Source organism: Podarcis raffonei, chromosome 16, assembly GCF_027172205.1.
Source record: "Podarcis raffonei isolate rPodRaf1 chromosome 16, rPodRaf1.pri, whole genome shotgun sequence".
NCBI lineage: Eukaryota > Metazoa > Chordata > Lepidosauria > Squamata > Lacertidae > Podarcis > Podarcis raffonei.
In genome coordinates, this window is record NC_070617.1 from 19,881,700 (window position 1) to 20,025,030 (window position 143,331).

The window sequence follows — 143,331 nt, forward strand, 5'->3', positions numbered from 1 at the left end:
TTATCCAGTGCCTTCTGGTCCATTTTCCCTTCACTTTCCTTACTGCAGAAAGTCCGATCTTTTGGGGAAATGGGTTTGTCACCCCAGGCCCCCCAACAACAGAGCAGCAGGGCTTTACTGGGATGCAACTGAATCTCACATAGAAAACCTCTTCAAAGAGGATTGTGGATCAAGTGATAGGAAGGCCCTCTTGCATGAGATCTTAAAAGAGAGCTGGCAAGAAATCTGAGCTGGTGTAAGGCACCTTCTGATGTGCCTAAACACTAATTCCATCAAAGCTCTGGTTGAATTGATTGGGGTTCGAATTTCACCCAAAGACTGCCAACCAGATATTTTCTTTCTTTTTTTTAAGAAAACACAAAACCTTAGAAAATACAAACCAATAACAGATCAGCATCCTGAGTGTAACAGTTTGAACGCCTTACTCTAAAGTGAAAACTCTTGCTGGATGGAGGCAGGGATTTCTCTGGCCTCTTTGCTATATGCTGAAATCCACAGCCTCTTTACCCTGGGCATTTGACAGGTGAGGTGTTGTGTTTTGCAGGACCTACCTCTTGGGCTGAAGTTCTGCACTCTTCCCTTCCCTTTGAAGCGGTTTTCTTTGTTCTGCAATGGCAATGGTTCGATCTGCTTTTATAACTCTGTGCCGTACTGTTGCCACCTGCCCTGGGACCTTATGGTGAAGGGCGGATAAGAAATATCATCAATAAAAATAAATAAAACCCTCTTTCTTCTTGATACGAGGGCAGAAACTGATTTAAAGCAGGAAATTGACAATTGGATTTCCCTAGAGGATTTTTTCCACTTTAAAGTACCTAGGAAGGGGTTTTTGGTTCCCTTTTTATTAGAGCATCAGCATTAGGGTGAACATCCACCCTCTCCTCTCATATCTCTCCCCCCCAATCTAAATCACCCACTCCCCTCTAAGCTACGATTAGTCCTGGTCCAGAACGGTGGAGAGTGGAGAGGAAAATATTTTCAGGGTGGAAGAATGCATCTCCCTTTTTTTGCTCTGAGGAACTGATACCAATTTAGAGAGTTGGGTGTGTTTTTGTTTGGGGGAGGTTAAATTAGATGGGGTGGGGAAGGTTAAATACTAACCTCCCTCGCTGCCAGCACGGTTGATCTGAGGAAGATCAGAGTCCTTTGCAGCTACTTTATAGTAAGAAAAATAAAGGCAGGTCATGGGCATTCTTGCATCAAGCCCAATTTAAGTCTCCAGCATTGCAAAGCCTCTTCCTCTCTGTATGAGCAGGAAGACAACTTTAGTTGTTTTCTAAAAGGTTGCCCACGTGGATGTCCTGTTTGAATTGGTGGTAGAGATTTTGCTCAGTGGTAGATGTGTTGTGTGAATTTGGTTTTGGCTCCCATCACTTCCAGAAGGAAAACACTGAATGAAAAGCAGCTGTCCTTTGAAATCCACACCTCTGAATTTGGGGGTGCATGTCTCCAACTGAACAGAGTCCAGGAAAAAATATGCATCTGTTATGGGAAAGTGTGCCTGAAAATGCATACATTAGTGAAACTAATATACAAAGATACCGGTACATTGTATTTTGGAGGGAAATTGCTTGCAAAAAGTCTTCCTTTGAATCAGTATTGTACACAAAACATGTGTATATGAGGAGAAATTTGCACCAAAATGCTGATGAGTATTTGTGGGGAAAAAACTGATGTGGGAAATGGGAAAACTGATGTAGAAAAATGGGAGAGGAAAAATTCAGATTGGAAGAATTAGATAAACTGCAATTGACAGATATGCCCATCACCAGTGCATAGACCAAGTGGTTTGCACGCAGAAGGTCCTGACTTCATTCTCTTTCATTTCCAGTTTTAAAAAAGACCTCGGTGTGTTTCAGTAGACCACAAACATTGTTAACCTGATTACCTATCCTGGCCCTGGTTTAGCCCTTCTCTCGATATTTCTGCAAAACACAAGTGGCTTATTGTACAAAGTCCTAATCTTCTGCTTGATAGCTATGGTCCGGTTAGCGGTAGCCGATTGCTATAAGGACTCCACACAGTTCTCATTGCAAATCTGGTCTCTTGCTTAGCTGAAAAACTGAAAAGCAAATACTAATAAGGTTTGAAAGCAGGAGGGACAAATTTGCAGACAAGTGGGATCCTTTTTGCATTGCATGGCCCATCACTGAGGTGTAATACAATTTCCACTTTCCCAAAAAATTGTTTTGGTTAGATTCGTTACTGAGGCATCAACTTCCCTGGCGAAAGCAGTCCCTGATGGTCAAGGCTGAAATGGATGTATTCTGTGTGCTCGCAAATTTTCCCTGCTAGCATGTAGCAGATTGCCGGGCCCTGTGTTGTTATGGTTATGCTAACATCCTTTCATGTCATTGTGTACGGTTTGACACTGCGATGTCATGGATTGATAAATAAAAATGTGTGAGAAAAGATCTTGGACAGCAAAACCCTGAAAGAGCTGCTCTGTCTGTCTTGAGATCGAGGAGAGCTGCTGCCATTCAGAGCTGACAGTTCCAGGCTCAGTGGTCTAAGTGGCCTGACTCAAGGCCAATTCATGTTAGGGATGCGGGTGGCGCTGTGGTCTAAATCACTGAGCCTCTTGGGTTGGCCGATCAGAAGATTGGCAGTTCAAATCCACACAACTGGGTGAGCTCCCGTTGCTCTGTCCCAGCTCCTGCCAACCTAGCAGTTCGAAAGCACGCCAGTGCAAGTAGATAAATAGGTACCGGTGTGGCGGGATGGTAAACGGCATTTCCGTGTGCTCTGGTTTCCATCACAGTGTCCCGTTGCGCCAGAGGTTTAGTCATGCTGGCCACATGACCCGGAAAGCTGTCTGTGGACAAAGGCTGGCTCCCTCAGCCTGAAAGCAAGATGAGCACTGCAACCCCATAGTCACCTTTGATTGGACCTAACTGTCCAGGGGTCCTTGACCTTTACCTTTTAGTGTAATAACCCCCAAAGCTATTGAAGGCTTAGCTGCCCATGCTGTGCGGAAGTGCCTGTGGATATCGCTGGGCAGCAGGCATGCCATCCTCTTATCAGATCATTCCTCCTCCTAAACGTCTGCTTGGATGGTGGTTTTGAACCTTTTCCAGGTCTTTCTGTCTCTCTCTTGGATCCGCCTTGATCCAAGCATCTCCCCCCGCTCTCCCTTTTTTGGGGGTTACGATGCACGATCAGGAACGGGAAAGTTCTCTGGGGACAAAGGCCACAACACAGAATCTCCATCATGCCTTCCTTGTCAAAAGGCATCATGGCAGCAAAGAATGGACCGCATCTCATTAAGCTGACTTTTCCCAAAGTGCATGCTTCAATTAATTTGCAGCACGTTAAAGGAGTTAACGAGTCTGTTGCTTTTGCCAGGGTGCGGTGCAGGGAACGATAAGCGCACTGCAGTGTCAAGGCAGCAGAATCAGGTTTGTTATGTATTTGCACCTAGTCGTCAAAGACTATAGGAAGCAAAAAGGTTGGCAGTGTGAACGTCCTCCGAGGTAACCTCAGGCTGAGTTAGCCCGGGTCCACTTCAGGGGTGGTAGCTCAGTGGAATGGCATCTGCTTTGCATGCAGAAAGTTCTTGGTTCGATCCCCAGCATCTCCAGGTAGGGATGGCAGAGAATCCTATCTGAAACCCTGGAGAGCCGCTGCCAGCTGGGGTAGGCAGTACTGAGCTAGGTGGATTGAGGCTCTGTATTTGTTGTTGTTTAGTCGTTTAGTCGTGTCCGACTCTTCGTGACCCCATGGTCCAGAGCATGCCAGGCACTTCTGTCTTCCACTGCCTCCCGCAGTTTGGTCAAACTCATGTTCGTAGTTTCGAGAACACTGTCCAACCATCTGGTCCTCTGTCGTCCCCTTCTCCTTGTGTCCTCCATCTTTCCCAACATCAGGGTCTTTTCCAGGAAGTCTTCTCTTCTCATGAGGTGGCCAAAGTATTGGAGCCTCAGCTTCAGGATCTGTCCTTCCAGTGAGCACTCAGGGCTGATTTCCTTCAGAATGGATCGGTTTGATCTTCTTGCAGTCCATGGGACTCTCAAGAGTCTCCTTCAGCACCAAGACCAAGACCAAGGACACATTCAGTTTAATATTGTCTGTGCTGACTGGCAGTGGCTCACCAGGATCTCAAAGGCTCTCTGCCAGCCCTACCTGCAGATGCCCGGGTTATGTTGTAAACGAGCCCTGTGATCTTCGGATGAAGGGTGATATACAAGTTTAATAAAGAGTCTACTCCAGCGCCATAATTCAAAAACATCAATTCTTCGGCGATCAGCCTTCTTTATGGTCCAGCTTTCACTTCCATACATCACTACTGGGAAAACCATAGCTTTAACTATACGGACCTTTGTCGGTAAGGTGATGTCTCTGCTTTTTAAGATGCTGTCTGGGTTTGTCATCGCTTTTCTCCCAAGAAGCAGGCGTCTTTTAATTTCGTGACTGCTGTCACCATCTGCAGCGATCATGGAGCCCAAGAAAGTAAAATCTCTCACTGCCTCCATTTCTTCCCCTTCTATTTTCCAGGAGGTGATGGACCCAGTAGCCATGATCTTAGTTTTTTATTTATTTTATGTTGAGCTTCAGACCATATTTTGCGCTCTTCTCTTTCACCCTCATTAAGAGGTTCTTGAATTCCTCCTCACTTTCTGCCATCAAAGTTGTGTCATCTGCATATCTGAGGTTGTTGATATTTCTTCCAGCAATCTTAATTCCGGCCTTGGATTCATCCAGCCCAGCCTTCATCGTCATGAATGATTAGGCAGCTTCCAATCCACCTACCACATCAGCAAACATGAAACGCCCCCATTTTTTTTTGCATCACGCCTCTTTAAAAAGGAATATATGTTCTCCTCTTAACGAATATTGAGATAAGGCAAATGAGAGACAAGACGAAATGGATTTACTGACGTCATTTACATAAAATGACGACAAACCTAAATGAATAAAGGCGTGAAATAAAACTCTGCACCCCCAAATGTTTCCAACAAGGCACAGCAGTCTCTCGTAAGAGTAATCTGCTTTCATCTAGACAGCAGAATTCGGTTGGGGGGGGCTGGGGGAGCAGGAGGGAGCCTGTGTGATCCTTTATATTAATAACCTTCTGTGCCTGCTCAGGGAAGCATTTTTAAAAAAACATGATTTCATGAGTATCTTTGAGGCTCTGTCACATGCACAAACCAAATGGGCCCTGCAACAAAATGTTGCTGGGTAGACTTGCTTCCTTGCAGGACGGTCGATGTTCACAGTTCTTAGCAGTTTGCTAAGGGTGCTGAGAGCTGTGAGAAGACCTCTTTCTGCTCTCAGAGCTACAATTCCCAGAGTGGTTTAACAATTAATTCTTCTTACTGGGGAACTCTGGGAATTGCAGCTCTGGGAGGAGACTAGAGTGTTATCCTAGCACCTCTCAGCAGCACCTTTAACAAACTACAGTGGCACCTCTGGTTACGAAGGTAATTCATTCCGGAGGTCCGTTCTTAACCTGAAACCGTTCTTAACCTGAGGTACCACTTTAGCTAATGGGGCCTCCCGCTGCTGCTGCGCCACCGGCACACAATTTCTGTTCTCATCCTGAGGTAAAGTTCTTAACCCGAGGTACTACTTCCGGATTAGCAGAGTCTGTAACCCAAAGTGTTTGTAACCCGAGGTACCACTGTACACTTCCCAGATTCCTTTGGGGAAAACCACGATGGTTTAAAGTTGTATTGTACTGCTTTAAGTGCGTAGTGCAGATGCGGCCTTAGAAGGAATGATGCTCACCTGTTTGACCACTTTAGTCTGCAGAATTAGCCTTTTACAAGTGCTATGTAATATTTCTTCTGCCCTTGCAAGAAATAGCTCCTTCGGTGTGGTGGCACCTGCTCGTTGGAACTCCCTGCCCATTGACATTATTAAGCAGGTGTCTTTGCTGTATTGTTTTTGGAGCCTGCCAAAACCTTTCTTCTTCCTTTTATCCTAGCATGTGATTGTAAACGTGCAATTATTAACACGCAATTTCATCATGCATAATTGTTTCAAAACGACCAATTTTATTTATGTTTTGGATAACACGCCAACTGGTTTTTAATGCTTTGCTTTCATCTGTATGGTTTAAATGAATGGGGTTTTTTTAATTGTTCATGGTAAGCTTAAGAGGCTGAGTAAGAAGTACATACCGTTTGCTCAGTAAGAAATAGAATAAATTTGGCTTATATGAGAAAGAATGTAGGAAACGACCATTTCCCGCCCCCCGCCCCACTGTAGAAAACACACACTGTAGCTAAGTTAGTCATGGCCGCCTGTCTGAAGACAGGCTGGGAAGCAAGGCAGGTAATAACAAAAATGATAATAATTTTATTATTTATACTCCGCCCATCTGAGACTGGTGTATAAATGAAGAGACACCCTGGCAGAGAGGCTAGACTTTATACTGTATTTACTTGAATGTAATGCACACCTTTTTTGGCAAATAACGTCGTGAAAATTAGGGTGCACATTAGATTGGATGGCGCTAGCAAATACTTTTTTTTAGTTACAGGGTTTTGAAAGGTGCGCATTAGATTCAATGGTGCATTAGATTCACGTAAATACAGTAATATAGGACCAGGTGGAACCCCATTGGCCCTTTGTGTCACCTGATCCCTGCTTCGCCGGTAGCTCTGGCGCCTCCTGCTGGTCACCAAAAGCATCAATGTCAATGGGCTGAAAATTTTGGAAGGCATTATTCCAAGATGGTGTTGCTCTTCTTCCTTACATGCTGGTGGTTACGTGGCTGCTTTCTCCTCCTGGAAGTATTCCCCGGGCGCCACGCAGCAGTTACAACTCGGAGTGATAAATACTGTGTGGTGTTTGTCTGCCTGCGCGATCCCTGCAGGATCGAGGAACACAGGTGGCACGCCATCAGTCCTGTAATTACTATATTATTTATTTATCCCTACAGCTAATTAAGTATATTAGACTTAATGTAAGTTCCAGAACCTTGTCCTGAACGCTGGGGGATCGGTCCTGGAACATGCGGAATAATTGCACACGCCGCACGCAGACAAAGCTTTCTTGCACTGAGTCAGAACATTCCCTTTAGGTGGCCCAAGAAGTATCTGTTCTAAGCTGTCAGCTCAAAAATTAGGGTGGAGGTGATGAACAGTTGGGGGGCTCAAGGGCCACATTCCCTATGTCAGGGGTCCCCAAACTAAGGCCCGCGGGCTGGATAAGGCCCAAGGGACTCGTTTATCCAGCCCGGGGCAACCCCTGCTGCCGCCACCCGCTCTTACCCGCGGCTGCCCACTTCTGGGTTGGAGGAGTACTGGAAATAGCTTGTGCGCATGCGCAAGTGTTATTTGCGCATGCGCAAGCGTTATTTCCGGTGCACATCTGGGTCGAAGGAGGCCCATGCACATGCGCATAAGCTATTACAGGTGCTCCTCTGAACTGGAAGTGCGCCGGAAATAGCGTGTGCGCATGCATATGGGCACATGCTCCCTGCCCTCTGGCCCACCGTGCGATCGGCGCTGGAGACATTGGCCCAAGGTGCAGTAAGTTTGCTGACCTCTGCCCTATGCTCTGCCTCCACGTTTGGAAGCAGCAATGCTTCTGAATGCCAGTTGCTGGAAACCACAGGGGAGAGAGAGAGAGCTCTTATGCATGGGTCCTGCTTGCAGGTTTCAAACGGGCATCTGCTTGGCCACCCTGAAAACAGGATGCAGGATTAGACCATTAGACCAGAGATTTCCAAACTGTGCTTCGCGACACTTTAGTCACACACCTGCAGTGTTTAGGTGTGTCGTACGAACGCTCAAAGGAGTTAGTTTAACTTCTGGTTAAATGGAGCTTAAACAGAGCAATGGATAAATTTTTGAAACAGCAAATACCAGCTTTGCCCAAGGCATGATGGATAACAGCAACAACCAGGGGAAAGAAAGACATAACATCGTACATGGACAGGAAGAAACAACATGGACAGAATAATTGCCACACACAGGGAGAACGAGGATATAGTTTGAGTTCCTCACTTGTGGTTTTATAAATCATTTAATGTGTTAACACAGATAGAAGTTATTAATATTGCAGTTGTTGTATAAGGGATTATTATTATGACCGGAATGTAATGGAAATTAATAAGATTTTGGAACACAAATAAAGCAAATAATCAAGCCATCAATTCTAGCACAAAGTTATATAATTCGATATTTGAACTACTGATATTAATAACTGTATTATAAATTGGTGTTCTTATAATGAGGCTACTATTGGATTGCAATTGAAAACTAATAAAAATTATTATCAGGGAGATAGAGAAAAGTTTAACCTCTGGTTTGCTAGTAAAACTGAATTACTGCGTCACAAAATGATGCATGTCTAAAAAAGCGTGTCACCAACATGAAAAGTTTGGAAAGCTCTGCAATAGACTGATCCCGCATGGTCTTAATGAAGTTCTTATACTCAATGACCAGGGATGATGGGAGTTGTAGTCCAAAACACCTGGAGAGCACCAAGTTAGGGAAAGCTGGCATAGATGATGGGCCATTGATCTGACTCAAGATGGCAGCTTCCTCTCTTCCTAAAACAGGGCCTGAACATTAGAGGCTGATTTCAGGCTTCCAGCTATAATGATGAAAACATTTCAAGATTTCCAACTGGTTCAGAAATTCAGGAATATTTCTTTCTCCTGAACTTGATTTCGGGGAGTGACCAACGATATTTTATTTCAATCAAGTGGCGTATAAATTTTATTAAGTAAAAATAAATTAAAGGGGAAAGTCTTCAGGCAGTACATAATTAACCTAGAAAATTGATTTGCTGCCCGCAGAGCTCTCCAGGTTATTTTTGCTGCAAGTAGGAGTTTGATATCGTAAAACTTGGATCTGGCCAGGGACTTGGGGCCAGATAATGTGCATTATATGGGAGATTTGTGATTCCTCTGTGAAGGAAGGGGAGGGAACGTAGGGCAAACAGCGTAGTGGGTGGATTTTGACTGAGGAAGAAAAAGCAAGTACAGAACAGATAAACACTCAAGTTCTGTGAACAAAATTTATTGTTTCATTCTTCATTTGCTGCATTTATATCCTACTTTTACTCCAAGGAGCGCCAAGTGGCATACACAGTTCTCCTCCATCCTGTTTTACAACTCACAACAACGTGAGGTGGGTTAGGCTGAGAGGCACCCACGTGAGGTGGGTTAGGCTGAGAGGCTGACCCGAGGCCACCCAGCAAGCTTCGTGGCCAAGCAGTGATTCGAACCCTGATCTCCCAGGTCCTATTCTAGAGGTCAGCAAACTTTTTCAGCAGAGGGCCGGTCCACTGTCCCTCAGACCTTGTGGGGGGGCCAGACTATATTTTTTGGGGGGGAAATGAACGAATTCCTATGCCCCACAAATAACCCAGAGATGCATTTTAAATAAAAGGACACATTCTACTCATGTAAAAACACGCTGATTCCTGGACCGTCTGCGGGCTGGATTTAGAAGGCGATAGGGCCGGACCTAACCCCCGGGCCTCAGTTTGCCTACTCATGTCCTAGTCCAACACTTGTAACTAGTACAGTGGTACCTCGAGTTAAGAACTTAATTTGTTCTGGACTTAATTTGTTCCACTTTAGCTAATGGGGCCTCCTGCTGCTGCCGCGCCACCGGAGCACGATTTCTGTTCTCATCCTGAAGCAAAGTTCTTAACCTGAGGTACTATTTCTGGGTTAGCTGAGTCTGTAACTTGAAGCGTCTGTAACCTGAAGCATCTGTAACCAGAGGTACCACTGTACACCACCACTGGCAACCTTCAACCGTGATTTCAGCCTTTAAGAGAAGTTGGATTGTCTCATGTGCAGCTTGGCTCACAGATGAGATGAGAGATCACTGAGCCTTCAAGCTCAATGGCACTCTATCTTTGAATACCAGGCGATGGGGGCAGTGGAGCGCTTGAGTTAAGGGGGCTAACGGCTGGCTCCATTCCTTTTCGTGACATTTTGGACCAGCGGTTCCCAAATGTTCCACTTCCCCCAACCCTCCCCATGGACCATTTGGGAACGTCTGTGTTAGACCCCCTTAGCTGCTGTCGTGTGCTATAGCGATGGGAGGGAGCTTAGTTAAGTCAGGTGCTGCCTCTTTGAGTCAGGGAACAATGGCTGTTTTGATTAGGGATAGCCAAGGTTGTAGTCCTTCCGCTGCTGTGGACTACAACTCCCATCATCCCTGATCATTAGCCGTGCTGCCAGGGGCTGATGGGAGTTGTAGTCCACGATTAGCAAGAAGGCACCGAGTAACGGAGAGGGGGATAAAACTACACGGCAGCATTCTTGTATATTGCAAGGATCTCACCACCTCCATATTGGAGGGAGGCTGTTTTCAGGAACAATTCAGGCTACTTTTGTAGGTGCTGAAGGTGTTTGGGAGGGGGGTCCGAGCCAGAAGAGATTGTGCCATCTCTTGGCGGCTGTACGGTGAGAGATTGAAGCTGTCCAAACTCTTCTGGGTGAAGTTCCAAGGCTGGGGCACAGATGCGAATGAAACCGTATGGTGGGATAATTAACTAGACAGCTCGTGCAGCCCAGAGCCCGCCCGCCCACCCCACCTCACCAGCTGTGTTAATTTATATCATTTCTTCCGCCTCAGACTTATTATTGCATCTTTGCAATCCGTCTCTGTCTCGCTTTGTTTCGGTTGATGGGCAACTCGTGTTCGCTTTGAAGGTCACAGCTAAAACAGCACATGTGGCACCTGTAACAGAGCCAGTTCTGTCAACTGAAGTGGTCAAGAAGGCATAGATCTGGTTAGGCCAGAGCTGTCAAAACTTGGGCCTCTATCTGTTTTTGGACTACAGTTCCCATCATCCCTGACCACTGGTCCCACTAGCTAGGGATGATGGGAGATGTAGTCCAAAAACAGCTGGAGAGCGAACCTGGGTTAGGCGATCTCACAGGTATGTGGAGCCACCTCCATGAATTTCAGTGGGTCTACTCTGAGCACGATGCCACGCAGGATGCACCCCTCTGTGTCCCTGGGCCTCTTTCATCTCTGATTTTGAAAGGAAGATGGGTGCAGGAACCAGGCCTCCGCGGATTGCAGCTGTTAAATATGCAATCTGACATCACCTTGAAAGGCCCAGCCAGCCTGTCTTATGCCAGCCTGGCGCCGGCTGCCTTTTGCTCTACCAGCCTAGACGTGGCACAGCGTGTTAAATTAAAGCCCTGCTTCTCCCTGCCAGCCCCACTGCCAGCTTGGTCCACCGCCATCAGCGCTGCCAAACCTTTTCCCCGCTGTCAGCTGCTGGGGCCGATGTGGGGCCGCGCAGTCAACGTTTTCAGCAGAGTTAATTATCTGCATTCGGAATTGGACTGATAAGATTTCCGGAGGCAACTCGTGCTGGGTAGTGCAGAAGTCCAAAAAAAACACCCAGCCCCAAAACCAGGCAAAGGCTGGAGGCATCGCCTTTGCGATGGGGCTTGGCCAGCTGACTCAGCAGTGAGCAATGTTTTAACATGATAAACAGGAAGCTCGCGGGATTTCTCTCTCGCGCTCCTGCTTTCAGGTCAGCTGCTGGTGCCACGAAGACAGGTTTGCTCCTCGGTTGTACGTATAGGGTTAACTGGGAGGGGCCGTTGTTGTTGTTGTTGTTGTTGTTAATAATACCCCGGCCACCTGGCTGGGTTTCCCCAGCCACTCTGGGTGGCTTCCAGCACATATAAAAACATAATAAAAGGTCAAACATTTAAAACTTCCCGATACAGAGCTGGATTTGGATTTGATATCCTGCTTTATCACTACCCGAAGGAGTCTCAAAGCGGCTAACTTTCTCCTTTCCCTTCCTCCCCCACAACAAACACTCTGTGAGGTGAGTGGGGCTGAGAGACTTCAGAGAAGTGTGACTGGCCCAAGATCACCCAGCAGCTGCATGTGGAGGAGCGGAGACGCGAACCCGGTTCCCCAGATTACGAGTCTACCGTTCTGAACCACTACACCACACTGGCTCTCCCTTCAGATGTCTTCAGATGTCTTCTAAAAGTTGTATAGTTCTTTATTTCCTTGGCATCTGGTGGGAGGGCGCCACCACCGAGAAGGCCCTCTGCCTGGTTCCCTGTAACTTCACTTCTTGCAGCGAGGGAATTTCAGTTTCTCTCAGTTTCTCATTTCCCCCCAGCCTCAAGTTCAGTTCTCCACATTTCCCCATCAATTTGCAATTCCCTCCTCCCCAAACGTCCTCGTGAAAACCTGCCAGCATTTTAGTACAAATTTCTCCTAACATCCATGCTTTTGTATGCAGCTTTGCCTAATAAACGCATTTTTTGCGGAGCAGTTTCTCCCAACGTAACGCATTTTCCAGTGCGAACTGAATCGGATTCCTCTTCCATCCCTAGAGGAGATACATGGCTTTCAAGAAACCATCAGACTCCCTGGTGCTTTTTTGTACAGGCATTTAAATCCTGTGCTTTGACCCCCTTGGCAAAACCCCTGCTTAGTGCGTAATCCCAAAATGCAAGTTTCTTCCTGTTTTATTCTGAGAGATGGCAAGGCTTTGGCTTGATGCAGGAGCCGCAAATGGGACCAGAGCTTGCTGCCAGCATGTCTCATTAGTGAGTCAAATCCTGGCAATGGAGGCTCCAGTTAATGGCGATGCAGGGCCTAAGATCGCCAAATCCGTTTATTAGCATGGAGGTGTGTGTGTGTGTGTGTGTGTGTGTGTGTGTGGTCTTGTTGACTGATGAGGCTGAGGAGAGATTGATACTGTACACTGGGGTCTGCAGGAGCATTCCTGGATGATGTGCAGCTGATCAATAGAATATTATATTGCAAATCGCTTCAGAATCCCTTGTGGGAAGCAATCTGTAAATGGCATAATTATGATAAGTAATGATAATAGGAATATAGGCACATAGGGAGCGGCCTTAAACCAAGTCCCACCAACTTGTTCAGTTAGCTCAGTATTGTCCACACTTTCTTGCAGCTGCTCTCCAGGGTTTTGGGCAGGAGTGTCTTCCAGCCCTACCTAGGGATTGAACCCGCAGCCTTCTGCATGATGCAAGGAAGATGCTCTGCCATTGAGATGCCACCCTTAACTGGGTCTGAGCTAAATTGCATGGTTATATATTTTTATATTGATGGGCGGCCCTGGAGCTCCCTGGGTGGCCTTGGGCTAGTCATTGTCTTTCAGCCCAGCCCACCTCACAAGGTTGTTGTGAGGATCCACTGGAAGGGGAGGGGGGAAAACACTATGTGTTTCATAAGTTGACTTCCCACCCTCACCTCCACAGTGTCTTACTCAAACCTTTTCTCCTGCATTATATCTTTATCCATAGTACAATGATTTTGCCATTTTTCTTCCACTGTTTTTATCTCGAATCCTGCCCGCAACTTCATTTGACTGTAATATATTTTTTTAATAGGCCTCCATTCTTCTATAAAAAGTTTATCATTTTGATCTCTTAATTTCGCTGTCAGCCTTGCCATTTCTGCATAGTCCACCACTTTCTAATGCTACTCCTCTTTTGTTGGAGCCTCCTCTTCTTCCCATTTCTGTGCATGTAATATTCTACCTGCCGTTGTCACGTACGTAAAGAGTTTAGCCATCTTCCCTGGAACATCCGTCCCTATAATGCCTGTAAGAAAAGCTTCTGGTCTTTGGGGGGTAGCCCATTGAAACATTTTCTTCATTTCATTGCATATCAGTTCCCAAAAGCCTTTAGCTTTTTTTGTTGCATGTCCACCACATGTGGAGGAATGTCCCATCCAATGTAACAATCCAATTCAAGCAAAGCTTTCCCTCCTCTTTTACACGTTTCTCTCTTTCTCTGTCCCTCTCCCCCGATCCTTTCGTAGGCTATGAAGGAAGATCTGGGTGCTTGGGAAGTCCCCCCATTCCTGCAGGATTGCAGTCCTTGAGCAGCGGATGCAGAAAGCGAGGCGGAAGAGGAAAGCTGCTGTGCGGTCCGGCGGCGAAACCGGCAGGCGTGCGCGTGAAACGCACTTTTGTACAGAAGATGAAGAAGATGAAGATGATGAGGAAGAAGAATGTAACCCTTCCGTGTGCAGACACGGGCAGCCCCTGCATGCCTTGTACAGCTGAGGTCTGAGTGGCGTGTGAGTTGCCCGCTTTAGCGACCCCCATCCCCTTGTGGGCCACTTTCGGCTACGGGATGCGGCTGTCCGTTTTCCAGCGGCAGAGTGGCACCGCCCTGAGTTTGGCATAACCGGAAGCCACTCTGGCCTGCTGCTGCTGGGCACTGGCCCGTCGATAGGGATGTGGGTCTTTTTAGCAGCCCCTGCCGAGATGCAGCCTGCGTGGGTGTATATCTATCTCTATATCTCTCTACATATGGGTGGGGGGGTGTACATACCTCTGTCTACAAGGTCTAGGCAGGAGGGGCAAAATAAGACTTCTCTGTACCTTTAGTTTGCTGGTGCTACCAATTAAGGTTTTCCTGGAGGGGAGCTGCCTCCATGGTGCTATGTTGTGGTTGTTTTTCAAGCGAGCAAACGATCGTATCGTGTGGAACCAGGCGATGTGTTTCTTTTTTTTAAGGTTGTTCATATTTATAGGAAAGGAAGGAGGGTGTGCTCTGTTTATTACGTCCGTCCTTCCAGACCAGTTTGATAGCTTTAATCGAGCCTGTCCGCTGTGCTCAGTACAGATTTTCAAAGGTGCTGTTTGAAGATGACATCGTTACCCACTTCATATTCTGTTGAACTACCAGGCCCATCCCAGCCCTGCGGACGTCCTTTTTGTGCCCTGGAATCACAGCGGTTATTTGCGATTCTACTTTTAATACAGTTTGCTTCCGCAAAAGTTTTGGGTGGGACACACTGCTTCCTTTCCAATCAGTGCACGTCCCATAAATTCCTGCTGAAATCATGTCACCTTGTTTATGCCACAAATGATCTCCGGTTAGTTTTATTTTTGGTCCCGGTTTTGTTGCGCTGTAGGGCAAGAGGGCCCCCTCCAGATGGCAATAATGCAGTAACGTTGGGGGGACATCGCAGAACAACTGGTAAAATGGACTGAAGTGTGGACAGCCCAGTACAGATCCATGACTAATGCACTTTTAGTGCGTCAGTGGCATGTTGCAGAATACACCTGAGCAAAGACCCACAATTTTGGAGGGCAGGTTTTTTAGGTAGCATTTGCAGCGAAACAATGTACACACACACACAGCATTCTCTTGTTCATTGCATGCCGAGAAGGAAGGGCCTCCACTTTTGTAACTGAATGGACAGAGATGTCCACAATGTGCATTTAAAGTGCTCCTGTATCACTTTAACAGTCATGGCTTCCCCCGAAGAATCCTGGGAACCGTAGTTTGTTAAGGGTGCTGGGAATTGTAGCTCCATGGGGGGGGGTCTCCTAACAACTCTCAGTGCTCTTAGCAATCTACAGTTCCCAGGGTTCTTTGAATGGGGGGGGTTAAAAGTGGCGTAAGAGTGTTTTAAAACGTATGGGGTGGACTTTTGGATGCAAAAGAAAGGGGGAAAGGGGGGGGTTCACCCAGAGAATGCGGCTTGCTTTCCCCTTGAGTCAGAATGACCTACGTGGGGGTGGGGAGAAATCACCATAAATAAATCACAGCAATAATATGCATGGATCTGGCGAAGGGCGGGGAAGGTACTGTTTAACCAAGGTATTAGTTATTTTGAGAAGGGAGGGGGCACAGTCAGACCATACATTTAAAGCACTATGATACTACTTTAAACAAGTGTGGCTTCCCCCAAAGAATCTTGGGAGCTGTAGTTTGTTAAGGGGGCTGAGAGTTGTTAGGAGATCCCCCCCCCCTTTTGTTCCCTTCACAGGACTACAATCCCCAGATTGTGGTTTCACAATCAATCCCTTTTCCCGGGGGATTCTGGGAATTGTAACTTTGGGAGAGGAATGGGGGAGGGGACGGTCTCCTAACAACTCTCAGGACCCTTAACTAACTACAGTCCTCAAGATCCTTTGGGGAAAGGGTTGAAAGTGGCACCACAGCGCTTTGAATGGATGTAGCCAGAGAGAGACTGCTGCAGCTGTTTTCTGTGCAAAAGGCCTGCTCTTTTCCTTCCCTTAGACTTCATTTTCTAAGGGATGCAGCTGTTGAGAAATGCCAGAAATTAGAAGTGATACCCAAGGATGCTAAAAGAAGCCTCCAGACCTCCAGGTGTTGCTGCTGCTGCTGGAAGACAGAGTCCAGCGACAGCTGGAGAGTCACACTAAACTCATCCTCGCGTTAAAAGGTACAATGGGTCATTTCAGCACTACCCCACCCTTTATCCTCTATTTATATGGAATTTCATAGTCAAGCGCTGCTTTTCCAATTACAGGAAAGCAGCATGCATATGACATGAGTCCCCCGTTTACGGTCACTCTTAAGGATGGAGTTGATTACGGTCTCAGCTTTGGGATCTGTGTTTGGTGCAGCAGAGCTTTGAAGTATTGTGTCAGGAGTGCCTCTGAGTGTATACAGAGTGCCTTTCCTCCTCTGCTGCCAACTCCTCGCAGCCACAGCCAGCCTCTATATTACTGGAGTGGGGAAGTCCAGGCATGGTTGAATCTTTATGCCTCTGTGTTGTGTCATACAGTGGGCAGGGGGGTTAAAGAATTAACTTCCAAAATAATAACACAGAGAAAATTGGGGAGATGGGTGTGGTGTGGCCCCATTTCCTTTTGCTCTCACTTTTTAGAGTAATAAAGGTGAAGGGGGGAGGATCTGTGAAAGAAAAAGGAGGGGAGATACTGATTAGCCAGAATGCTACTCTTTTAGGCACTAGGAAACAGCTGTTTTTATCAGCTCTGTAGGGGGAAAAAGTATATAAAAAGTATAACAACGATAGGTTATTTGTATTAGAAATCTGAATAAGGACCATGGAAGCCTAGTCATTGCTTGTATTGTAAGGGCAGCAAATCCAAACCATAAGTGCTTTCATTGTCAACACTATAGCATTGAGTTACTGCACAGTCCATAGGTTGAATTGTAAGTCTGCCTTTGGGTTCAGTCGCTGGGTTGGCAAACATGCACGGTCTGATGGACCATTTGTGTGCGGGGGGTGTGTGAATGGGTTTTCGGAGAGGCTGCCTGCCTCCCTGTGCGAAACTTTGGGGTGAGGTGCTGAAGGAGGGATAGGGGAGCCCATGGCCCTCCGAGAGGAGCCGAGGAAGCAGTCCACTTTCCCTTTGCAAATAAATCATTTGCAGATAGATGGCTTTTCGTTTTGCAGCAAACTGTCTCTCTTTAGATCCTGTTCCTCTCCTCTCCTCTCCCTGCCCCCACCCCGGCTATTTCCTGATCAGGTGAAAAGAGAACCCTTGCTCATGAAGAGACTTTGCATAAGTGTGTGTGTTTGTGTACATGCGTGCCTAATGCGTTGCCATGGAAATCGAGCATGGTTACAAAGGCTGAGGGATGATGTCAAACACAAGTCTCCATTGTGCGGAAGGAGCTGTAGATAAAAGGAGGTCGCCGCGATACAAAACAGCACCCGAGGACTGATCCCGTGGCCTGAGAATTCTTTAGCAAAATATCCCCCACCCCCACTTTTCATGGAAGAAGTTGTATCCTCATCAGACAAGGTGCAGAAGGGTGCAGTTCAGATGGGGAGTGTTGTTGTGTGCAATGGAGAGACTAGGAACTTGAGCCAGACCCCTGTGGTCCACCTAGCGCAGTATTGCCTGCACCAACGGGCAGCAGCTCGGGTAGCTCAGCTGGTTTGAATGTGGTGCTGAAAACGCCCAGGTTGCAGGTTCGATTCCCATAAGGATCACCTGCATTGCAAGGTGTTGGACTAGATCAGGGGTTGGCAACCTGCGGCCCATGGGCCACAAGTGGCCCACGAGGGTTGTTTAAACGGCCCCCAAGCCGCCCCCAAACCGAGCCACCCACTTGGCGAGTCCCCACTCCGCGCTGTGTTAAACCGGTGCAGTGCAGAGTGGGGACTTGCTTCTGCGGTGCCAGAAATCGCATTTGCGCAGATGCCAAAAATTATACCTGCGCAGATGCAATCTGGCCCACGGAGTGATCTCCACAGGAGTGAACCGGCCCAGGTGAAGTAAACCTTGCCAATCCCTGGACTAGATGATGCTCAGAGTCCCTTCCGATTCTCTCCAGGATTTCAGGCAATTCCTAGCCATACCTGGAGGTGCTAGAGGTCAAACCAGTGACTTTCTGCATGCAAAGCAGGTATCCCATCACTGAGCTACAGTTCAGAAAAATCAACATAAGAAGACAGATCCTTAGCTCATCTAGCTCTGCAGGTAGGGGGCATCCCAGCCATCTCTGAGGATGTTGGGCATCCTTCTGCAATCAAAACAGACGCTCTGCCCCAAGCTACAGCCTTTGCCCCAGTTTGCTAGACTACAAGTTCCATCACCCCTGGCCATTAGCCACTAGCTGGCCAGGGCTGGTGGGGTCTGGATTCCAATAACTTCTGGGGGGCGACAGGCTCCCCTGGTTAAAATAAACCTCTGCCCACCCCCTGCAAGGGAATCAAAAGTTTGAAACAAATTTGAACGGCAAGGCACATATTTAATTTTGATCTTGGAGTCCAGTTTTGACTGCAGGGGATGTAAAGTCAAGAATAAGGCGAGGGTCAGTTTCTGGGAATCGCAAGTGCGTGTGTGCGGAGGGGGAGAGAATTGCTGTTGCGTTCAGGTCCTACTTGTGTGTTTCCTAGAGGCATCAGGCTGGCCATTGTGAGACCAGGATGCTCCAGATACAGGACAATTCTTATGTTCTTAATCAGTAGGTACAGAAGGGCGGAAAACCCCTTCTGACCCACCGACTGTCCTCTGAAAATAATTCCACACACACACACACCCTCCATTTGCATGACATGGCAACATGTAGCTGCTCCCAATGCCCCAAATTTAAAATGTCTAATAAATAGAGTTCAGAGAACAAAGAGTTCAGGGTGCTGGAATGGTGTCAGTTTTACAGCACATTGTTTTGCCTAGAGCAGAAGAGATTTCCACGGGCGCTGGTAAATTTCCCGCTTCTGAGACAGTCAAGACGCTTTTTGTCGTTGCAAAACTTAGAGAAGAACAGTCCACGTTCGCTGTATATAAATGTTGCGGTTTGCCCACGGATGTATAGTTGTTGATGCCTTACATTTTTTAGGGCAATTTTCATGGGCTGCTCCATTTTTTAGGAAGGAGGGAGCGCTTTTTTAACAAAAACAAACCGACACCAGCTACTTTTGGGCCGGTATTTGCAACAGGGTTCCTCTCGTATCTTCTGTCCGCCCTCTTTTGAGGTGGGCGGGTCAGTTTTTGTACCGAACCGCACAAGCCCACCCCCCCCAGTAACACCCTTCCCCACCCACAAGCAGGCGAGATGAGAGATGATGGGCAGATTTTGCAATGACTGGGGGATGTTCTCTAACCGAAGGGGAGAGAGACACCTTATAGCGAGTAGCCGCTGGTGCAGGCACCAGGCGCTAAGGCGTCCGGAGAAGATTATGAGATCATAGTCTGCCCACAGCGTTGCATAATGCGCTCTGGAAGGAACATCATATTAATTTTTAAAGCAGCGTTTGAAAGCGCAGGCATTGCACTCACACCTCCCAAGTAGCAGGGGCATAAGGTTTTAGAGAAGCTGGTCCCCAACAGCTCTGGTTATGATGTCATTCTACAGACTCCGGCCTGGTGCTTTTCTGTTTCTGTTTCCCAAGGCTGATAGCAGACCTCTCTCTTCTCAGAATGATCCCAGCCTCCCCCTTTACTTCTGTTACTAGCTAAGACTTCTGCGAGCACTGAGAAATCTAGGGTCAACGTTGCAGAGGTTAGTTAGTTTCCTTTGAATGAGAGGCAGCGCCAGAGACTCAACAGCGTGAGATTTGCAGAGCGGAGGCAGGATGCATTCCTGCAGCAGACAGCTCAGCTACTAATCCTGCATCACATTCCCTCCCAAAGAGGGCAAATGCTCTTTAAAGGATTGTTTGATCTTCAGCCCCCTCCCAGATTATTATTATTTTATTTACTATTTATTAAATTTGTATACCACCCAATGCCCAGAGGTCTCAGGGGGGCTGCAACATAAAATCACAATATGAAAACACAAAATGTGTAATAAAAACAAAAACAACCCAATAACACTCCCCCCCCACTTCCCCAGCACATTTTAAAAGGGCATTGGAAGTCAGTCAGCCCAAGGCCTGGTTAAATAGGAATGTTTTCACCTGGCGCTTTAAGGTGTATAATGAAGGCGCCAGGTGAACTTCCCTGGGAAGAGCATTCCACAGACATGGAGCCACTGCAGAGAAGGCCCCGTTCTCATGTTGCCACCCTCTGGACATCTCAAGGAGGCGGCACACGAAGATGATCTCAGGGTCCGGGTAGGTTCATATGGAAAGAGGCAGTCCTTGGGGTATTTTTTGTCCTGAGCTATTTAAGATCTCCCTGATCATTTCTCCATTAAGACTGGCTCCAGGCTTCCGCCACACAGCTGGAGGGACATCATTGCCACAAACTCCACATTGGAAGGACTGTAGCTCAGCAACAAAGCACATGCCTTTTGTATGCGGAAGGTCCCAGGTCAGACTGCAACTCCCATCATCCCTGACCATCAGCCACACTGGCTGGCCTGGATGGGAGTTGACATCCAGTTTGCTCCTGGTGGAGAATCGTGGGGAGCTGCTGCAAAGTCAGCAGAGATAATAATGAACTACAAGGACCAGTGACCTGAATCACGATAAGGCAGCTTCCTATGTTCCTAACTTCTTGATGGGTATGGCATTCCAAAGGCTAGAGTGAGGCTCCCAGCCATCAAGGAACATACGGCTTCAGGAAACGTGTTGAGAACTGTGTTTCCAAAGTCACAAACTCCAGAAGGGTGGCTTTGTCAGTCTGTTATGGCAAACTCGCCTGGCAAACGCAGCCCTCATTGCCGGCTGATGACGCATTCAACAGAAGCTTCTACCATATTGAATCCAATAATTTTTGATGGTGCTACAAGACACTTTTCTGTCCCTATGTGTAGATTTCCAGAGCAAGAAAATGCAGCTCATGATTAGATCAAAGCATATATTTTCTTCCCTCTTTTTATTCAAACATTAATGTAATAGTAGGTGGGGGCTGGGGTGTCAACCATGATCAATATTGATTCCCCTCTCCCCCAAATTCAAGGGCTCAGATACTAATTCTCAAGAGGGCCTTGCTCAGATATTAGCTTATTAGTTCATTTTCTGACTAATACCCCCATCTTCATTCAAGGACCTTGAGGCAATATGTTGGAGGCTTCTTCCAATACCTCCATTTTAACTTCACCACAACCCTGTGAGGTAGCTTGGGCGGAGAGATCATTTATGAGTGGGAATGGGGATTTGAACCCCAGACTTCCAACCCCTGTTCCACACGGGCTCTAGCTATGCAGAGTACAGTCTGGAGAGTCGCATGTCTCATCCCTGCTCTCTACTTCCTGTCAGGTCTCATTTCCACAGGTCCTATCTGCTGTAGTCCCTACTTTGCCTGCAATATTAGTGGATGGCATTACTCAGGACGCCAGAGTTGACCCCGACCCACCAATTGCTAGCTTGCAAGCTGCTCCGCATACCGCATTTCTCAAAAGACCAGTTGAGTCCCAGAGTTTTTATTACTTGCAACATGCCTAATGCCCGCCTGTAAATGGCCACTCCTGCTTGCCGTACCTGCAGAATTCTTTGTGTCTGTTTTGTGCTCTCGTGCAACGTACGCCAATCCTCCCACCACCCCTGTGCATTAAAACAGGCCTTGCATCCTTTACCACTTTTGTACGTGAGCTGTATACCCTCTTCAACAAGCAGAGCCTTGACAGCTGTGGCCCCGAAGCTCTAGAGCAAACTCCCCCTGGCACAGTGGAATCGTCTCTCTTTTGCTTGGCAGGGCTGTGAAAAATGGGAAAAGGCTCTTGATTTGTGCGCTGGAGTTTGCAGGTTCAATTCCTTTGTGTCTCTCGGAGCAGGCGATGGGATAGGCTCCTCTGAAACCCAGGAGAGCGACTGCCAGTCAGAACAGACAACACAAGGTTAGAGAGACAAATCCTCTGACTTGTGATACGGCCATTTCGCTCTGCTCCTTATTCAGTGGGCCTTGGGGATCTTGCCCTAGAGCAGGGAGGGGGAAGTTTTGACCCTCTGGTGTTGCTGAAACGTAATTCCCACCATCCCTGCTTATTGGCCATGCCGGCCAGGGCTGATGGGAGCTGGAGTCCCAATGAATTCTGGAGGGCAAAAGGAACTGACTGCTTGGCATCTTTCTAGTTATTTATCCATCCGTTTCATCTTGTTTTTATTGATTTCATATTGTTGTTATTTGGAGTGCTTCCCCTCTGTCGTTTCACACCAGGGTGGGGAACCTTTTATGCCCGAGGGCCGCATTTCCTTCTTGGTAAGCTCCCGAGGGCCACATGGTAGTGGTGGGTGTGGCCAAATGTGGTGGGAGGAGCAATGAATGTAAATTTTACCTTTGTACAGTGGGCTGGGGTTGTGGGGTTTTTTTTACACACACACCTCTCTTTCCTCCATTGGGAAAACGAGGCCTTATCAAAGTTCAAGGGCTCATTCCAGCCAGGCAAAAACTTGGGGCAAGGGGCATGGCCTGGGGAAGGTTCCAAGGGCCAGATAGAGAGAACTGGAGGGCCGCATCTGCCCCATAGGCCAAAGGTTCCCCAGCCCTGTTGTATGTAAGCTGTTTTGAATACTTGCAAAATGAATAAAAAAGCAAGATACAAATATTTCAAGTAAACGTGGAAGGAGTCATGGGTAATTGTAGTTTTTGGGTACTTGTAACAGGGAAGACTGCAATTTTCTAATGTGATCTGAACATGAGTTTTGTGTCATTTTGTACATGGAGGTGAATTCCATGAAACAATTCAGAAATTTAAGAGTTGATACCTAAGCTGTTGTCAAAAGGAAGCCACAGCGCTCAACTCTCCTAGGGGAAAAGTTGAGGTCAGGAAATTGCCACTCCATCGCTCAAAGATATCCAGTGGTTCTTTGGGTCGAAAATGCAGGTGCGAAACATTGTCCTCGCAGCTCTTCTCTGTTCCACACCCAGTCGTGCGCTGCTGCCTTGCAAGACGCCTGTCTGGGCACGTTGCAGATTTTATTTTATTTTGTATTTAGATAAATTTATAAACCACTTAATAAATAAAAAAGCCTCCAAGCAATGTACATAAGATGGTATAAAACAATTATCAACGGCTCATAGAGGAAATCAGCAGAAAATCAAAGAATAAGAAGTATATGTAATGAAATCATATATGCCTGGGAAGGCTTGCTGGAATAAAGAAGTTTTTAACAGGGGTCTGAAACAGTATATCGCGAGGGTGCCTGCCGAATGTCAAATCAGCAGGGAATTCCGCTGAAAGATCGACTCCTCGCAGACGCGGAACGAACATTAATAAGTCACTTTGTAACTTTCATTTGCGGCTCGAGGTGGCTTTTTCTTGCCCTTTTGTAAAAGGAATTTCCTATGCTGGAGACTTTGTACATATTTATATTGACTTTATTAAAAAAGGAAAGAAAGGGAAAGCGATTCAAGTTGTGTGTACATTGTCCTGTCTTCAAAATCTTCCAAGATCGGTCACTGTAAATGTTTTCCTTCCAACAGATTGTGCAGCAGAGGGAAAAGTGGGTGAAAGTCCAATGCACACCAGGAGTGCATGTTGCCTGTGTGCTGTGCATTATTGCTAGTGGTGCTAAGCAAGGAATCCTGACCTCCTTGCACCAACAGACAACTTTCTTCTGAGCTCTGGGATTCCAAGGCTGACACAGCAGCTTGCCTGGGCATTCCGTCAGCTGACCACCAAGGGCCAATCCCTGCCCACCGTTAAAAGCCCAAACTTCAATACTGTGGAATATGCATTATGTGACATTTCAGTGAGTGCAAGTTCCACAGATCAGAGTGGTCAGATACACGGAGAGGGCAAGGCAATCCCTTAGGGCAGCCTTTCTCAACCTGTGGGTCCTCAGATGTTGTTGAACTACAACTCCCATCATCCCTAGCTAGCATGGCCAGAGCTCAGGGATGATGGGAGTTGTAGTTAAACAACATCTGGGGACCCACAGGTTGAGAACCACTGCCTTAGGGTCACAGGTGCCGAACCTGTGGCCCTTCAGATGTTTCCGGACTCCACGTCCCATCAGCCCTAGGCAGCGTGGCCAACAGCCAGGGATGATGGGAGTTGTAGTCAAGCAATATCTGGAGTGCCACAACCTAGCCTGACCTTAGACCAAGGTTTCCCAAACGCTGTTTTGGGACTACAATTCCCATCATCCCTAGCTAGCAGGACCAGTGGTCAGGGATGATGGGAACTGTAGTCCAAAAACAGCTGGAGGCCAAAGTTTGGAAACCCTTGCCTTAGACTGACCACCTGTTCCATCAATCCCAAGCCATCTGGAGACCTGTCCTTGTTGAGGTGTGGCAATTACTTCCAGTGGGGTGGAGGGTACATTTTAGTGCACACACACACACCGAGACTTGGACAAACATGGAGGCACAACACACAAACTTATTTTCCAGTGTACCTAGAGCTAAATCGGGGTAGTAGGGCCCAGAAACCGTGTGTGGCACTACCATGATCACAGAACCAAGCAGAACTGCCCAATGCAAATGCGCTTCCAATACAGGTTCGTATGTCAAATGTCACCAGTGTGATTCATTCTAAAAGCAATATTTTAAGTTTTTACAGAACTGCATTTTGAGGGATTAGGATGGAGGGGTTAACAGGAGAGGCACGGTGAAAGGGAAAGCATCACTGCCTCTCAGCCTACCTCACAGGGTTGTCGTGAGGATAAATAGGGAGGTGGGGAAATGATGCAAGCTCCATTTCCATTATAGTCACTATTACAGTGGTACCTTGGTACTCAAACTTAGTCTGTTCCAAAACCAAAGCGTTCCAAAACCAAGGCATGCTTTCCCATAGAAAGTACAGTGGTACCCCGCAAGACGAATGCCTCGCAAGACGAAAAACTCGCAAGACGAAAGAGTTTTTCGTTTTTTGAGTTGCTTCGCAAGACGAATTTCCCTATGGGCTTGCTGCGCAAGACGAAAACGTCTTGCGAGTTCTTGCGAGTTTGTTTCCTTTTTCTTAAAACCGTTAATACTGTTAATAGCCGTGCTTCGCAAGACGAAAAATCCGCAAGACGAAGAAACTCGCAGAATGAATTAATTTCGTCTTGCGAGGCACCACTGTAATGCAAAATGGATTAATCCGTTCCAGACTTTTAAAAATAATGCCTAAAACAGCAATTTAACATGAATTTTACTATCTAACAAGACCACTGATCCATAAAATAAAAGCAATAAACAATGTACTGCAGTCGCACAATCAATCAATCATAGCTGAAGTGGGTTCTACACAGTCACAAAAACAAAACAAAAAGAGCTGCAAAAACACAAAATAAATAGCAAAAACAGACCTCAGTGTAACACTCAAAACAGAAGCGTGGCACTCAAAACGGAGCACGTTTGGCTTCCGAAAAACGTTCGCAAACCGGAACACACACTTCCGGGTTTGCAGTCTTTGAGTTCCAAGTTGTTTGAGTACCAAGGCGTTTGAGAACCAAGGTACCTCTGTAGGCTCATGAAATTCTGGATGGGTGCCAGAGTCTGGGAAAGTCAGACTTAACCTCAGTTAAAACACCAGGAACACAAAGGCCAAAGACATCCAGCCTCCTGTTCTTACAGTGGCCAAACAGGTTGCCTCCAACAGGGGAGGCACAACACAGTCACTGTGGCTAGTAGCCACGGATAGCCTTATCCTCCACAAATTTGCCTAATAAACCTTTCACAGGCATCCAAGTTGGCCACCATCACAACACCTTGTTGGGAGCAAGTTCCATGGTTTAGCTTTGCAAAGTACTCCCTTTAAGTTGCAGGTTCCCAGGATCTTCTTGTAGGAGCTGGTGCATCACAACAGGGATAGCTCTGTCAGTAGAGCCTGAGACTATCAATCTCAGGGTGGTGGGTTCAAATTCTGTGTTGGGTGGAAGAATTCCTGCATTGCAGGGGGGTTGGGCTAGATGACCCCTTGTGGTCGCTTCCAAATCTACCGAGTCTGTCTGCCTGTCTACGTGAACTGAGGAGAAAGGCAAGAGAGGAGCAGGGAGCCGTGGGCCAATATAGCAGTAGTGTGTGGTAAGGGAAGGGACCATGACACAGACACACAGTACAAAGTTCCATTTACACTGAAATCCACACACAGATGTAGCTTGCAGGACACTGAACGCCCCCATCCAATGGGGCAAGCTTCGTTTAATGCGAGTCCATTGGCAAGAAGCTTGTGGAAGCTCTGTGGAAATGCTGCTTATATTAACAGAGAGCTTACATATTGGACACATGGATTCAACTTAAGGGTGGTACCACCATCGCTTAGCTTCGGGGTTACATATGAAAGAATACAACAACAAACACTAGAACTGAATAAGATACTAGCTCAACAAAATGAGTTCAGCTTATTATGTCTAAGAAAAGCATATTGGGAACAGGGAGAAAGACCGACAAAAATTCTAGCTAATCATCTAAAACAGAAGAAAATGAACCAAATAATACCTTTAATAAGAAAGGAAAACAACATCGCAGCGACCTCATCAACAGATATAAATAATGATTTTTTTTAATTCTACAAAAGGCTATATGAAGGGCCAGAAAATATACCAGAGGATGGGGTGGAAAACTTTTTTTAGGATATTAAAATACCAACCATTGAAAAATGTCAAAAAGATATGCTATCAGCCCTCCTAAAGGTATCAGATATTGAGAATGAAATAGAAACAATGGGAAATGGGAAATCACCTGGACCAGTTGGCTTTCCTATAAAATGGTATAAGAGCACGAGACTCTTAATCTTAGGGTTATGGGTTCGAATCCCATGTTGGCCAAAAGATTCCTGCATTGCAGGGGGTTGGACTAGATGACCCTTGTGTCCCCTTTCCAATTCTATGATTTTATGATCCTCAATAACAGCCACCTTGAAAACAGCATCATTTAATCAGAGGAAGTGATGTTTGGCTAGAAGAGTTTAAAATTTCTCTTTCGTTAGCCACCATGACAAACATACAGTTTGTGAGTGATTAACTGCACCCTGCCAGGACCCAGAAGCTTCTCTGAAGTGCTGATGGATGATTTCATTATACACCTTCCTTATATATACTAGAATCATAAACACCTAGCTGGTTGATGCAAATAACCTTTTGGACCATTGCTGATCATGCTGGAGGAAGTAAAAATCAGAGGTGGGGAGCCTGTGGTCTTACAGGTGTTGTTGGACTCCAAGTCCCATCGTTCTTGACCACTGGCCACGCTCTCTGAGGATGATGGGATCTGGAGTCCAACAGCATCTGGAGGAAGAACCAGGCTGCCCATCCCTGGAGAAAAGGAAACTCTGGTCTCCAATACTGTTTTCTCAGAAGATAAGGCCATGTTAAACACAGTGGGCATGCAGGCCAGCGGTTATTGGTGGTCAGGCTTCCCCAAATCTCATGGAAATCAGCTCTCCAGGGAACATGTGGTAAGAAACACAGATTCCTCGATGAAACAAAAGAGCCTGGATGGATCAAACCAAAGCTCCATCCAATGCAGTCTGGATAGCTCAACTGGTTAGAGAATGGTTGCTGATAATGCCAAGGTTGCAAGTTCGATCCTCATATGGGACAGCTGTATCTTCTTGCATTGTGCAGGGGGTTGGACTAGATGATCCTCGTGGGCCCTTCCAACTCTACTATTCTATGATTCAATCCCATTTTTAAAAGTGGCAAACCAGGTGCCTCTAGAACAGGCTTCCTCAATCTCGGCCCTCCAGATGTTTTTGGCCTACAACTCCCATGATCCCTAGCTAGCAGGACCAGTGGTCAGGGATGATGGGAATTGTAGTGTCAAAACATTTGGAGGGCCGAGGTTGCGGAAAGCCCATAAAGCAGAGTGAGAAGGCAAGAGCCCTTGTTGCATCCCTGAGGCTGGTAGAATGCCTGTAGACAGAGAAGCTCCATTTTGCCATTACGACCATTGATCGGCTTAAAGGTAAAGGGACCCCTGACCATTAGGTCCAGTCGTGGCCAACTCTGGGGTTGCGGTGCTCATCTCGCTTTATTGGCCGAAGGAGCCGGAGTACAGCTTCCGGGTCATGTGGCCAGCATGACTAAAGCACTTCTGGCAAACCAGAGCAGCGCACGGAAACGCCATTTCCATTCCCACCGGAGTGACAACTATTGATCTACTTGCACTTTGACGTGCTTTCGAACTGCTAGGTTGGCAGGAGCAGGGACCGAGCAACGGGAGCTCACCCCGTCGCGGGGATTCGAACCGCCTACCTTCTGATTGGCAAGTCCTAGGCTCTGTGGTTTAACCCACAGCGCCACCCACGTCGGCTTATTCCCTATGAAATATTTGTCCTATACTTCTTTTAAAACAGTATTAACTGAGATGGGACGATGAGCTGCTTGTGCGTGAAATTCCTAGTCCCTCAGAGTTTGGCTAAGTCCACAAACCTCTGTCTGTAACGGAGCTCCTTAAGCATGGCTCCGTCAGTCGCTGGTAGAATCTGACAGTGGGCGTTTACGGAATTTCTTCCAGCATAAAAACTCCTTAACGGAAACGCGCCTTCTGGACTCTCGGCGCGACAGTTTCCGGCAAGGAGTGGGTGTCCCTATAGGAGGTCCTGAAACCTCCCCACTGTTTTCGCTGGAAGTGTCTCTGAGCCATCCCTCCGACTCACTTTCCCTTGGAGCTCCTTCTCTCCCCCTGCTGGTTCCCTCCTCAGCTGATAAGTCTCTCCCAACCTCTGTGAGCCTTTTCACCTCCTGTTCTTCCGATGGCAGTTCCCTGACATTAACTGAGTGGCCATCGCTGAAGCATGGGGTTGCCAATTCCCTTGGTAAATTATGAGCCGTTGTGAACAAGTCCTTCCCTTTAGGTCACCCAAAACGTAAGAGAGGTGGAAACAAGGTGTTTGGTGCCTCCATTATGAACATAGAAAGCTACCTTAACACTCAGCCAGACCCTTGGACCACCTGGCTCATTACTGCTGACAGGGACTGGCAGCAGCTCTGCAGTCTCTCTCAGCAGTACCTGAGACCTTCAGCACATAAAGGTGCTCGACATTCAGAAGAAATGCAAGTGATGTGCCCATCAGATCCCCCACTCGCTTCCAAACATTTATAGTTATAGGAACATGAAAAGGTGTGTAATACTGAGTTGGTCCATCAGCTTGATGCTGACCTTTAAAGCCCTAAATGGCCTCAGTCCAGTATACCTGAAGGAGCATCTCCACATCCATCGTTCTGCCTGGACACTGAGGTCCAGCTCCAAGGGCCTTCTGGCGGTTCCCTCACTGCGAGAAGCCAAGTTACAGGGAACCAGGCAGAGGGCCTTCTTGCCCTGTGGAACGCCCTCCCACCAGATGTCAAAGAGAACAACTACCAGACTTTTAGAAGACATCTGAAGGCAGCCCTTTTTAGGGAAGCTTTTAATGTTTGATGCGTTACTGTATTTTAATATTTTTTTGGAAGCCGTCCAGAGTGGCTGGGGAAGCCCAGCCAGATGGGTGGGGTATAAATAATAAATTATTATTATTATATGGAGCTATGGAATTTTTCCTTAAAAAGAAGATGCTAGTCCTCATGATTCCAAATGAAGATTGGAATTAAGCAGGCTGCCTTCTACCAAGTAAAACCACTGGCCAATCCAGCTCAGTACAGCCAACACAGTGACGCTCTGGCTTTCCCACCTCTACATGAGACCTTCTGAATGCAAAGCAGATGCTCTGCCACTAAGCGATGGCTCTTCCCCTCAAAAAAGAGAGTGTAAGATTCTAGTCCTCATGTATCCAAATCAAGGACGGAAGTAAACAGAAGGCTGACCCATATCCTTGGGTCCACCTAGCTCAATACTGCCTACACGGATTGGCAGCAACCCTCCAGGGTTTCAAACAGAGGGGATGTTTCCCAGCCTCCTCCTGGGAGAGATGCTGGGATTGAACCAGAGACCTTCTGCATTCAAAGCAGTTGCTCTCCCTCAGAACTACAGCCCTTCCCTTAAGAGAGGTTAGGCCGGCCTCAACTAGAGCCAGGGCTTTTTTGGTCATGGCTCCGATCTGGTGGAACGCTCTGTCACAAGAGACTAGGGCCCTGCGGGACTTGACATCTTTCTGCAGGGCCTGCAAGACAGAGGTGTTCCACCAGGCCTTTGGCCAGGCCACAGCCTGACTCCCTCCTTTGGCAATCCTCACAGAACTCTAGCCCAATGGTTGCCATTAATCTGATTGGAATTAATTTTATAATGAAATGATTTTAGAATGTTTTATCATTTTACTGTTGTTAGCCGCTCTGAGCCCGGCTTCGGCTGGGGAGGGCGGGATATAAATTAAGTTTATTATTATTATTTATTATTATTATTAACCTAGTTGGCTCTGAGCAGAAGAGGCCAACGCAAACATCAAATGTATGAAGGGAGGGCGCTCTTCACAGCTCCTGGCAGGTCCTGAGAGAAGATGCAAGGCTCCAGCAAGACGGAAGGGGAGCCGGGTTGCAATGACTTCAGGTAAGCATGCAGGCAAATGCTCCTTCTTTCCACCACCAAAGAAGGAGAAAGAGAAAAAGAAAGAGAAAGAAGGAGAGAGAGAGAGACACCATTCTATTCATTCTGTTTAATACACCTGGAAATGAGCCGAAGTGGTACCATCTTTCCAACACCGCAAGGTCTCCACGGCCACAGAGCGGCACAGCGGGCAGGTCTTCTCCCGGTCAAACCAGAGGCAGAGACACTCTTCGCAAAAGACGTGCTTTATAGGCAAAAGGAGCAAAGGTTATTGTCATTATTATGGAACCCGGGACCTTCTGCAGAGGCGAACGGTGCTGAAAATGAAGGATGGTGTACAATGAGCAGGAAGCAGCAAGCATGCAACAATGGAAAGGACCGCCAGGAGAGGCGCCAGAGTATTTGAACGAGGGCCCCTCTGTGGCACTGTGCAGAAATTCTTTTTTTTTTTAATAAAAAAAATGTTGACTAGTAACTTCCTGCTGCTCAAGAGCCACAAAGACACAAGGGCTGGTGGGTGCTGGCAGGTGCCCAAGGCTGCTTGCTGCTGGCGCCATGCCCAATCCTAAGGAAGCTGAAATCTTTACCCTATCCCCAATTCTTTTTTCCTTCCATTTTTTAAAAAATGAATTTCAAAGTGTTGACATATGCAAGGGGGGGACTAGCTTCCCGGGCATTCAAAAACTAAAGTAAATAAAAGTAATTAGGATCTAAGCTTCTCCAATGCACCCCCACTCACTGCTGCAAGACAAAAAAACCCTCTTTTCAGTACAGTGGATGCTTGGATTGTGAATGTGATCCGTGCGGGATGCACGTTCGCAACCCACAGCGTTTGCTACCCGCAGTGGTGCGTTTGTGCACATGTGGGTTGCGATTTGGCGCTTCTGCGCATGCGCAAAGTGCGATTTAGCTCTTCTGTGCATGCACGGCTGCCGAAACCCAGAAGTAACCCATTCCAGGGTTTCGGTGGTCCGTAACCTGAAAAAACGCAACCTAAAGCATCTGTAACCCGAGGTATGACTGTATTATGAACTAACAGTGTACTCTTCCCAGACACATTAAGAGCATGACACTTTTAAACACAGTGTCATGCGTTCCAGCCCCATGTTGAGCAAGATTTCATGGAAAGTGCCATTGTGTGTGTCTGTGTGCTGCTGTGACACCTGCAATTTGTATGATCATTCCCCGCCCCACCCCCCAGTTTGGCAAACTAAGCCCAGAGGCGACTTAGCAAGCTGGGTGAGGACAGCGCCACTTTGCCCAGGCTGCCCAGCACCCAACCAGTCCGCATTACCTGGCATAAGAGGATCAGGGGTTCCCGGAACTCAGTCTGGCAGATGGCACAGATGTCGCCAGCCTCAGTGCACTGCTGGCTGGTGGCACGGACCCCGTAGGTCTGGGAAAAGGAGGGAGAAGCACGCAGTCAAAACGAAAGGATGTCACCGTTCAGTTTTACATTTCGATCCCGCATTCTCCTCTGTCTTTTATACCCACAACAACCCTGTGAGGTAGGTCAGGCAGTGACACACTGCCTGGGCCACGAGGCCACCCCGTGTCGGGTGTCATGGAATCCGATCCTCCCCCCCCCCCGAACGGTAGGCTGCCAGGAACAAATAAACAAGGAGAGTTCTTACCAAGGTCTTTAATTCAATATTCACAGAGAAAAGCAGCCTCCTGGAGTAACCGCATTGCTCCGAGTAATCTCCACTCCACCTCTCTCCTCAATCGTCAACAGTACCACCCCCATTACAGTGGTCACTTAGGTCCACTTGTCTCTAATCCCTTTGCTCTTCTACTTTCAATGCTCGCCGGGTTCTGGGAGAAGGGGGGTCTGGGATGCTTTCTAGTGATAAGGTGTCAGCCAGCTGCTCCAGCTCTGCTTCCCCCTCCTCTTCCTCCATTATTTCCCAGCTTCTCTCCTCCTCTGCCTCTGAGTTATGACCTCCCGCAAACCACTGCTGTAAACCTATACAATGGACCCTCGGGTTGCGAACATGATCTGTGCAGGATGCACGTGTATGCACAGGTTGCAATTCGGCGCTTCTGTGCATGCGCAATTTAGTGCTTCAGCGCATTCCAGTACTTCCAGGTTTCGGCGGTTCGCCACCCAAAAAAATCACAACCTGAAGCTTCTGTAACCTGAGGTACCACTGTACTGCCTTCCTCTTCTCTGGAAGGCTCAGGCTGGGGAGGCGGACTCCACCATTACTTGAACCCCAGTCTCCCAGGTCCTAGCTTGGGACTCTTCACTCCTATACCACACTGCCTCTCAAATGTGAGACATAGGGCCAGTTGCCTGTATGAAAGTGACTCCAATGCAAAACATCCCTACAACACCCTGAGGGCCGCACTCCCTTTTGGGCAACTTTCTGAGGGCCAGGGGCAAAGGTGGGTGGTACAACAAATATAATTTTTTACCTTTGTGCAGTGGGATGGCTTCCCCACGCACCCTCCTTGGTCCTCCCATCCAGAGAGGCAAGAGTAGGCATAGGCAAACTCGGCCCCCCAGATGTTTTGGGACTACAACTCCCATCATCCCCAGCTAACAGTACCAGTAGTCAGGGATGATGGGAGTTGTAGTCCCAAAACATCTGGAGGGCCGAGTTTGCCTATGCCTGGGCAAGAGGCATAGCCAGAGTACAAGGCCACATATCCAGCCAGGCAGAAACACTTGGCTGTCAATCAGGGCTGGTGAGGGGTGTGGCTGGGGATTGGAGGCGTGGCCTAGGGAGAGTTCTGAGGGCCAGGTAGAGAGGGCTGGTGGGCCACATTTGAGCCTGTCTGCCCGCCTTTGTCTATACATTTAAGCACTGGCTGCCATTGCTTCTTCATTGCTTGCTTTGGGTCGAATACAGCCGAGAATAATTTCCTGCAATTTCCAGGGATGTGCTAACTTAGCTGGACTCCTCAAATCTTTCCTAACCGGCGCAATGCTAGCAATTCCCCACACTCCCTGCAGAGAAACTCGTCAGTCACTTGCCGCTCCGATGGATGCTCTTCCTTGCCATTGTTGAAGCATCCAATTATCTTAATTATAGGAAAGCAAAGCAGCTGCCTACCTACCTGGGGGGTGCAAAGGACCTTCAGTGCTTTCCTCACACTTCCCACGCGACCGCAGATGTCAAAAGACTGGAACAAAAAGAGGTAGAAATTCACTGTAGGATGAGGGGGCGGGGGGGGAGGTGCTATTTCTGTCTTTCAAGGTAAGCGACAGCATTTTCTCTGAAGTGAGATCAAAGCTTCGCCTGTTGAATGGCGGCCTGCTGGGAGGCTGATAAAACCAACACTGGCAACTAAACCTGCACTCTAGCGCAGTGTGAATCCTCGCAAAGGAACAGAGAATGCTGCTTTATCCCAGATCAGGCTACTTGTCTTATCTAGACCAATGTTTCCTACTCTGGCTGGCAGCAGCTTTCCAGGGTCTCGAGAAGAAAATGGTTTTTCTCATGACTTGATGGGATTTTTTAAAAAATAAAATAAAAATATAATACTACATTTATATCCCACTTTTCCTGCAAGGAGCTCAAAGTGGAGCAGCTGGTTTTCCTTCCTCCTCATTTAATCCCCACAACAACCTTGTGAGGTAGGTTAGACTGTAAGTGGCCTAAAGCTTTCCCCACCCCTGACCCTCAGGCCGACCACTTACTTTGCAGAGGCTGTACAAGATCAGGAGAATCCCCCCGAGGAAATAGCTGCTGGACGGGTCGTCTCCCATGATGTATTTATACCACAGCTGGATGGGGACCAGGGAGCGAAACAGCTGGCTCAGCTCTTCAATGACCAGGTAGAACTTGCCCTGTAGGAGAGAGGGAAACTCAGGTAAGGCCACTTCCAGGCTATCACCTGGAACCATAGAACTAGCAAATCCAGGTTGCCCGGTTCACTTATTCCTTTCTTACACCCAACTGTTCACATACACCCCTCTGCAGCAACCTGGACTGAATCTATAAACAGGTTTGCCGCTTCATCTGAGGTTTCAAAGGACCAGGTTTAAAGCATATCATATTAAGGAAAGAAAGAGCTTTTGAACAGGTGTTTCCTGTATGTAGAACTTGCTAGGAGTTAATCTGAGGTTCTGTTTTTGTTTATTTAAAGCAGGGTTCCCCAAACTTGTCTCTCCAGCTGTTTGGGGACTACAACTCCTATCATCCCTAGCTAGCAGGACTAGTGGGAATTGTAGTTCAAAAACAGCTGGAGACCCAAGTTTGGGAAATTTAAAGGATTTGTCCCCTGCTCTTCAGCCCCAAAGGCTCCCCTGGTGGCTTACGTATGATCTGTTACAACCAGACAGTCCCTACCCCTGCAGTCTTACAATCCAAAAGAAAAACATGACACACGAGGAAAAAGGAACAAGGAGGGAAGAGGAAAACACCAATCAAAACTCAGGCACCCATTTCTAAAACTGTTGTTCCTGTATTGACCATCTAGCACATTTCAGGGTGGGGGTGGGGGGCTGGATGAAACCTGTCTTTCGGCAAAGCTAACAAACTGTGCCTTCTACTTCTCCGTTCCCCTCCCATCCCGGGCCACTCATTTTGTTTTCTGTGCCAGACACTCTACAATACGACATACAATTATCAGTAATTCCATGGCTACGGTTTTCTATTTTCTTTTGATCGGGATTGTTTCCTATATTCGTATGAAGTTTCTTTCTGAGCATCGGTCCCTGAGTGTTGTAATAAAGAGAGTGAACGACGGACTGCTTTGCTCGGCTCCCAGGCATAGCTGTCAACTTTTCCCTTTTCTTGTGAGGAATCCTATTCAGAATAAGGGAATTTCCCTTTAAAAAAGGGAAACATTGACAGCTATGCTCCCAGGCCCCCTCACCCACTCGCAGGAGCTCAGCAGCCTGGCAGGCAGCACTCGGGCCCTTTTGAAAACCCAGAACCAGGATCTTTTCCCGCGCATCTGTCCCGACGCGCTCGGCTTTAACAGAGCAAACCGCTGTGGGACCTGCAAAGCAATTTAGATCAGTGTTTACCTCCTGGCTGGCTGCCCTCCTGGGAAGAGGAAGGCGGCTCAAAAATACAGTCGTCATATCTTCCAGTCCCAGGGGGTGCTGTGCCTCTCGCCTTTGTCCCAGCCTTCTCCTACCTCTACAGCCCTCCAGATGTTTGAGGAGAAGGTGCCCAGTCTGCTCAAGCTGTGGGGAGGGCTCATATCAACTAAAATGTCCAGGGCAGCCGTTTACCAGCTCCATCTGGTATGCAGGCTGAGATCCTACCTGCCTGCGGACTGCCTTGCCAGAGTGGTGCATGTTATCTCTCGCTTGGATTACTGCAATGCGCTCTACATGGGGCTACCTTTGAAGGTGACCCGGAAACTACAACTAATCCAGAATGCGGCAGCTAGACTGCTGACTGGGAGCAGCCGCCGAGACCGCGTAACACTGGTCTTGAAAGATCTACATTGGCTCCCAGTACGTTTCCGAGCACAATTCAAAGTGTTGGTGCTGACCTTTAAAGCCCTAAATGGCCTCGGTCCAGTATACATGAAGGAGCGTCTCCACCCCCATCGTTCTGCCCGGACACTGAGGTCCAGTGCCGAGGGCCTTCTGGCGGTTCCCTCACTGTGAGAAGCCAAGTTACAGGGAACCTTGTGGAACCCTCTCCCACCAGATGTCAAAGAGAAGAACAACTACCAGACTTTTAGAAGACATCTGAAGGCAGCCCTCTTTAGGGAAGCTTTTAATGTTTAACAGACCACTGTATTTTAATACTTTGTTGGAAGCCGCCCAGGGTGGCTGGGGAGACCCAGCCAGATGGGCAGGGTATAAATAAATAAATAAATTATTATTATTATTATTATTATTATTATTATTATTATTATTATTATATCCCACTGGGCAGCTGTCAAAAGCTCAGGAGGAAGCTACCTTATACTGAGTCAGGCCACCTACATCTCAGCAACACTGCCTGGCTGCGGTTCTCTCTCCCAGACCTACTTGGGGATGGCAGGGATCGAACCTGGGACCTTCTGCATGCAAAGCAGATGCCCTAACCCCTGAGCTACAACCCTTCTCTTAAGAACGTCAGAATGTGCCTTATCAGGTCACTGGTCCATCTAGTTCAGTCTTCTCCATACTGGCTGCTAGCTAAATTTCTGGAGGTTTCCAGGTAGATCCTGGGACCTTCTGTGGGCAAAAGAGGTGATGCATATTATTCAGAACCACGAGGACTAGAACATTTATTGGGGGGGGGGCACATCTGAGCACTACAGCATCCGCTTTGCATGGGGAAAGTCCCAGGTTCAACCCCCAAGACAGGGCTGGAAAAAGATCCTGTCTGAAATCCTGCGGAGCTGCTGCCATTCAGAGTTGGCAGCACCAAGAAAGACAGACCCATGGCCTGACCAGTGAGCTCCCTATGTCATCATTGTAGACTTTATTGCAGTAGCCAAAGGCCATGGCATCATCTGAAAACACTGACAATCACTACATAGACAATAAAACCACTGTCAAAGCTGCTAAAATTACGTAGGATAAGAGGCAATTCTTATCCTCACAAGTCCCCTTGTGCCTCCCAGAATAAGGAGCATCACACACACCCCCAGCAGAGGAGAAGCTTGAATTTATATAGTGGGGGAGTTATTCGCACTGCTGCTTTTGTAGACTTGAGAAACATTTAAAAGAAAAGAGGTAACTCGTGTTTACATGGCCGATTTCCATCCTTTCTCCAATACTGGCTCCTTGCTGCCAGCGAAAACCAGGGGGATTAAGCCCATTAGGGTCCTGGAGGAGAACAGCAGGCTCGGCCCCCTCCCTCCCTCCCCCCCCCGGGGGTCCCCCAGGATGAGATCACCCGGCAAAGCTGTCCTCCTCGCTCTCTCGCTGAGCAAATCGAAGGGCTTTGGAGAGCTTCGGCATTTCGGATGATCTCATATCCCCCGGGAAAGCAAGTGAGGTCACGCCAGCCGCTTACTCAAGGACCCGGCCGCCCCCCCCCCGCCTCCGCCTCCCGAGGGGCCCATCGCGCGGAGCAAATCTGTAATGGCAACAGCCTGAGATCCCAAGCGCAGGCCATTTAGTAGATTAGAAGGGAGGCTCTGGAGCAAAGCGTGCGGCTCCTCGCAGGGGGTAGCCGCTTGCTAATGAGGAGGCTGTCAGCGGCAAGGCAGGCGGCCTGCACAAAGTCCTCTCGGCTCCCTTCCCTTCTGCTGTAGGTGCAAAGCGAGGAAGGACTCGCAGGTCTTTCGGGGTTACCTTTGCCTTTAGGCCTAGTCCGGCCAGCTCACCAGGTAATGGCATACCCTCCAACATTTCCCTGATGAAAACAGGGACGTCCTATTCTATATTAACTCCTGCCAACCTAGCAGTTTGAAAGCATGTCAAAGTGCAAGTAGATAAATCGGTACTGCTCCAGCGGGAAGGTAAACAGCGTTTCTGTGTGCTGCTCTCGTTCACCAGAAGTGGCTTAGTCATGCTGGCCCCATGACCCAGAAGCTGTACGCTGGCTCCCTCGGCCAATAAAGCGAGATGAGTGCCGCAACCCCAGAGTCGGTCACGATTGGACCTAATGGTCAGGGGTCCCTTTACCTTTTACCTTCCTTAGGTCCTAGGACATCCCTATTTTCATTGGATAAATATTGGAGGGTATGGAGTTATGTAACCCCCGAGCCAAGGAGATAAGTAACTAGACCACCTTTAGAAGACATTTGAAGGCAGCCCTGTTTAAGGAGTGTGTTTTTTAAATGTTTTATTATGTTTTTTTTTGTTTTTGTTTTTTAAGTTATAACCTGTTTATTATTGTATAATTAGATTATTGCTGATTTTATCTTTAAAGAGTTTTTACTGATAATTTTATTGTTTTATTTTCTTTGCAAACTGCATTGATGTTTGTTTGTTTTCAATCAAGTGGTGTGTAATTTTTTGAATCAATTAATAATAAAATATTTATTTATAGCTTGACTTCCCCCCCTTATTATGTTTTTTATATATGTTGGAAGCCGCCCAGAATGGCTGGGGCAACTGAGTCAGATGGGCAGGGAATAAAACTGTTATTAATATGGAATAAGGTAAAGGTGAGCAATGGGAGCTCACCCCGTCGCGGGGATTCGAACCACCGACCTTCTGATCGGCAAGTCCTAGGCTCTGTGGTTTAACCCACAGTGCCACAGAAACTGGGATGGCTTCTGTAAATCCAGGACAGTCTCTGGAAAATAGGGACACTTGGAGGGTCTGTAATGGTAGAGACTACTGTCCTGGGCGACCCACCCACAAGGCAAGGTGAGGCAACCGCATCAGGCAGCAAGATCTGGAGGGACAGCCAAACCCGATGAAGAATCTTTATTCCCCCCTTGTTCCTGATGCAGCTCTTCACTCATTCCCCTTCTTCCCTGGCAGGTGGGGGAGCCATTTTGTGGTTTGCCTCAGGTGCCCAAATATATTGGGACAGCCCTTACTCCTCACACCCACCCGACAGTTAAATGCTGTGCCCAGGACACAGGTGTACAAACTGGATTTGGAAAGCTTGGGTCCTAATCCTGAGGTAGCTGTAGACTGACAAAGGCCATCTGTTTGAAAAACTGGCATAGAAACACAGGAAACTGCCTTACAAGTCTTCAGACCATCTAGCACAGTATTTTCTACACTGACTGGCAGCAGCTCTCTAGAGTTTCAGGAACACAACACTCCCACCCCTACCAAGAAGTGCTGGGAATAGAACCCAAGACCTTCCGCATGCCAGGCAGATGCTTTGCCACTGAGTTACAACCCTTCGCCAATGTTCTGTCTGATCCGAAGGAAGTTCAAGTCTACAGCAATGCCATCTGTAGCATGTGAAAATCCTAAGAGCAGGCTTGGTAACTCTACAAAATAGGCATTTGTAGAGTTGTATAAGACAGGCATTGTATAAGACAGAGATCCACAGGCATGTGTGTGAGTAGATCAATCAACGACAAGCTCGCCCCCTCTCCATTAAATCTTCTGCCCGAACAGGTTTTTCAGGTGAGAAAATATTCCATCCTTTATTACTGGAACATATTTATGGGATCATCCCCCCCCCCCGGCTTGGGAGATGATGGATCTGTATCAGTTGAGAAGTACACACAATCCCACCAATCAAGTCACATTTTCTACCAGTGTTTGCAAACAAAGCATAAGGGGCAGGCATTTTTCCAAACCAGAGTGGCGCCATCAAGGCAGGACTCTGGAGGCAGCTATAAGGGGTCGGCGCTCAGCAGAATGAGCAGTAGGGTCTCAAAATCTAAGGTGACTGCCTTTCCTTCACACGCTACTGTCTGAAGAGAGGGCCCCAATAACATAATTAGGTCTAGAGGTGTGGGACTCCAGACCTGGGATATGAATGTGGCCCCTCAGGCCTCTCTACCTGGCCCTCAGAGCTTTCCCTAGGCCACACCCCTTCTCATCAGCCCTGCTTCACACTCTCCCTGACTCTTTGAGCTCTTCCCAGTCCCTCTGCTTATCCAGATGGATCGAGAGGGTTGCGCAAGCGTGTGTGGAACTGCTGCCCAAAGGTCAAAACTCACAAGCGGTGCTCCGCCCACTCTGGCCTCTGGCTCCGCCCACCACTGGGATGGGGTTGCCCCAAAGGAATGGCAGTTCACTCCCACTAGAGTCTTAGAAAGCACAACCAGTGAAGCCCACTGCACAATGGATGTAACATCATCATCATCATCATCATTTCAATTTATATACATGTACTGCTCTTTATCAGAAGAACCCAGAAGATACAACATTAAGAAACACATTACATAGGGTTGCCATATTTCAAAAAGTGAAAATCCAGGCACAAAGGGGGGTTTTTTTGGGTGGGGACAAAGTTGTTGAGCTTTTTCTTTTCTTTTTTTAAGGGTGGGGGCAAAATCTCCCCCCCAAAATGAAGATTTTCAGCTATTTTTAAGGAAATTCGCTTAAAAAACCCCAACACTTCTGACATGGGTTGTCACATGCCCAGGTTTCCCCAGACATTGTTTGCCGATTTTCTTATATTCCACCCGGACGCTATTTCCAATGGACAAAGCCCAGATACGCCCAGGAAATCCCAGACATATGGCAGCCATACATTACAGAACATCAATGATAAAAACATAACAAAAAGCATACTGACAGCCTAATAATAAAATATCATAATAACAGTCCTCTTCCCCACACTATCACAAGCCGTAGATTATTTAATAGCCATAGGCATCAGTAAAGAGGAATTGTTTTTGCCTGGTGCCTAAAGTTATGTAATGATGGCGCCAGGCGAGCCTCTCTGGGGAGAGCATTCCATAATCAGGGAGCCACCACAGAAAAGGCCCTTTCTCTTGTTGCCACTCTCCAAAGCTTTCTGGGATGGGGGACAGAGAGAAGGTTCTCCAATGACAAGCACAGGGTCTGGGTCAATGCGTATGGGCAGAGGCGATCCTTAAGGTACTGAGGGTCACAGTCTCCACTGAGGGGTGGCATGCAAAGGCACTTTGCGTGAGAACAACTGTTCCCTCCCTACCTCCCCAGCACACCTTTCAGAAACCACCGTTATCCCTAACCTGAAAAGCCCAACGGATACCAGAGACACAGCGCTGGAGCGCTTTGAAACAGCTGCGGCCCTCTCTTCCCTCAAGAGGGCCTTGGCTACACCTCTCCCGAACGCCCTCCATTAAAAACAACACAACAAGCAGATACCATTTGGGTTCAATAGAAAACGAATTAAAGTAAATTAAAACGGCCAGAGCCATGTGGCTCCTCGAGGTGCCTATTGTTGTCCGGGCGGCAAATGGCAGGTTCTCATTTACACCGCTAAGGAGCGACAGCTTGAGGGGTGTGGGTGATTATTATTTTTTAAGGCAAGCAGCAGAAATACTCATGATGGAAATTTGGGAAATGCCAGACGCATTTGTGACGGGGGGGAAAACAGATAGAGAAAAAGTTTTCCTCCCTCTCTCCGAGCGCTAGAACTTCTGGATGTCCAACAAAGCTGAATTTTGGGAGATCTGGGACAGGTAAAATGGAAGCACTTCTTTGTGCAGCAGTACAGAGTTAAACTACAGAACTTGACAGTTATGGCCACCAATTTGGAGGTGTTTTTTTAAAAGATTAGGCAAATTTGGAGGTGCATGAGGTCATCAATGGCTACCAGCAGTGGCAAACCTACATTTTTGGGGACCCTGAAGCCTGAACAGTTAAGGGGACCCCTTCACAACCAGCAAGGAGTCCTGGGGTAGCCACTGTCATCTTCTTCAATGGGGTTGGTCCACAACAGATCACCACATACATACAAAAATACAATAAGATTTTTATTAAAGATGCTGTACTGGATTATGTCACATGTCAAAGTCACTGGTGTGAATAAAAAATTCCTATGCCTTATAGTTTTTTAGTTATGGGTGGGTGAGAAAATTAAGGGAAATTGGGGAAATGTTATATACATGCATGATGCACTTTTTCAAGCAAAATTTCAAGCAATATGGTCTAAAGTTGCTTCTGGGGTCTCTTGAGGATGAAGGGCCCTCAAGATTAAGCATCATTAGTTTAATAGTAGATCTGCCCCCGGTTCCTAGCCACAATGGCTATGCTCTGTCTCCATTGTTGAAGGCAGCAACGCTTCTGAATACCAGGTTCTGGAAAACACAAGAGGGGGGAGTGTGGTCTTGTGTTCGAATCCTGATTCCGTGTTTCCCACAGGCATCTGGCTGACCGCTGTAAGAACAGGATGCTAGACTAGATGGGCCGTTGGCCTGATCCAGCAGGCTCACCTCGTGCCCCCATGTACAAAACAGCAGGTGGCTGGAGACAACACATAAGTTTTCTGTCTTTTCTCAATGACCATGAGATCTAGAAGCTTGCCTCTTTCTCTTTTTTTAAAGGGATTTTAAGAACTCACACAAAGCTAAGGGTTTTAGAATGTCGAATTCCACTGAGAACACACAAGCGCAGGGCTGGTTTTAAGACCTGTCTAGCACTCAAGAGGGTCTTGTTTTCAAGGTCGGCAGGAAGAAAGACAGCAACTCGAGATGATGATCAGCGTCTCGACAAAGAGAAAAAGTATTTTCAAAATGAGGCATCTGTGCTGTGAGCCATTAGGGGGCCCCTGACAGATGCAATCTTACCAGCCTCCTGGTGCGGTTGAAAAATACAGGCACAGCCTCTTTCTTCTCTGGGACAAGGATTAATGAGGACTTGGGACGGCTCTTAGACAAGCAAGCAAAGGCTGTGAACCTCTTCCAGCTCTGCAATTTGTCTTGGGCTGACGATTTGCATCGTTTGCATGTTGGATGGGTTTTCACCACCATCACCCGCTCCCCAAGCTGGATTATGCCATGACCCAGCCCATTAATCTCCCCAAATAAAATAATAATAATAATCATTATCATCAGAGGCTTGCGGTAGGGGGAGGGCGGCGAGATTCTTGGACGACCGCCAGGGGTAAATTAATATTTCTTCTTAAGTACCCCGGCATCTAGGGACAAACCTTTCCAACCACACCTACTCGCGCAAAACCCATTTAGAATTACTTTGATCCCCTGGCTTGAAATCTCAGCACCGGCTGAAGGATGATAATTGTGTGCGCTTAACACAGAGGTCCCCATCTGTCTCCCGCACAAAAGTGCTTCTGTACAAACTGGGGGGAATAAAGGTGAAACGGGGAGCGAAGGAGGAGAACGGTCACACCATCACCCCTGTTTTCTCATTTCCTAATTCCATTAAGAACGTAAGAAGAGTCCGCTGGATCAGGCCGGTGGATCTAGCCCAGCTCCCTGTTCTCACAGCAGCCAACCAGGCGCCCCAATGGGAAACCAGGAAGCAGGATCCGAGCACAAAAGCATCTCTCCATTTCCTGTGGTTTCCAGCAGCTGGCATTCAGAAGCATTGGTGCCTCTGACCTCGAAGCTGCCTTATACTGAGCCAGACCTCTTGGTCCATCTAGCCCAGTGCTGTCTACACAGACTGGCAGCGACCGTCCAGGATTTCAGACAAGGAGACTTTCTCCAGTCCTACCTCGAGAATCCATTGGGGGTGGAACTTGGGACCTGCTGCATGAAAAGCAGGTGTTATACCACTAAGTTTGGACCCTTCCTCCCTGCAGAAAGATAGTTCTGTTCTCATGGCTCTAAACAAAAGGCTGAATTAAGTAGGTAGCTACCAGGCCAGACCGTTGGTCTGCCTAGCTCATTGTGTTGGAAATTTTATTTACAACATAACATAAACCCCCCCAAACCCCCCAATACAGAAAACCACCCTCATTAAACATGAACATAACATACAATGAGCATAACATACAACAATACAAACAACCAAATAAAAAACTTCCTTTATCCTGTATCTGGCCTCCTTATTTACTTCTTATAAGCTGTTTCCTTTATGAATAATTATTAAGATTTTTCTAATTATAACTTTAATATCCACAAAGTCTCCTGAAGGCATTAATTGAAACAAGTCCAGGTATGTATTTTAGGGCACTGTTTTGTGAAGTGTTCTCTGCACTTCCCCCATGCTTTTTGAAACTCTTGTCTAGTGTGATCTCTAATTGCCTCTGTTAATCTAGCCAGTTCAATATACTCTAACGGTTCATCTTGCCATTCCCTTTTTGTTGGCACAGTTTCTTTTTTCCAGTTTTTAACAATTAGGATCCTTGCCACTCCTGTGGCATAGAGGAATACTTTCTGATCTTCTCTTGCTATACCTGTGTCCGTTATCCCTAGTAGAAAAGCTTCTGTATTTGTCATAAAGTTATACTTAAACATTTTTTAAAGCTCATTGTGGTCCATATTGAGTGGCAGTGGCTCCCCAAGGTTTCAGGTAGGGGGCCATCCAAGCCCTACGTAGAGATCATAGAATTGTAGAGTTGAAAGGGACTCCAAGGGTCATCTAGATCAACCCCCTGCAATGAAGGAATCTCAACTTGGTCCTCCAGGAGCTCATCTGCAGCAGCATTGCTGGTCATTCCCCAATTGGTCAGGCTTCATTTGACAACAACAAGAAACTGAGCCTTAATGTTGACGGCCTAGTCTTGTGGAACACCCTGCCACTAGAGATCCAGCAGGTGCCCTCTGTTTCAACTGCATGCTGAAAGCTTTTCCATCCTGTCTGATTTACGGAGGCAATTAACAACACACCTTTGCATAATAGTTAGATGGCTTCTGAATTTACCGTATTTTTCGCCCTATAGGACGCACTTTTTCCCCTCCAAAAATGAAGGGGAAATGTGTGTGCGTCCTATGGGGCGAATGCAGGCTTTCACTGAAGTCTGGAGAGCGAGAGGGGTCGGTGCGCACCGACCCCTCTCGCTCTCCAGGCTTTGCGCAGCTCTCCGCAAGCCACGGAAGCCCGGCTCCCGCGGCTTGCGGAGAGTTGCCTGCATGCTGAAGCCTGGGCGCGCTGAGCTCAGCGCGTCCAGGCTTCGCGCAGCTCTCCGCAAGCGGCGGGAGCCGGCGCTGGGCTCCCACGGCTTGCAGAGAGCTGCCTGTTCTGGGGGCTGGGGTAGGGGGAAGCTCGGGCTTCCCCTGCCCCCGCGCCTGGGGGGGGGAAAATAATTTCCCCCCCTTTATTTCCCCCCAAAAAAACTAGGTGCGCCTTATGGGACGGTGCATCCTATAGGGCGAAAAATACGGTAACTTTTTTGTATGGTTTCTATTGTATGGTTTCATGTACAATTGTTGCAAACTGCTCTGATTTTTTATTTGTTTTTTAAATAGCAGAATATAAACGAACCTTTTGGATAAGTAAACTCTTTGGAACGAAAAGGATGGGAGCCCTAGCCTGATCCACAACACCCCATCCAGAGGCAAAAAACAAAATAAAATCATCTTAAAAATAAGATCTGCATCCCAACCAGAGTGAGAACAGAACACTCTCTCTGACTCTCTGTCTCTTTACCTTTGATTTCACGGCCAGTACGATTTTCGGCAACGCGACAACAAGACACTTCAAACCGATGGTGAGGTATTTGAGTACAAAGTCTGTGATTCCCACAATCCACATCAGATCGAAGAAATCCAGCTTCTCCAAGTTGGGTCTCAGGAAGATGAGGCTGAAACGGGCAGGACAGGAAGAGGCAAGTCTTTTATTTATTTATTTGAACACTTTACACACCAATTCACTTAAACAGTCCACTAAGCGGTTTACAAAGATACAGCTTCCTAAACCCTGGTTTGAAATTGGGTCGTTTCAAGAAAAGCAGAGTTAAGATTAACTGCAGTTTGCTCAGTTCAGATAACCCAAGAACATCAAAGCTTCTAAATTCTTTCCAGATGTCGTGGAAACAGAAGGGGGAATGCATGAGACTGCTGGGCAGAAGGGTCCCGGGAGGAATCTAGGTTTGTTCCCATCATGCTAAAACATGGGTAGGCAAACTAAGGCCTGGGGGCCGGATCTGGCCCAATCACCTTCCAAATCCGGCCCGCGGATGGTCTAGGAATCAGCGTGTTTTTACATGAGTAGAATGTGGCCTTTTATTAAAAATGTATCTCGGGTTATTTGTGGGGCATAGGAATTCGTTCATTTTTTTCCTTCAAAATATAGTCCGCCCCCCCCACAAGGTCTGAAGGACAGTGGACCGGCCCCCTGCTGAAAAAGTTTGCTGACCCCTGTGCTAAAACATAGCTTTATCATGACATTCAAGCAAAGTCACTGTAAAAGGGAATAGAAAGCAAATCAGGAACTAACATATTTATCGCACAATTCTTGGGAAAAGAGATTTTCCAATAGGCAGTGGAAAAAATGAAATAACAGCCTGAAATCAATATAGATAGCACACTATAGAAGAGGAAATAAATGCAAAAAGACCTTATGCTAGCAATCATAGATCTATCTATCTAGAATAAAACTCTGTTGAACTTGATGGGACTTACTTCTGAGTATATGTGTGTCTGATTGGTATGGCAAGAGTTGATCAGTAAGAAAAAGAATAAAAGGGGTGGACATGGATGGAAAAAATCATATTTTTCTAGAGGAAGTTGTTGATAATGTCTTGATCACTTACAACTACAGCAACGGCTAGTTGTATGAATAATCAGTTATATTTAGATTAGTTTTTAAGCATGCAATACTTTTGTTGTAATAGTTGTGAATTTGTCATTTAAAAAATAAAAGGAATCAAGGAACATTATTCTCAATGGAAAAGGCACCGACTGAAATCTCACCACAGATTTTTTAAAATTAAGTTTTGTTTGGTTTACAAAAATATGAGCATTGTCTCTTTTCTCATGTTGTAACACCTTTTCTATATATCAGCTACATACGATGTGAGACATTCGTGTTGTTTTGAGAGTCTATTGTTCTGCAGAGTGTGGCCTGTGAATCTAGCGAGAGAGGGGAATTCTCCCCACCGCAATCACACAGAAAGAGAGATTTGTAGAATAAGAAAATAGCAAAATTGTTTCTTGCAGGAAGTACATAATTTGGATAGAAAATTTTAAAAGTCCAACAGCCTATATTTCCACACTTTACTTTGCTGCATATTTTGTGGTTTTAAATCTCTGCTGGGCTTCTCACACTAAAGAGTACAGTGGTACCTCGGGCTAAGTACTTAATTCATTCTGGAGGTCCGTTCTTAACCTGAAACTGTTCTTAACCTGAAGCACCACTTTAGCTAATGGGGCCTCCTGCTGCCGCTGCGCCGTTGGAGCACGATTTCTGTTCTCATCCTGAAGCAAAGTTCTTAACCTGAAGCACTATTTCTGGGTTTGCGGAGTCTGTAACCTGAAGCGTATGTAACCTGAAGCGTATGTAACCTGAGGTACTACTGTACTTGCTCCAAAACTGGACCTTGGCATCCAGTAAATTCTCATTTGATACCTTTTTTCTCCCTTGCCAACACACAATCTGGAGGTCCTTTGCTCTAGTTGCTTGAACCCCAGGCAAACCCCTTTCTGCAAGCAGAGTTGCACCCGCACTTCTGAAAGCAACCGAACACTCTGAAGCCTCATTCCCATCACATTCCCAGGACGGTTAAGCACTGACTTTGCTTCCTAATTAGGCAGTGACTGCGGGATATGGTTTCATGCTGGGTGGGAGCATCAACGGGCTTCTTTACGAAGTAAATAAACGAATGGATGGGGATAAACAGAAATCAAAATACTCACAATATGGGCACATCACAATGGAAATTAAACCCTAAAAACAAAAAACAATCGAAAATGAGAGACCTCCCAAAATGAAAACCCAGCAACACAGAGATGGGAATGAAAGAAATTGATTTTTAAAAAGCAAACAGGCAGACACACACAACTGAATCCACAAATAAATTAGATCAGGGAAACGGAAAGAAAAACAAAAACAAAATAGCAAATCTGAGCAAAGAGAAAGTCAACCAAAGATCCAGGCTGATGTCTGTGCTTTCTAAGTATATGGGGTGAAGATAAACCACCCTTCCTACCCACAAGACAACCCCCCCCCATTTCCATTTGATGCCAAACATCACTCAGCTTTGCAAAACATACCTGCGGATTCTCATCCAGGGCCCAGAATATCCAGATTAAGAGATGGCTTTATTTTAGATCACAGAGCCCAGTGCTATGATTTGCACAATGGAACCCATCTACACCAGCAGCCTCACGCTGCTTTAAACAGCCATCGCTTCCCTCCAAAGAATCATGGGAACTGTAGTTTGTTCGGGGTGCTGAGTTGTTAGGAAGACACCCCCTCCGAATCTCTTCAGAGAGCTACAATTCCAGGAGTGGTTTAATAGTCAGTCCCCTTTCCCAGAGAATTCTGGGAATTGTAGCTCTGTGAGGAATATGGCAGTGGGGGTGAGGCGTCTCCTAGCAACTCTCAGCACCCTAAACAAACTTCCTTGGGAAGAAGGATTGGTTGTTAAAGCACCCCGGGAATTGTAGTTCTATGAAGGGAGAATAGGGAAGGGAGAACAACTCTCAGCACCCTGAACAACTATAGTCACTGTGGACAATGCTGAGCTGAGATGCAGGCCTTTTTTGTGGCCTCTTGTTTTGTCACTCATGGCAGCCATTTTGTGCTGGCTCCCACATTTTCATCAATATATGAGCATGGGGACACCTTTTATTTTTTACCAAAAAAGGAAGGAAGGAAGGAAGGAAAGAAAGAAAAAAGAAGAAGGAAGGAAGGAAACACTGGCTAGATGAATCAGTGGTCTGACTCGGTGCAAGGCAACTTCCAATGTTTCAGATGCTGGTGAACTCCAACTCCCATCAGCGCCAGCTAGCATGGCCAATGGTCACAGATAATGGGAGTTGTAGTCCAGCAGCTCCTGGAGGGATGCAGGTTCTCACACCCTTGTTTATCTGGCTTTCTGCAAGTCCCTTCCAGTCACACACAAGCAAAAAATAATAATGTTTCTCCCCCTTTCATTCAATCCCTCCTTGCTCTTCTGATGAGCGGCTGGCTACCTGTTTTTATCAAGGATCCAAGCCGTTTTGCTTACCTGTTGGACAATTGCTGGGAGCTGAAAGTATACAGCAAGTACAGGGTGTTCCCTGTGAGGAAGGCCAGGATCCAGAACACCACCAGCACAGACCGCTTTTCCTGAGGAGGAGAACAACAACAGCAACAAAAAGCCCAATATGTAATCCCAGAAATTCCAAAGATAGTTCTCTGCCACCATTAAGACTAGCAACTTGCTGTATGAAAAAAAGAACTCCAAGACTGCTGAACCTACTTGTCCCTGTCTCTGGTTTCATTGCCCGTGGTGAATTTTAGACTGTAGACTCCCTGGGGCAGGGATGGGTCCTCTCCAGTTCTAAGGAAGTTCATAATGTAAAACAAAACAAAACCCCACACTTTTTTGTTACGTAATCACAGAAAAATAAGCAGCAAAATTCAGCTGATCTTGACATTGCTTGTTCCCAGTGCCGTTCTATGGAGGATGTTCCTATTGGTATGAAACCTATCTTAGGAAAGGAACTCCTCTTAGCCACTGCCAACCACCAAACACTGTCCAGAGGCATCCATGTTCCGCAACTCACCTTCAGGGACACCTGTTCTCGGAGAGTCGAGTTTGCATATGCAAACGTGCTTGCCATGCCGATGCACAGAGCAATTCCTACAGAGAGAAAGAGAAACACGACCTGTACATCTACCACAGGGGTCACCAACCTAAGGCCCATGGGCTGGAAGCAGCCTGCAGAGGTCGTTTGACCAGCCCATGAGCTGCCACAAACCAAGCCACCCGCCCACTGCACTAAACCAGTGTTGCAACTCACTTCCACCGCGTCTGAAACCGCGTCTACGCAGACACAGAAAATTGCAGGCGCATGTGCGATCTGGCCCACGGAGGGATCTCTGAGGGACTGATCCGGCCAAGGCAAGGTAAACCTTGCCGACCTCTGATCTAGCACAACAAACAGCAGTCATGTCATCTTGTTCTCCTACACAGGGGAAGCAACCAACCCCCCCCCCCCAAATCCTCGGTCACCATTCTGAGAGCAGGAGTGTGGATGGGAATCAGAACCATAGCTACAGTGGGGGGGGGGGCTAGCCAGGTCCCCCCCCCCGGGTGAAGCCTCCAAAGAGACGCCATTGAGGCCCCAGCCTGTGTGTGTGTGTGTGTGTGTGTGTGTGTGTGTGTGTAGGGGAAAAAAAGGGAGGTTGGGGTGTGTGTCCTACTGGGTCTTTGACCTGGGTGAAATAAAGCCTAGTTTTGCCCCTGGGTGGAATATTTCTTCTGATGCGTTCAGTGGCACAGTGGTCCGGGATTGCAGGGGCTCAAAGACACCATTACTATTTCTCCAGTAGGGTCCTTCTCTCCAGGGGCCTACAGCTGTCCAATCAGCATAAAAGAAGCTTTTAATCCACTGAAATTAAGTCTTTTCACCCTTTGTGCAGAATGGGGCCAATCGGAGTGAAAGGAGGTGAGTCAGCCACAGAGGATCGGCTCCTAGGGTACCCCTGGAGAAGGTGTGTGGAAAGAACCCCCAAAATGAGTTGTTCTATACACCCCAAAGCTAAGATTTAGGAACACTGAAAGCACCAGGTGCTTCAGTTTCAAGGGGATGGTGTGCAAGTTCTGTTACATATATAATGGACCTTCAAGGAAAACACAACTGAAGTCACTTCGAAAGAAGGTATCAGAGCACTCCAAACCACTTGCCCGTGTGCATGCACAGGAAATATCAGACCTCACTGAAAGGTGACCCCTTAAGATCTGCATTGATTGTCACAATGCATCCCCAATTACTATTATTGCATTATTATTGTATTTTGATTATGAATATTTTATTGGGGGGGAATCAATTATAAAGAAATAAAGTAAGACCAAAATGGGGGGGAATGAGGAGGAAAAAAGAACAAAGATATGTATAAGAAAGTGGGGGGGGTATACATACAAAAATGCAATGTAATATACTCCCATACATTCTTATATAAATTGATATACAGTCGTGCCTTGGAAGTCGTGCCTAGTTATCGAACGTTTTGGCTCCCAAATGATCGAAACCCGGAAGTAACTGTTCCAGTTTTCAAATGTTCTTTTGGAAGCCAAATGTTCGACGGAGCTTCCACGGCTTCTGATTGGCTGCAGGAGCTTCCTGCAGCCAATCAGAAGCCACACTTTTTTTCAAATGTTTTGGAAGTCGAACGGACTTCCGGAATGGATTCCATTCTACTTCCAAGGTACGACTGTAGTGTTACTATCCTAATACATATGTAGATGTCAATAGCCTCCTTCATTTTGTATAAACTCATTTCAAATCTTGTCATATTTATCCTAACAAAAGCAGCGAGTGTCATCCTACGGTTGGTCCATTGATTAAAGTGTATCCTATTTTTATACAGTTGTTCCTTGAAATCTGCTCCAGAAGTCCATTCAACTTCCAAAACGTTTGGAAACCAAGACGCGGCTTCCCATTGGCTGCAGGAGCTTCCTGCAGCCAATCAGAAGCCACAGAACCTGTGTTGGAAGTTTGTGTTCCAAATAACGTTCACAAACCGGAACACTCACTTCCAGGTTTGCGGCGTTCAGGAGCCAAAACATTCGAGTTGCAAGGTGTTGACTTCCTAGGTACTGTATTGTAAGATTATTGTATGATCTTGGAAGTTTGTATAATCACAGAGCGGTGTGTGTGTGTGGTTGTGACTACCATGAAGGGCCCCGAACTCCTGGATTTGCTGCTACACTACAGTGGTACCTCAGGTTAAGTACTTAATTCGTTCCGGAGGTCCGTTCTTAACCTGAAACTGTTCTTAAACTGAAGCACCACTTTAGCTAATGGGGCCTCCTGCTGCCGCCGCACGATTTCTGTTCTCATCCTGAAGCAAAGTTCTTAACCTGAAGCACTATTTCTGGGTTAGCGGAGTCTGTAACCTGAAGCGTATGTAACCTGAAGCGTATGTAACCCGAGGTACCACTGTACTGGATTCACCAAGTTCTTACATTTGCTCCAAGCATCGAACGAGAGGGGCTTACCAAGCTTATGCTGGAAACAGACTTTCGCCAAGAGGATCATGATGAAGGGGAGCCCCTTCTGCAACCAGGAGACGACCGCTTTCAGCTCCGAAAGAGCAGGGGCTGGTGTCCCGGGCTGATCCTCAGGTCCCTCCTCGGTGTGTCCGTGGCGGTCGCCGCCGGCCATGTGGAGCAGGGAGGAACCGCGCTGGTGGCTGTGGTGGTAGTGGTGGGGCTGCTGCCGGTGGTGGAAGGGACCTCCCTCTGGCCGGCTGGGCCCCTCCTCCCGCGAGGAAGGCATCTGGATGAACACCTCCCCGCCTCCGGCCGAGGACCCCAGGACCAAGCTGGATTGGAAAGGGGTGGCTGCGATGGTGCCTGAAGGGATGCCCCCCAGTCCGGAGAAAAGCTGCTGCGGGGAGGGAGCTTCCGTCTTGAGACCTTCGAAAATGCCGCCTTCATCCACGCTCGTCTCAGAGGAGATGGTTTGACTCCGGCTTCTGGTATAAACACACAAACATACATCCAAGTAATAATACAGTGGTACCTTGGTTCTCAAACGCCTTGGTTCTCAAACGTCTTGGTTCCCAAATACCGAAAACCCAAAAGTAGGTGTTCCAGTTTTTGAACGTTTTTCGGAAGCCGAACATCCGATGTGGCTGTCAGCTTTTGTTTCTGGGGTGCCTGCACCAATTAGAAGCTGTGCCTTGGTTTTTGAACATTTCGGAAGTCAAACGGACTTCCTGAACGGATTAAGTTTGCCGCTTTTGTTTTTGCTATTTATTTTGCAGTTTTGTCTTTGAGGCTTTTTCGGTTAATTTGTTTTTGTGACCGTGTGGAACCCAGTTCAGCTACTGATTGATAAGTGTGAATGCGGAAATGGATAAAATAATGCCTATCATCTGTGCAGGTAAGAAAAAAATGAATTTTAATTTTTATCATCTACAATTCTGTCTTATTTATTTTATAGTACAGTACATTGATTATTGTTTTCATTTTATGGATCAATGGTCTCGTTAGAGAGATTCATGTTAAATTGCTTTTTTGGGGGTTGATTTTAAAAGTCTGGAACGGATTAATCCATTTTGCATTCCTTTCTATGGGAAAGCGTGCCTTGGTTTTAGAACACTTTGTTTTGGAACGGACTTCCGGAACAGATTAAGTTTGTGAACCAAAGTACCACTGTAATAATAATAATAATAATAGTAACGGGGAAAGAAAGAATCAGATTAAACTAAAATTTGTTTAATCAGGTGCTAGCTCGAATGCAAGGAAAAAACATTCCCCTTATATACCCGGTAGATCACTGCAGTCTGCGGGAAAGTCTCTCCTGCCAGCTCCAAAGATCTCAGAGGCCCCTTGCTCTGAAGTTACTCCAAGAAGGGATTTTATTTAATTTTTAAAAATATTTTTCTTTGGTTTTACAAATACAAACTACAAATAAACACAAACTAACAAGAACATATCTGTGTGAGGAGAGTCTCCAAATCCTGAGACTTCCCTCCATCCCCTCCATGGAGTCTTAGTTTAAACATCTACAACTGCATATTCATCCGTACTCCAATTTTTATATCAAGCCATATTGTCCTTAATATTCTTTGCACTACAAGCAAGTCAAAACCCTGCGCTTGCTTTTCCACCTGCTTACAGTGGTCTCCTAAATAACTTTAAAATTTTCCCCATTCTTTTATAACAACAGCCGCCCAGATGTTATTAGCCCAAAGTTGGAAAGAAGACCAAGTCCCGACCAGAGAAGAATGGCAAACCAAGCAGATGGAATATGCTGAGATGGCAAAGCTGACTGGAAAACGCAGAAACCAAGAGGACAAAAACTTTATCCAAGAAGGGATTTTTAGAGTGTCTACGCCTGCTCTGCAGGGACGCGGGTGGCGCTGTGGGTTAAACCACAGAGCCTAGGGCTTGCCAGTCAGAAGGTCAGCGGTTTGAATCCCCGAGACGAGGTGAGCTCCCGTTGCTCGGTCCCTGCTCCTGCCCACCTAGCAGTTTGAAAGCATGTCAAAGTGCAAGTAGATAAATAGGTACTGCTCCAGTGGGAAGGTAAATGGCATTTCTGTGCACTCCTCTGATTCGCCAGAAGCGGCTTAGTCATATTGGCCACATGACCCGGAGGCTGTACGCCGGCTCCCTCGGCCAATAAAGCGAGATGAGCGCCGCAACCCCAGAGTCGGTCACGACTAGACCTAATGGTCAGGGGTCCCTTTACCTTTACCTTTTACCCCTGCTCTGTGAAACAGCATCCCTGTCAAAATACAACAGGCGCCCACATATATGCACCTTCTGGAAACAACAGCATTTTGGTTCCGATAGGCTTTCGCAGCTGGATAAATGGGTCTGTACCACTTGTTAGGGTCTCAGTTTTGCTTTTAAATCACAGCATCATAGAAATTTAGCATTGGATGGGGACCCAAGTGTCATCTAGCCCAACCCGCTGCAACAAAGGAATCACAGCTAAATGCATTTGTGGGTTTTGTGGCTTTAATTATCTCACGGGTAAATCATCTCGGGGCTGTGGTTTAGAGGGTGATTGAGAAAGTAATTGGAAGAAGGAGGTGGAGGAGAAGAAAGATTTTTCAAAACACAACTTGTTAAAAGAAGAAGATGATCAGCGAAAGTCTGAAGCCACAAAGACGACACATGGGAGCCGCGAAATCTCTCCGGGTTCTGGATGCATCCCCTGCGCCCCAACTCCTCCAAGTTTAGAAACGATGTGTGCAGCAAGGCAGCCCCCCTATGGAGTTCACCAGCCTCACTGGACCTCTTTATCGACTCCAAGCATCTCCCAAGTCACACAAAGCCACTGCTTCTCAGATATTTTTATAGCTACTCCTCAAAGGCTAGGTTCACACACAAGACACACAGGGAAATAAAACGGTTAGCAAGATACTTTGTCATGTGGCTTTATGCCCCCACCTCCAAATTAACGGGGCAACTAATCGGATCTCCCAGGGCTCAGGAATTAAAAAATAAATCACAAACACAGACATCTCCATGCTCTTTCCTAGGAACAGGTGAACCACGTACAGAGCATCTCAATTGCCTGGCGAGGTCGCAGCAGCCCGATCCAATACTATGGGGGTCCCCTAGGGTAACACTCCCATCGGAGGCACCCAAGAAAGGCTTGGCAGAAAGACTTCTATCTTTAAGTGGGGGGTGGGAGCAGTTGTGCATTTATGGTTCCTTTTAACCTGACACGGCTGACTTTGCTTTGTGACACAGATTTTTTAAAATTTTGCCGCCACGGCCACTTCAATAACACCTCTGAAATCTGCCAGCAACCAATCGAAAACAGCACTGAAAAGTCTAAAAGAAAATATTTAAACCAACAACCAACAATTAAAAGAAATGCAACAAAACCTCTTGGAGGCTTTTGTGATGAAGCAGCGTATACTGCTTATGTTAATTATGTGAAATAATTAATGACAACAGGGAAAGCAACACAGGCACATGCTGAGTCCTGAGTCCAAAAAGGGTTCTGTTTTTACCAGTTTGCTCAATGAGGGAATTGAGGGGGGCAGCGAGGCCTCCACTGGCACCAAGTTCCATAGGTACGGAGCCACCACCGAGAAGGCTCTGCAGCAACGTTCTTGCTGCATTTGGATACATAAAGAGTCACCTTCTCTTTTAGAAACCTATGTGTTGTTTAAGGCAGCATTGAGAGCCAGTGTGGTGTAATGGTTAGAGAGCTCAGCTAAAATCTGGGAGACCAGGGTTCAAATCCCCACTCAGCCACAAAGCACATTGGGTGACTCTGGGCCAGAGTCTTTTGTCTCTTAGCCAGTGTTAGAAACTCAGTTACATAAGTTAGACACCAAAAGGCTCTGTAAACCAATGTTACAGTCACCAAAACAGAATGTCCAGTTGCCATTTGGGGGCAAGATGGCTCTATAGTCTTATTTTTCAAAGGATGGACTGACTGAGATTGATTCTCAGTTAAACATGTGGCTAGTTCAGACGACAACCTTGAGCTAAGTTCAGAACTTTGAGAACTTAAAAGAAGAAAACTAACTTGATCCAGGGACAGCCCCCATATCTATTGGTCTATTCCAACCTCTTTTTCTTAATGGACCATTCATAACATTAGAATATTCTTCGCAACTGTGAGCAGGGCAGTGGGGTGAAGACAAGCTACAACAATGATCTATCACGTCGTTCACTGCTCCCGCTCAAGCTGCACAGAAAAAAACATTTTGGTTCCTGAAATTCTGATTGTGCAGGTAAAATAGAACAGATAGAATTGTACAGGATGGGGTATTAAGTGTGTGAAAACAGGCAAGATCCGCTGATCCCCAGGCATATACCTCCAGATGGTGGAGATGTCAGAAGTCATCCTGGCACCCAGGCATCTTCACTTGGTCGCAAATGGCCAATAGCCAGGTGCAAAATGCGCCTGGCACCTGCCTAACTGTGAACGATCCTCTTAGCCTAACCTAGAATTGTTATGGGAATAAAATGGAGATCAGGGGAACCACATATGCCACCTTGAGCTGCTTGGAAGTGTTTACAAATCCAGTAAACAAACTGTGGCCTTTCAGATGTTGCTGTGGGACTCTAATTCCCATCAGCCCCAGCCAGCATGGCCAACACTCAAGAATGATGGGAGTCCAACAATATTTGGAAGGGCACAGGTGTCTCTACTCGCATCCCTAGTGAGTTGTTAAGATAGAAGGATGCCGTACATTTAAAACAGAACTAACCTTTCAGGAGGCAGGCTGTCCGTGATGCTGCTGTGCCGTCTCTGCATCTTCCTTAAGACTTTAAAACACAACACACTCAACATTAACGTGGCAGATCAATGGTGGCAGCAAGGAAGTAGTGGCAAGGACTGGAGAGACGGCTGGAGCACAGACGGGGGCCCCATTCACTCAGTGGCAAGGAGCGCAAAACTCTTACTGGGAAGGCTGGACAAAGACTGTACCACAAGGCAACGGGCGCAGAGCAAATCTTGGAAGCTCCAGGATGAACACGACAGCAGCACCCAGGAGAAATAGATCTCTGGAAGGAAGTCAGGTCCTATCCTTTAGGTCAGTAGCTGCATCAAAAGCTGACGATCGCACCAAATTTGTGATGCAAGGAAGGGAAGCGGTCCTTGGGGAAAGCGATGGCGAAGTGGTGGCTGGATTGGAGCGTCAACTGCGTGGTTCTCCAGATGTTGTGACCCTGGGAGATTTTGCAAAGGAAAAAGAAATGAGGCAGGAAAAATAGGAAGGAGGGGAGTCAGAAGACAAAGGGCTAGGAAGCACAGCCCCTTCCTAGGCCACAATCACGCCAAGAGAGCCAACGTTTGTCCGCAGTTTTTCCGGGTCATGTGGCCAGCATGACTAAGCCGCTTCTGGTGAAACCAGAGCAGTGCACGGAAACGCCGTTTACCTTCCTGCCAGAGTGGTACCTATTTATCTACTTGCACTTTGATGTGCTTTCGAACTGCTAGGTTGGCAGGAGCTGGGACCGAGCAACGGGAGCTCACCTTGTCATGGGGATTTGAACCGCTGACCTTCCGATCGGCAAGCCCTAGGCTCAGTGGTTTAGACCACCACGCCACCCGCGTCCCCTTAAATGCTTATGGCTCTCCGCAAAGAATTATGGGAGATGTAGTTTATTAAGGGTGCTGGGAGTTGTTAGGAGGCTCCTATTCCCCTTCAAGGGCTTCAATTCCCAGAGTTCCTTGGGAAGAGGGGCTGACTGTTAGGCCACCCTGGCCAAATGAGCATCCCCTCTCCCCAGAGAACCCTGAGAATATAGTCCTGAGATGAGGAACACAGATCTCCATCACGGAGTTCAGAGCATCCTCAGTAAACTACATATCCTAGGATTCTTTGGGGGAAGCACACTTTTGCTTCCATTCTAACCAAAAGCCAGCTCCCCACCACCTCTCTGCCTTGACTGTGACCAGTGGCGTAGCGTGGGTTGTCAGCACCCGGGGCAAGGCAAGTAATTTGCGCCCCCTAACCCGTGGATTTTAGCACTCGAGTGCGAGCGTGCCCCCCCCAGATGTTGCGCCCGGTGCGGCCGCCCCCCCTTGCACCCCCCACGCTACGCCACTGACTGTGACTGAGATTTTCAACTATACTATCTATTTATAGTACTTGTCCCCAAGCCGTGTCCAAACACAGGCTTTTATATCTTAGGTGCCACTGCTTTCTGCGCTGCTGCTTTTAGCATCTGCTGGTGCTTTTAACCTGGTTCTCTTCTAGTGCTGTTTTAATTTGTTTGCAATTTCATGACCCCTGTGTATTCTTCTTTTCTTTTCTTTTTACATTTTATGGCTTTGCTTTGAAAACATTGTGCACCATCCAATGAACGTAGAGGTTAACAGATGGCAGAAGAATGTGTTACAAATAAATAGAGAATTTTAAAAAGCAATTCACAAAAGGAAAGCACAGACAGCAAAATACAGATACTGATGCAAAAGTATTTCCAATACAAAGCTATAATCATGGAGTGACCTGCAGTAGACCAGACTGGATTTCAGTTGCACCTGAAAACCTAAGACAAGATGCATCTTCTCCAGATAGGGTCACAACTGGTATGTTGGTTAAAAAAACAAAAACCAGCCCTGCCCATCACTGTTACCTGAGCTTCCCAGTTAATACCAAGTCTAGAATTCTTCCCCCTCATTCTACATATGGTTCTTAGCTGTAGTTTTTCACTGGAGGTGAGTGGAATTAACTTGATAACTGCAGCACCCTTCGCCATACTTAGGCTGTGAGCACATCATACAGTCCCCCTGCACCAGAATTCTGGGAGCTGTAGTTGAAGGGTGCTGGGAATTGTAGATCTGAGAGGGATAAACTAGAGTTTCCAGTATCCTTTGGTGACGGAGAGTGTGTGCTTTTAATATACCACCTGGCCCTATTCCAAGACAGACCTGTGGCCTGTCTAGCCCAGCTCTCTGGGAAATCTCTCCCAGTCCTACTGACATTGGGGACATGAACCTGGGACCTTTTGCATGAAAAGCATGTGCTCGACTGCTGAGCCACGAATCTTCCCCCTTGAATGCTCCCCTAAACATACAAACAAAATTTATCCCTGAGCATGCAAGAACAAGCAGGTCAGGATTCTGGGTCGAGACTCCTCCCCGATGGGCTGGTTGTTTACATGCAGGTCTATATGTCCAAAACTTGGAATATACCCTAATGCCAGCGGCTAAAACAGCAGCCTGAAGTGGTCCAGGCTTTCCACCTCAGTGAGAACTAGGCCCTTGATCAAAGCATTGGATGTTCCTCTGTATTTAGAGCGAGAGATAAACCTGGCATTCAACACTGGGATGTCTTGCTGCTTGGCCAGGGGCATGAGATGGGGGCGCAAATGATGGGGGGGCAACCTTAACCCCCCCATCCTTAACTCCCCCCCATCTTTCTTTACTCCTGGCTTATTTTTATTCTACAACCAGGAAAGGAGACTATCGTCTTGGAACTCCCAGCCACCCATAAAGCAAGAAAGCGATCAGAAATGAATGGAGGAATAAAAACATACACCATCCCCATCCCTCCGCGCCTGATGGAACATTATATTACCTGGTCCCCGGGCTGCGAGGCGGATCGGCCCCTCCCTCTTTGCTCCTCCCTCCTTCCCGCCCCCGCGGCCCCCCCCGCACGCACGTGACTTCCGTCTCCGCCCCCTCCCTCCGGAGCATTTTCAATTGGACACAAAGTAACCCTCTCGCTTCCGGGGGGAGGGAGGAGAGAGACGGAGGAAGGCAGCCGGGCGTTCCTGCGATCGCCGCACAAAGGCAGGCGAAGAACACCCCCCCAACTCCCCGGGCTTGCTTTCCGTGCCATCTCCTTAATTCGGACCGCCGCTCCCTTAATTCGGATTCAGGCCCTTAATTCGGATCGCCGCTCCCTTAATTCGGATCCTGGATTCGGATCGACTTGGAAGCGGGTTTTGTTTTGTTTTTTTGGTGGGAGAGCAAGGGAAGGGGCTCCTTGGCTGCTCAGAAAGTTCACCCTCTCTGAAGCAGCTCCCGGTCTCCTTGTGTCTTCACATGCCCCCCACGATCGCCCCCGGAGGCCTGCCCGGGGATGAGGCGGGGGTCTCCCGGGCTCCCCCTCGCGCCCCAGACCCCCGGGTGGGCTAGCCAAGCCAAGGCAGAGCCCGATCCGCCGCCGCCCCCGTTCTCTTTCAGGGTCGCCGCTTGACCCCCGCTTAGTCCTTCTCCATGGTGCAGATCCTGGCCCTGGTGTGGCGGAGGCTGCTTCGGAAGCGCTGGGTCCTGGGGGTCGTCTTCGGGCTGTCCCTCATCTATTTCCTCAGCAGCACCTTCAAGCAGGTCAGTCGAGACCCCCCACCCGCCCCAACACCTTTTTTCCTCTCTCTCTCTCTTTGGTTTCGTTTTCCGGCATCTGTTATTTGTATCGATCGCGTTTACGGTATATATCAAAGTGGCCGACGGGGTTCTCCCCTGCCCCCCAAATTATCCTTCACACAACAACCCTGTGAGGTAGGTTAGGCTGAGAGGCAGCAGTCCGCCCAAGATGGTCCACATGTGAGCACCATGGAGATTTGAACCCTGGTCTCCCAGGTCCTAGTCTAAAACTCTAACCACTGCGCCATCGCTGCCTCTCACCGTTGGAGGCAGCAGTTCTTCTGAATCCCAGTTGCTGGAAACCTCTTGTGTTTGCATCCCACTTGCTGGTTGCGTGGCTGCTGTGAGAACAGGATGCTGGACTTGGTAGGCCCTTGGATCTAATACTATAAGCATTGTTGTTGTGTCCGACTCTTTGTGACCCATGGAAGCTTCAAGAACACTGTCCAACCATCTGGTCCTCTGTCGTCCCCTTCTCCTTGTGCCCTCCATCTTTCCCAACATCAGGGTCTTTTCCAAGGAGTTCTCTTCTCATGAGGTGGCCAAAGTATTGGAGCCTCAGCTTCAGGATCTGTCCTTCCAGTGAGCACTCAGGGCTGATTTCCTTCAGAATGAAATAAAAAAAATCCTTCCAGTAGCACCTTAGAGGCCAACTAAGTTTGTTATTGGTACACGATAACACATACCAATAAAGCTCATACCAATAACAAACTTAGTTGGTTTCTAAGGTGCTACTGGAAGGAATTTTTTTATTTTGTTTCGACTACAGCAGACCAACATGGCTACCTACCTGTTCCTTCAGAATTGATAGGTTTGATCTTCTTGCAGTCTATGGGACTCTCAAGAGTCTCCTCCAGCACCATAATTCAAAAGCATCAATTCTTCGGCGAGCAGCCTTCTTTATGGTCCAGCTCTCACTTCCATGCATCACTACTGGGAAAACCATAACTTTAAACATTATGTTTAAACTATAAACATTAGCATTTATATAAAGCACAGCACAGCCAATGGTCCGGGAAGGTGAGAGCCGCAGCCCGTCACATCTAGAGGGCACCCCCTTGGCTATCCCTGCAAAAGAGCTCTCAGGGGTTCAGTGTGCTTTTCACGTTCCACCTTTATTGAACTCTTACAACAACCCTGTAAGGTTGGTCAACGTGGTCACCATCTTGCAGATGTGAGGGGAGGGGCCTGAGGGCCTTGCTTAAGGCGACAGATTGAACCCATAGCAGGGGTGAGATTCAAAGGGAAATTTGGTATTATGGATGACTAGCCTCTTGGGTGCTGGTCTGCCTCAGTTCCATACTTCAAGCCCATTGTTTAGCTCAGTAATATACCATATTCTTCACCCTATAGGGCGCACCGGCCCATAGGGCGCACTTATTTTTGGGGGGGGGAATAAAGAAAAAAATTTATTTCCCCCCTGAGCCCCAAAGAGCAAAGAAGGATGGATCCCGCTAGCTGTCCTGGCTTTGTTTTTAGCCTCGGGGCTGGGGGTCTGGGAGCGAAGGCGAGGTTGCATTCAACCTCGCCATCGCTCCTGGTGCTTGCGGATAGCTTGAGCGAAAGCCTGCATTCACCCCATAGGATACACACACATTTCCCCTTCATTTTTGGAGGGGAAAAGGTGCGTCCTATAGGGCCAAAAATACGGTAGTTTGAAACGAAGGAGCTACAAAGTCAATCGTCCCAACTTTTTGCAGGGGCTGTGTCACGCTACATTTCCCAGAGTGGTTTAACCATCACTCCCTCTTCGTAGGAAACTGCGAATTGTAGGTCTTTGAGGGGAACATGGGGGATACCTCCTAATAACTCTCAGCACCCATAACAAGCTGCAGCTCCCAGGGTTCTTTCGGGGAAGACATGACTGTTTGCTTTAAATTTATGGTTGTGATGTAAATTTGTTTATGTATGCCACAACGTCAGCAAGGATACTTTTGGCCCAGAAATGGAAAAAGCAGGAACTTCCAGCATTGGAAGAAAGGCAAACCAAGATGATAGAATACGTAGAATTGGCAAAGTTGACGGGGAAGATCCGAAATCAATGTGACGATCTGTTTCAAAAGGACTGGAGCAAATTTATATTATATATGAAAGAACATTGTAAACATTTGAAAACGTTTGTAGGTTTGAGTTGAAATATTTTGTAATGCGGACACAGGGAACTGATTTACATTTAATGAGGTGACGTTTATCAAGAAAAAAAGAAGGTAAATAAGTGCTAAGATGTAAGTGATTATTTATGAAAGCCAGAATGCGGGACGGGGGGAGGTCAGTGCTCAGTGTGAGCAATGCTTTTGGTTATGGAAATGTGAATTTGGTAAAATGTAAATTCAATAAAAATAAAAATAAATAAATTTATGTTGTGATGGTTGCCATAGTTCAGGCGGGTTGTGTGTTTTTTTAAGGGGCTGGATTCAAATCAAAACATAGGAGCAGTCTGGCTGAAAGGGCAACTTGCACAACTGTTTCTGTGTGCTCTTTAAATTGACAGATGTAGCAGCTTGTGAGACCCATGCGTCTTGGGTTTTTTTGAAATGAGGCACGGGCAACCCACCCCCCCCAACAGAAAAATACAATGCACAAAATGACCTTTTGAAATCTTCTCCCCTGCTGCAGGTTAAGGCAGCATCGGCAGGACAGGACTGTAGCTTGCTTCCCACGCTCCTCTGTTTTCCGTTTCAGGAAGAGCGAGCCGTACGAGATCGGAATCTCCTCCAGGTGCAGGACGAGGATCACCCGATCGCGTGGAAAGTGCAGTTCAACTCCGGGAATGGCAGCCAGCCCAGTAACCAGTGCCGGAACTCTGTCCAGGGGAAGCTGCTGATCACAGATGAACTGGGTGAGGCTCCCTCTTCCAAGGGTGGTGTGGTGTAGCGGTTAGTGTTGGCGTAGGACTGGTGAATCATGAGAGCTGTGTTCCATCTCCCCTGATGGAGGCTGCATGCCTCTGGGTACCAGTTCCTGGGAGTCGGGAGTCGCAAGCGGAGAGAGATTCTCGTTCCATCTGGTTGGCCAGTGTGCGAAAAGAATGCTGTCCTTTTCTCCTTGTGCCTGAGCTTTTACATAACATAATAAACCACTTCCAGTAATACAGGGGATAGGGCTGGGTGAGATATCAATAAACCAGTTTTAAATCCATATATGATACTGGATACATAAATTTTGACCTGGTAAAGGTAAAGGGATCCCTGACCATTAGATCCAGTCGTGACCAACTCTGGGGTTGCGGCGCTCATCTCGCTTTATTGGCCGAGGGAGCTGGCGTACAGCTTCCGGGTCATGTGGCCAGCATGACTAAGCCGCTTCTGGCGAACCAGAGCAGCGCACGGAAATGCAGTTTACCTTCCCGCCGGAGTGGTACCTATTTATCTACTTGCATTTTGACGTGCTTTCGAACTGCTAGGTTGGCAGGAGCAGGGACTGAACAACGGGAGCTCACCCCGTCGCGGGGATTTGAACCGCCGACCTTCTGATCGGCAAGTCCCAGGCTCTGTGGTTTAACCCACAGCACTACCCACGTCCCCGGTAATATACCCGCGTGACCTGGTAATATATCACAAATCATGATGCATGTTAGGGATGGGCGATATATCATCCAAAACCGGTTTCAAGTCCATATAATGATACTGTTTTCATAATTTTTGACCTGGTAATATATTGCAAATCACGATATGTGAGTGTGTGCTGTGCAAAATATCACCATGTGGGGAAAACCATGAAGCCAGCCAATTGCTTCTCCCTAGCTCCATCCTTCTTTCAAACATTGTGATAGATCAGTATGTCACAATGTTTAGCTTTAACAAAGTTGAAAACCAGATGTCTCCTGGCCCTAATAGTGGAATGTAGCACAACTTTAGCTCTTCATTTCCATGTTATTTGCAACCGGGTTTTTCCTGGAAGCAGATTTCAAGGAAATGAGTGCTAAACTTGCACAGCATTTCCCTGGAAGTGGCATTTAAGTTGTGTGGAAGCTCAAGTGCTCAGTAGGAATTGGCAGGGGGAAACGCAATATACTGCTGTGTAAATGCAGCCATAAGCACCACGCCACTGTAGCACAGTGGAAGAACATTGGATTTGCATGCAAAAGGTTCCTGGTTCAATCCCTGGTAGGGTAGGGGAAGCTCCCTGCTGAATCCCTGGGGAGTTGCTGCCAGTCAGTGTAGACAGTTCTGAGCTAGAGGGGCCAATGACAGCACTCTATGCCCAAGGCAGCACTCTATGTTCTATGGCTTTCCCTAATAAAGTACAGTGGTACCTTGGTTCTCAAATGCCTTGGTACTCAAATGCCTTGGTTCCCAAACACCGAAAACCCAGAAGTAAGTGTTCCAGTTTTTTAATGTTTTTCAGAAGCTTCTGGTATAAACACACACACACACACACACACACACACCCAAGTAATAATACAGTGGTACCTTGGTTCTCAAATGCCTTGGTAGTCAAAAGCCTTGGTTCCCAAACACCGAAAACCTGGAAGTAAGTGTTCCGGTTTTCGAACGTTTTTCAGAAGCCAAACGTCCGATGCAGCTGTCAGCTATTATTATTTAAAAGTCTGATTAATCCATTTTGCACTACTTTCTTTGGGAAAGTGTGCCTTGGTTTTGGAGCGCTTCAGTTTTGGAACAGACTTGCGGAATGGACTAAGTTTGAGAACCAAGGTACCACTGTAGATATTGGTTGTCTCTTCACTCTGATTTCAAACAGTCTAGAATGTCAAGTGCTGTCTCCGTCCTCAATATCTCTTCTGGTGTTTTTTTTTGGGGGGGTAGGTTACATCTGTGAAAGGAAGGACTTGCTGATGAACGGCTGCTGCGATGTCAAAGCCCCCAGTGCAAAGCTCTACAGCTGCGAGAGCTGCTTGCCCAACGGATGCTGCAGCATCTACGAAGCCTGCGTTTCCTGCTGTTTGCAGCCCAACAAGGTACGGTGGGTTTTGGCATGAACCCTGGGCACCTGCAGCAAAATGTTGCAGCACAGCATTGCCACCTCCTCCACCACAGGAGTGCTTCCCTTCAGGTTGCCAGCCAGCCATGCCCTCTGTTGGAATACACTTACAGGGCTCAAGCAGGTCATTCGATTTCCTTTGCCGCCTGCTGTTTTTTCAACACACATACACCTCTATGTACGCACCGTATTTTTTGCTCCATAAGACACACTTTTTTCCTCCTAAAAAGTAAGGGGAAGTGTCTGTGCGTCTCATGGAGCGAATGTGTGGTCGATCGCTGGCTCCCTTTCCGGCCCTGCCCCCTTGCCCAGGCCTCCATTGTAGAATGTTCTGCAGACGGAGGCTGTTTGTTTCCCCAGCAACTTGTGACTGGCTCATTAGATTATCTGTTTGGAAACTGTATCTGTAGAAATGGCTCCCTTTCCTTTCCTAAAGAAGCTGCTGCACTGTGAGTTGAACCCCATAAAAACAGGATTTTTTCCCTTTGCAAAGTAAGCGCAACAACTTTGAGCTGATCCTCAAAAAAAACCCACATGGGGCTTTTCCCCTTTGCAAAAGAAGCTGCACAACTGTGAGCTGATCCCCCAAAAAACCAGGGCTTTCCCCCTTTCCTCCTCTAAAAACTAGGTGCGTCTTATGGAGTGAAAAATGTGTTATATAATCTCTAGCACCTGCCTGGTTGCATTTCAACCATTTGCAGCCCAGTTCTCCACTTTTAATAACATTTTTTATTAACAAAAAACAACAAAAAGTTCATCCTCCATGAAGTTTGCAGCTCCTCCCAGTTTGTGTCATCAGCGTCGTTCTGTTTGCTTGTGTTTTAATGGGGACTTCAGCGACTCAGAAATGCTTGCCTGTTGGAGATCTCCCAGGTTGAGATGCTGGGAGGAGACTCCTTTCTCTGTATGGGACAAAAGTTAAGATTTACAGTCGTACCTTGGTTGTCGAATGGAATCCGTTCCGGAAGCCCATTTGACTTCCGAAAACGTTTGACAACCAAGGCGCAGCTTCCGATTGGCTGCAGGAGCTTCCTGCAGCCAATCGGAAGCCGCATCAGATGTTGGGGTTCCAAAGAATGTTTGCAAACCAGAACACACCCAGATTTGCGGCGTTTGGGAGCCAAAACATTCGACTCGCAAGGCGTTCAGGATCCAAGGTTCGACTGTATTTGTGAGAGAGGATTCTGAATTCTTCTATCTCTTCTACTGTATCTTTTTTTCTTTTCTTTTTTTTATTATTTGTGTAGATTAGCATGTCTTTTATAATATTGTTGAAACTGTTAATAAAACTTTATCCAGAAATAAAAATAGAAAATGCTTGCCCGTTGTCTGCTGCTGCTCCTTCTCCTCCACTGTGCCATTCCTGCCTTCATAACTCTTCTGTTGTCACCTAACTTCCTTCCTTCTTTCTTTTTTTAACCCCCAGCAACGGCTCCTGGAGCACTTTCTAAATCGAGCTGCAGTTGCCTTCCGGAACCTCTTCATGGCTGTGGAAGATCACTTTGAGTTGTGCTTGGCCAAGTGCAGGACCTCCTCGCAGGTACGGGGAGAGGTCTGTGGGGCTGACTGAGTAGCAGGTCATGATCTCCTCTGCTCCCATCCTGCTCCTGGTGGGTTAAGTTCAACAGATGAGCAAGACAACCCACCTGTCAGTCGGGCAGAGGGGATCAATAGCAACCATTTTGGGAAACCCTGTTCTAACCTTGGGTGCCTGGGATTTCAATAATAATAATAATGATAAAACAAAAAATTTTTTTCCTTCCAGTAGCACCTTAAAGACCAACTAAGTTAGTTCTTGGTATGAGCTTTCGTGTGCATGCACACTTCTTCAGATACACACTTCTTCAGTGTATCTGAAGAAGTGTGCATGCACACGAAAGCTCATACCAAGAACTAACTTAGTTGGTCTTTAAGGTGCTACTGGAAGGAAAAAAAAATTTTGTTTTGACTATGGCAGACCAACACGGCTACCTTTCTGTAATAATAATGATAATAATGATGATGAATTTATTTATTTATTTATTTATTTCCCACCCATCTGACTGGGTTTCTCCAGCCACTCTGGGTGGTTTACAGCATATATGAAAACATAATAAAACATCAAGCATTAAAAAGCAGAATATCTTATACAGACTATATATAAACCAATAAATCAACAGAAATAATAATAAAATAAATATTATTTTATAATTTATATCCCACCCATCTGGCTAGGTTTTCCCAGACATTCTGGGTGATTTACAACATATATGAAAACATAATAAAACATCAAATATTAAAAAGCAGAATATCCTATACAGACTATAAATAAACCAATAAATCAATAGAAATAATAATTTAATAATAGCTATAACAATCCATTTACAGTCATACCCAAATTAAAATAACTGCCAACCCCAGCTAAACATTTAACCAACCCCAACCAACCCAACAAAAACAAAAAAGAGGAATCAAAATAAATTAAAACCTTTAAAAACATTTTAACCACTTGCCCCAACCCAAGAGTTGTTCTAGCAATGTTCCTCCGGTCTCCCAGGAGCCTCTTTAAGCTGTTCCAGGTGAGTCTCGGCCCCGCCCCCTAGGCCAGGTGGAAATGGGCTTTGCAGCAGGGAGCAGGTCTTCCTTCCAGCACTGATGGCAGCAGCAGTTTCATGCATGAAAAGCATACAATCGTAGAATTGGAAGGGACCCCGATGGTCATCTGGTCCAACCCCCTGCAATGCAGGAATCTCGGCTACAGATGTGCGCTCTGTCATTCAGCTGGTGGCCATGCTCCGTTGCTGCCTGGAAAGTCTGCGTCCCTGCATGTGCTCTGTCTTCTTCCCCCAACCTAACAAATATATATCTCCTCCCCCTTCTCCCCTTGCCCAGAGCGTGCAGCACGAGAACACCTACCGCAACCCCATTGCGAAATACTGCTATGGGGAGTACCCTCCGGACCTCCTGCCAGTGTGATAGCGGCAAGGGGACTGTGGCAGCAAGGAGAGAGAGACCAGAGGCATTAGCCATTGTGGAACGGGGACATTTGTGAGGACGCTCGGACACCTGCCTTTGTGCTTCGGCACCTGACTTAGCCTTTCAGGAAAGAGCCTCTTTCATCCGCCTGTCGCTGCCTCCCTGCAGTTCGAAAATGGGATGAGGGCAGTGAGAGACCCTCCGTCGGCTGTCGCCAAAGGACTGTGTTCAGACGCGGCATCGTGGCTACAGTCAGTCCTGCCCCCATTTTCAGATACGAACATAATAGAAGTTGTCTCTCTCCCCGTAGCCTGTGGGCCTTCTCTCTGGCCTGGCCAACAAACTCAGTGAATGACGAAAGGTCCCTGTAGATGAGAGAGCAATGCTTGGTTCCTTGCAGGCGAGAAACGTCCTTTATCCTCAAACCATGCCATGTTAATACAAATTATTTATTGGGATGACACTACGGCTCCAAACATATTGCAGGGTGTTCTAGAAGCCGGTTACAGGATCGTGTTGGTGGCTTTGGTCCAAGATGGGACAGGGAAAGCACTTCGCTTTAGATTTTTCTCCAGGCTTTGTCATTAATCTTGTTCCTCACGGTCTGATCTTTGAATTGATTTGGCTGTTGCTTGCCAGCAGGGGGCGGTAGCAAATAGCATCATTTCCTGGCTTTGGAGCTAAAGAGAGCTGAGGTTTCTCTGCATATCCGGGGTGGAAATCCCTGGCCTGCGGGCCTATCTGGACCCACCAGGCTTCCCCATTGGGACCAGGGAGCTGTTTTACCCTAGCACCACCCACCTGGTGTCGCCTAAAGAGGCGGCTGTCGCAAAAAAATGGGATTTACAGGCACCGCTGGTCAGTTGATCAGAGCTGTTCCCACAGGGCTTCACAAGCACCAATGATCAGCCTCGCTCTCCACATCGCCATTATGTTTGGTGATCGTCATGTGGGCAGCCCCCACCCACCTGTCAAATTCAGCCAGCAGGGATTAGTGGGTTGTGGTACTGTGATTAGATGACTGTTAATTGGGGGAAAGTAAACAACCCCCCCCCCCTATAAATGTAGTACATAGGGCACAGATGCTTGCAATTCTAGATCTCTGCTACTGCCGTGCCAACCCAATGAGCGAAGCAGTGAATGACCCAAGTAGTGGGGTAGGAGAGGTGAAAATAATGCCAAGGTATTTGACATATGGCAACCAATGCGCCCCTGTGGTTTCAAGTAGTACATGGGTAGGCAAGTCTTTAAAATTCTCACAGCCTTCTAGCAGCTATGGGGACTCATTTACCAGAAGTCATGTATTTAGCACAGGCATAGGCAAACTCGGCCCTCCAGATGTTTTGAGACTACAGTCCCCATCATCCCCGACCACTGGTCCTGCTAGCTAGGGGTGATGGGAGTTGTAGTCCTAAAACATCTGGAGGGCCGAGTTTGCCTATGCCTGATTTAGCATGAACTCTGGAAGTATCCACTCAATTCTGACCAGGTCAGTCTCCTGGTATGTGTTGTGCTCTAGGAAGCTTAGTTTGGTCAGAATCGAGAAAACACTTAAATACATTACTTCTGGTAAATGAGTCACCATATCTGGGCTTTTAAGACGTGTACTACCCATGTACAGTGGTACCTCTGGTTGCGAACAGGATCCGTTTCGGAGCCTCATTCACAACATGAGCAGAACTCAACCTGCGTGTGCGTGGGTTGCGATTTGCCGCTTCTGCGCATGCGTGTGATGTCATTTTGAGCATCTGCGCGAGCGGCGAAACCCGGAAGTAACCCTTTCTTGTATTTCTGGGTTGCCACGGGACGCAACCTGAAAAGATTTAACCTGAAGCAAACGTAACGAGGTATGACTGTACTATCTGAAACCAAAGGGGTACAGTGGTTGCCAGATGTGGTTTTTTCCTGCTCTCCTACCTCACTAAAGATGCTTTTCTGCTCCATGTGTCATCTGGAGATTGGGAGGCAATCCATGTGTTGTGATGCAGCTGTTTTCCTCTCCTGTGGCGTCATCAGGTAGCCTTGGAATGAGCCACCTGGGTGTAGAGCAGGCGAGGGGAACCTCTGACCCTCCAGATGTTACTGAACTACAACTCCCATCATCTCTGAACATGGACCATGCTTGCTGGGCCTGATGGGAACTGTGATTCAGCGGCATCTCGAGGCCCAGAGGGTTCCCCACAGGTGGTGTAGCATTCTGCCCAAGGGTCCTAAACTCAGCTGATGAGTTCTCTCTGACCACAGAAAGCTTTAATCTTCTACTGATCATGGAATACTCTTTGTCACCTCTGATTTTCCCACTTCCAGTGTGAAACAAATGTCTAAATACACTCCATCACAAACTAAACTTGTTCTCCTCCTGTTTATTGAATGGTGAAACATTCCTCACACACATGGTTGCTGGCGGGAGACCCCAGCGGTGGACTTTCTGAATAAGAAGTCATTCCTTGTTTGCCCTAGGAAGGCAGCAGTAGCCAACATGGTGCCCTCCAGATATTCTGGATGCTAGATACCATCAGTACAAGCCAGTAAGTCTGGGATCTTAAACCTGGAGCCTTTCCAATGTTGTTTGGACTACAGCTCCCATCATCCTTGACCACTGATAGTGATGGTTGGGGCTGATGGCAGCACGAGTCCAGTAAATGGCTGGAGCAGTGTGTTCCTCAACCTTTGGTCCCCAGATGTAGGTGGACTACAATACCCATCATCCACAGCCAGCTTAGCCTAACAATCAAGGATGCTGTGCGTTGTGATCCACACACATTTGGGGACCTAGGGTTAGAACAGCCTTCTCGAGCAGGGTTTCCCAAACTTGGGTCTCCAGCTGTTTTTGGACTACAATTCTCATCATCCCTGACACTTGGTCCTGCTAGCTAGGGATGATGGGAGTTGTAGTCCGACAACAGTTGGAGACCCAAGTTTGGGGAACGCTGTTCCAGAGGGTCACAGATTTCCAGGCATGCAAAGTGTTTCAATTGCAAGGGCTACACAACTGAGAGAGTGCTGCTTCAGTGCTAAGCATTTAGGAACCCTGAAAAGATACTGGGCTTCAATTTCAAGAGAATGATGAGCGAGTTCTGTTAATGTACAGTGGAATGTCAAGCCACTCTGAAAGAAGTTGCTGGATTGCTCCATTGGTCCAGGTCCGTGCGCAGAAAATAGATATAGCTGAAAGGCAACACAGGACAATCTGCATTCATGGCAATGCATCCCTAACTATACAACCTTCTAATATTGCAGGATTATTGCAAAATTTTAGGAGGTTGTATAATCTTAGAACATTGTGTGGTTGTGGCTATCGCAAAGGGATCCTGCACTTCTGAAACTGCCACAACACTAAAGGTCAAGGACCCCTGGATGGTTAAGTCCTGTCAAAGGCGACTATGGGGTTGTGGCACTCATCTCACTTTCAGGCCGAGGGAGCCGGCATTTGTCCACAGACAGTTTTCCGGGTCATGTGGCCTGCATGACTAAACTGCTACTGGCACATGGAGGACCATGATGAGTGCCAGAGCACACGAAAACACCGTTTATCTTCCTGCCACAGCTGTACCTGTTTATCTACTTGCACATGGGTGCTAGGTTGGCAGGAGCTGGGACAGAGCAACGGGAGCTCACCTCATCATGGCGATTCGAACCACCAACCTTCCAATCAGCAAGCCCAAGAGGCTCAGTGGTTTAGACCACAGTGCCACCCATGTCCTTTGCCACAACACTACTGAGGGTGAGTCCCACCAGTGTAATTTACCCCAGCGTAAATTATTCCAGCTTTTTGTAGTTTGAATGGCTCTATTAGTTGCAGGGGGGAAAGCGAATAAAAAGTAAAAAGGTAAAGGACCCCGGACGGTTAAGTCCAGTCATAGGTTGGGGTTGCAGCACTCATTTCGCTTTCAGGCCGAGGGAGCCAGCGTTTGTACACAGATAGCTTTTCGGGTCATGTGGCTAGCATGACTAAACCACTTCTGGTGCAACGGAACACCGTGACGGAAACCAGAGCGCACAGAAATTTCATTTCTTCCCGCCACAGCTGTACCTATTTATCTACTTGCACCAGTATGATTTCGAACTGCTAGGTTGGCAGAAGCTGGGACAGAGCAACGGGAGCTCACCCCGTCATGGGGATTCAAACCGTCGAGCTTCTGATCGGCAAGCTCAAGAGGCTCAGTGGTTTAGACCACAGCACCACTGACTTCCCTTCGGTGAATAGCAATGATGTGGCAGAGGTGAGTGGTAGAGGTATCTTAAAGCCTTCTCTCATAATACTAGAACTCTGAGCCGTCCCAGGAAGCTGAATTGCTAGAAGCTACTGCAAGGTGCTTTTGTAACTGCAGAAGAAATGAAGATCTTTCGCTCTCAAAGAGAGGACTGGAAGATGCTCTGGGAAGTTGCTACGCTGCCCTGTTTTCTTGCCCTCTGACCCACCAAGGTGAGAGTCATCCGGCAGCCACTTAATCAAATGGAGATGTTGATTTTTCTGTTAACCCAGCTGGGACGACATCTTCTGCAGGCCGTCATCGTGCCAGATAACAAATGGCTTTCCAGAATCCCATTATTCTCCCACTGGCAAGATCTGCTCCAGGAAAGGGAGATGGGAATGGATGTGTCATTTCGGGACAAAAGGGGACGTCAATCCCGGTTATCGCTGCTCTGGAGAACTGAGCAGCTGTGGGTTTTTGCTTATTATGCAAAAACTCCAAATGTGGTATCGGGTGGATTTCTGGTCACACAGATTTCCCCACCTTAGTTTGTTTATTTATAATATTTATATGCTGCTCTTCAACAATAAAGGTTATGTCCAATATTAGACCTATTCAGAGTAGACTCATTGATTATATTATATTATATTATATTTATTTTATTTTATATTAGATGAGTCTCTCTCTCTCTCTCCTGGCACACCTTCCCTATTAAAGTGTGGTGCTCCCCACTTTACACGATTTCACCGTATTTTTCGCTCTATAAGACACACCAGACCACAAGATGCACCTAGTTTTTGGAGGAGGAAAACAAGAAAAAAAATATTCTGAATCTCAGAAGCCAGAACAGCAAGAGGGATCGCTGCGCAGTGAAAGCAGTGATCCCTTTGCTGTTCTGGCTTCTGGGATAGCTGTGCAGCCTGCATGTGCTCCATAAGATGCACACACATTTCCCCTTACTTTTTAGGAGGGGAAAAGTGAGTCTTATAGAGCAAAAAATACGGTACTTTATACACACTGGGGCCCGGAACATAACCCCCACATAAGTAGCAGGACACCTGTATCCCAAATGCTGCTTCCTTATGCTCTGCCTCCACAGATGGAAGCAGCAGGGCTTCTGAACACTGGAGGAGAGAGTTACTCTTGTACTCCAGCCCTGCTTGCAGGCTTTCTGTTGGGGCTTCTGGCTGGCTACTGTGAGCACAGGACTGACCCAGCAGTTTCTCCTTATGTTCTTATGCAACCTTTCCTCATAGGAAAGTTGCAACTGGGATCTCAGCTGAGACATTGGGGACTATCCCATTACTGGCTTTGGCAGTTAACAATGAACACGGCGTCTGTGCATCCTTTTCTTGTGTGTGCAATTTATGCCAGGGATTTGAAATGAGAAGGTAAGCCACGAGTGCTACCAGGCAGACTGTAAAACATTTATAGGGAAGCCTCTGCGGTGCCCTGTTTTACCAAGTGAAAACGCAATGGAAATTAAATGTGAGTTGGGGATGTTATGAGGATGAATGTCTCCATTGATTAAATGAGCCGCTGATAGACAGGGAGCAGCAGCTTGGCTGCCGAGTTTTCCGTCACACATTATTCATGCGGTATTTAAGTAGCAAGTGATGGACGTGCCAGAATTTCCCCCTAATTGTTGGCACGAGGAATGGGATTCTGCCTGAATGGTCTGCTCACAAACTGCTGTGGTGGGGAAATGGCTTTATCCAAGGATATATTCCAAAGGTTGGGGTTTATAGCATGTTGCTAAGTGTAGGGGTGGGGGGTGGGGGAAGGAAAGTGCAACTCACAGTATATCTGCCAAATACATAAAAATGTAAGGCTGTCGTCACGCTGCAGTTTGCATGGCCACCAGTAGGCGGACACTCCAACTCCAACATAAGAACAGAATGGGAGGCAGGCAGATGAGCGAGTGAGCAAGCAGTGTGGGTGGCAGACGGCAAGCTTGCCAAACCACTCTCCAAAGTATCTCCCACGCTCCTTTTAAGCGGGTTGGAGTGAGCTGTGAGGGGATAGGCAGTGGGTGTATGAATGAGGCATAAAGGGAGGGGTGTTTGGTCAGGTGTAAAAAGAAGACTGGGTGTCCAGTTGTGGGGCAAGTGGGTCAGCAGAGGGTTGGCAAGCGGATCATGGAGGGGCAGCAACCCCCTTTAGTATATTACAGGAGTGCTTTCCAATACAGGTATGTAGATCCAGAGGCCTCAGTGAGTTTCAGCTCAGCAGAACCCAGAAGATGTTTTAAATCTGTCATTCAGTTCTGTTCCCATTTCTGTTTATAGTTGATTAGATCTGAATCATTGACGTTTAGCTCCTGCATGCTAAGTGGATGAGTCCGACAACAAGATGCTGGAGGCATGCAGATGTGAAGCCACATAACGGAAGGCGTGAGATGTTTCCTGTGAACGTCTAATGCAGGCATAGGCAAACTCTGGCCCTCCAGATGTTTGGGACTACAATTCCCATCATCCCTGACCACTGGTCCTATTAGCTAGGGATGGTGGGAATTGTAGTCCCAAACATCTGGAGGGCCAGAGTTTGCCTATGCCTGGTCTAATGCAGCCTTCTCCAGCCTGGTGGCCAGCAGATGTTTTGGCTGATAATCTCCATCATCCCTACTCACTGGCCATGCTAGCTGGGACGGGAAGGAACTGTAATTCTTTAGAGCCAAAGAACCTCGCTTTATAATCTGGATAGTTACAGAGCCCATATGGGGCCCCGGAAGCCATCCAGATGTTGGACTGCATTTCCCATCACCCGTCGATATAGGGGCATGTCACAACATTAAAACACAATTTTTAAAACTGTTTAAAAAGACTTGCAATCACAAACATGAGGTGTCCTAAGAACATACAAGTTAAATGTCCAAAGCCAGGGCAAAGAGGTGAGTCTTCAGCATTTTCCAGAAGCGGTACAATGAAGGTGCAGGGTGTACCTCTGTGGGGAAGGAGTTTTACAACTTAGGGGCCACCACAGAGAAGACCCTCTCCCAGACTGCCACCCCTTAAGCCAGGGGTCAGCAACCTTTTTCAGTAGGGGGCCAGTCCACTGTCCCTCAGACCTTGTGTGGGGCCAGACTATATTTTTTTTGGGGGGGGTGAACGAATTCCTATGCCCCACAAATAATCCAGATATGCATTTTAAGTAAAAGGACACATTTTACTCATGTAAAAACACGCCGATTCCTGAACCGGCCGGATTGAGAAGGCGATTGGGCCTTAGTTTGCCTACCATGCCTTAAGCCTCTGAGGCTGGAAGAACTAACCAGATGGAATCCTCTGCCAATCTTAGTGCCTGAGAGGCTCTCTAGGGAAGGATGCAGTCTTTCATATACTTGGGGCCAGAGTTGTTTTGGGCTTTAAACACCAACATGTCTAAATCCCTGGGAATCTGTGGCCTATACCCCAAAGGACTATTGCTTTCTCCACACAGGTACAGCTAGGAAAAGCAGATCTCTGGTTCTTGTATTTAAATGCAAAAGAATCCACACCTTTAAGACTGTTTGCACCCCTCTGCTGCAATCCCATCATGACATACAGCATTGGCCCAATTATAAGCTGTACTTGCAAATAAGCCACACCTTTAAAATTCAAGGCTTATTTGTGGATGCAGCCCGCCTTCCGGCTCTACTGCCTTCCAAGGGAGGCTTGGGAGTGGCAGGTAGCCTGCATGCCATTGCCCTGCGCTCCTGGGCTGCTTCCTGGGGGGCGAGCTGCAACGCTTTGCCAGAAGCCTCCCCCACTTCCCCCTTCCTTACATTGGCTCAGGGGAGGCTTGGGAGACACGGTCAGGACGGGCGACATTGTCCCGCACCCCCGACAGCCCTCGTGGGTAGCTGTTTCAGCAGCGATACCGTAAGGTCGCGAATATAAGCCACACTTAAACTTTTCACAATCTTAATTTGGAAAAAAGTGTGGCTTATATTCAGGCCGATACAGTACATTTCCCAGGACTTCAGACCAGGCTGGTGACTGGTCTGTTTCCCAGAACACTTAGAAAAAACATTTAGAAAACAGGAGCCGCATTATTTTACACTTTTTCCTGGGTCTATGTCCTGCTGAGCACAATTGTGTTTCCTATTAAACATGTGTAGGATTACATTGTGAGCCTATCTGTCTCTCTGTCTCTCTAGATGTCTTTCTGCACCAGCCATTCAAGGTGACCACTAAAATAACGAATCAATACAGTATAAAATGATGAAAAAAGAAGTTAAAAAGGCTGTATCACCATAAACAAAACGAGGATAAAGGCAGGCATTGACAGAAGCCAGATATTTTATTAGCAGGGCTGCAAAGGGCAGGCCAATCTGCTGTTTCGGGAGGGCAGAAAACCTGAAACTTCTCCAAAGAGTGGAGAGGCCGCAGATAAAAATTGCACCTTTTAGTAGGTCATTTGAGCAGTCTCTGCAGGTGGCCTAATAAACACAGAAGGGGTGAATATGTCATCCTGGGGTGCTAAAAGCATGTCCTTATTTTCACCTGAGAAATGTTCTGAGAGTGTGGCAGAATACGCTTTTGCAGAAGGAAATGAATACAGAGGACAGCAGGTGGAGAAAAAAAACTTCTTGCAATGTGCAAGAACGGAGGGGCCTTAGGTTGTGATCCTTGGTGAGATTCGACAGGGGGTGTTATGAGGCCACATGAGCTTTGCTATTTTCCTCTGTGAAACGGGCAAGACTGGTGGTATGCTTACTATGGGTCAGTTGTTTTTTAGTCATTTAGTCATGTCCGACTCTTCGTGACCCCATGGACCAGAGCACGCCAGGCACTTCTGTCCTCCACTGCCTCCCGCAGTTTGGTCAGACTCATGCTGGTAGCTTCAAGAACACTGTCCAACCATCTTGTCCTCTGTTGTCCCCTTCTCCTTGTGCCCTCAATCTTTCCCAACATCAGGGTCTTTTCCAGGGAGTCTTCTCTTCTCATGAGGTGGCCAAAGTATTGGAGCCTCAGCTTCACAATCTGTCCTTCCATTGAGCACTCAGGGCTGATTTCCTTAAGAATGATAGGTTTGATCTTCTTGCAGTCCATTGGACTTTCAAGAGTTTCCTCCGGCACCATAACTCAAAAGCATCAATTCTGCCAACAAAGTTGTGTCATCTGCATATCTGAGGTTGTTGATATTTCTTCCCACAATCTTAATTCCGGCTTGGGATTCATCCAGTCCAGCCTTTCGCATGATCAGTTATTGGGGTGCAATTAAGCCTTACGGTCAGCAGGTGCCGCTATTGATGTGGCTTACAAACTGTTACATGAGAGAGCCAGAAAGAGAAAACTGCACGGTCCAATAGAGAGGGGTGGAAAACACACAAGGCAGAACAATTTGTTCCAAAACATTTTGCTCTGCAATGGGGTCATCTATAAATTCTGGGATTTCCTGTTTTCTGAACAGCCAGCCTCAGACAGCAACCAGGGTCTCTTTCTCTCTCGCTCGCTTGTCTCAGACACCCTCCTTTATCCAAGAGCTGCATTTTGCTCTCAGAAATCAAACAAGCCACAAACTCCTGCCTCCTGCGGGCTTTTCAGGAGATCCTGTAACACAACACACCACACTTCTGCTTGTCTCAGCGCCAGGCTTTCATTTCCTCTAGGTTGTGTCATAAAATCATGGGATTTCTGTGGCTTTCCACAACTGCTGTGTAGAATAAATGTGAAAAAGAAGCAAAAAGGCTTGAATGTACATTCCTAGCGTCACTAGGAAGTTCAACGGGTCTAATGGGAGCTTGAAGTTGATTTCGGGCCAGTGTGCGAAAGGGCTAATCCCTTTTATATATTTTTGTTTAATGTATTTAAATTCTGTCTTCTCCCCAAACTGGGATTCAAGGCAGGTCCCAGCTTTTAAAATGCATCATTATAAAACACACTGTGGTAAAAACAAACTAGATTTAAAAAAAGTTAAAATGAATTAAAAACCAGCAGTTAAAATGCAGTTTGCCCTGACAGCAGACCAGTGGTCAGTCCAAAGGCTTGTGTGAGCAGGAATGTCTTAGCCTTCTGCTGAAAGGATAGCAAAGGGGGAGCCAGTCTAGCCTCTCTCGGGAGGTGATTCAACAATGGGTGAGCAGCCACAGAGAAGTTTTACCACCAATTGTGCCTCTGATGTCGATGGGAAGGTGCTCACCTGAGGATTTCAGCACCCAGGCAGGTTCATGTAGGGAGATACAATCTTGCAGGGAATCTGGGCCCAAGCCACAGAGGGCTTTATCGATCATAACCAGCACTTTGAATTGAAACGGACCAGCAGCCAGTGAAGTAAAATGTTCCCTGTAACCAGCCACCATCAGCAATCTGGCTGCAGCATTCTGGACCAGCTGAAGCTTCTGAACACTTTTCAAGGCACACCTACCTCTACCTCAACTGCCACTGAAAGGGTTCCCAGAAGACAGGGTGGCTACTGTTCACAATTGCCTGCAGTCTATAGGATGATTGTACTAGTACTTTCAACTGTTCTTGGACTCAGTGCTTCCCATATGTAAAACGGATGCATGTTTTCTATGATTTATCAGATACTGTATTTGCATGACTTGGTTCACCCCACACCCCCTTTTTAGGTATCTGTTCTTACATGCATGGGAGCCAAGTGATGGGTGACTCTGTCAATGGGTGACTCTGTTAATTCTGGCTTCTCATCTTCCCTTTATTAAGTTTAGTTCTACCTATTTCCACATCAGTTTGCAATTCTTTTTCAAAAAGTCCCCATGAAAATTCATAAGCAATTTAGTGTGGATTTAACCTAATACACACATTCTTCCCCAATTACACACTTTGCAAGCAAAATTCCCTAGTATACTGCTATTTTTGTATATTGTTTCCATCAACATATGCATTTTATAACCATTTTACCCTAATACATACTTTTTTCTTTTGGTTATGATAAACATGACTTGGCTAGAGAACTGCATTTCATAACTCAGGGAAGTGTGGCTTTTGAATAATAGCTGCATTTTGGTTTGTAGAATTTGAAGTGCGAGCTAAGCAAATTCCCCTTTAATGGTGATCTGAAGGGAATTTCTCCTCTATTCCTTGAGCCAATCTTGACTGGAGTATAAATATTATAAATAAATAAACAGAGATCCTGCATTCTGATTATGCTGCTGTATTTAGATTGAAGAATGCTCATCTGTGGAAAGGCTGCTTTGCACTCACAGGATCTGCTGGTAAAAGTTGAGCGTGATATATACACACACAAAAAAATATTTTATTTTTGTTCTTTAAATAAATCCATGTACTTTTTGCCACAGATACCACCTTTACAGCTCAAAAAATGGCAATACTTTTGCTGATTAAAGACAAAATGAAAATTCAATGGCGATGATTGTAAGGTACAAACTTTGCAAATATTTTAATAAATAAGGAGTTTTAGTATAAGAATAGGAAATGTATTCAAAGGTAGCTCCCAAATCTGTCGTCAATATGGCTTCGATCCGAATAGCAGCATCACTCTTTCCTCAATCCAGTAGCTATAGCCTAAATTACACAAAAGCACAATTAAGAACTTTGTAGAGTAACAGGCGTACAAGAGTAAAGTAAAAACATAAAATGGTTCTGCTACTTCAAACACATAAATGAAGAAGGAAAATACAAATAAGATGGAATGCAAAGCGAAGCAAATCCTAGAAGTAACTTTCATTGGTTGGCATCAACAATTGTTCTAAAATGAAGAGCTAGACTTAAGTATAAATCCATGCAAATGTCTCATTAATATATTGTCATTACTATTTCTAAAAGCTTCTGGGGTGCAAGGCCTTAACTCAAAGCTCTTAGGGTGGGCGATCAACATCACCAAGCACCAACAAACACCTACACTGAAAAGCTAGCATTAACTTGAAGAATAACAAGTCATTTTTCTTCAAACACATGTGCAAGTTGAACATTCCAATCTGAAGTTAGAAAGCTTGAACGCAAGAACAAAATGCTTTAGTATTAAAGTACGAGCAACTTTGTAACTGCATTCTACAGTGGTGCCTCCCAAGACAAAAAGAATCCATTCTGCGAGTCTCTTCGTCTAGCGGTTTTCTCGTCTTGCGAAGCAAGCCCATTGACGGATTAGCGGATTAGCGCTATTAGCGGCTTATCGGATAAGCGGCTTAGAAAAGGGGGGGGGAGGGGAAAAAACCCGCAGGAACTCGCAAGACATTTTCGTCTTGCGAAGCAAGCCCATAGGAGATTCGTTTTGCGAAGCACCTCCAAAACGGAAAACTCTTTCGTCTAGCGAGTTTTCTGTCTTGCGAGGCATTCGTCTTGCGGGGCACCACTGTATATAGCAAGAGTTGGTTTTGGCTAGGAACATAGGGGCTATCTCACGCTGAAGATTGTGGGTGCCCGCGATGAAGGGCTTCAACTTTGCTCATTGACTTTGTGGGGACCCAGTCCCCACAAAGGGGGGTGAAGCACCCATGGCCCCCGAAGTCTGCTCAAGCGGCTAGGAAAAAACCTCAAGTCAGAAGCAAGAGGAAGTGTGCAAGATGACAAACATTTATTCCAGAGTTGCTTCTGCTCTTTTCCTCATCATCACTCAACTCAAGTCTTCTATTGGTACATGCATGCAGCTCCTGGGCACACCCACAAAAAGACTCACTTGATCACTGACATGGTATTTGTTCCAGTTGTGAACTAAAACAAATTATGCGCTTAAGCGTCAGGAATCAAGTAGCTGTTGCTTGGGGGAAATTTCCCACGTGGGGTATGGACACATCTTCAGTGAGTCACTTATTGGAGTAAAATTTGCCATCAATCAATATTCAGGTGAAGCATTTATTTTACGATTGCAGCTCAAATGCTGACTCTGCTCAGTGCAATGTAAAGTAGTTGGAATTCTACAAAACGCAGACATCTTACAGAATGTTATTACAGAAGTACTACTGAAGTCAATAAGCCTGACTCCTGTGTCTATGCCACAGTGAATACGGAAAGACTTGCTTTCACATAAGCACGTTTAGAATTATACTGTAAGTTTGCTTACTAGGGAGGTATTGATACTGTCCATTCTGTAATAACAGAGATGCTAACAACTTGGAACTACACCCACCCCAAATACAGTGGTACCTTGAGTTACATATGCTTCAGGTTACATACGCTTCAGGTTACAGACTCCACTAACCCAGAAATAGTACCTCGGGTTAAGAACTTTGCTTCAGGATGAGAACAGAAATCGTGTGACAGCGGCGCGGCAGCAGCAGGAAGCCCCATTAGCTAAAGTAGTGCTTCAGGTTAAGCACAGTTTCAGGTTAAGAACGGACCTCCGGAACGAATTAAGTACGTAACCAGAGGTACCACTGTACTTCTTGGGCAAGAATCTTTGACACTGAAAATATTGTTGTTCTCTTGCTATACAGTTCTAAACACTTTTTATGTCTATTGCTCATCTTCTAGGGTTTTCAAAAGGCTAACAAGTCTGATTCTTTTTGTTCAGAGGGAACAGCTTCCAGACATCTATGGTGCCTTTTTATTAAGCCTCTTCCCTATCTGTGTGCAAAAGTATAGCATTCTCTATTTTTAAAAAAGGTAAAGGACCCCTGACAGTTAAGTCCAGTTGCAAACAACTCTGGGGTTATGGTGCTCATCTCGCTTTACAGGCTGAGGGAGCCAGCATTTGTCTGCAGTTTTTCCGCGTCATGTGGCCAGCATGACTAAGCCGCCTCTGGTGAAACCAGAGCAGCGCACGGAAACGCCGTTTACCTTCCCGCCAGAGTGATACCTATTTATCTACTTGCATTTTTGGCAACTGCTAGGTTGGCAGGAGCTGGGACCGAGCAACGGAAGTTCACCCCGTCACAGGGATTTGAACCACCGACCTTCTGATCGGCAAGCCCAAGAGGCTCAGTGGTTTAGACCACAGCACCACCCTATTCTCCATTTTATATGGCAGCTAATTTTTCACCCACATTCAGCAAGACTTTTCTTGGGTGCTTAGGATATTATAGTCCCAAAGCCTTAGGTGGTAGGTGTTTAGTTTTATTATCCTACTGCCAAGATTTGGGGTCAGATCTGTTGATTCTTATGCTGTCTAGAGCCACTAACCTCCTCATAAGCTTTCATCTTTACTGTAACTTGACTTTAATAGATGTTCTTTCACTTCCTTACTCTCAATGTACATTTCAGATACCAAATTGCAGGGAATATACCCTTTCTTTCCTTCACATTCACCTCGGTAAAAACCATCAGCATCTTGGTGACCAATCACTTTCAGAATCTGTCCCTCTTTAAAAGATAGCTCCTCCTCAGCTGCGTCAGAATTAGGTGACATAGTTATGGGATCATAGTCAAAAAGTGCTACAAAAAGCCTTGTTGGGTCATCATTAATCCTTTCTCCTGAAACAAAGCTGCTCTGAGGGCCTGAATTAGGCACTGTTTGGTCAGTTCTGGGGCTCATGGTTATAATTTTATCTTTTGCCAGTTCTACAAGGGACACTGGCGTCTCCTGTGGTTTAGGGTCTTCTTGTCCAGAAATGTTAATCCTATACAACTGGTTTTCCTCTTCCTCAATATCTGAAAGATCTGAAATATAGTTATGGTCACCAAGAGGAGTCTTCCAGCTTTTAGTTCTTGATATTTGCTCTTCCTTCATTTCAGCATCAGACACGCTCAAGTTGGAGAGTTCTTTGCATAACTGCTTAACATTCTTTCTGTGGTTCTTTTCAGAAAGATGACCTGGCTCTTCCTGAAGACAGAAGTTGTGCATTCCTGCACCTCTGCAGTTGCCCTTCTCCAGTTCAAACTCTGTGGAAGAAACAGTGGTTACATCCATAATGTCAATATGGCATTGAAAAGATGAATCTTTGGCATTGGTATGTTCGGCCATTGTATACACCTTGATTTTGCTGTTGTCTGGCTGATTCTTACCTACAGTTGTTTTAGTCAGAGGATGATCTTCTGAAATTTCTCTTCCAGTGTCTCCAGAAAATACGGGCAGTGCAGAACTGGCTGGTCCTTCGTACTTTGACGTAGGAAAAACATGTTCTGAGGAGTGCTTTCTAACAGACGTGTGCAGAATAGAATCACCCTTGTCTTTATTTCTTGTATCGTGTGAAGTTGTCAGTGCAGAAGAGGTCGTATGATTCTGAGAAACATTTACTGGCACAGAAACTGCTTCTTCTTTGTAATCCGACGTGAAGTGAATGGTGAAATCGGTGTCTGCACCAGCCAGGCACATGTGGGAGAAGACAGATGAGGACATACTGGTTGTGGCAGAGATGTGCCCATCTTCAAACTCTAAGAATTCTTTGAAAGTCATCTCAGAGGCATGACTGGGGGAAAAGAACTTTGACATTAAAGAATTAGGAATTTCTAAATGAGCAGATGGAATTAAAGCTGGCACAGAATCCTCAGATTCCCCAAAGGGGGACACAGTTCTCACAGAGACCTTCCAAGACCCTTGGAACATATTTAGCTGAGACATTGCTAATGATATACTTCCAGCTGTCGGTGATGCAACTTCTGTGACTTTCTGTCCATTGATATAAATTGCATAGCCAGTGACTTTTACTCCATTGGATGATCCTGCTGCATCAATTGTTACTGGCAACCAGCTAACAATTAGGAACTCTGCAGAAGAACTAGGTTGTACTTGGACATCAAGGGGAGCATGAGGTGGTCCTGCTGGTGGAGTAGTGAACATAATTGCTGCTGATTTCTGCTCCAGATCCCCTTGAGGAAACATCAACACTTCTTTAGGATGCAGTGTTTCCACTTTTACAGTGTACTGTGTGCTGGGGCTAAGATTCTGGAAAGTATACCAATATACCCCTGCCTTTGTGACATCATACTCCATCTCATTAAGGTACACTGCATGAGTGTAGTTACTGTTGCTTGGCAACCAAGTAATTTTTGCTGACGTTGCAGTAATGCTCCAAAGCTCCAGGAGTGCCGGTGCAATATGGAAACTGTTTCCTACAAGGAAAGTGCATTGCATCTTATCGGAATTTCCTTTGTCTGTCACACTTTGAACTGAGATGCGATAAGAACGCAGCTCTAAATCTAGGTTCTCAATCACTGCTTTCATCTGACTGCCATACTTCACACTGTGACATAGATCTGTATTGACATAAATGTTATAGCTGTACACTTTGCCCTGGCTATCTAGCATGTGTGGTGGGTCCCAGCCTATAAGGATGGACCTAGCAAACTGTTTGATAAGAGTCAGGTTCTGGGGACAAAGCACTGCTGCCTGGTCATCACACAGCTCCCCTCCCAGTCTGTTAGACAGCAGATTAACACACATGTCTTCATCAAGGCTGTCGCTTTTGTCTTCACTACTAGCACTTTGGCAGGGGAAACTTGTTTCACGGTATGAACGATAAGAAACATCATTTGGCTCTGAAGGGGCAAAACTTATTAGATCATTACCTGAAACTTCTTCAACTAAGTTTGAGGGGATCAGTCCCCTCCTACCATCCATCAATTCCCCTTCATAGAAACCATCCTCATCCATTTCTCCATAAATATAAACATATTCCCCAGCTGTCAGTGGAAGTTCTGCTTCAGGGTTCTTATTAGGGCCGTGAAAAGGGTCATAGCTATACCGTGCCAAAAAGACAGAAAGTTTTGAAGGACCTTGATTTTCTAGCTGTTGGCTTATAGAAACTTTATCTGTCTCTAGGTCTTCTGTTTCACCTGCTGTATCTTCTTCGGGATTTAGGCAAGATTTAGAGCTGTTCTGTATGGATTCGGATGCAGATGAGTTTGATTGGGATTCTAATGCTTTAGGTTTTTTGGGCAAGCCCGAAGAACTCACAGATGCAGAGTCTTCATCACTGATGCTTTTATTACAATGGTGACTGTGGCCAGTACATTGTTCCCATTTTCCTGGGCAAATTATTGCTTGGGAATTGCAAGTTGCATGGGATAATTCTGATTCTAAGAGCCCAGATGTCTTAACTTGCTCAAGTTCTTCAGTCAGGAGATTGAAGTGTTTGGTCTGACTGTGATACTGGTTTTCCAGCTCTTTCACTTGAGCTTCAAGCAGCTGTACTGCCTCCTCATGCTCTCTTTTTATCTCTGTCTGCATCTGATGCAGTTGTTGTATTTCTCCCTCTTTCTTTTGCAGCACCAGTAAAGTTTTCTCATATTCAGATTCCAACTGTTGCCATCCTTCTGCAGTCTCTTTCATGTTCTTAATGACTTGCTCCAAACTCTCCACTTTAATTTCCAGTCCGTTAGTCAATTGCACGGCAGAATTGTAGTCATCAGTTGCCTGCATGAGCTTCACTTTTATCTCGGTATTTTCGCTCTGGATCTTTTCCATCTGTTTGTTCTTCTCATGTAGCTGAGAGTTCTCCTCTGCAACCTTTGCCTTTTCACTCAATGCTGCATTGATCTGCAGTTCTAAATAATCACATCTCTTTTGTTTCGCCTCCACTTCACATTGAAGGTTTTTACACTCCTGAGCTTTTTCAGCCAGCTCCCTTTTCAAAGTCTGCAAGGAATGCTCAGCATCCGAACCCAATGTTAAAGTGCTGCTTTCATCATTCTTAGCACTGTTCTCCAAAGCTGCTGCTTCTGATTGCACATCTTTCACCAATATGTCCAATGTTTCTGGCATCTCCTTTGGCAAAGGCAAGCCCTTTAAGCATGCGCCCACAGCTGATGTTTCTGGGATGATAACTGGTGAAGAAGGAGCACTGGAGGCCATTTTGGAGAGCTGAAAAGATTCCCTGATGTTCCTGAGCATGATCTGTCTTTGTAGCCTCAGCACTTCTCTCTGAGACTCTCGCAGCAAGCGATCAAACTCACAGATGTTGAGAAAACAGGCATTCTCTGTGCCTGAAGACAGTTTGGCCTGCAGCTCCCAGCACTCCTTCTGCAAGGCTTCCAGCTGCTGGTCCTTTGCCAGCAGAACATTGGCTTGTTCGCTCAGGTCCTTCACCCGCTGCCGAGCAAAGCTGCTCTTGTACAGGTCTGTGTCGGGGCAAGCCAAGGCTAAGGGGATTGGGGTGCCGCCAACCTTGAGGCCGGATTCCTGGAGCTTCTTGGCCCGCTCTTCCAGGCGCTTGGCGATGGCCGCCAGCTCCGTGTTCTTCCTCTTCAGCCGCTTCACTTTGTCCTGCATCTCCGGGAAGCTGCTCTTCCTCAGTAGGGCGTTCTCCTCCTTCAGGTGGGTGCACCGCTGCTCGAGGGCCCCCAGGGCATCCAAGAGGTCCGTGTTCTGCTTCACCAGCTGGTCGTAGCCACTTCCCGACAGCCAGTCTTGCTGCTGGCTTTGCAGGCCTGCTGGAGGCGGTGTGCCTTCTCCCGCAGACCCTGAGCCGCACGTTTTCCCTTCCGGGGGCGCGTCCGCAGACCCCTCTTCCTTGGCCCCTTCCTCCAGAGGGGCCTTATCTTTCCCCAAGGAAGCAGCAGTGGCCGCAGCCTTCTGGGGCTCCGGCTGTGGGGCGCAGCCACCACCCGCTTGGCCGCCTCCTTCCAGCAGAGCATGGTGGGGGTGGGGGTGAGGCTCGCATCGGCTCAGGTTGCTGTGCAGGGAGCGGGACTTGGAGGCTGTCCCGCTGTCGGGGGCGCAGGAGGCGACCACGAGGCTCTCCAAGGAGCGGGGCCTGCTCTTGCCCAGTCTGTGGCTGGTCAGTGTCGTAGGCGGCGGCCTGACTTTGTGCGAGGACGCCAGCGGCGAATGCTCTCCCTCGAAGCGCTCCAGGATATACTTGAGGAAGAGGCTCCTCTCCAGCTCCAGCTCGGCCTTGAGGTGGCGGATGCGCGCGGCCTGGTCGCCGTCGACCTCCCAGCGGAGCTTGCCCAGCACTTCTTGCAGCTTGGCGCGGCACTCGCCGTTCAGACCCGCGCTGCTTCCACCACCACCACCGCCAGCTCGGCTGCTTCGGCTGACCAGCTCCTCGGCCAGCTGGCGCTGCAAGTCCCGGGCCTGTCGCATGGCGGCGTCTCGCTCCCGCTGCAGCAGCTCCTGGGCCTCTCGCAGCTCCGCCTCCTTCCAGCGCAGCAGCTGCCGGATCTCGGTCTCGCGCTGCCGGGCGCCGGCCTCGCGCAGCTGGTGCAGCTCGCGCGCCCGCTGCTGCTCCCACTTGGAGCGGAGCTGGTCGGCCAGCAGCTGCCGCTCGCGCTCGGCCGCCTCGCGCAGCTCACGCGACTCCAACGCGAAGCGGCGCCGGCACTCCTGAGAGCGCAGCCGCTCCGCCTCCAGCTCCGCCCGAAGCGACTCCAGCTCCCGGCGGTGGTCCTCGTGGAAGGCGGGCGGAGGCCCCGCAGGAGGAGGAGGAAAGGGCGGGGGAGGGGGACCGAGAGGCGCCCCGCTGGAGACGCCGCCGCCGCCGCTGCCTAGGGCGGCAGGAGGAGCGCCGCCGAGGGCTTGGGACGCGGCTTTGCGCGGGGAATGGCGCGCAGACAGAGCGGGGCCTCCGCCGCCCCCTGAGGGGCTGTCTTTAGTCATGGCGCGACCAAGGCCGGCAGGTGCGGCCCGCCGTGTGAGACGAAGGCGCGTGAGGGGAAGTTCAAACCGTCGCCAACCGCCGCGCGTGGAACGTTCCAGGCGTCTCCCCCGCCCCCTCGTTCGCGCGGGCGCGCTATTGTCCCCGGTCCTGCCCGCGCGGTGAGTTCCACAGGCTTTTCCCATGCAGCCCAGGAAGGTCTGGCGTTCCACAGGCTTTTCCCATGCAGCCCTGGCGTCCTCTTAGGCCCCTGGATGAGATGGGAAGTTGTTGGCATCCCTAGGAGCCAAGGTCCCTTTTTGGGGGGCCCCGAGAAAATATTTGAGGGGGGCTGCCCGCCCTCCCAGCTGATGGGCACTGCCATTCAAATGGTGTATGTGCACTGTGCCACGTGATTGATTCAAGCTGGCATCGCCTGTTGGCACCCGTCTGCCTCAAGAAACAATGGAGTGCACCACTGGGGGTGAAGTCAAAACCGTTGCATTAGCAACACCTATCCTGGGCAGTGTGAATGAGGGTCCTGGGCTGCCCAGACGACAAGAGCCTTCTCTTGTTCATTGAGATCCGAAAGAAAGCAGAGCAATAACTTTGGCATCAATGTGGCTGCAGGAATCATGCAAAAGAAGCATACAAGGCACCAGCCAACCATTTTAGGGACTCTGCTCCGGATTTACTCCTTAGCCTTTTCTTCTCCCTAAGATATCCCACAAAGCAGAAGGAACCACCTGGCAGAATAAGACCAGCCTGGAACTGGGCAAGGAAGCAGTAAGTCTCCTGAACCAAGTAGGCAGTGGAGTTCTAAGGAGGCAGGGATTGCATGTCAGGAAGGTGCATTGTCACGTAGTTTCCCTTATAGCTGCCAGGTGCTTCACTCACCTGTAAATTCTCCACATATCTCCCTCTCTGGTATATGTTCATTTATGGAAGCATCTGTAATTTGTAGACCCGTGACCCAATAAGAGCCCCAGGGGAAAAACTAGGACAATATATCAATGTACAGTCATACCTTGATTGTCGAACGCCTTGGTACTCATACGTTTTGGCTCCCAAACGATCGAAACCCGGAAGTGAGCTGGTTTTCGAACTTTTTTTGGAAGTTGAATGTCTGATGTGGCTTCTATGTGCCTTTGAAATTGGAAGCCAATCGGAAGCTGCGCCTTGGTTTCAGAAGTCAAATGTACCTCCGGAACGCATTCTGTTCGTAAACCAAGGTACGACTGTAGTGATATTAATATCAATTATATATCAATATAAAGGGAGTACTACTTCTCAAAGCACATAGTTAAACTATGGAACTTGCAGCCATGGAAAACAGCTCTGACCAACTTAGGTGGCTTTAAAGAGTGGACAAATTTTTGGAGCAGAGGGATATCGATGGTTACTAGCCACAGTGGCTATGCTCGGCTTGCACAGCTGGAGACAGTTATGCTTCTGAATACCAGTTCCTGGAAGCCGCAAGAGGAGAGGGGGCTCCTGTGCTGGCATCCTGTTTGAGAGTTTCCCACAGGCCTCTCGTTGGCCAATGTGAGAACAGGATGCTGGACAAGATGGGCCACTGGCCTGACCCAGCAGGCCCTTCTTACATTCTTAATGAAACAGTAACAACAAAGAGTATTCATAAAACCAGTAAACCAAAGCACACCAAGTCCATTCACTACAAATGTAAGAGCCATAAAAAGGAGGAGGCAGCATTCAGGTACCCTGGTCCCAAACTGTTCAGGTCCTTGTAGGTAAGCAACCAGCACTTTGAATCGCACTTAGCCACCCAAGCCAACCTGTTCACAAGTAGTTTACTTTGCACACGAGTGGAATGTTTTGGGCCAGTGATCCAGCACCCTGTGCCAGATCTACATATGGTGATTGATAGTGTCTCCAGCAGTGGCAGCAGGAACATCTAGGGAGGTATCTGAAGAACTCTTCCCCTTCTCATGATAGGCAGTATCACATGCCTAGATACCTAGATAGATGGTGCTGACCTTTAAAGCCCTAAATGGCCTTGGTCCAGTATATCTGAAGGAGCGTCTCCACCCCCATCGTTCTACCCGGACACTGAGGTCCAGCACTGAGGGCCTTCTGGCAGTTTCGTCACTACGAGAAGCCAAGTTACAGGGAACCAGGCAGAGGGCCTTCTCGGTAGTGGCACCTTCCCTGTGGAACACCCTCCCACCAGATGTCAAAGGGAACAACAACTACTAGACTTTTAGAAGACATCTGAAGGCAGCCCTGTTTAGGGAAGCTTTTAATGTTTGATGTATTATAGTATTTTAATATTTTTTTGGAAGCCGCCCAGAGTGGCTGGGTATAAATGGGCGGGGTATAATTATTATTATTATTATTATTATTATTATTATTATTATTATTATTACCTGTGTTGTTAGCTGAACAGCATACAAACAAGTGAATAAAAATGGACTGATTCCAACCATTGTTTGTCCCATCAGCCAGTACCCTAACATTGCATGACCCTAGCATTCCATGTGATGGGATGCACATGTAACATGTACCTGTTTATCAGGCCTTATACATGCACACACATCTTTTTAATTCCTCTTCTCCCACCCCCACCAGTTGACCAGGTCTGAAAAGCCTGTCTAGTAACTACAAAATGAGAGATGGGTGGTCTTCACCAGGACACTCACACTGACTTGGAAAACCCACCACCACCAACCCTCATGCTCATGGCACACTCTTCTTTAAATATTTTTGTTTTCATTGAATTTAACCAGATTTATATACCACTTAATAATAATAAAAAAAACCCTAAGCTGTTTCCATGAAACAGTAGAAAATGCTACGTTAAAGAATACAAATAAAATCAAACTTTTAAAAAGCAGGCATCATAATATTTATCAAAATATGAATAAAAACCAGATGTACATAATAAATTACAAATGAAAATTAAATGTCTGGGTAGGCTTGCCTAAGCAATCCCATGTTTCATATATGTTTCATATTTTCTTCCTTAATACTCATTGAAAGAGAGTAAACTGCAAAGAAAGGAACACATTGTAGAGCCTTCATCTAACCTACAACTTCATTTGCCCCTTGCCCTTCTACCACCTGATAGCCTCGTGTTGATTGGCATGGCTTGGGGAAAACTATATGAGCCTCTCTGAGTCGCTTGGGATTTCCCCAGTTAATAGTTAATAGCTGGATAAATAAGTGCAAGTCCAGCTGTGAGCAGATGTGTTTAATTATTTCCTTCCATGCCCCCAACAAATCAGTCCGAAAGGCTGCAAATGGTGAAACGTCTTAAGAACTTTCAGCCATCTTTTAGACAACATGCCAAGGCCCGAACTTGGCGTGAAGACCAATGCATGGTTCTCAAAGGGTGTGGCAGGAATATTCAAGGACAAAGAAACTTTTAAGCAATTCAGTGTAGTATAGTATAATTTTTATTTATTTATTTGCAGAATATTGATAGATATCTTCAGAATCAAGCACTGCTAGAAGTTATTTTTGTTTTTCAATGTATCAATATTTCCCCCCCCAACTTATCAGTAAAAAAAATGGCATTAGCAATTTTTTTATTCTGAGAAAGTGGCCTGGAGGAAAAAGGTTTGAGAACCATTGCCCTAATGGGTGGTGGCAGGGGGGATGGTGGCTTTTGATGTCTTCCTACGGCAAGTGCCAGGAAAGGGAACCTCTGCCTTTCTCTTTCCTGCAGAGAGCCTTGGACCCAGCAATAGTGAGTGGCGGCATGTGGGTAGGAAAGCATCCTGCCAAAAATGTACCTCCTGCTCTTTCGTCTCCCTGTTCTTTAAGACTATTAAGTTATCTGGGGGGAAAGCTGGGAAGCTTTTTTCTTTTCTTTTCTTAAAAGTCCCAAAGGGAAGCGTTTTGGCCTCCTTTGAACCGAGAGTTGCTGTTTAAATAGAATTATAACTGTATGTCTGCACAGAGGAGAAGGTGCTCTGCAGGGCAAGTCCATTTGCCAGAGCTTTGATAAAATATATATGTATAATTGATGCAGCTGTTCAGTTAATCACACCCTGTACTTAAGACCGATTAAAGCCCATCACATTAATTTAATTGAATGGGGGGGGGACTGGGAATTGTACTAGATTTCCCCCATTAAATTAAAATTACTGCCCTCGATTAGATGTCCTAGGTGTCCATTGTTGTTAGCAGATAATGGAATTATTATGCAAATTAGTATCTGCCCTTAATTGATCTGGTCACTGATGCCTTCCTAGTTCCTCCCGGTCTCACACATTCCTTTTCTCCTAAGCTTAATTGTAATTACATTCCCACCCCACCCCTAGGCTGATTGATGTAGGCAGGAACCCAAAAAGAGACTTTGACACACCCAACAGCTTCTATCTATTGCTAGGATTTCTGATTCCTTTCCCCTTCGAACAGCAGGACCTCCTGCCACCCCTCCAGACTTGTGCATATGTGGAGGGCTTTTGGGGTGGGGTGGGGGCTGTGGTTATAGCTTGCAACATGCCATTGATGCAATAATAGTGCATTAGTGTTAGATTTATACCGTCCACACATCATGCAGAATTGTAAAATGTTCAGAAACGGGCAACCAAAATGATCAGGCAGGTGGAGCCAACTTCCCTGTGAGGAAAGGTTGCAGTGTGGATCTCGCTTCCACAAGAGGCAGCGATGGCCACCAACTTGAAAGCCTTTAAAAGAGGATTAGACAAATTCATGGGTGACAAGGCTATCAATGGCACTCAGCCACAGTAGCTCAGTGCTGCTATTGGAATGGCTTTTACTCCTGTTGAATGGGTTTTAAAATGTAGATGCGGCCATGCTTCTGAATACCAGTTGCTGGTAACCGCAGGAAGGAAGAGTGCTGTTGTGCTCGGGTCCTGCTTGTTGGCAACAGGATGCGGGACTAGATAGGCCATTGTCCTGAACCAGCAGGCTCCTCTCATGTCCTTAGGCAAAAGCTCCTCCCATCTCCTACATACCATTTCATTTTGACCTCAGCTTAGAAGCTTCTCAGCAGACCTACTTTGTCAATTTGGTGCTCAGAGAAGCCCAGGCCACTGCTGAAGCAGTGGCTACCTCTCCCACACCCTGCGCAGCCTGCCCTTGCATCTGGTTGGCCGCTGTGAGAACAGGATCCTGGACTACATGGCCACTGGACTGATTCAGCCAGGCTCTTCTGACGCTCTTCTGTACTTGCAAGCTCCCCAAAGGCATGACAAAAAGCCAGGCTATGAAAACGGGTTCTAAGCGAGACTTGAACTTGCAGCCTCCAGGAATGTAATCACTTGGTCCCAGTCCCTCAGCAGCAGCGTTAAATTGTGTTTGCTCAGAAAAGAATCTGCACCCTTTGGGGATATATTCCTTACACGCGTTATTAACAGCTCCCTAAAGTCAGCCCTCCGTGGAAGATTAAAGACCGCTGCTCCAAAGTCTGCAAGACAGAAAGTATTCTAGTCTCTCTTTCAGGTCTTGCTAAGAAGCTTAATAGTAACTGTTCTGGATTTGTTCTCCCCCCACCCCTTTCCCTTTGTAATCATTATTTCCTCTGGCAATGTTTCTAACTGCAGGTTTAGATTTGTTTGGCTTCGTATTTATTCAGAAAGAGTATCAGTGACCTTTATAGAGGAAGGAGGTTGTCAGCCGACTGGTTTCTCAAAGGCAAGGCATGATGTGAGATGAAAATGCAATTTGTGTGTGATTGTTTTTCTTCTTTGCAAAGAAAGTCCTGCTAAACATTCACCTCTGCCATGGACTTCTTGGGTGGCCTCAGATAAATTACTGTCCTTTAGTTTCCCATCTGCATAACTGCAGTGACCAAGGCAAATTCATTTCAGATCTTACATTTTGCTCATGTCGCGTCAGACCACTGGCCTGTTGAGTATTGTGTACAGCAGGTATTGGGAACCTGTGGCCCTCCAGATGTTGCAGAACTACAACTCCCATCACCCCTGGCCTTGCTTGCTGGGCTGATGGAAGTTCAACAACTTATGGAGGGCCAAAAGTCATTGCTGGCCCATTCACGAGGCAAGGTGAGGTGCCACCTGCTTGGCAGCCCCCCTCCCCCCATGCCATCTCTACAGTGGCCTCTTGATGAAAAGGAGGCACTGCTGATCTCCCACCCCTAGGGAAGAAGTGGCTGGGTTTGCCTCTGGGTTTTCCTGGGATCTGGACCTGCCTGACATGATTCAGAGTGGGCCCCTCCCCTCCAGAACAGCCTTTTGAGTCCCACTTCAACCACTGAGTGAGTTTGATTTGATTCTCCCCCTCGTTCCCGATGTAGATCTTCACTCACCCCTTTTCCCCTGGTGGTGGTGGCGGCACCATTTTGTGGTTCACTGCAGGTGCCAGAGTTTATTGGACTGGCCCTGCCAAAGTTTCTGCATACCTGGTGTATTAGTGACCAGCAGTGGCTCTCCAGGATGTCAGACTGGGTCTCTCCCAGCCCTGCCTGATGATGCCATGGGTTGAACTTGGGGTTTTTGGAGGTGCCAGGATTGAACCTGAGATCTTCTGCATGCAAAGCAGATGCTCTACCATTGAGGTACAGGGAGGGGGAATACCCCACAGGCAGTAAATGCGCACATGGAACATACTTCTTTTATATTTTGATTTTGTTCTGGGAACTGCCCCGAGTATAGGGTGGTATATAAATTCAATACATAATAATAATCCAATGATTTCACCTGGATCCCTCCCCCTACCTGGATCTAGGTCTATTTGCATTAGATTTTATACATATTTGCCCTACTTTAATGTTGTGGAGATGTAGGGGAGGGAACTTCATTTTCCTTGATAGGAAACAATAAAATTTCTCTTCTAAAATCAACTAATGCTTGAAATGCTGGAGGTAAGCCTCCTAATACAACAGAGCTCTTCTTTAAAAATGTAATTGTCTAGAAAGCAAAAACTTTTTGCAGATAATAGCAACCATAGATTTTGGAAAAATCTGGAGCTGCAGGAAAAGAAGGAAGGCCACTTTCAAGCTGTTACTATTTTGTGGGTCCTATTGTATCACATATCAGCCCCTTCAGATGGTGCAATTAAAGTGGATTTAACATGTACAACAAGATGGTTTAAAACACCAGGAGGGTGTTTCTCCTCTTCATCTATTGTCCTATGCCTCACTTTCCTTTCCATTCTGTACTTGGTTTTCCATGAAGCCATTCCTGGTGACTTTTTGTTATTTTTTCAGTACGTTTACTGTATTGTACTTGGATTAGTGTAGTTGTCCTCAAGTTTTAATGATAGAAGGTATTTAGGCCCAGGCTATCTGAAAGACCATATTCTTCCATACAAACTTGGCCGGGTTCTGAGATCTTCTGGGGAGGCCCTTCTCTCAGTCCTGCCACCTTCACAGACATGCTTGGTGGAGAAGCAGGAGAGGGCGTTCTCAGTGGTTGCTCCCAGACTTTGGAATACCCTTGCTAGTGAGGCTAGACTGGCTCTCTTCTTGTTGTCTTTCCACCGGCAGGTGAATACTGTTTTATTCTGGCAGGCCTTTGGAAACTGACTGTGCTGTTTTTATTATCTATATTTTAATAGATTTTTAACATATTATTTTAAATTCTATTAGAATTTAATTACTTTTTAACTATTATATTTTAACTATTACTAGCTTTCTGTATTTTATCTGTGTTGATTACATTTGTGTGAGCCGCCTCGAGTCCCAGTCTGGGGAAAAGGCAGGATATTATTGTTGTTGTTGTTAATACTACTACTAATAATAAGAATAATTTTTGTGGGGGGCTCCCTACCCCAAAAGGATGTTACATTTGAATGAATTGAAGGGAGTAGGGTACTTGAAAGAGAGAGGAGCATTTTTCTTTTTTCTTCTCTCAAAGACACTATCAGGCTTTGGCAGAAGTGCAGGTAAGGTTCACAGCAGGAGAAGCTGCCGAGTGGCGCAGCTTGGTGCAGCTGGCACAAGCAGCTTTGTTTTGGCCCAGGGCTGCTCTGGGAAGAGAGACTGAGCCCGTACCCTTGGAATCTACCCTCGCTCTCCAAGATTCTCAGCCACTTGGCTCCAAGTGGCAGCTCGCACGCAGGCATCCAACTCCCTAAGCCGAGGTTTGTGTAAAAAGAGGCATGTTTGCGATTTGGCAAGTTATTCCTCCCCTGCGCCACCCGCGCCATGACAGAAGGCTCCTCATTGACCCGTTTCTTGAGCATTCGTCCCGATTCATCGTGCACAAAGCAAAGGAGCATAAGTTGGCATGTGTGGTTCTCTGCCCCCCTCCTAAGAACATAAGAAGAGCCTGCTGGATTAGGCCCATGGCCCATCTCGTCCAGCATCCTGTTCCCAGATGCCTGTGGAAAATTTGCAAGCAGGACCCAAGCACAAGAGCACCCTCCGCTCTGGTGGTTTCCAGCAACTGGTATTCAGAAACATTGTTGCCTCCAGTTTTGGGGGTAGAAGATAGCCTTTGTGGGTAGCAGCTCTCTCCTCCACGAATTGGTTCAGTCCTCTTTTACTGCCAGCCAAGTTAGTGGCCATCGCTGCTACCTGTGGGAGTGAGTTCCATAGTTTACCTAGGCACTGTGTGAAGAAGAACTTTATTTTATCCTGTGGGAGTCAGTCCATTTATCCACTGCAGTTGGCAGGGGGGGGTCCTGTTGGATGATGGAGGGACCTAATGAACATGCATCTCCCACCCCACCCCAAAATCTGGTGTTTGGCCTGAGTGTTCCTCTTGAATGAGCAATATATGGGCAAACATACAGGTTTTCTCATCTACCTTAGTTTCTCTCCCTGTGGCCTGTTGGTTTTTGAAAAGATCAAACCTGAAATTGTTTTGTTTATGAATATTGTGTCAGTGTGACTTGAGGGCGTTTTATATTTGTTCAGAAAAACAGACTGAGCACAAACTGGCTCCCCCCCCCCATTAAAGGTCAAGAGAGAGAGAATTTGGTGTGTGTGTGTGTGCTAAAGCAGCAGAAAGATTTCCAGTTGGCAGTTCAGCCTGATTTGTAATAAAACATTTCTTGGGGAGAAAGCCATCCGCTTGACAGATGGCTCAGTCGGGACCAGCAAGCGGGCGAAAGAGACTGTATTTTCTCAAAAGTGTTGGGCTGCAGATAGCATGATTGTTTCCAACCATTTGTTGGATGGATTTAAATATACTACGCAGCAGACAGCGCTTACAACAGCAGCGGATCCAACCTGCCTTACTTGATCTTTTCCTGAGAGATAACACAGTTTTCTAGAGAACAGGGCCATCCCTACCATTTGGCAGAGGGCACCTCCATAAGAAGGGCCTTCTGGATCAGGCCAGTGGCCCATCTCGTCCAGCATCCTGTTCTCACAGTGGCCAACCAGCTGCCTGAAAGGGAAGCCCGCAAGCAGAATCCAAGTGCAAGAGCACTTTGCCCTCCTATGGTTTTCAGCAACTGGAATTCAGAAGCATTGCTGCCTCCAGCTACTCCTGCCATTTGGGAGCAGCAGAGAGCAAATATTTGCCCTCCTCTGCGTATCAACCTTTCCAGTAATTGAAGACTGTTGCCATGCCCACCACCCAGTCTTACTTTCAAATATAAGCTAGCTTACAAGAGGCTTTTAAATATACAAATATGGGTGATATGAGGATACAGCATAGCATCCTCAGAGACATATGCCCTGAGTTCCTGCAGAAGGATGGGATGCTTTGATTTGCAAGCACAGCCGTGATGAACTGGTGTTCTACTGGAATTTCCTGCAGCAAAGGCACACAGCAAGGATATTACCAATAGTGTAGTGGAAAATTCAGAAGTGTAGTGTCCCTTCATGATAGTCACAGCCATGCTCCTAAGATTATACAGCCTTCTAAGATTATACAGAATTCTTATAATTAGGGATGCATTGCAACAATCAATTCAAATCTCCATGTGTTGCCTCCCAGCTGGATCTACTATTTTCTCTGCACATACATGGGGAAATGTCTTGGGATGTTCATCATCTTTCAGAGTGACTTCAGTAAGGTTTCCCTTAAAGTTCCATTGTACATTATTATTATTATTATACCTTTTATAGTGATTTTATGTTGTGACCTGCCTGAATTCTACAATTATAGGGTGGGATACCAATTTAATTAAGTAAGTTAATGATATTGTTAATAATACTGTAATAATAATAATTTAAAAGGCCATAGACTATTAATCAGCCAAAAGCTGAGTTGAAAACAAATGTTTTATTATGCATCCTAAAGATACATCCTAAAGATGCACAATGAAGGCACTGGACAACCTCCCTGAGGAGAGCATTCAACAAACGGAGCCACCATTGTCTTGAAAGCAAAGCACCTGGTTTTTCCAGTGTTCCTAAATCTTAGCTTTGGAGTGTACAGAACAACTCCTTGGTGTTCTTTACACGCGCCATCTCCAGAGTGACCTGAGGAGCTGGTTCTCCATTGCTGACTCCAACCAGCACAAAGGGTGATAATACTTCTCAGTGTCCAAAAGGCTGCCCTTTCATCCTGATTGGGTGGTTCTAGGATGCTGGAGACAGGGACCCTGCTGCAGAGATAGTAACAGATCTTTCGCACACATACCCATGGATGTAGCCAATGGGGGGCAGGGGGCAGCTTCCTCCAAGTAAATTGATCCTGCTCACCTAATATAAATCCTGGCTACACCCATGTTACACACCACAAAAATCCAGACCACCACACCCCTGGACATAACACAGGAGTGTGTGCACATCTCTGAATGTACAGGTAGAGCACACAGATTCTTGCCTGGGATCTCTGGCCCAGCCAAGATGAATGAACATCACTGTACGCCTCTTTGTAATAGCCACGTGTAACAGTGTAACACTGGTGTTTTCATACAAGTAAACGTAACGTGGAGGTGCTCCTAGAAAGAAAGCAGATGGTGGGGGTTATTATTATCCTCCTCACTTGATGAAGTCCCATCTCGTTTGGCCCTTGCTCCCTCAGCCACCACACCCTGGGGTGTGTATTTTTGGATGCTAGCTTGCATGCCTTCCCCAGCCAGCTGTTGCCTGAACATTCCTGTGGACAGCAGTATTTCCAGCAGGAAAATATTAGAGTGGATGAGGTTTACCAGAGAGCTGCAAGCATCCAGGCTGGTGCTGAGCTCAAGTTAACTCCAGGGTGAGGAAAACACACTGTGCCAAAATCAAGGATAGAAGTACCTGACAGTTTCAAAACTTCCATTTCTCTTTTCCTGGCCCCAGTCTTACGTTCAGTTTCCCATATTTGCAGCAATTTGCAAATATTTTTTTTTTAAAGAATCCCCGTGAAAATTCATCACAATTTTTCTTGTATGCAGCGTTGACCAGCACAGACACATTTTTGCAAGAAAAAATTCCTTATTCTTTTTCTATGCTATTTTCACAAATATATGCTCCTTTATGCACATTTTCCCCGATAAATGCATTTTTGCAAACGCTGTTTGTTTAGAGAACCAGACTGCAACATTTGGGGAAGTGCGAATTTTGAAGATTGGCTATTTCAGTTCTTATATTCTTTCAGAAAGTGCAGATTTGATAGACACACCTTTAAACGTGAAGTGAATTGAATTTCTCCTACATCTGTAACCAAAAGGCGCTGTTGTTGTTGTTTCAATGCAAAGCAGATCGGCTGCTGGAGAAAGAATGATGAGAGTTCAGCTTGTTTCCTCCCTCTCTTTTTCAAATGCAGGGCAAAACGGGGGATCTTTTTGTGGGTTTTTTTTCTTTTGCAATGAAATAATCAGTTGCCAGTTCCTGCTGATGCTGCCAATCCTTGCTTGCAAAAAGCTAGGGGGGCAGGCAGTAACAGGTAAGCATTGGAGAAGGCAAGAGTCCCATGTGCAGATTGATCAGGGGAGCTGCCAGTCTCTATGGCCACCAGTCCTTGCTTGTGCGAAGTGGGGAGTCGGGGGAGAGACAAGCAGGACCAATTTCAGATGTGCTTCAAATGGCCCTACAATTAAGCCATTAAGCCTGGTGTATATTCTGCCCTCCACTGACTTAAGGGACTTTATTTGGTTGCAACACAATTGGTTGGTTGCAGCTCTTTAGAGATTTTCATCCCCCTTCCTCAACACAAAGTAATAGAACAGTAAGCTGTGCCAGGGTACTGTGAGGGATAGAAGTTCTCAAATTTGGCACAGGTGCATATTGAGAAATCATGTAACACTAGAGCTGGAAGGGACCTTGGGGGTTATCTACTCTAACCCCTTGTAATGCTAGAATCCCTCACGGATGCTCATCCAACCTCTGTTTTATATCTTTCAATGAAGGAAAGTCGATTACCTTCCAAGGCAGTTTGCTCCACTGTCAAACAGATCTTACTGCCACAAAGTTCTTCCTAATATTTGGTTGGAATCTCCTTGTCATTTGAGTCCATTGGTTCAGGTCCTGTCCTCTGAAGCCGCAGAAAACAAGCTTTCTCCATCTTCCCTGCAACAGATATTTGAAGTTGGCTATCATATCACCTCTCAGTCTTCTCTTCTCCAGGCTAAACATACCCAACTCCCTCAATCATTCCTCATAAGCCTTAGTTTCCAGACACTTGAATCATCTTGAGCACCCTCCTCTGCACACCTTCCAGCTTCTTTAAATGGTGCTGCCTAGAAATAGCTCCCTCCAATGATGACCACTGCTGAATCAGATAATTAAAGATGGGTTGCATTGGGGGAGGCTGCCCAACTGGTTCTGCAGGCTTGAACTCACTCCCACTGATCGTAGTAATGATAGCACACAGTTTGTTCACATAGAAGTGGGGTGGGATTCATCTTGCATTGTGATGCAAATCTATTTAATTTACACTTCTCAAAGCAAAATGCGAAGTGAAACATGCTGCCCTTCAGAATCCTCACTTTTCTGAATTTTGCAACGCAGTTCGCCAACCTAATAATGTTTGCTAAAAGGCGTGTATTAGAGGAAAGCATGTGTTTATGTGCAAACCTTTGTGTGCGAACTGGTCCTTTACCTCTGATGATGTCTACAAACCAGTAGAGCATCAAATTCGAGGACTAATAACGGAATATCCATTTCCTTTATGTCCTGGTTGTGACCTTCTAGATGGCACCTGGCAGGCTGCCAAATGTCCTGGATGAAATGGACATTTATCTTAGCCAGCAAAACAATCTGCAACATTCTTTACAGCACGCTGGTCTCCTGCCGGTTTTTGTTCGTCTCTGGCTGTAGGAGAATCCCTGAGGAGCCACTCAATTCATTTAAGGAAAGCTGTTGATAATAAGCTGAATTGGGTTTTAATGGGGGTTCGTGCCGTTAGAAGCGAAATCAAATCAGAGTCTAATAGTCACGCACGAGCAGCAGAGACAAGGAACAGCCGAGGGGTAGGGTGTGTATGTGTGTTGAGAGGGGTCAAGAACCTTCACTGTGCAGCCAGCCACCATTAAGTCTTTCTTTATAATGCATGAGGCTGAGGAGCCCAGAGGACTGCTGAGCAAATGGGGAAGAATCCTCCAAACTGCCCTTTGGAACGAAGGCAGGCCAGCTGTCTCAGGAGGAGCTGTTCTGGAGAGCACACTCGGTAACTGATGGCTTGCCTTGGCACCGGGAGTGATGGATCTCTGTTTCACTCTGCACCAAAAAGATACCGCCATCCTCTCTGCTACGCTCTGCTGCACGCCTGCAATTTAAGGATAACTTGTGAAGGGGGGGGGGAGAGAAAGAATTTTTCTAGCTCTTAAATACACCCAAAAGCAAGGGTGCATACACCCCCAAACAGCCATATCTCCAAGAAGGGCTGGGGGATTGCAAACAGCAGCCCCCATGTCTGAAGCATATCCAGAAAAGAATTCAATACAGTGGTACCTCGGGTTACAGACGCTTCAGGTTACAGACTCCACTAACCCAGAAATAGTACCTCGGGTTAAGAACTTTGCTTCAGGATGAGAACAGAAATCACGGCACGGTGGCAGCGGGAGGCCCCATTAGCTAAAGTGGGTACCTCAGGTTAAGAACAGTTTCAGGTTATGAACGGACTTCCAGAATGAATTAAGTTCTTAACCTGAGGTACCACTGTATTTGGTCCGATTTAAACAGCAAAAGAAAAAGAAGCATTTTTGGAATTTTGGACCTGATGATTTTCTAAGTAAAAAAAAAAAAATTTGAGAGATATTTTATTATCATCATCATGGTTTATTTGTATGCCTCCTTTCCATAGCTGAACCAGACGACTTGCAACACGAAAAAAATGTACATAATTACAAAAATATAACGAGTTGTCATAAGTAATAAATAACATTTTCTCAATGAGAATACTATAAAATTAAACACTGCAGTGCACCTGCTCTGTCTTGACCTCTCACTTTCCTTACGTACCATACCAATTTGAGCATTAGAGTTTTGGGCGGATGCCATCATTGAGTTTGAGTCCTTCAACTGGCAGGAGTCAGAGCACTTCCTACTCTTACGGAGTCGTTCCTACATTGACTCGTTTGTGCATTGCAGAGACTCCTGGGGGATGCTCATTGGTACACAATCAGGTTGCAATTCAAAACATATTTAACCAGGAAGCAGGTCAGTTTAGCTCACTACTGCCCATGTCAGCACTTGGGCCTCCCTGCTTCCCTGAATGAACATATCCTCTCATCTCTTGAACATACAAAGCTGCTTTACCCTGGATCGTACTGGTGGTTCATTTGGCCCAGTCAGTGATGCGGGACGGAAATTTCCCACTGCTCCATTTTTCTGCGGGAAATGTTCCGTTCCATAAATTCATTAGTAACAATGAGTGGATGCCAATTGCGAGTACAATACGAGGCAAGCGTGACAGCTTTGAAGTTTTTAGCCTTGCTAAATGCCAAGTAAATAAAGTTTACTAAATGCAAGTAAATAAATATGCTATATTAGATCACTCTCTGGGGCACCCGAAAATGTTCCAATGCAGTTTTTCAGATGCAAATTAGCCTATGCAGATTACAGTAATTTGCAAGGTAATTTTCCAGTTCTAAGCTTTCCGGGGAAAACCCACATCACTGAGCCCAGAACTGTCAACTCCTGGCAGGAAGTTATCAGTGGAGGCTTTTCCTAGTCCTGCTACTTGAGAATCTTTTACTGAAGATGTCATGGATTGAATCTGTGTAAAGAACCAGTTCCCAGTTTTCAGGCCCCCTCCTCCTTGGTTCCATAAATTCATCCCCAGCACCCCCTACCCTATAAAAAGCATTATTCAGCATAACAGTTTGCATGACCGACTAAGGAATTTAATAACACAATATAATTCAAAACGGTAACAATGAATTGCACATTTATTTAAAATCCAGTTAAAACTATTTAGTTTAATAATTCCACAAAATTGGTGAACTTCATTCAATGATACCAGTTTTTCAAAGTCTGATAGTCATTTACACCTCCAGTGCCCCCCCCGCCTTCCACTTGCCTCTTAGAAGCCTCCCTAGGTAACCCCACCCACCCCAAGGGGGCAGTACCACCCACTTTGGAAACCACGTGTGTAAAGGATACAGAGCTATGGGTCACACAACTTCACATCCTGGTGGAATAACAGGTAAAGTAAAGGACCCCTGACAGTTAAGTCCAGTCACAGACGACTCTGGGGTTGTGGTGCTCATCTCACTTTAAAGGCTGAGGGAGCTGGCGTTTGTCCGCAGACAGTTTTTCCAGGTCATGTGGCCAGCATGACTATGCCACCTCTGGCGCAACGGAACACCAAAACCAGAGCAGCGCACAGAAATGCCATTTACCTTCCAGCCAGAGTGGTACCTATTTATCTACTTGCACTTTTGGGCATGTTTTCAAACTGCTAGGTTGGCAGGAGCTGGGACAGAGCAACAGGAGCTCACCCCATCGTGGGGATTCGAACCGCCGATCTTCTGATCAGCAAGCCCAAGAGGCTCAGTGGTTTAGACCACAGCGCCACCAGCGTCTTGGAATAACAGTAGTGGCAGGCAAAAACAGTCTCTCTGGAAGCTTGTTCACTATTTCTGATCTTCCGCTTGAAGAACCCTGAATGAGAGTTCAAAGAGTCTCCCAGAACACAGCTAGAAAACCACAATTATATAAGTAGAACCTTCTGCAACATGAAATCTCTGCTCCTCACTCATCTCTAGTTTTCCAGGTGTCCCCATCCCCACCTCTAAGCTGTCAGACTGAGCAGGCAAATAGGCTCCCCTAGTTACAGTCTCTCCCCCTCTTGCGCCACTAGAAGGAGGTGCATTGTATTTCTTTTTTATTTTTTTTAAACTTTCTTTAGAAAAGCTTAGATTCACCTGTCTTTATTCTGCATAGTAATGCTGTTATATGTCAGAGTTCCATCATACCTTTTCTACCTGTATTCTGCACTGTTATGCGTAAATATGTTTGCTAACCTCAGTGAGAGAGGAATGAATATAGTAATTTGAAACGGGTATATATGTTACAATAGGCTACAGGGGGAGTGTTATCTTCCCACTCTAATATTTATTTATTTGTTGCATTTATATTCCACCTTTTCCTCCAAGGAGCTAATGGTGGTGCCCCCCCTCGTTTAATTCCCACCACAACCCTGTGAGGTAGGTTAGGCTGAGAGGCAGGAACTGGTTCAAGGTCATGCAGGGAGATTCATGGTTGAGTGGGAGATTTGAACCCCGGTGCCCCAGTACGTAGTTTGGCACTCTAACCACTATGCCACACTGTCTCCAGGAATGGGCCGCCCCAATATTTCAGCTTAAAAAATAGATGAGCCTAGTTGAAATAGATGAAACTGAATTGATAAAGGTAGTTGTAAGGACGGAGGTGGCCTTTCAAGTGTTAGAAACTGAGATAAACCATAGTGGACAGGTCCGCCCACCTTGACTTATAACACAAAACCGAGGCCCGAGGAGAGTAATTTTAGCTCAGCTTTAGGAGAAATCCCACACATTCTGACCTAGGAACAAAGAAATAGAAAATCTCCATAGCTGAGATATCGTGTAAAAGACTATAAATTCAGCACCAGAGCTAAATTTTCAATGAGACTAGACAGAATAAAAACAGATGTCTGGTTTTGCGTATACAGATGCAGCCAAACCATCAAAGAGAACAAATAACTCATCAGCAGTGTGTGATTCAGACTGCTGCTGCACCAGCCAGAGAGACCTGGGATCATCATGCATCGTTTGTTCCACATATTGGTCATCAGTTCTTGGGCAATCCCAGCTATTCTCTTTCAGCCTCCGTTTTCCACCTGTAAAATGGAAATAACTGTGGCCTGCCTCGCAGGCATGGTGTGAGCAGGGACAGACAAAGCTCTCAATTTCAGTTTCCTCCAGGTTCTCATTTATCCAAACTCATATAATAATAATAATAATAATAATAATAATAATAATAATAATAATAATAATAATTATTATTTATACCCCGCCTATCTGGCCGAGTTTCCCCAGCCACTCTGGGCAGCTCCCAATCAGTGTTAAAAACAGTACAACGTTACATATTAAAAACTTCCCTGAACAGGGCTGCCTTAAGATGTCTTCTGAATGTCAGGTAATTATTTATCTCTTTGACATCTGGTGGGAGGGCGTTCCACAGGGCGGGCGCCACTACCGAGAAGGCCCTCTGTCTGGTTCCCTGTAGCCTCACTTCTTGCAATGAGGGAACCGCCAGAAGGCCCTCGGCGCTGGATCTCAGTGTCCGGGCTGAAAGATGGGGGTGGAGACGCTCCTTTAGGTATACAGGACCGAGGCCGTTTAGGGCTTTAAAGGTCAGCACCAACACTTTGAATTGTGCTCGGAAAATTCAATTTGCCAGATTTCCACATCAGTTTGTGACTATTATTATTATTATTATTTAAATGACCTTGTAGGGTCGCATTACCCATATATACCACTTGGCCATTTGATCTGTGGGGCTGGCACTGTTACAGGTGCCACAGAATTCTCATTCCATGGATATTTTAGTGTAGCAGCCCAGCTTTGGAACTTTCTGCCTATTAAAGTCAGGCTTCATTGTACAGTGGTACCTCGGGTTACATATGCTTCAGGTTACATACGCTTCAGGTTACAGACTCCGCTAACCCAGAAATATTACCTCGGGTTAAGAACTTTGCTTCAGGATGAGAACAGAAATTGCATGGCAGTGGTGCAGCAGCAGCAGGAGGCCCCATTAGCTAAAGTGGTGCTTCAGGTTAAGAACAGTTTCAGGTTAAGAACAGACCTCCAGAACGAATTAAGTTCTTAATCTGGGGTACCACTGTACTCATTTTGACACCTAAAAGTGCTTTTGTTTAGGCAAAGCTATCTGGACATGTCAAATGTCAACATCTATTTTAATCTAATTTTTAGCTTCTCGATCTCAATTATTTGTGAATGTTTTGAATAGTTGTTTTCAAACCAATTTTGATAAAAAAATTCACCATCTTATTCTTTGTGCAAACCATTTTGAAATTGTCTTAAGTGGCATATAAATTTTGTGCAATAAAAAAAGTTTGTCAGCATTTTCCTATCACACTTCTAAGATAAACATTTTCGTATACAATCTTGCCTGTGATACATGTTTTTGAAAGAAATAGCCCCTAATATAATGCATTTATTTTCACAAACAAAAGCTGCTTTTTTTTGCAGCTTTTCCCCATTGTATTTGTTAAGAGAACTGTCTTGCAAAATTCAGAAAAGTGTGAATTTTAAAAGGTAGCCTCATTTTTATCCACATACTGTTTGGGACAGTATGAATAAGATAGTTTGCATTAAAAGGCAAAACCAGAGCATATTCTTATCCTGCCCTTATTTGCGAGCGTCGATACCATGTAAAAGGGCAAAGTGCTGATGAAAAGTTTGCTGTTGTTTCCAAAAGCTCCACTGAAAAGGATAGAAAGTTGAGACGCACAAACAGTGGTACCTCTGGATGCGAACGGGATCTGTTCTGGAGCCCCGTTCACATCTGCGCGTGCGTGGGTTACATTTTGCCGCTTCCGCACATGCATGTGATGTCATTTTGAGTGTCTGCGCATGCGCGAGCGGCGAAACCCGGAAGTAACGCACTCCGTTACTTCTGGGTCGCCGTGGAGCGCAACCTGAAAAGGCTTAACTTGAAGCATATTCATCCTGAGGTATGGCTGTACATCAAGTCACGCAGGCAAACTGAATCGGTGTGATGTGTAAGAACATAAAACAAGCCTGTTCATCCTGTTCTCACAGTGGCCATCCAATTGCCTGTAGGAATCCCACAAACAGGACCAGAGGACAAAAGCATTCTCCCCCACACTGTGGTTTCCAGAAACTGGAGTTCAGAAGCATTTCTGTGTCTGATGGTGGACGCAGAACATAGGCATCATGGCTAGTTGTCATTGATAGCCTTCTTCTCCATGAACTTGCCCAATCCTCTTTTAAATTCATTCAAGTTTGTGGCCACCACTGCCTCCTGTGGCAGAGAGTTCCATAGTTCAACTATGTGCTGCCCAAAATGTGCTGCCCCGACTCTTCCATTGCAGTAGCCACACACAGCTTTATTCTCCGTGAATTTGTCCAATTTCTTTTGTACAATAGCTTTTGGGGGGGGAGGTCATCATTCTTTTCAGGAAGGTCTTTGATGAAAAGGTAAAATAAATCCATAAGAAATCAATTAACCGTTGTGAATTAATGAAGAGATCATTTCCAGTTCTGACACATGCAGTATGACAGAATAAAACGAATATGGCTATGCATCCTAAATGGGCATGCCGTCTTGTGCTGTGGAGCCTGAGATCCAGCAGAGGGAGTGTGGCAGATCTAACAAGGACCTCCCTGCCAATGTTTTTTGAGCTGGAGGAATTCATTCATTGCTTTCTCCTTCAAAGTCATTTTTATTTTCTTTATTTGCACATCACACAAGTTCTCATCAAGTTATATGTAAATGTTTAAAAAAGCAGAACCAAGTCATTTTCATCCTCCTAAGAAATGACATCCATGCCTCTTTGGGTTTGGTGAAAGGCACATCATATAATGGCTTAATGGGTCAACTTCTATGTCCCTCTTCCAAATCATATTCCAACAATGAACTTACTGCTCGTTTCTCTCTCTCTCTCTCTCTCTCTCTCTCTCTCTCTCTCCCTCCCTCTCTCTCCTTTCCCAGGCCCTGCTTGCAATATGGAGTCACAAATGAGTCCTGCAACTAAATATTGCAGTGCGGCCGTTTATTACACACATTGACAATTCTGGACTTACAGATATCGGCGATAACATCACAAATTGGGTTAGTGATTGCAAATGATGTTTTCCTGCAGACCCAAGCAAAAGAGCAGTCTCCCACCCTGCAGCTCCCAGCAACTAGTATTCAGAGACATTGCTGCCTCCAACTATAGAGTCAGAAATCAGCCATCATGGCTGGTGACCGCTGATAGCCTTCTCCTCCACAAATTTATCCAATCCTCTTTTAAAGCCATTCAAGTTTTTGGCCATCATCAGATCGAGATCCAAAGTTTAGCCATTTACCTAGATGTGTCTAACTACCCTCCCAATTAGATTGCAGTTTATGCTTTATGTGATGTGATCCAATAGTGTGAAACAGAGGTAGGGCCATTAGGCCTGTGGGGCTGAATGTAGCCCTCCAAGCCTCTCTGCCTGACCCTCCAAACTTTCCCCAGACCACATCACCTCTCCTCAGTCCACATCCCTCCCTGGTCCTACTATGTACCCCAAATGTTTTTGCCTGGTTGGAGCCCTGAGATTGCCTCTTGCTTGCCTGGATAGAGGGTTGTGTGAGTGGGCGTGGAAACTAAGCTACACTACAACAATGAAATTTACATTCATTGCTCCACCCGCTTTTGGCTGTGGCCCCGCCCACCAAAGACACACATCCCCTGGGATGGTTGTCTAGAAAGGAATGCAGACCTCAACTCGAATAAGGTTCCCTATTCCTATCGTAAGCATGGCTTGCGGCTTTAGCATGGCACCAGACCCTCAGACGAAGTCGCGTTACGTCCCTCTTCAAAAAGACTTCCGTTTGTTACTTAACCGGCACTTTTCAATTGCTGGGACATGCAGTCCCTCCTGACCCTTTTCACAGATTAACTGTGGCTTTGCGAGTAGATTAAGCCAATTCAGACAAGGGGCAGAACTAGGCTCACTCCAAAAAGCCACCCTTAATTAATCTCGTAAGATTATCCAGCAAGGCTTTTAAACAGTGGTCAGCTAACCCTTATCGGCGACAATATAGGCTAGTTAAACATGCTAAAAAGGCTTCAATTGCGCTGGATTAATTCAAGAGTAAATTCAGTGGAATTCGTCAAGCTCCTTTGGAGACGCATAAAGGGAGATTGGAGTTTGTTTCTAGTATCTGTGACGGTATCCAAAGTCTCTGTTATGTTTCATGGCTGCTGGGGAAAAAAAGCATTTCCAACAGATTAGGCTGCCATCAGCTTTTCCCCAGAGCATCGTACAACCAAATTCTGCTCAAGAATCTTGGCAGCGGCTGCTAACATTTCTTTTTGCAAGTGGTACTCCTGCCTGCTGGATCCTTTCCAGATGAATGGGGTCGAGGCACTTAAATTCTGTTAAGAACATAAGAAGAGCCTGCTGGACCAGGCCAATGGCCCATTTAGTCCAGCATCTTGTTTCATGATGTCAAACCAGATGCCCGTGGGAAATCTGAAAGCAGGACCTGAGCGCAAGAGCACTTTCCCTTCTTGAGGTTCCCCGCAACTGAAATGGGTATCTCATTGCTATCTCTGGCCATGGAGGCCGAGTGTAGCCACCATGGCTAGTAGCCATTGATAGCTGTCTCTTCCATGAATTTGTCTAATCTTATTTCTAAAGTGTCCACTTTAACAATCATGGCTTCTCCCAAAGAATTTTAGGAACTCTAGTTTACCTCCCCAGAGCTACAGTTCCCAGCACCCTTAACAAACTGGTCCCCAGGATTCTTTGGAGGGAAGCGATTTGCTTTAAATGCCTTTTAAATATATGGTGCGGGTGTGAGCTCAGTTCCCCCCAGTCATTGTGTGTTGTATTGAGCATCTTATATCAAAAGATATAAGTAAGGAAGGTTACTGTAACTTGCGTCACAGAGCTTCAGTATGCTGATGACAACGTAGTGTGTGCGCACTCAGAAGACGACCTCCAAACCATCCTAAATATCTTCGCAGAAGCGTATGAAAAGCTTGGCCTATTGCTCAACATCTAAAAAACCAAAGTGCTGCACCAACAAGCACAAAACAACCCTTCTGCAGTGCCACTAATCTAACTCAATGGTGTAACATTGATGCCGAAATCCAGCTTTCTCCCGACTGAAGTGCAGAGTGTTTGAGGACCAGGACATTCGCAGGGAAACCAAAATGTTTGTTTACAAAGCTATTGTACTACCAACCTTACTGTATGCTTATAAAACATGGACCACTTACAAACACTATCTCCAACTCCTTGAAAGATTCCATCAACAGTTTCTCTGAAAAAATTTACACATCACTAGGGAAGACAGACAAACTAATGCCAGCATACTGAAAGAAGTAAAGATCACCAGTGTTGAAGCAACGATTATTCAACATCAAGTTTGTTGGACTGGTCATGTTGTTTGGTTTCCTGATTATCGTCTTCCAAAGCAACTACTCTATGCCAAACTTTAAAATGGAAAGTGTAGTGCTGGTGGTCAACAAAAGAGGTTTGAAGACTCTCTCAAGGCAAATCTAAAAAAATGTAGTATAAACACCAACAACTGGGAAACACTGGCCTGCAAGCTCTCGAATTGGAGAAAAGCCTTTACCAAAGGTGTTGTGGACTTTGAAGATGCAAGGGAGAAACGAGCTAACAGGAAGGCACATTTGGCAAACCCTCACCGCGATCAATTCCTACTCAGAAACCTATGTCCCCACTATGGAAGGACAGGTAAATCCAGAATTGGCCTCCACAGGCTTTCATGGACCCACTGTTAAGACCATGTTAATGAAAGACAATCTTACTCGGCTACAAGTGATTGCCAAAGAAGAATAGATCAAAAGAAGGTGGCATCAGTGGCAGAAGTGATTTGAGTTGGTGGCAGGGAGGAGAATAATTCAAATGAGACCGGAAGGAAAATGACCTCCCTCAGCTCTACATGTGTAGTCCCATGGCAAAGCTGACCCAGAATTATAATGAAAATGTTGTAGTTCTTTCAGGCTACCTTAAGAATGAATGAGACACCCTGCATTACTCATAAGGAATACACACTGATGTCTCTCCTTTAATTTCCTTTTGATTAAAAAAGAAAAATCAAACTGTCTAAAATGCATACGACATCTTCCCTGTGTGTGCTGCAGTACCAGAGGAATCGAAGAGAACAAAAAAGGCAAGTGAACCTGTCAAAGGAAGACTCAGAAGAGACTTCTTCTTTTGCAAGGTAACATACAGTCTGGAAATTGACTGGGAAGCTTAAACAGGTGTTTGTTGTCATCCCCTATGCCAGCCTTTCCCAACCTGCAGCCAGTGTGGTGTAGTGGTTAAGAGTGGTAGTCTCGTAATCTGGTGAACCGGGTTCGCTTCCCCGCTCCTCCACCTGCAGCTGCTGGGTGACCTTGGGCTAGTCACACTTCTCTGAAGTCTCTCAGCCTCACTCACCTCACAGAGTGTTTGTTGTGGGGGAGGAAGGGAAAGGAGAATGTTAGCCGCTTTGAGACTCCTGAAGGGGAGTGAAAGGCGGGATATCAAATCCAAACTCTTCTTCTTCTTCTTCCGGATGTTTTGGAGTACAACTCCCAACAGCCCCAGCTGATAATGGTGGGTGTTTTATCTTTCCAGTCTTGCAGCGCAAGTCCCTTTACAACCAACACACCGAAGGGCCTCGAATGACTGGGACTAGAAAGGCAAATGTCGCACTCAGTGTTCCACCCACACTTACCTCTGGCCCTGCCCACTTCTGCCTCTCAGCACCTCCACCAGAGGCACACGGCCCCCAACAGGTCACTCATGAGGGAATGTGGCCCTCAGACGGGAATAAAAATGTTCCACATCCTCACTCTTGTGGCTTCAGTACAAGTGTTGCTTACAACCTTGGCGAAGACTCTTGGAAACATATTTGGCTGGCAATCCAAAATGTTCTGTAGAAAATATTATTGGGGAGCTTTCAGAGGGCTGTTTAAAGAAGCAGTGTCATAATAAAAAGACACTGAATATTCAGGGTTATCAAATGCACATGTGGAGATGACCTGCATGTTCTTGGAGACCAGCAGGGAGGGGATCTTGTCTCAGCAGGAGAGAGAGACTCTATTAATTCTTCAGCAGTCCCCACCTCTGCTTCAGCCTCCAAGTCTGAACTGCTCTCTGTCACAGGCTCTCCCTGCTCACTAAACCCTGTGGTTTATGGCACCTTCTCCCAATCTTTTCTCTCTGACCTCTCCCCAGTGTCCCACCACCAATTCCCAGACTCTGAGCCTTCCTTCTCTGGGGTTTCTCTTGGGGGGTTCCCCAGCTGGTGCCTCCTACCACTCCCCCTTCATTCGTCCCTGACAGTGACTGCCCCAAGGTCACCCACGGCAAGCTTCATGGCCGAGTTGGGGATTTGATTTCTCGTCTTTCCCAGTCTCACACTCTAACCCAGAGCTTTCCAAACTTCTCGTGTTGGTGACACACTTTTTAGACATGCATCATTTTGCGACATAGTAATTCAGTTTTACTAGCAAGCCGGAGGTTAAATTAACCCCTTTCCAGCCCCAGGAGAAATGTGGGGAGCGTTTGCCCGACACACCTACACACTGCAGCTGACATACTAACGTGTCGCGACACACAGTTTGGAAAGCTCTGTTCTAACTGCTACACCACACTGGCTCTGTGGTCCCCCTGACATATTCCGTGGACTTGACTGTGCCCCAAGTCTTGAGACCACTTTCAGCACCAGTGGGCTGAAGTGAGAAGAGAAACCTTCCGTCAGATTCTCCCCATCTATTATTACTCTTCCCCCACCCCACCCTTAGCCTTGTCCTCGTCCCCCTCCCCATTTTGAAATGCATTGGTTACTATAGAAACATGCTGCAGTTGGCGTGGATAGAATCTTCCTGGACCTCTGGCAGTGCTTGGATCAAGTCACGTTATATAATGGCTGGGAATTTATACCACAGTCTTGTAAACATTCGCGTTTTCTGCGGTGGTTACCATGACCACATATATGGCATACTTTATATTTATAGTAGTCTTAGGTCATCGCTGGTAATTATCCATTAAGGATGGCGAGTAACACCCTCGTGAAATTCTAATCCCAAAGCAGAGTAATTTGGAGTAGGTAAACGAGCGGTTCATGGGACCGGTTTCCGCCCACTGCAGGCGGCCACTGAAACAAGACCCTCTCGCCGTCCTTGCATCTCAGCTAAATGCCACGGCTATTCATCTTCATTCATCATTGTTTAGTCATTTAGGAGGCATGACTCAACGGCACATTTTGGCTAGTCTTTCTCGGGTGCAGCTGCCCTTCACTACAACCCTGTAAGGTTGGTAGGGAAAATTCAATTCAGCTCACATTTAAAGTGAGAGGGGGCTACCTAACGAAGAGCCAGTGGTGGTATAGCAGTTTGAGTAGGACCTGGGAGAGACCAGGGTTCAAATCACCCTACTCAGCCATGAAAGTAGAGGCCAGTCACTGTCTCTCAGCCTAACCTACCTCACAGGGTTATTGTGGGGATTAAATGAGGAGAGAGGAGAACTGTGTAGGCCAGCTTTAACTCCTTGGAAGAAAAGGGGGAATATAAATTTAATAATAATAATAATAATAATAATAATAATAATAATAATAATAATAATAATTTTATTTGTACCCCACCCTCCCTGGCTGGAGCCGGGCTCAGAGTGGCTAACATCATATAAATAACACAGTATACATAAAAACAGGCATCAATTAATTAAAATACATCTTTAAATTAATTCAGACAAATTGAAATCTGGACAAATGGCAGTTATCAGGTTAAGATTGAGTGCAGTTAATACTTGCCAGGACCAACTGTTTTCACTGATCATATAAGGACCTGTGAACAGGCTGGGAGGCCTCCTTCATGCTTGTTCTTATACAAAGGAAAATAGGTCAGACTGCCCCCTGGCCAAAGGCCTGGAGGAACAGCTCCATCTTGCAGGCGCTGTGGAAAGATGTCAAATCTCTCTTGTGGGAGAGTGTTCCACCAGGTTGGGGCCACGGCCGAAAAGGCCCTGGCTCTAGTTGAGGCCAGTCTAGTTTCCCTGTGGCCCGGGATCTTCAGAATGTTGTTGTTTGCAGACTGTAAGGTCCTCCGTGGGGCATACCAGAGGAGACGGTCCCATAGGTACAAGGGTCCTAGGCTGTATAGGGCTTTGAAGGTTAAAACCAGCACCTTAAACCTGATCTGTACTCCACCGGGAGCCAGTGCAGCTGGTATAGCACTGGGTGAATGTGATCCCATGGCGAGGACCCCGTAAGGAGTCTCACCGCGGCATTCTGCACCCACTGGAGTTTCTGGTTCAGTTTCAAGGGCAGCCCCACGTAGAGTGAGTTACAAGAGTCAAGCCTGGAGGTGACTGTTGCATGGATCACAGTGGCAAGGTCAAGGCGAGAGAGGTAAGGACATACAGTCCATACCTAGCTTGCACTTTTGAAACTCACACTTCTCCAAACTTTGCATTGCCGTGTGATGTGTTGTTGTTTTTTAAAAATGTGGAAATGCATCACATTTGGGGAAATTGCTCATTATTTTACATTGTCTTATTGCTATTTCACATTTTATTTCCCGGTTAAATTTCTTTACAGCTCAGTGGGTAGGACACATTCCTTGCCTGCAGAAGACCAATCCCTGATATCTCCAGGCAGAGCTGGGGGATTCCCTTGAGAGCTGCTGCCAATCAGTGACAATAATGAGACAGGTGAGTCAACGGGCCTGAGCACTATGATCCAACTTTATTTTATTTTTCGATGCTTTTTATTAACTTTTTGTTATAACACATAAACACACACACACACTAAGATATAAGTACAATTAAGAAACAAACTAAAAAGAAAAGACAAAACAAATAACAAACCTACAACCATAAATCCGTACGCTCTTGCACAAGGACTTATCATACCCTACTTTATATTTCCCATTCTCATCAAAGCGGGTTTATTTTCCTGTTTGTTAAACTGTTTCTTTCTCATTTCATCATTTCTACCCTTCTCCATCTACTGTAGTTATAGACCATACTGTGGTTTGCGAAATTTACCCAAATCAAGTCCAGGTTTTGATTTGAGGACACTTTTTTTTAAGGTAATCTCTATACACTCCCCACTCTTTTTGGAACCTTTGGTTAGACTGTCCCCTAATTGTATCCGCCAATTTTGCAATTTCAAAATATTCAAATAGCTGTCCTGCCACTCTTTTTTCGTTGGTACTATTTCACTTTTCTAATTTTTAGCTATTAATATTCTTGCTGCTGCTGTTGTGTATAAGAATATTCTCTTATTTTCATTTGGGATATCTGAATCTAATATGCCCAATAGGAAGGCTTCTGGTTTCTTTATAAAAGTTTGTTTAAATATTTTTTTCAACTCTTCATATACAGTATCCCAAAAGCCCCTAATTTTTTTACAGCTCCACCACATATGAAATAGTGTCCCATCTACCTGATTGCACCTCCAGCACATATTAAACAGTGGTACCTTGGGTTAAGCACTTAATTCGTTCCGGAGGTCCGTTCTTAACCTGAAACTGTTCTTAACCTTAAGCACTACTTTAGCTAATGGGGCCTCCTGCTGCTGCCGTGCCACGATTTCTGTTCTCATCCTGGAGCAAAGTTCTTAACCCGAGGTACTATTTCTGGGTTAGCGGAGTCTGTAACCTGAAGCGTATGTAACCCGAGGTACCACTGTATCTCGTTTTATACATTTTAGATATTTTGCTAGGGGTTATATACCACCTGTAAAACATCTTCCAAAAAATTTCCCTTAGCAAGTAGCAAGCCGTAAATTTCCATTCTGCTACTATGATCCAACTTTAAACTCTCATGGCTTTCCCCGAATAATTATGGGAAGGGCAGTTCATTAGGCTGCTGAGAATTGTTAAAAAGGTAAAGGACCCCTGACAGTTAAGTCCAGTTGCGAATGACTCTGGGGTTGCGGCGCTCATCTCACTTTACTGGCCAAGGGAGCCGGCGTATAGCTTCCAATTCCCCTCACAGAGCTTCAATTCCCAGGGTTTATTTAACAATCAATTCCTCTTTGCAGGGAACTCTGGGAATTGGAGGGGGAGCTGTCTGAAAACTTTGAGTCCAGGCTGAAGAGCAATATTGCGATATGTGTTTATGACCTACTTGTGAGTAAAGGGGGTCTACTTGTGCATAAGCAGTCCCTGCTGCTCCTTCACTGTGAAATAGCTGTGGTTTAGGAGGCGAGAGCATGTAAGGCTTCCCTCTTGAGCCATCATTTGCTTGTTTCTGCTGCCTGCTCCCCCCTCCTTCCAATATTGATTTTGGACTGTTCCTGCCTGACCTTTGAATAAGTAAATACATGATTTTACATATGATTTTAGCTTGCATAATTTATGCAAGTTAGCAGAGTTTGTTGGTATTTGGTACTGAAACGTCGGTGCAGATTTATCTCTTTATAATGATGTGGCAAGCACAGCATTTTTTAAGGTGTGAAATCTCTTATCGCAAGGGTGCAGAAAATGGGAGTGAGGAATTTGCGGTCCTCCAGGTGTTTCAGGCCTACAGCTCCCATCGTCCCTGGGTAGTGAGTGGCCAAACTGGGTGGGGTAGAGGTGGATGGAGTAAAGCAACATTCGGAGGGGCACAGATTTCCATCTCCTGCTCTGTACAGAACCGAGGCTTTGCATACACCATCCATTTAAAGAACAGGGATTCCCTCAAAGAACTCTGGGAACTGTAGTTTGTTAGAGGAGCTAGGAATTGTAGATCTGGGATCAACGGAAGTATAGCACCCAAATTAAGGGAGTAATTTTAGTACTGTACCTCTCTATTTTACCCTGGTTGGACCCCACTTGGAGTCCTGCATCATGTTCTTGGTACCCCAGTTTAACAAGGATATTGACAAGCTGGAAGGTTTGCTGAGGAGGGTGACTTAAGTAATGAAGGGTCTGGAAACCAAGCCTTGTGAGGAATGGTTGAGGGAGCTGGGAGTGTTTAGCCTGGAGAAGAGAAGACTGAGAGGTGACAGCCATCTTCAAATGAGGTCCAGCGCCGAGAGCCTTCTGGCGGTTCCCTCACTGCAAGAAGCCAAGTTACAGGGAACCAGGCAGAGGGCCTTCTCAATAGTGGCACCCGCCCTGTGTAACGCCCTCCCACCAGGTGTCAAAGAGAACAACAACTACCAGACTTTTAGAAGACATCTGAAGGCAGCCCTGTTTAGGGAAGCTTTTAATGTTTAACAGACCACTGTATTTTAATACTTGGTTGGAAGCCGCCCAGAGTGGCTGGGGAAACCCAGCCAGATGGACGAGGTATAAATAATTATTATTATTATTATTATTATTATTATTATTATTATTATTATTAATGTCTGAAGGGTTGCCACACATGGAAGAGGGGGAAAGCCTGTGTCCTCCTGCTCCAGAGGGGAGGACCTGAACAAATGGATTCAAATGACAAGAAAACAGATCCTGATGAAACATTAGGAGGAACTTTCTGGTGGTAAGAGCTGTTTGATGGTGGGCCCTCCTTCATTGGATGTTTTTAAAGAACTTGGATGGTGCATCTATCAGGGACTCTTTAGCTGTGATTCCTACATTGCAGGAGGTTGAACAAGGTGGCCCTCAGGGTCCCTCCCACCTCTACAATTTTATGATTAGTAAACTACACTTCCTAGCAATCTCTTGAGACTCTTGAGAGTCCCATGGACTGCAAGAAGATCAAACCTATCCATTCTTAAGGAAATCAGCCCTGGGAAGGACAGATCCTGAAGCTGAGGCTCCAATATGTTGGCCACCTCATGAGAAGAGAGGACTCCCTGGAAAAGACCCTGATGTTGGGAAAGATGGAGGGTACAAGGGGACGACAGAGGACGAGATGATTGGACAGTATTCTCAAAACTATGAACAATAGTTTGACCAAACTGCGGGAGGCAGTGGAAGACAGGCGTGCCTGGTGTGCTCTGATCCATCGGGTCACGAAGAGTTGGACACGACTAAATGACTAAACAACAATAACAACAAACTACACTTCCTAGCAATCTCTTTATTTAAGGCAGGGTGTACTTTAAAAATGTATGCCGTGTGTACACCCTGAGGGATTTGATTCCTCCTTAGGCGTACAATCAATGTTTAAGATCTGACCTCTCAATACACAGCTCATAACCTCTCCAGAGCTCTGTCATTTTTCAGGAGCGGTAGAGGGATTTGGGATGCTTTCTTGGAATAGCGTGGGGAGAAACATGAAACATGCTGTGTTTGCGTTATTGCATTTGCAGCTTCCTGGACTTCCACCAGTAGGAAATTCCTGGGACAATTTTTTTCCATTGTGTGTTAATGGTTCCCCCCTCCTCTCCCTCCTCCCACAGAAGAAATGAGAGGAGTTGTGGGCGGCGAGGGTGGAGAAGACAATCGGAAACATAACAGAACAAATATTCCAGTAATGGTCCCAAATGCTTTAAACTTTAAGGGCACACCAAGTTCCACAGCGCACCAGCCCCTGTGGCTGTTTTGTCTTTCTCCCTGGACAATTTATGACCTCACTCTCCTGCTTTCTCTGACATCACGCAGCATTGCCATGGGAACAGCTTTTGTTTCCACCAACAAAGAGGTACCGCAGCAATAATGGAACAAAACACAGACACAAATTTTCCAAAAAGGATAAATTTGCTTTATGGGGTTCAAGGGTTTCTTGAAAGTTGATGGGCACAAGTGCTGACATTTCAATGCAGATGGAAACTGAGGATCCTGACAAAATCTCTCTTCCCCGCATAAAAAGTTCCTGTTTGTGCATCTGAAGTATTTGGAAGGGAGTGTGGTTTGCTACCCTAAGTCATAAGGCACATCCCTTTGTTGAAAATGTCATTCCATAAAAGGGCAGCTCCGTAGAACATATTAGGCATGGTTATAAGAACATAACCACCAGGCCAATAGCCCATCTAGTCCAGTGTCCTGTTCTTACAGTGGACAACCAGCTGCCTCCATGGGAAGCCTGCAAGCTGAGGAACAGAGCCCTCTCCCCTCCTGCAGTTTCCGGCAACTGGTATTCTGAAGCATTACAGTGGTACCTCGGGTTAAGAACTTAATTCGTTCCAGAGGTCCGTTCTTAGCCTGAAACTGTTCTTAACCTGAGGTACCACTTTAGCTAATGGGGCCTCCCGCTGCCGCTGCGCCACTGCCATGCGATTTCTGTTCTCATCCTGAAGCAAAGTTCTTAACCCGAGGTACTATTTCTGGGTTAGTGGAGTCTGTAACCTGAAGCATCTGTGACCTAAAGTGTTTATAACCTGAAGCGTCTGTAACCTGAGCTACCACTGTACTGCCTCCAACCTTGGAGACAGCACATAATCATTCAGACTAGTTGCCATTGATAGCCCTCTCCTGAATAAATTTCTCCACTCCTTTTTTAAAGCCATCGAACTTGGTGACCATCACTGCCTCCTGTGGAAGCCCATTAAAAAGCCTATCAATTGAAACTGCTAAACGTTCCTCGCACTTATCCAGATGCACAGTGGCGGAGTTTCGTGCTCCGGCAGCGGGGGGCAGAGAGCAGGTGGGGGCGGGGCTGGCGCGTGTCCTGGGGGCATGGGGCACCACCCATAGGGGCGTGGTACGCGTCCTGGGGGCGTGGCATGCCGCCTGCGGGGCATGGAGCCCAGTGTGGGCGGAGGACGGGCAGCCGCGATGGCACCCCACCAGGATTGCGCTGCCAGGGGTGGTGCGCTCCCCCCACACTCCTCTTCCTCCACCAGTGCAGATGCATATTCATCAGGAAAGCCCTGCTGGATCCGGCCAACAAACCCATCTAGTCCAGCATCCTGTTCTCACAGCGGCTGGCCAGAAGTCTGTGAATTCAAGCAGGATTCATGAGCAAGAGCCCCCTCTCTCCCCACTTGCGATCCCCAGCAACTTGCATTCAGAAGCTTTGCTGCCTCTGAGTGTGGAAGTAGAACATAGCCAAGGTGGCTAGCAGCCATCAATTGCCATCTCCTCCATGAATTTGTCCAATCCTCTTTCAAAGCCAAACAAGTTGGTGGCCCTCACTTGCCTCCTGGGGAAAGGAGTTCCACAGTTCAACTTTGCACTGCATGAAGAACTTCCATTTATCAGTCCTGAATCTTACAACACCCAGCTTTACTGGATGTCCACAAGTCCTAGTGTTGCGAGAGAGGGAGAAGAACTTCCCTCTGTTCATTTTCTCCATGCCATGCGCATATATATATATATATATATATATATATATATATATATGAATGAGAGTTCTCTTTCTTGTGCATTTGCAATCATAATACACCTCTGGGAACAGCTGCGTTAAATGCCACATTGTTAACTGTTTTAAACAATAGCCTCAGTTCGGTTGACAAGGGGCTTCCTGGCTGCGTCTACGTTTCTCTGTTTTTAGTTTTTAATTTATTTATTTCTGCTGATCCTTTCTTTTGTAACGAGCAATTCCAGGGATGAACTGAGGCAGGTCTAATTAATTTCTCCTCTTGGATCTGCTTCCTGCTCAATCCATCTTTGCAAATGCCTTCCCCGAAAGCCTAACCAGCTTCAAAGGAGGTCCAAGGGAATATCTGCACATGCTCAGAGTCCTTCCGTGGTAAGGGGGAGAAGGAGGGGGGACTCTGCTCACAGAAGACTTGCCATGCTGCCAGATGCTGGGGGGGGGTCTGCCCACACCAGCGAGGGCTTGCTCACAGTTGTCAAATCGAAGGGTGGATGCTAAAGCCAGCTTTCAGCAGAATATGGTGGTGGCTTCTGTCCTCCACTACAGTTCACTTTATTTCTCATTGCTTTTTCACTTTTGATTGATTGATTGATTGATTGCTTCAGATTCATACACCGTTTGGTTGTTAATAATAATAATAATAATAATAATAATAATAATAATAATAATAAGCAAAAAATCTTGAAAGCAGTTTTCCGAGAAAGGTAAAGCAAGGAAATTATCTATAAGAAAAATGAACAACAAGGATTTAAGGCTTTCGAGAAACTGAAATAAGGACAGATTAAACACAGAATAGCATTCGCACCCACATTCTAAACAACTGGGATGGCTTACCTTAAACTATTGGTTTCAGCACAGTGGGGCACTTGACTTGATGTCAACAGGTAGGTCCTGCCACGCTGAAATATCGAGTTCTTGCAAATGCCAAATGGGTATTTTGTGGCACATGTAATGGTACCAGGTCAGCTGATCAAAGTGGTCAAGTGTGTGTGTGTGAGAGAGAGAGATAAGGTGATCTCACAGGTAAACGTTAGGGCCAGGGATGTCCTTCGATGGAAAGGGGTCTGTAGCTCACTGGTAGAGCATCTGCCATGCATTCAGAAGGTCCCAGGTTCAATCCCCAAAGGCATCTCCAGGGTTTGGGAGGACTTTTGCCTGAAACCCAATAGAGAGTTGCTGCCAGTCAGTGTAGACAATGCTGAGCCTTGCTTTAAACTGCTTCTGCCACCCATCTGCAGCTACACAAAGCTGTTTCATCTGCTTCCTGCTCATTGAAGGCTAAGAATATGTCCCCACCCACTCTTCGGTTCAGTTCCCCACATTTTCACATCTGTTTGCAATTTTTTAAAAACCCTCGTGAAAATTCACCAGCGTTTTTGTGCAAATTTCTTCTCCTATACACATTTTTGTATGCAGTGTACACTTTACACAAACCAGTTCCCCTTTGTATAATGCATTGTTGTATGCACATATATATATATATATATATATATATATATATATATATATATGAATTTTCATACACATTCTTTGGCTGGAGAACTTTGGAGAAGTGCAGATTTTGAAGGATGGCCATGTGTTGCTTCATGCACTGTTTCAGCAAGTGTGAGGAAGGCTCAGCATTAAAAGGTGAACTGAATCAAATTTCTTCCCTGTCCCTACGCCTCCAGAAGTCCTGATGGTTTTGCTTATGATAGGGCAGTTATAGGGCAGTTATACACAATCCTGCTTTATTACCACGGGGAAGGGCTGTAGCTCACTGGCTAGAGCATCTGCTATGCATTCAGAAGGTCCTAGGTTCAATCCAGGGCCTAGGTTAAATCACAGAGCCTAGGACTTGCCAATCAGGTTGGCGGTTCGAATCCCTACGATGGGGTGAGCTCCCGTTGCTCTGTCCCTGCTCCTGCCCACCTAGCAGGTCGAAAGCACATCGAAGTGTAAGTAGATAAATAGGTACCACTCCGGCGGAAAGGTAAACGGTGTTTCCGTGTGCTGCTCTGATTCGCCAGAAGCGACTTAGTCATGCTGGCCACATGACCCGGAAGCTGTACACCAGCTCCCTCGGCCAATAAAGCGAGATGAGCGCCGCAACTCCAGAGTCGGTCATGACTGGACCTAATGGTCAGGGGTCCCTTTACCTTTACCTTTAGGTTCAATCCCCGACATCTCCATGCAGGGCTGGGAGACAATTGCGTCTCATAGTGACCGACCAGGTGTTCCAGTGGGAAACTTGCAAGCAGGACCTGAGCACAAGCGCACTTTCCCCTCTTGTGGCTTCGAGCAATTGGTACTCAGAGGCATTGTTGCCTCTGACCGTGGATGCAGAGCATAGCCATCAGGGCAAGTAACCATCCATGGATTTCTCCAATCCTCTTTCGAAGCCACCCAAGTGAATGGTCATCACTGCCTCCTCTGAACTGAAAAATGTAGCCCACTAGGCCCCTTTGGTGGAAAATGCCAAGTTGTGCCTGTGGAATCACAAGAGCCGGCAGATGAAAGCACTCTGGAAATGTTTATGGGACTAGATCCAAAGTCTGAACGATTTCCCAGACAACCGTAAGAAGCTTCCAGTTTGCGTTACGAATGGGATCCGAGGGCCTGAGACGAGAGATACGCTGCCCCTTGTATTCAGGCTTCCCTTCTCTGTGTGTGAATGGATTTGAACGTGTGTTCATTGCTTGGGCAAGTTGGGATCGAAAAGCGCTGTTTTGGCAACAACAGGAGGCTCACCGAGTGCCAAGGTAAATAATGACAGAAACGCGGTGCACACATTATTATTCCCATAATTTCCTGCTGCCCTGGGGCTGCAATAACTTACACACCCTGTGCCCCAAATGTTTTTAATTTATTTCTCAAGAACAGAATTATCTCATAGTTTCTTTCTCTCACCCCCCTTCCCCTGCCCCATCCTTTTGCCAGGCCCATTTTAAATATACTCTCCAGATAAGGAAACTCCTTAGCACACGTTGGAGGAAGAGGAGGGGGCTGCTTCTGTATTCCAAGCAGCACCTAGCACACTCCGCCGGCGATAAATCACTCCTGTTAATAGGGGATGAATGTGCTGAGTGCCAACAGCTATACAGCTAAAAAGGGGCCACCGGAGTAACAAGGGAGGTATCAGTGGGTTCGGGAAGGTTAAACCACAAAAGAAGATTCAGGACAAAGTACTTCTTTGTGCAATTCGAAGTTAAACTATGGAACTCGCTTCCACAGGAGGCAGGGATGGCCACCAATTTAGATGCCAGGGTCAGCAAACTTCTTCAGCAAGAGGCGGGTCCACTGTCCCTCAGACCTTGTGGGGGGCCGTAATATATTGGGGGGGGTGAACAAATTCCTATGCCCCACAAATAACCCAGAGATGCATTTTAAATGAAAGCACACAGTCTACTAATGTAAAAACACGCTGATTCCCGGACATTTGTGGAGGAGAGGCCTATCAATGGCTCTTAGCTAGGCTGGCTCTGCTTTGCCTCCACAGTCAGAGTCAGGAATGCTTCTGAATACCAGTCGCTAGAAACCACACGAGGGGAGAAGGTTCCTGTGCTCAAATCCTGCTTGTGAGTTTCTCACAGGCATCTTGGCCACTGTGAGATGTTGGACTAAAGGGGCCATTGGCCTGATCCAGCAGGCTCTTCTTATGTTCTTATGCAAAGTTAAGGGGGCAAAAAAAAACAAACCCTGAACCAGGCTAATGAGGCATGGTGGCCATGGAACACTGTTCCTTGGGGTGGGGTGTGTGGAAAACTAGTGTGGGTCAGGAAGGAATGGATCACTGAACACTGATACAGGTCCCACTCGTAGGTCACACCATATATTTAGGCTTGGATGTATGAAGCTTCTCTGCACTTTATAGCAAAGTGCTGCCTCCTGGCCAAGATAGGCATGCCCTGCACAGGGGGGCAGAAACGTAAAGGGCAAGGAACTTTGCACCTGGTCAGAAGAACTCTTTATAATTATTTTGTGTATTCGGGATCAGAAAAAAAGTTTCTGTTGCACGAAATACTCATGATCCCGGACTCGGCCGAAGCCCAGATTTCTTCCAGGGAATTCACCATGCCAATTCTGACCTCCGACCCCTCTGAAGAGTCCGTCCCTGGGTGGATGGCAGAGCAGGAGCTGTGCTGGCTCCACGCACAGGGCCAGATCAGACCTTTGAAGTATTGTCTGTACTCATAGAATCATAGAACAGTAGAGTTGGAAGGGACCCCAAGAGCTGTCTAGTCCAACCCCCGGCAGTGTAGGAATAGCAGCAGAAGAATCCCTGCTCCAGTGTTTTCTCTGAAAGGTGGGATAAAAGAGGAATGAATGGTATGGATCTGTTCATATGGATATATCTGTGCATAGGTTCCTTCAGGTACACCCTTAACACCCTTCCCCCTTTTTTAAAAAACAGAGTTTTGACTCTTTTTTTGTTGTTTCATGCGAGGGTTGCCTGTTTTCAGTGGTGGTGGGGAAAGTGTCGATTAGGAGATAGGGGGGTCTGTTTTTATTTGGGTGAGTGTGCATATGTTTTGCCTCTTTCTGTGGTGGTGGAGTTCTGAGCGTCATCAGTTTTCCTTCTGTGAAATGGGTGTTTTGTGGTGCCCACACGAGTCTCCCAGATTTCCAAATGTGCCCGCAGGCCTAGAAAGTTCAGGGACCCCTGTCCTATACCCAAGAAGCAGTAAAAGCATAAACATGATGCTCCGCACATTAAATATAGGATATGTTAGAGTGTGCACGCATTTATTCAGCAGGACTTGGTTTAAGATCTCTCTCTACATTTCCAGCTGAACTCCTTTGCTGTATACTATACCATATGTGTGTGTATGCATATATATGTGTGTGTGTGGTATTCCATCCACACACACACTCACTTATGCCTAGTGGTTTAATTTAGGTTTCTGCCTGCTTCCTCTTTGCTAAATATAGCCCTGATTAATTATTCAGAGCATACCTTTTGTGGCTGAGTACTTTCTCTCATAGCTGTTGAGCCCCGAGACATGTTTTCCCTTTCAATAATTAATTTTTATTTCAGAAGTGCATAGTAAAATACCTTGCAGGGAAAAAGAGGGGAAGGGTGGTCTTTGGGCGAGATGCGCTGAATCCCAAAGGGGCCGATGAGCCTGGTGTCAGGGTGCCGTACAGCATTTCTATGTGTCAAGTCACAGTTATGCCTGGCTTGCAACTCCTAAGCAATGCTGAGAGCTAATTAACCAGGGAAGTGGCAGTAGCTCAGTGGCAGAGCACCTGCCTGGCATACAGAAGGTCCCAGGTTCAATCCCCAGCGTTCCCAGGTAGGGCTGGAAATATACAGTGGTACCTTGGGTTACATATGCTTCAGGTTACATACGCCTCAGGTTACACACTCCGCTAACCCTAACTTTGCTTCAGGATGAGAACAGAAATCATGCTCCAGCGGTGCGGTGGCAGCAGGAGGCCCCATTAGCTAAAGTGGTGCTTCAGGTTAAGAACAGTTTCAGGTTAAGTATGGACCTCCGGAACAAGTTAAGTACTTAACCCGAGGTATCACTGTACTGGGAAAGGCTGTGCCGGTCAGTTTTGACAATACTAAGCTAGGTAGAGTAATGTTCTGATTGATATATGACAGCCTCCTACATTCCTATTTGATTCAGCCCTTTCTTTAGAAACATGAGGACTAGAATCTTTTATTTTAGGGGAAGGGCTGTATCTCAGTGGTAGAGCGTCTGCTTTACCTCCAGAAGGCCCCCCGCTATAATCGTAGAGTTGGAAGGGACCCCAAGGGTCATCTAGTCCAACCCCCTGCAATGCAGGAATCTCAACAAAAGCATCCATGACGGATGGCCATCCAACCTCTGCTTAAAAACCTCCAAGGAATGAGAGTCTACCAGTGTGGTGTAGTGGGCCAGTGTGGTGTAGCGGTTAAGAGTGGTAGACTCGTAATCTGGTGAACCGGGTTCGCTTCCCTGCTTCTCCACATGCAGCTGCTGGGTGACCTTAGGCTGGTCACACTTCTCTGAAGTCTCTCAGCCTCACTCACCTCACAGAATGTTTGTTGTGGGGGAGGAAGGGAAAGGAGAATGTTAGCCACTTTGAGACTCCTTCGGGTAGTGATAAAGTGGGATATCAAATCCAAACTCCTCCTCTTCTTCTTCTTCTTCTTCTTCTTCTTCTTCTTCTTCTTCTTCTTCTTCTTCCACCTCCCATTCCACTGTCTTGTGTTCTTGCGTTTCTATTGCAAAATTTGGAGAAGGGGGGATTTGGAAAGAGAGCCGCATTTTGGTCTTCAAATTGTTTCGCAAAGTGCAAACTGGACGGAAGTTTCCCTGCGTCCCTACTTGACCCACTGACATTCCTTCAACCCCCCCACCAGCCCCTTCCCAGGTTACAGGGCAGCCTGGAAAGCAACTCCCTAGTCATATTGGAATGGCTAATTATGGAACGTTCGAGCATTTATCTAAGAAGATGATGCTTCCTAGGAATGAGAGATGGGGTTTTGTGAGGGGAGTAACTGCTTGCCTGCCTGCCTGTCTTGGCCCCTCCCTAGCACTGCGGATTCCATTAAACAGTGTCGCCCGAGAAGAAAAGGAGTGAGGCTGGGTCAGGCTGCCTGCTGGAGTGGGTCAGACGAGGTTAAGCAGGTCAGGTCGTGTTTCTCTGTCTTCCTTGATTCCCGCCCCCCATCCCCCCAGCCTCAGGATCAATGCATAGAAATGGTGCCATTTAATCAGCTGCTAGCAATTTGAGGTCTGCACTCGAGCTGGTGGAATCAAAGGAGGGAGAAGTCTCAGAACGGAAAAGAGGAATGGATGAGAACAGTTACGTTCAAATAAAGCAAAATCATTTGCTTCTCCTTAAAAGGAACATGCCATAAGCAGGGCCAGTGTTGGCATTTGGGGCAGTTGCCTGGGCCTCCCACTCATCGGACAGGGTCCATTGCTAAGGCCTGCCCGTAACATAGGAAGCTGCCTTAAACTGAACAAAACCCTTGGTCTGTTCAGCACAGTACTGTCTACTCTGGCTGGCAGCGGAGTTTCAAACAAAGGACATTCCCAGTCCCACCTTGTTGTTGTTTAGTCGTTTAGTCGTGTCCGACTCTTCGTGACCCCATGGACCAGAGCAGGCCAGACACTCCTGTCTTCCACTGCCTCCTGCAGTTTGGTCAAACTCATGCTGGTAGCTTCGAGAACACTGTCCAACCACCTCATCCTCTGCCGTCCCCTTCTCCTTGTGCCCTCCATCTTTCCCAACATCAGGGTCTTTTCCAGGGAGTCTTCTCTTCTCATGAGGTGGCCAAAGTATTGGAGTCTCAGCTTCATGATCTGCCCTTCCAGTGAGCTCTCAGGGCTGATTTCCTTCAGAATGGATCGGTTTGATCTTCTTGCAGTCCATGGGACTCTCAAGAGTCTCCTCCAGCACCATAATTCAAAAGCATCAATTCTTCAGCGATCAGCCTTCTTCCCACCTGGGGATGCCAGGGATCAAATCCGAGATGGCTGGTATGCATAGCAAATGCTCTACCACTCAGCTACTACCCTTCCATACCTGGCTTTGAATGGACTTGTGATATGGATGGGCCAACTCGTCAACTACCTAGAGTGGGCAGATCAGTCATCTCAGACTCAGAGATGTTCAGATAAATCTGACTTGGTATGAGCCAGCTTCTTGGCATCACTTGCTTGATATAGAACTTAAGAACATCAGAAGTGCCTGTTGGATCAGGCCAGTGGCCCACCTAGTCTAGCATCCTGTTCTCCCAGTGGCCAACCAGAGGCCCCAGTGGAATACAAACTGGCAACCAGTCCTGTTGTTTTAAAACAGGGGGCACATGAGGTTTCAATGGAACCCCAGACAGAAACCTGGCTGCTGCATTTTGGACCAGCTGAAGCTCCCAAGCCAGGGGTCAGCAAACTTTTTTAGCGGGGGTCTGGTCCACTGTCCCTCAGACATTGCGGAAGACCAGACTATATTTTGAAAATAAAATACGGTCATACCTCAGGTTAAATATGCTTCAAGTTGAGCTTGCTCGAGTTGCGCTCCTCAGCAACCCGGAAGTAACGGAGCACGTTACTTTCAGGTTTCGCCGCTTGCGCATGCGCAGACGCTCAAAATGATGTCACGTGCATGCACAGAAGCGGCGAAAAGCGACATGCGCGTGTGCAGAAGTGCCGTTGCTAGTCACATTTACCTCTAGATGCAAACGGGGCTCCGGAACGGATTCCGTTCGTATCTAGAGGTACCACTGTAAACAAATTTCTATGCCCCACAAATAACCCAGAGATGCATTTTAAATAAAAGGACACATTCTACTCATGTAAAAACATTTAGAAGGCGATTGGGCCCCTTTAGTTTGCCTACCCATGTCCCAAGCTGTCTTCAAGGGAAGCCTCGCGTAGCGTGCGTTGCAACAGCTCATCAAGCCGTTGGTTGAGGGTCCCTTGAAACTCTGCAATTCTATTATTCTGACTATACTTAAATAAATACCCACTGCAGGAGCTGGGGGATCATTGGATATAAAATTTTCAGCAGTCGGAGCCGTTAGCCCGTTCCAGAGTTTATCATACCCCCCCCCCATATTTTGCTTCATTGTATTTACTGTTCTCAGTTCCTTCTGTTTTGATTTTATGTTATGCTTGTTGTATCGTTGAAAAATCAATAAAAACTACTTTTTTAAAAAAGTGTTTCTGTACAGTGGTATCGCAAAATAAACAGGGCAGTGTACAACGCCAAAATGGGAAAAGCACCATTTGAAACAAGGCAGTTAATCATTAAAGTGGCTGGCTAATTAAACAGCCGCAGAGGCCTGTCGACATAAAGAGGTCTTCAAGAGACGCCCAGAAGTAAGAAATGAGGGTGCCTGCCGTATCTCTGCTGGAAAAGCGTCCCACAGCATGGGACTGGCAGCTCTAAATTCCTGACATCTAGATGTCGCCAGTCAAGCCTCTGTAACATGGGAGACAGCTAGCAGTTCTCCTGTGGATGATCTCAGCTATCAAGCAGGGATATAAGGGCTCAGGGGGGTCTTTAAGGTATCCAGGAACAGCGTTGTTTAGGGCTTTCCATATCAGCGCAAATTTGATGGAAGAATCCAATTCCCTTTGGGATATGACATCCCATAATGCTTTGGAATAATAATAAAAATAATAATACAACTTTTATTTATATCCCACCCTCCTTGGCCGAAGTCGGGTTCAGGGCGGCTAACATCAAATATGTAACATTAGTATAAAATCAAACAATAATTAAATTACCTCCTAAAAACAGGTCAAAATCAAATTAAAGTCTAATTAGATGGCTTTCCGCAGGGTTAGGGTTGGGAACTGTAAGTGCTCACTGGCCCAACTGTTTACGCTGATTTTATATGGGCCTGTGAGAATGCTGGGAGGCCTTTTTCATATTAGTTCTTATACAAAAAGAAAAGGGGAGTCAGGCTGAGCCCAGACCAAAGGCCTAGTGAAACAACTCCGTCTTGCAGGCCCTGCAGAAAGATGTCAAATCCCAAAGGGCCCTGATCTCTTGTGGCAGAGCGTTCCACCAGGCCGGGGCCAAGGCCGAAAAGGCCCTGGCCCTGGTCAAGGCCAGCCTAATCTCTCTGACGCCCGGGATCTCCAAGGTGTTATTATTTGTAGACCGTAAGGTCCTCCGTGGGGCTGTTCTTCTCAATGGTCCTCTGTGCTTCCCAGCATGAAATAATAGAAACCATTTTTTCTATTTTTAAAATCTCCTTCTCCTTCCTCCTCCTGTCCATCTTCTTATCCCAGTCCCAGCAGCACAATGGGTCAGTGTGTCTGGCTGTTAACCAGAAGGTTGGTGGTTCAAGCCCACCCAGGGACAGCATTCCTGCATTGCAGGGGGTTGGACTAGATGACCCTCAGGGTCCAACAAGTCTATGGTTCTGTGATTCTTCTTCAGCTTCTCACACCCATCTTTGGATATATGTCTTTTCAAGTTCTCTGCGTCATTTTCCGTTGTTTGTTTCATGTACCTCCACAAGCCCCGCAGTTTGTTTTGGATCGTCCATCCATTGCATTGGTGGTCTTTTGCAATTTCAAGGTCTCCATACTAACACTGCTTTATTCCATTGGCCTGAATCACCATGTGTCCGGCAACCTTCTTTACTGATTTAGTTCTTAAAATTTATATGCTGCTTGAAAGAAACCTCAAAGCAGGTTACAAAAAGAATGAAACTATAAAAAATATCAACAAAACAAGTTAAAAACAACTATTTAAAACATGAAAAGAAAATTAAAATCAGCAATGAGCTACAAACCAGATGAAAACATGTGTCAGCGTCCTACATAACTAGTTAAGCTCTAAAACTAATGTGGAAATCTGGCAATAATAATAATAATAATAATAATAATAATAATAATTTATTTATACCCCGCCCATCTGGCTGGGATTCCCCAGCTGCTCTAGGCGGCTTCCAACAAAATATTTAAATGCAGTAATGCATCCATAATGCTTTACTGTATTTTACAATACAGTTTATGGACAAATGTTGAAGTAGAACAATAATATATAAAAAATGGATAAAGACAATGCGGAAAATTTAGAGGTGATATAAAAAGTCAGAAGGAAGGAGGGAAGTCAGCTCCTAGGAGCAAGTATAAATGTAAAATGTAATACAATATGTCTATGTGTATGTAGTATGAAACTTGTAAAACTAATGAAGATTATATTGCAATAATAATAATAATAATACAGTAATGCATCAAACATTAAAAGTTTCCCTAAACAGGGCTGCTTTCAGGTGTCTTCTAAAAGTCTGAACTAAACTATATTTAAGTTTGGTTAAAGATCTGCCTTGGTAGCTCAGCTGATGGAGCATGAGACTCTTAATCTCAGCTCTGTGGGTTCAAGCCCACGTTGCGCAAAAGATTCCTGCATTGCAAGGGGTTGGACTAGATGACCCTTGTTGGCCCCTTCCAACTCTATGATTCTATGTGATGGAAAACTGGAAGAAACTGGAATGGAGAGATTTGCCTGTACCCGCTCATACCATGCCTGCGAAGTAGGACAGTTATTACCATGTTAAAGGTTGGAAACTGAGGGTGAAAGACAGAAAGACTGATGATGAGTCTGGCACCTGTAACAGTGCCATTTCCACATGGGAAACAAAGGATGGGAAGTTTCTTCCTACCAGCATCTCAGACCTCTTGGCTTTGGACATCAGTAAGCTTTTAAAGGAAGAGGCTTGGATGGCAGTCACCTGCTCCCCTTGCAAGTTTTAAATGTGGGTTTATAGCAGATTCTCCAACTGTCTGAAGCCAGGCAGCATTGCTCTGCGGCAGCAAAAAGACCTAGAAAGTAGGTCGTGGATTAATCCTGCTGGTTCCAGCAATTAGAGTATACAATGGGGTCGAAAGTTCATGCTGAGCCTGGGAATGCAGATGGAGACGGAGTTTCTCCCTTTCTTAGCTGCCGCATCGTCCCTGAGCTGCTACTGGGAAGAGATTTGCCATTAATTGGGGAACTGCGTGTTCTTCAAAGCATGTCAGGGCTGGAGACGCAGGGAAAAGGGATGATAGACCCGAAGGGAAGTAACTGCCGATCAGTAAATTAATCTACTAAACAAAGAGTTGATTAACTGGCTGTGTTTAATGCGTGCATGCAGATTTTAATCAGTAGGGGCTTGGGTTGGTGGAGAAATTCGACCTGGTTCGCATTTGAAGCCGATTCCATCAATTTTGCCCTTTCCGAAACAATATGAGAACCAAAACTCAGCCATCCGAAAATTGCACATATTTGAATTTTGCAATGAGTTCTCCAGCCAAACAGTTTACAAGGATGCATATATTGGGGGGGGGGTTGTTGTGCATAAAAATGAATGTGGTAGTGAAAATAATATACCAAAAATGTACTGTATTAGGAGAAATTGGTTGCAAAAATGTGCACATTATTCAAGACTGCATACCAACATGTATTTATTGGGCAAAATTTGCAGAACACTATGTCTATGTGGAGTGAAGGTGGAATGTGAGAGCAATTGTTACTCCCAGACTAAAAAAGAAAGAAAAAGGGATTGAATATGGCAGCAACTTTTACTGGCGACCACACAGCAGCGGTGGAGGACCTCAAGCTAGGAGGCCAAATGTGGCCCTCCAGGCATCTTTGTCTGGCCCTCAGGACTCTCTTTTGAAGCTGTTTTCTTTCTGGCATGTGTCATGGGAATTAATGCCACACACTCATATGTATGTATGTATATACTGTATTTTTCCATGTATAAGACCATACCCCCCCCATTTTTTATGTTTAAAATTGGGTGTCATCTTATACAGAGAATGTTTAAAATATTTATTTTTTAATTTTGGGCTCAAAAAATAGGGGTCGTCTTACACATGGAAAAATACGGTATGTATGTATGTATGTAGCACACTCAGTATCTATAGTGCTTACAGAGTACAGGTCCCTGCCACAAGGTGTTTACAATCTAAAATATGAGAGTGGGAAAACCTCAGCTTCTGGACTGGTTGTAAGAGCAGGACAGGTTGACAGAGGGCAGATTGAGATCAGTGGGGCAGCATCCTGTTAGCCCCAACAGGCCAGCCTGCGCTGGAGAGTTTCCCAGGCTGCTCCTAGGCCCCTTGATTTCTTTCTAAAGAAGGGTCCTCTCCCAATGCAGTGTGAAGGGGCAGTCGGGCTGCTCTCCCTTTCGCTTTTCAGGCTGCAATTGTACACATTGTTTCTTGCGCTCCAGAGGAAGCTGGCAATAAAAAGTCGGTGTCTATAAAAAGAAACATGTGGTCGGGGAATGGGTTCCTACTCTGAGTCAAAGCAGAGCAAGTGTGGAGTCAGAAATTCCAACCCAGAAGGGGTCAGGGAGGCTTCCAAAATGACTGATGCATATGGCTTGCTGCTCTGCCTCCCCCTCCCCAACCCCTTGCCCTCCTGGGATTCCAAGGAAGAATGATACCATATCACAAGCTCTTCCTGTGAGTGTTGAATACACTCTCCCCACCTCCCTCCATCCTTCCTCAGTTCTGCCCCGGTCTCCCTTTGCCAACTCAGAGACTTCACACCGCATGCAAGATGATGGCTGTGACCCAATGAAATATAGTCTGCTCAGTTAACTGAATTAACTTTATTTGATTAACATTGGTTGGTTGGTTGTTTGGTTGGTTGGTTGTTTGGTTGGTTGGTTGGTTGGTTGGTTTGGAACACTGGCTTCCAGAGCAATCAAAACAAGACAAAACAAGACAATCCTTGTCCGCAAGCTTACAATCTAAAAAGAAACATGGCACACAAGGAAAAGGAACAAGGAGGGAAGAGGAAAACCAAAACTCAGACACCAATTTCTAAACAGTTGTTCCTTCCTATACAGACCAGCTCACCCAGCTCAAGGGCAGGAGGTCCCTGACGGAACTGGTGTCTCACACCAGTTCCAAGGGAGTGAGCTCTGCTGCCCTGCTCTCCCATTGCTGCAGTAGCTGCCCCCAGATCACAGTTGAGGGGAGAGTTTTAAATGTATATTGTGGATATGCCTATGATCAATCAGCTGATTATGTGGTTGTTTTTGTTTCTTTTGAAATCTAACCGTAATATTAATCTACTTCGCAGCAATTCACCATACCACACACATGCACACAGGAAATAATCATATATCACCACAAACTTATGAGCATATTTATTCTGCTGTGCTCACAAAAAAAACCTCTTCACGAAGAACATGTTCAACTTGTTTGTTTTTTTCTTTGCAGTGGCGCCTGTGATGTATTGCTTTGTTCTAACCCTGTGAAGGCAGAAACGGCGGCATGCAGGTTTGTGAAATATTCTGTCTGCCCCGTGTTTACTGCACTTTGCAGATGGCAATATTTCAGCAGCAAACAACACCACTCCTCCCTGCTACCCTCCCAGTTTTCCAGACAGAGAGACTTCCCTCTCGGTATGCCCCTGACCAAATGCCAGTGCATGACACAAACTCGGGTCAGCTGGGAAAGGGGTTTAAAAAACCCCTATAATTACAGACTATATGTCAGACAAAATACAATTGCTACCCCTCAGAAACACACTGCCAGCCCATTTTTGGTGTACGTGCGTGTGTGCAAATTGCAAACACGCAGTGTTTCAGAGACTCGGAGGCAAGAGGAATCCGCAACCAAAATGTTGCAGTGAAAATTATTGTTCAGGATTCCAGCCAGCCTTTCTTTTCCCCAGGAGACTACATTCCGTCCATTCCAGATCTAGTTTTCTTTCTCTTCCTCCAAAAGTCAACAAGCAATCCATACCCACTGAGCATGTCCATTCCTCTTTGGTTCTGCCACTGGCAGGATTTCCCCCCATTTTTATTTTTTTGTACTTCAGCAAATTTTGAGTCCTACCCACCCAACATGCCGTTTTTTCGCTCCTGTTCATAGATGATACTATTTTGGCTACATACAAACTAGCACTCCGATTATGAGTCTGCCAATGTTGTATACCAGGCACGTCCAACTTCGAAGAGACTGCTGGGGAAGGGGATCAAAAAAGTGACTGCGATCTACTTCCACTATAAAAAAAACTGACAGTGATCTAGCCATTGGATTGACCAGAGTTGTTGAGCTTTTTGGGGGGAGGATGGGGGGAGGTCAAAAGCCTAACTGAAATCAAGATACACTACATCCACAGCATGCCCATGATCCACAAAGCTTGTAACTGTATCAGAAATAGAAATGAGATTTGTCTGGAATGACTTGTTTTTGAGAATCCCATGCTGGGTATCAGTAATCACAGCATCCTTTGCTAAGTGCTCACAGATAAAGGTAAAGGTACCCCTAACCCTTAGGTCCAGTCGCGGACGACTCTGGGGTTGCGGCGCTCATCTCGCTCTATAGGCCGAGGGAGCCGGTGTTTGTCCGCAGACAGCTTCCAGGTGATGTGGCCACCATGACTAAGTCGCTTCTGGAAAACCAGAGCAGCGCATGGAAACGCCGTTTACCTTCCCACTGCAGTGGTACCTATTTATCTACTTGCACTTGACGTGCTTTCGAACTGCTAGGTGGGCAGGAGCTGGGACTGAACAACAGGAGCTCACCCCGTCGCGGGGATTCGAACCGCCGACCTTGTGATAGGCAAGCCCTAGGCTCTGTGGTTTAGACCACAGCGCCACCCGTGTCCCAGTGCTCACAGAGTGATTGTTTAATTATCTATTCTAGGACCTTTCCTGGTCAAGCTGACTGGCTGGTAGTTACCTAGGTCTTCTCCCCACCCCCTTTCTGAAGATGGGGACATAATAATAATAATAGTTTAGAAAGTCTTCCAGAATATTATTTACTTATTTAGCATACTTTATTTAATTTGTCGGACTCTGCGCAATGCTTTTCTCCCTCTCTCATAGAACTCATGGACATCCAATAAAAGTGAGTGTTGGAAGATTCAGGACAGATAAAAGAAAGTACTTCATGCAGCACATAGTTAAACTATGGAACTCACTTCCACAGGAGGCAGTGATGGCCACCAAGTTGGACGAGTTTAAAAGAGGATTAGCCAAATTCCTGAAGGTAAAGGCTATCAATGGCTATGGTCTGCCTTCATAGTCAGAGGCAGTGGTGTTTCTGAATACCAGCTGCTGGAGGAGGGGGAGAGAGTGCTCTTGTGCTTGGGTCCTGTTTGCAAGTTTCTATGGGCATCTAGGTGGCATCTGGTCGGCCACTGTGAGAACAGGATGCTGGACGAAATGGGTCATTGGCTTGATCCTGCAGACTCTTCTTACGTTCTTATGGCTTGCAGCCACATTTCTAAACATAAAAATGGTTTTTAATAATTTTGTATGTTTTGAAACCTGAACCATCCTTTTATGACACGGGTGTCAAACACAAGGGCCGTGGGCCGAATCCGGCCCGCCAGACCTCGTCATGTGGCCCGTGTAGCCGCCATTGGCTGCCAGCCTTCACCTTTTATTCTCGCTTTTTTTTTTGACACAAGAAAGCCGCCTCTTCAGCGCATGCGCAGCAGCCTACAAGCCAGAGAACGTCTGCCCTCCAGCAGCGCCGGCCGTTCTACACAGGAAACCTCCACTTTACATAGTATAGTATAGATACAACTGGCCCTTTGAGGGTGACCAAACTGCTGATGCGGCCCCCGATGAATTTGAGTTTGACACCACTGTTTTATGATATCATTCCCAGTCATTTCTATATATCCAGCTAGCTCATTGGATATATGCACTGTCTGACTCTAATTGTATTTTATTCAATAAGCCTATGAATTAGGGAGTCAGACCAAAGGCACAAAATCCCTTTCCTTTGGATACAGACAAAGTGTGACTGGGCCTGATAACATCGCTGTAGTTATCATGATGTATACGTAAAAATAATCTCAGCAGATGGTCTCGAAAACACACTGCTGTTTGCAACTTAGCCTTGAATATAATCAAGAGTGGGAATCTCAGATCTTGCCAAATTTGACACCCTCTCCAAAAACGTCTCCCCGCACTGACTGAAAATGTGCCCCTGCAGGTGGTGGGTTGACAGCTTGCAGGTCCTTCTGACTGATAAGTTTCTATGTGAATCTGGAGGTGGGGGAACCTCACTCTTTTTTAATTTTAAAGTTGGATGATTTGCTTTTTCACTTAAAAAAAAGTCTCTAGAGCAACATTCCGTATGCTGGGAATGGGGGAATTAAGGTTGCATGTGCACAACATTTTGCGCTAGAATCAATGGAGACTGAGTACTTGTTCTGTCTATACTGTCAACACACAGTCTTGATCTACCCCGTCTTATTTGCCCCTGAAAAGTGCTTATTGGGAAACTGGTTTCATTCTGAAAATAGAAAGTCATTGAAGATTCATTCTCAATTACCTTACATTGTGTCCATTTAAAATGTAGGCGGTCCCAGTGATGGGTCTGTATATATTCACACCTCCCCCATGTTGTGGATGCGTGTGTACCAAGTTCATAATCACTGCTCCCGTCTTCATTCACCTGGGGAACATTCAGGGAGAAAGAGGTGTGGATAACTGAGGCCCCGTCTGCACTATAAAGTAGTGCCATGCTCCTTTCAGCGGTCATGATTTACCCAAAGAATCCTGTAGTTTCTTAAGGGTTCTGTTAAAGGTAAATGGTAAAGGGACCCCTGACCATTAGGTCCAGTCGTGACTGACTCTGGGGTTGCGGCGCTCATCTCGCTTTATTGGCCGATGGAGCTTTCGGGTCATGTGGCCAGCATGACTAAGCCGCTTCTGGCAAACCAGAGCAGCGCACATTTGGAGCAGCGGGGGGGTTATGCCAGACTGCTTTTTTTAGATTTCAGCTCGGCATTTAATACCATTCTACCACAGCGTCTGATGTCTAAACTGGAAGATCTGGGGCTTCCGTTATCACTTTGTGGGTGGATATTGGACTTTTTGTCAGACCGCTCCCAGAGGGTTCGGTTGGGCCCTTATACCTCTAAAATGCTTAAGACTAACATAGGAACACCACAGGGATGCGTACTCAGTCCGCTCCTTTATATTCTCTACACGTACGATTGTGTCGCTGCTCACCCTAGTAATAGGGTTGTCAAATTTGCAGATGACACAACCGTGATTGGGCTCATCCCTGAAAGGGAGGGTGAAACGCACTATAGAGATGAGGTGGAGCGGCTGACAGAGTGGTGCAGAGCTAACAACTTGCTCATAAATACAAGGAAGACAAAGGAGCTTGTGGTGGACTTCAGGAGACAGAAGAGCAATATCCAGCCACTTTTGATTGATGGGGTCTGTGTGGAGAGGGTAACAACGTTCAGATTTTTGGGCATTGAATTACAAGAGAATCTGTCCTGGAGTGTCAACACAAGGGGGCTTGTGAAGAAGGCGCAGCAGAGACTGTACTTTTTGAGAATTCTAAGGAAAAACCATCTTCCGCAGAAACTGCTGCTTGCCTTCTATCACTGTGCCATTGAGAGCGTGCTCACTTATGGCTTATGTGTGTGGTACGGAAGCTGTACTACCCAGGACAGGATGGGGTTGTGCAGAGTTGTTAAGGCAGCAGAGAGCATTGTTGGCTGCCCACTCTCCACCTTAGAGCAGATTTATGCCACAAGGTGCCATAGGAAGGCACTGGACATAGTAAAAGATCCATCGCATCCTGGTCACTGTCTCTTCGAGCTCCTGCCGTCGGGACGGAGATACAGGACGATGAAGACAAGAACGAGCCGTCTTAAGAACAGCTTCTTCTCCAGAGCGATCTCAGCCCTGAATGGGAAGCCTGGACTTTGAAAGTCATCTAATCTTCCTTGCTGTACTATGCTGTATTGTTTTAATTAGTGTTTTTATGGAGCAGTTGAGTAATTTCGTTGTCCCTGAGAGGGGGCAATGACAATAAAGATATTATTATTATTATTATTATTATTATTATTATTATTATTATTATATTATTATTATTATTATTATTATTGGCCGATGGAGCTTTCGGGTCATGTGGCCAGCATGACTAAGCCGCTTCTGGCAAACCAGAGCAGCGCACGGAAACACCATTTACCTTCCCGCCGGAGTGGTACCTATTTATCTACTTGCACTTTGACCTGATTTCGAACTGCTAGGTTGGCAGGAGCAGGAACCGAGGAACGGGAGCTCACCCCGTCACGGGGATTCGAACCGCCGACCTTCTGATCGGCAAGTCCTAGGCTCCGTGGTTTAACCCACAGCGCCACCCACGTCCCTAAGGGTGCTGTTAGGAATCCCCTATTCCCCTCCCATAGCTATAATTCGCAGAGTTCCCTGTGGAGAAGGATTGATTTCTGGTTTCACTCTGAGAACTGTGGCTCTGTAAATGGAATAAGGGTCTCCCAACAACTCTCAGCATCTTTTGCAAACTGCAGTTCCCAGGATTATTTAGGAGAAGCCATGGCTGTTTAAAGTGATGATGCTTTAAATGTATAGGGTCCTAAGCTATTGAAGGTAATGGGGCCCTTTATATGTCCAGCTGTCCTTTGACAACAACAAATAGTTGCTGTTTTTTGTGTTGAATAGAGCCTAGGGCTTGCAGATCATAAGGTCGGCGGTTCGAATCCCCGTGACGGGGTGAGCTGCTGTTGCTCAGTCCCTGCTCCTGCCAACCTAGCAGTTCGAAAGCACGAAGTGCAAGTAGATAAATAGGTAGCACTGCGGCGGGAAGGTAAACGGCATTTCCGTGCGCTGCTCTGGTTCACCAGAAGCGGCTTAGTCATGCTGGACACATGACCCAGAAGCTGTACGCCGGCTCCCTTGGCCGGTAAAGCGAGATGAGCGCTGCAACCCCAGAGTCGTCCGCGACTGGACCTAATGGTCAGGGGTCCCTTTACCTTTACCTTATGGACCTAATAGGTATCTAAAGCCATTTGCACATAACAAAAATATGTATTTTATCAAAGTAATTGTTGAACTTATGTTATATTTTGGAAATGCACACCCAGTTTTTTCCTTTAAATTTTTTTGGGGGCCCCCAAGAGAGTGGGGCCCTAATCTGTAGCTTGTTTAGCTTATACATAAATCCAGTACTGGGTCCTAATCAAGGAGGTGGCAAGTCAAATGCATATCAAGTAACCACAGCCACCTTTGTGGATGGCAGGCTCTAGAATCAATCTAGATTGTAAGCAGCACGTGTGGGGGTATGGGGGTGTGCATGAATGATTCTGTATTGAGAAAAGCTATATTTTGGGGCTACAAACAGGCTACTGTCTATGCAGCCCCAGAGGACTGCAGGAAGCAAGAAGTGTTCGGATTGCCACGTTTTCGGTTCCAAAAATACTGTTCCCTTCCAGTGCACCTCAAATCTGGAACCAGAGTTTGCAGAGCAGGGGTGGGGAACCTGTGGCCCTCCAGATGTTGCTGGACTCCAGCTCCCATCAGCCCCAGGCAGCATGGCCCAATGGTCAGGGGTGATGGGAGCTGGAGTCCAGCGACATCTGGAGCCCACATGTTTCTTCGCAAAGGGCAGAATGGACTGCAGTGTTCTGCTCCCCCCAAAATGAAAAAAAAAATCCTCAAACTAGCGAAAACAAAGATACATGCTCTTTTCCCCATCTCTGCAGGCCAAACCACATGGCATAGTATTCCCGTCTTATTCGAAAAGTGTGCTTAAACTGACCAAATTGACTTTGAAAGAAAAATAACAGTGGTGGCCCAATCTGGACTGGGGCCCTGCACCAGTTTCCTCTACCATCACACCTTCCAGGCCGCTGTTTTTCTTCAACAACACTGCCAGCAAAAGGGGAAAAAACACAGTGGTGGGAGGAAGAGATTTTTGGTAGGAAAATCCACACGGGGGTGAGGTGGGGCGATGCTGATCTAGATTGGAAGCACATTCCACATCTGGGCCCTGAAGCTGCTTTGTCTTCAAAATAAAAGCAGCTGGTTTAAGCCCAGCTTTTGAAAAGCATGGCTAGCTTGGTTCTGTATCTGAATATGGAGGAATAGAGGAAGGTGCTTTATACTGAGTCAAATTGGTGGCCTGTCTAATGCAGCATTGTCTACAACAGGCACAGGCAAACTCGGCCCTCCAGGTGTTTTTGAGACTACAATTCCCACCATCCTTGACCACTGGTCCTGTTAGCTAGGGATGATGGGAGTTGTAGTCCCAAAACATCTGGAGGGCCGGGTTTGCCTGTGTCTGGTCTACAAGGAGTGGAAAATAATAATAATATTAATAATAATAATAATAATAGGACATCCCTATTATGCCATGGGATGGTGTACACTAGCGGGACTTGCCACCAGGTACCCTGTGGTTCAGGACACAGTATATGATCCAATCGCCAAATGACACATTAAACCTAGGTTACAGTCGCCACAACAGAATGTCTAGGTGCCATTTTTTTGCCCAATGCGATTTATTTTAATAAATATTATTACTGTTATTCATTTCATTTCTATCCTGCTTTATATTTTAAAGAGAGGGAAAAAAACTCTCAAAGCAGTTTAAAAGATCCAATAAAACAATCCAGAATAAAATAAATTCAAGCTCCACTGAAAATATTTCAGATCCTTCTCTAAGTGACATTTGGCTTTCCCCATATTTATTTAGATCAGGGTTCAAATCCCCACTCAGTCATGAAGCTCACTGGGTGACCTTGGGCCAGTCACAGCCTCTTCACCTACCTCACAGGGTTGTTGTGGGGTTTAACTGAGGAGTGTGGGGTGAACCATGAACTCCTTGGAGGAAAAGTTGGGACATAAACACAGTGAATAAGCTCTTCTGCTTACCTGCTTAAGAAAGCTGGCAGGGCCAGCCAGATGGAGAGGTCAGTTGCCAACCTGGCATCCAGAGATCTCTGTGTGGTCGCAATTGGACCCATGCCAGTCACAAAATGCGCTCGGTGTCTGGGGAATTTCAAACGCTGCTGCAGACCTGCCTCTGTGGTCCATATAGCTCAGTATTATCTACAATGGTTAGCAAAGGCTCTCCAGAGCTTCAGACAGGGCTCTCTCTCCCAGCCCCACCCAAAGATGCGGGGAATTGAACCTGGGACTATCTGCATTTGAAGTAGTTGCCCCAACACTGAGATACAGCCCTTCCCAGGAGAAGTGCATGAAGCCGAATGTTTGCAATTGTGCAGAGCAGCGGTTCTCAACCTGTGGGTCCCCAGATGTTGTTGGACTACAACTCCCATCATCCCTGAGCTCTGGCCTTGCTAGCTAGGGGTGATGGGAGTTGTAGTCCAACAACATCTGGGGACCCACAGGTTGAGAAAGGCTGGTGTAGAGAGAGAATGCAGCACCTGTTGGATTTCTTCAACTCCTCATTGGGGAAGCTTAATGTTGGAATATTCAGGACAGACAAATATGGGTGTATCCTTTGTAGCCTGGCTCTTGCATCTGGTGAAGTAAGCCGTTGTATATGAAAGACACTGCTACATCTATGCTTAACTGGGGGGGGGGGGGAGGTAATGGGGGGGGGAACCTGGCTCGTGGCTCAGCCACCCCTGTCTTCTGACAAAGCTCAGTGCTGGGAGACTCAGGGCAGACAAAAGGAAATGCTTCTTCACGCAGTGCATAGTTAAACTATGGAATTCACTCCCACGAGATGGAGCAATGGTCACCAACTTGGAGGGCTTTGAAAGGGGATTAAGCAAATTCATGACGGCTGAGGCTATGCATGGCAACTAGCCATGGTGGCTCTGTGCTGCTGCAGTGTTGGAGGCAGCGTGCCTCTGGATACTAGTTGCTGGAAATCATAACTGGAGAGAGCTGCTGTTGCATTCAGGTTCTGCTTGCAGGCTTCCCCAAAGTTATCTTGTTGTCCATTCTGAGAACAGACTCCTGGGCCTTTGGCTTGATCAAGCAGGACTTTTCATATGTACATAAGCTGCGCACGATACAGTTGAAGGACATCCAATGCGTATTTGAAGCACGTGGCTTCTCCCAGAGTATCCCAGGACCTGTTGTTTCCCCCTTACAGAGCTTCCCTTTGCAGCACTCTTAACAAACTACAGCTTCCAGGCAGTGGCGTAGCGTGGGTTTCCATTGCCCGGGGCAAGGCAAGTATCCTCAGTACCAACCACAGATAGGCTGGAGCAAAGGGGCAATAGCTTGGCAACCTACCTGATTGGCCGCCACGGCACCCTATGAGCATTGAGCATGGTGGAGAATGGGATGGACAATTGGTCAGGAGCAGGTATCTTTCTAAAGTCCATGCAGAAGGTGCCCTAGCAACTGACCATCTCTCAAATCTATTCCTTATTATGCCCACACGAGAATTGGGAGATTTTCTGTGTGAGGGGGAGGGCATGTTTAATTACTATTTTCTTTTTATTTCTTTTGAAATTTTGCACCTCTAAGAATTCTGTGCCCAGGGCAACTGCCCCGGTGTACCCTGCCCCATTATGCCACTGCTCCTAGGATTCTTTGGGGGAGGTCATGCGCTTTAAATATATATAGGATATATTTTTAATGCACATTGTGGACCTGCCCTTTAATCCAGCCACTTTCTTTTCCTTGAGAAACCCCTCGCCGGTTGAATTTCTGCCTGCCATGCAGCTGTCGTTGAACACACATAGCCTGCATTGGGGTTGGTGAATGGGTGGGCAGAGAAGAGAGAGAGGAATCCCGCTCCCTCCGCTCTGGTTGTTTGAATCTGCCCGAATAGCTCGCTCGCTCACTCGACTGGCATGCGAGAGTGCTTTGGCGAGGGCATCCTCTTGTGCGCGCCGTGCCAGTGACTGTCGAGGGGAGACCGAGGGAGCACGTGGAACAGATGGAACGAGGCAGACAGAAAGAAAGAGAAGTCTTTGCATGAGGGGAGTTGGCACGCAGGCCGGAATGTTTCGACGCTGTGCATTGGGAGACGAGGGAGGGGGAAGCAGGAGCGAGCCCGGGGTGAGTCATGTAATAGCGCTTGCAACAATCCCTTCCTTTGAGCAGCGGAGACGAGCAATGTGTTCCGAACCCAGCTGAACACAGTGCATCGAAAGTGCTTGAAACCTGTGTGCCCAGGGAAGGTAGCTGTGGAGATAGGAGGCTTCGCAGCACCTTTGGGTGGTGTGTGGGGGGGAGAGAGAGAGAGAGAGAGAGATGAAAAGCAACAGGAGATCGGGCTGAAAAGCAAGTCTGGAGAGGAACAATCCAGAACTAGCAGAGGAATGTTTCTCTCTCTCTCCGCTCCCCACCCCTCTCCTTTTTGTCTGGCAGCTTTCCTGTTTGAATTAAACCATTGGCAACTCAGGGCTACTTCAAACATGACAATTTCCTAGGCAGAAAAGCACTCCTGGGCAGGAACAAAAGAGGAGCATGCCTGTCACATGTCGGTTGTCACGGGTGCTGGTCACAAGCGCGTCTGTTCTACTGTACGCACATGTGCCAGGGAGCTGCAGTCAGCTGGTGAG

At 46.5% G+C, this 143,331-nt stretch overlaps 3 protein-coding genes and 2 non-coding genes across 6 annotated transcripts; 2 read left to right on the forward strand and 3 right to left on the reverse strand.

Moving 5' to 3' along the window:
- Nucleotides 1-30,265: 30,265 nt before the first annotated feature.
- Nucleotides 30,266-59,302, reverse strand: RNFT2 (ring finger protein, transmembrane 2). Its single transcript, XM_053368905.1, has 10 exons — nt 59,237-59,302; nt 56,417-56,879; nt 51,723-52,201; nt 49,285-49,361; nt 48,744-48,844; nt 45,221-45,374; nt 34,052-34,201; nt 33,469-33,534; nt 31,700-31,801; nt 30,266-30,649 (listed from the first exon to the last, which is right to left on the reverse strand). The coding sequence occupies exons 2-10, from the start codon at nt 56,497-56,499 to the stop codon at nt 30,515-30,517; spliced, it is 1,347 nt and encodes a 448-aa protein (XP_053224880.1). The 5' UTR covers nt 56,500-56,879; nt 59,237-59,302; the 3' UTR covers nt 30,266-30,514.
- TRNAA-UGC (transfer RNA alanine (anticodon UGC)) lies at nt 36,351-36,423 on the reverse strand. The gene has a single exon. It is a non-coding gene; the product is annotated as a tRNA-Ala (tRNA).
- A 58-nt stretch (nt 59,303-59,360) lies between the features above and the next one.
- SPRING1 (SREBF pathway regulator in golgi 1) lies at nt 59,361-68,229 on the forward strand. The gene is made up of 5 exons (XM_053368855.1): nt 59,361-59,991; nt 62,710-62,866; nt 64,794-64,945; nt 66,395-66,508; nt 67,840-68,229. Exons 1-5 carry the CDS (start codon nt 59,881-59,883, stop codon nt 67,921-67,923), a joined length of 618 nt encoding a protein of 205 aa, XP_053224830.1. The 5' UTR covers nt 59,361-59,880; the 3' UTR covers nt 67,924-68,229.
- An 11,207-nt stretch (nt 68,230-79,436) lies between these two features.
- On the reverse strand, nt 79,437-87,512 carry LOC128403829 (peripheral-type benzodiazepine receptor-associated protein 1-like). 2 transcript variants are annotated; one of them, XM_053368927.1, is made up of 2 exons: nt 82,268-87,512; nt 79,437-79,588 (listed from the first exon to the last, which is right to left on the reverse strand). In XM_053368927.1, exons 1-2 carry the CDS (start codon nt 87,495-87,497, stop codon nt 79,530-79,532), a joined length of 5,289 nt encoding a protein of 1,762 aa, XP_053224902.1. In that variant the 5' UTR covers nt 87,498-87,512; the 3' UTR covers nt 79,437-79,529. The 2 variants fall into 2 exon arrangements, with proteins under 2 accessions (XP_053224902.1, XP_053224900.1); XM_053368925.1 differs by having other exon boundaries at nt 82,142-87,512.
- A 41,822-nt stretch (nt 87,513-129,334) lies between these two features.
- Nucleotides 129,335-129,408, forward strand: TRNAN-GUU (transfer RNA asparagine (anticodon GUU)). Its single transcript has one exon. It is a non-coding gene; the product is annotated as a tRNA-Asn (tRNA).
- Nucleotides 129,409-143,331: the final 13,923 nt, after the last annotated feature.

What these genes read in the sequence shown, in the direction of transcription:
- LOC128403829 (XM_053368925.1), bottom strand. Translation starts at nt 87,497, where the DNA reads ATGACTAAAGACAGCCCCTCAGGGGGCGGCGGAGGCCCCGCTCTGTCT.
- RNFT2 (XM_053368905.1), bottom strand. Translation starts at nt 56,499, where the DNA reads ATGTTGAGTGTGTTGTGTTTTAAAGTCTTAAGGAAGATGCAGAGACGG. An exon ending in CTGTTTCCAGCATAAGCTTG is followed by an intron (nt 49,362 to 51,722) that starts GTAAGCCCCTCT and finishes TTCTCTCTGTAG; the next exon opens with GAATTGCTCTGTGCATCGGC. An exon ending in TACTGGCCGTGAAATCAAAG is followed by an intron (nt 34,202 to 45,220) that starts GTAAAGAGACAG and finishes TCTCTCCTACAG; the next exon opens with GGCAAGTTCTACCTGGTCAT.
- SPRING1 (XM_053368855.1), top strand. Translation starts at nt 59,881, where the DNA reads ATGGTGCAGATCCTGGCCCTGGTGTGGCGGAGGCTGCTTCGGAAGCGC. An exon ending in TCAGCAGCACCTTCAAGCAG is followed by an intron (nt 59,992 to 62,709) that starts GTCAGTCGAGAC and finishes TTTCCGTTTCAG; the next exon opens with GAAGAGCGAGCCGTACGAGA. An exon ending in GCTGATCACAGATGAACTGG is followed by an intron (nt 62,867 to 64,793) that starts GTGAGGCTCCCT and finishes TTGGGGGGGTAG; the next exon opens with GTTACATCTGTGAAAGGAAG.